Source organism: Caretta caretta, chromosome 3 (genome assembly GCF_965140235.1).
Source record: "Caretta caretta isolate rCarCar2 chromosome 3, rCarCar1.hap1, whole genome shotgun sequence".
Lineage (NCBI taxonomy): Eukaryota > Metazoa > Chordata > Testudines > Cheloniidae > Caretta > Caretta caretta.
Genome location: NC_134208.1, coordinates 22,084,019 through 22,228,197, shown reverse-complemented (window position 1 = coordinate 22,228,197; position 144,179 = coordinate 22,084,019). Strand labels below are relative to the sequence as shown.

The following is a 144,179-nucleotide window of genomic DNA, read 5'->3' as shown; positions in this document are numbered from 1 at the left end:
ATAGTTATGGGTAAGGACAAAGTCACAAAGTTCAGCCACCAGGTTAGCCATGACAAGTGATGCTGCTTTTCCACAATTTCAGCCCGTGCACATCGGCGGAAGCACTCTATGTAGAAGTCCAGTCTGCTGTCTCGACCTTCAGGAGGAGTCCACCTAGAATCCTTTTGTTTGTAGTGTTGGTAGGGAGGTCTCTGTGGATTAGTATGTTGTTCAGAGGTGTGTTGGAAATATTCCTTGAGTCGGAGACGTTAAAAATAGGATTCTAGGTCACCACAGAACTGTATCATGTTCATGGGGGTGGAGGGGCAGAAGGAGAGGCCCCGAGATAGGACAGCTGCTTCTGCTGGGCTAAGAGTATAGTTGGATAGGTTAACAATATTGCTGGGTGGGTTGAGGGAACCATTGCTGTGGCCCCTTGTGGCATGTAGTAGTTTAGAAAGTTTAGTGTCCTTTTTCTTTTGTAGAGAAGCAAAGTGTGTGTTGTAAATGGCTTGTCTAGTTTTAGTAAAATGGTGACCTAGAATCCTATTTTCGACGTCTCCGACTCAAGGAATATTTCCAACACACTTCTGAACAACATACTAATCCACAGAGACCTCCCTACCAACACTACAAAAAGAAGGATTCTAGGTGGTCTCCTCCTGAAGGTCGAGACAGCAGACTGGACTTCTACATAGAGTGCTTCCGCCGACGTGCACGGGCTGAAATTGTGGAAAAGCAGCATCACTTGCCCCACAACCTCAGCCGTACAGAACACAATGCCATCCACAGCCTCAGAAACAACTCTGACATAATAATCAAAAAGGCTGACAAAGGAGATGCTGTTGTCATCATGAATAGGTTGGAATATGAACAAGAGGCTGCTCGGCAGCTCTCCAACACCACTTTCTACAAGCCATTACCCTCTGATCCCACTGAGAGTTACCAAAAGAAACTCCAGCATTTGCTCAAGAAACTCCCTGAAAAAGCACAAGATCAAATCTGCACAGACACACCCCTGGAACCTCGACCTGGGATATTCTATCTACTACCCAAGATCCATAAACCTGGAAATCCTGGGCACCCCATCATCTCAGGCATTGGCACCCTGACAGCAGGATTGTCTGGCTATGTAGACTCCCTCCTCAGGCCCTACGCTACCAGCACTCCCAGCTACCTTCTAGACACCACTGACTTCCTGAGGAAACTACAATCCATCGGTGATCTTCCTGAAAATACCATCCTAGCCACTATGGATGTAGAAGCCCTCTACACCAACATTCCACACAAAGATGGACTACAATCTGTCAAGAACACTATCCCCGGTAATGTCACGGCTAACCTGGTGGCTGAACTTTGTGACTTTGTCCTTACCCATAACTATTTTACATTTGGGGACAATCTATACCTTCAAATCAGCGGCACTGCTATGAGTACCCGCATGGCCCCACAAACACCTACAAGATCTCTATCAAGCATTCTTACAACTACAATACCCACCTGCGGAAGTGAAGAAACAGATTGATGGAGCCAGAAGAGTTCCCAGAAATCACCTACTACAGGACAGGCCTAACAAAGAAAATAACAGAATGCCACTAGCCGTCACCTTCAGCCCCCAACTAAAACCCCTCCAACGCATTATTAAGGATCTACAACCTATCCTGAAGGATGACCCAACACTCTCACAAATCTTGGGAGACAGGCCAGTCCTTGCCTACAGACAGCCCCCCAACCTGAAGCGAATACTCACCAGCAACCACATACCACACAGCAGAACCACTAACCCAGGAATCTATCCTTGCAACAAAGCCCGTTGCCAACTGTGCCCATATATCTATTCAGGGGACACAATCACAGGGCCTAATAACATCAGCCACACTATCAGAGGCTCGTTCACCTGCACATCCACCAATGTGATATATGCCATCATGTGCCAGCAATGCCCCTCTGCCATGTACATTGGTCAAACTGGACAGTCTCTACGTAAAAGAATAAATGGACACAAATCAGATGTCAAGAATTATAACCTTCATAAACCAGTCGGAGAACACTTCAATCTCTCTGGTCACGTGATTACAGACATGAAAGTTGCGATATTACAACAGAAAAACTTCAAAACCAGACTCCAGCAAGAGACTGTTGAATGGGAATTCATTTGGAAATTGCATACAATTAACTTAGGTTACCTTGGATAATGACTTAGCCACTCCCAGTCTCTATTCAAGCCTATTTCCCCTTGTTTTTTCCCTACCCCTTCCCCCCCTCCACGTTCCTCAGACGTTCTTGTTAAACCCTGGATTTGTGCTGGAAATGTCCCAGCTTGATTATCATACACATTGTAAGGAGAGTGATCGCTTTAGATAAGCTATTACCAGCAGGAGAGTAGGGTTGGGTGAGACACCCATTTTTTCATGGTTTGTATGTATAAGAACATCTCTGTATTTTCCACAGTATGCATCCGATGAAGTGAGCTGTAGCTCACGAAAGCTTATGCTCCAATAAATTGGTTAGTCTCTAAGGTGCCACAAGTACTCCTTTTCTTTTTTCAGAGAGGAACATTTTCTACATTGCTACATAATTATTTCTTATCGAGATCAATATGTTGCTAAAGTGGAAATCCCACCCAGCCTTCCATTCAATTTTTATTCATTTTTTTTCTGGCCAGGAAGTTGGTATAAAATAATTCCATCTTCAACTGAAATAAATGGCACCAAGCAAAGGCCTCTGTCTCTGGGAACATGAATTTCAGACTTTCCACAGAATAATTCTCCTGAGGAAAAATCCTTAAAAGTTTGTAGGTGGCTGTTTGTCAGAGAGATGACTGAATCTGGGGGAATCAGCATGACTCTCACCCTCATTCATGGCTTGTATGAAAATCACAAGCTTCTTGCTCAGCTTCTGCTCCGCTCACCTTGTTCCAGTAGCCTCAGTTGCTCTGAGTTTGGGCCAGGTGTGCTGGACAAACTGCTAACATTACCATGCAGTCTGGCTTCATCAAGCCCCAAAGCATTTAGTCTGAATTGCAGTAGCAGTGCAGCTGGAAGAAACACTGGAAGAAAGTAGTGCTATAGAAATATTTGCATGATTTGGGACTAAATAAACAAAATTTGAACTGATCAAAACACAATTTTTTGTGACATTTCTTGCAAAAATTGTGTTTACTTATTTGCACCATTCAAAACTTGTCACCCTTCAGAATTCTGTAATCAGTGCTTTAGCTGGTTAACAAATGAAACAAAATTGCTAACAAAGTTTAAGATACTTTTGTGTTATTTGAAACTTCAAATATTGAAAAATTTTAACCAGTTCCAGAAAATATGGAGGTGGCAACCTGTAGGTGTGGAAGGGGTAGGTGAACAACAAAGTGAGAAGGTGCCTTTCTTTATACTAATGTTGTCATAAGTCACATGAATAGGGGAAGAGATGAAACAAGGTAGGAAACTCAGCTGGAAGTTTGAGGGATTGTGGAATATTGAGCTGGAAAAGGTGGATAGATTCTGAGGCCAGAAGGGCCCATTGTGATCATCTGTCTGACTTCTTGTATAACCCAGTCCAGTGAACTCCAAAATAATTCCAGGAGCAGATCTTTCAGAAAAAAATCCCATCTTAATTTAAATATTGTCAGTGAGAATCCACCACAAACCTTAGTAAATTGTTCCAATGCATAATTACACTCAACATTAAAAATGTATGTCTTATTTCCAGTCTGAATTTGCCTAGCTTCAACTTCCGGCCATTGGATTTAGTTATACCTTTCTCTGCTAGACTGAAGAGCCCATTATTAAATATTTGTTCCCCATGTAGTTACTGATAAACTGTAATCAAGTCACCCCATAACCTTCTCTTTGTTAAGTTAATAGATTGAGCTGTTTGAGTCTATAATTATAAGGCATGTTTTCTAATCCTTTTAATCATTCTTACGGCTCTTCTCTGAACCCTCTTCAGTTTATTAACATCCTTCTTGAATTGTGGATGCCAGAACTAGACACACCATTCCAGCAGCAGTTGCACCAGTGCCAAATATAGAGGTGAAATAACCTCTCTGCTCCTACTTGAGAGTCCCCGGTTTATGCATCCAAAGATTGCATTCACTCTTTTGGCCCACAGCAGCAAACTGGGGCTCATGTTCAGCTGATTATCTACTGTGATTATCCACAAATCTTCTTCAGAATCGCTGCTTCCCAGGATAGAGTCCCCCATCTTGTAAGAATGGCCTACATTCTTTGTTCCTAGCTGTATTCATTTACCTTTAGCCATATTAAAACACCTATTGTTTGCTTGCACCTAGTTTACCAAGCGATCTAGATGGCTCTGAACCAGTGACCTGGCCTCTTCATTATTAACCGCTCCCCCAGTTTTTGTGTCATCTGCAAACTCTTAGTGATAGTTTTATGTTTTCTTCCAGGTCATTGATAGAAATATTAAATTGTGTAAACCAAGAACCGATCCCTATGGTACTCCACTGGAAACACACCCACTTGATGATTCCCTGGGATATGCGTACTCCGTCCTGGTTAAGAACCACTGCCCTAGATGTTGGCCTTCTGTGCTTGAATATTCCAGATTCTTAGCTATAGTTTAATCCTATCCAGTCTCCAATTTTTCCTGCTGGGCAAAGAAGGTCCACCTCTATTCCCACCCCTTGAAATCCTAAGAAATTAATTAATTCCTGCCCAGTAGTTCCCGAGGACAGCAAATTACCCCCTCCACTACGGAAAAAAAATCCAACCCTAACCTCAGATATCAACTTGATACATGTCAGCAATATGCTCCTCAAGCAAGCATCAAACTCATTTATATCCCAAAATTCTGTCTTAACCACTCAGTCATAAAATGGTACATTCAAGATTTAGTAGTTACATTGTCCTCTGGGTGCACACTATTTTGAACAGCTTTTCGTGTAAAGAGCAATAATTTCCTGGAAATCCAGAACTAAATGAATTTTATCAAGGGTCAACAATCATCTAGAGACATACAAAAACAAGACTTTGTATAAACAGTTTTAAAAATCATTAGGAATTTACTTTACAAAAAGAAACATCCCTTCATTAGATCTTAGAAGCCATGGACAACCCCACATGTTGCAAAGGTTTCTTGATCTAGGCTGTAAATTTGGATCCTGGTGTAGCTAATATCTTTGCACTGGCATTTACAAATGAGCACACACACACCCGATGCAAAACTATGGTGACTAGAGATCAGCTAACTGATCACATAGAAGAAAGTCTCTTAAGACCCATCCTAGGGCATGATGTCCTTTTGAGCAGCATTATGCATCCCATAGGAGCTGTGATCCAGTGGGTGAACTGAACACTGAGCTTGAGAGTCAGGAGACCTGTTCCCGACTTCTGCTGACCCACTGTGTGACCCTTAATTAGTCTGTTCCATTTTCTCATCTTGAAATAAGGCAGATTATACTTGCCCATTTTGGAACAGTGTCTGAGAGCTCTGGGAAGCATGAAGTAGTGGCAATAAACATGGAAGATGATTCTGTTATGGCAAAAAATAATTTACCACCTGTAGATTACAAAGTGCTTCTCAAAAGAGAGTGTCATTAGCCATATAATATAGAGAGACATATTAATGACATTATTATATATCTGGGGGAACTCAGAAGCTGAGAGGTTAAGTGATTCACCCAAGGTCAAAAAGTGAATCAGTGACAGTGTTGGGGATAGATCAAGTCTGGGGCCCAACCACAGGATCATGCTCCCTCCTTTTATGATCTCCTCTCTGAGTGTACAGGAATATCTGCCAGGAATCAGGGCCTGCAGCAGAGTTAGTGTTTGGGCCACCCTAGTGAGCATAGCTGGCCTGTGGTAGGCTGCCTGATTGGCTACTCCATCTGATTGGTTGGAAGAGTCAGCAGACCAGCTCTTAAATCCAGCAACAGCAGCTCAGCCGCTGCTGAAAACATTCACTTATGGGTGTGATAGCTCCTGCAGTTGCTGGTTCTCAGGCTCGCCTCACTCCGGGTAACCTGGTTCTGACCCTCGGCTCTGATTCCTGGCTTCTGACTTGGGCTCTGACCCTTGGTTCAGGCATCTGGTGCCTGACTCCTGCTCTAACTGCTGGGCATGACTGCCTGCATCCCAGTCACTGAAAACATCTATCAGAGCCAGGCAAGCCACTATTCCTTTTACTTACCCAGAACTTATCCCCGATAATGTCACGGCTAACCTGGTGGCTGAACTTTGTGACTTTGTCCTTACCCATAACTATTTTATATTTGGGGACAATGTATACCTTCAGATCAGCGGCACTGCTATGGGTACCCGCATGGCCCCACAGTATGCCAACATTTTTATGGCTGACTCAGAACAACGCTTCCTCACTTCTCGTCCCCTAAAGCCCCTACTCTACTTGCGCTATATTGATGACATCTTCATCATCTGGACCCATGGAAAAGAAGCCCTTGAGGAATTCCACCATGATTTCAACAATTTCCATCCCACCATCAACCTCAGCCTGGTCCAGTCCACACAAGAGATCCACTTCCTGGACACTACGGTGCTAATAAACAATGGTCACATAAACACCACCCTATTCCGGAAACCTACTGACCGCTATTCCTACCTACATGCCTCCAGCTTTCACCCTGACCACACCACACGAGCCATCGTCTACAGCCAAGCTCTGCGATACAACCGCATTTGCTCCAACCCCTCAGACAGAGACAAACACCTACAAGATCTCCATCAAGCTTTCTTACAACTACAATACCCACCTGCGGAAGTGAAGAAACAGATTGATAGAGCCAGAAGAGTTCCCAGAAGTCACCTACTACAGGACAGGCCTAACAAAGAAAATAACAGAACGCCACTAGCCGTCACCTTCAGCCCCCAACTAAACCCCTCCAACGCATTATTAAGGATCTACAACCTATCCTGAAGGATGACCCAACACTCTCACAAATCTTGGGAGACAGGCCAGTCCTTGCCTACAGACAGCCCCCCAACCTGAAGCAAATACTCACCAACAACCACATACCACACAACAGAACCACTAACCCAGGAACCTATCCTTGCAACAAAGCCCGTTGCCAACTGTGCCCACATGTCTATTCAGGGGACACAATCACAGGGCCTAATAACATCAGCCACACTATCAGAGGCTCGTTCACCTGCACATCCACCAATGTGATATATGCCATCATGTGCCAGCAATGCCCCTCTGCCATGTACATTGGTCAAACTGGACAGTCTCTACTTAAAAGAATAAATGCACACAAATCAGATGTCAAGAATTATAACCTTCAAAAACCAGTCGGAGAACACTTCAATCTCTCTGGTCACGCAATCACCGACATGAAAGTCACTATCTTACAACAAAAAAACTTCAAATCCAGACTCCAGCGAGAAACTGCTGAATTGGAATTCATTTGCAAATTGGATACTATTAATTTAGGCTTAAATAGAAACTGGGAGTGGCTAAGTCATTATGCAAGGTAGCCTATTTCCCCTTGCTTTTTCCTACCCTCCCCCCCTCAGACTTTCTGGTTAAACTTGGATTTAAACTTGGAGAGTGGTCAGTTTGGATGAGCTATTGCCAGCAGGAGAGTGAGTTTGTGTGTGTATGGGGGAGGGGGGGTGTGAGAAAACCTGGATTTGTGCTGGAAATGGCCCACCTTGATTATCATGCACATTGTAGGGAGAGTGGTCACTTTTGATAAGCTATTACCAGCAGGAGAGTGAGTTTGTGTGTGTGGTTTTTGGAGGGGGGTGAGGGAGCGAGAGAACCTGGATTTGTGCTGGAAATGACCCACCTTGATTATCATACACATTGTGAAGAGAGTGGTCACTTTGGATGGGCTATTACCAGCAGGAGAGTGAGTTTGTGTGTGTGTGTGTGGGGGGGGGGGGGGGCGGAGGGTGAGAAAACCTGGATTTGTGCTGGAAATGGCCCAACTTGATGATCACTTTAGATAAGCTATTACCAGCAGGACAGTGGGGTGGGAGGGGGTATTGTTTCATGGTCTCTGTGTATATATAATGTCTTCTGCAGTTTCCACGGTATGCATCCGATGAAGTGAGCTGTAGCTCACGAAAGCTCATGCTCAAATAAATTGGTTAGTCTCTAAGGTGCCACAAGTACTCCTTTTCTTTTTGCAAAGACAGACTAACACGGCTGTTACTCTGAAACCTGTTTTTGTGTTGTGATACAGGAGGGCCAGGGAGCAGTAGGTGAGTGCTAGAGGGGAAATATATAAACTCAAGGCTAATTAAGGCGTGGTTCCCTGGAGACTAGGGAAAGTAGCTGCAGGTTAATTGGAGCACCTGCTGTCAATTAAGGCCCTGTTAGGAACCTAATAAACCCCCTGCATCAGGCAGACAGAGGAGGAGGAAGGAGGGGAGCTTAAAAGTGTGGTGAGAGATTTGGAAGACTTGAGAATTGGAGTAAGGGAGACCCTGCCTAGCAGGACAGGGAGACTTCCTTCTCCCCAGCATCTAAGGACCGAGGGTAACCCCACCTAAGGAGGATGAGGGTAAGAAACCTGCAGGGGTTGAGAGGGGCTGGGACTCAGAGTGAGGAGCAAACCCAGATCCCTCTCCTGCTTCCTTCCTCTACCATCTTCCCAGGCTAGTAATGGGGCCCTTGGCACCCAGGAGCAGGAGCAAAGGGTGGCATCTTAGCTCCCTGCCAAGAAAAGCGCAGGACCCACCAGACTAAAATTGGCCATCTTGCCACAGTGTCACTGACCAAACCTTCTCTCTTCCCTCTCCATTGCTGTGCAAAGGGTGAGCATTCAGCTTCTGCTTTCCTGCCGCCTCAAAAATAGCTGAATTGTCCCCATATGCTTGTTGTCCCATACTGACTTGGTGTGAGGCACCTGGCTACGGCCTTCTCTTAGCATCAGACAGCCTTTCTATGCCTGGCAGGGGTTGGCTCCCAAACTGCACTGGTCACAGGCAACACAAGCACCCCCTGCTAGGCCTGTGCAGATTAGGGATAGATATACTTCAAGCCCTCCAAGCACCTCCCCAGAGTGTCCAGACCCTTTTCCACTGGACATGTGCCGATTCCACAGATTGACTGCTTTGAAAGAAGCAATTCCACTCACTCCCCTGCCCCCCACTTTCAAGTCAGATCACTCTGTGTGACATAGCCCTTAGATATATTTATAGTGAAAACAACTAAAAGTTTATTTAACAAAGGATAGAGATTCAAGTGATAGCAAGTAGAAGTATTGGAAACAAATGGTTACATATAAAATCAAAGTACATGTTCTAGAGGTAATTAACTATTTCTAGATGTAATTAACTACATGCTTTCATATCTTACAGCGCAATGCTCTCCCAAAGTCATTCCAGAATCTTACAACCAGGCTTGGCTGTGATTTTTTTATTTATGAGACGAGTCACGCTGTCAGCTTGCCTCCTCAGTGAAAGACCCTGGGTGCCTATTTGCACCCCTAGATATGTCAGAACAATCCATCTTTCTTATTCATGAACAGGATGCCCCCCTGCTGGTTGTATTTTTCGTATACACACCTTTCTTGTTGATTTCACAATCTCTTAATCAGCACCTGGCTCAGTGTACAAATCGGCATATATTGGGGAACACAATGGTCACACAGGGAGTAAAGCATCTGTTGCCTCTTTTCTAAAAGGAACCTGCTGAGACAGGTCACCTCCTGGTTACCTGCTTTTGGAATATAATTGTCACTAGAGGCACAATTCCTTAAATATTATCTGTACACACATTTTTGCAGTGATTATGATGACCAGTGGGCATGCAGAGATCTCACGTGCCATCCTGTGGTGAGCTATTGTACATATATCCAACCCAGGGGGTCACTGTAAAATTCTGTGAACCCCCTGTTCCCTATATCAGTTGGCACCAACAGGTTCCTGGGTCACAGAGGGAAAGTGGATTGGGATCAGTGATGCATATTGCAGGAAAAAACCTGAATCTAGCAATTTTGCAAATACCCTCAATGAGGGTAACATATAATTAAATGACCTAAACAAAAATGGAATAAATGACTTGTTCTTCCATGTTCTGACAACACTGGCTCCAGCTCCACTCTGGAATGTGGTCCTCGGTGAAAAATTTTTGAGAATATATCGAAGTTATAGTTAATATTCACACCTAAAGAGCAATGGGCATTTTATAGCTGTTGACAACCATTGTGCAAGAAGCAGCTATTAGCATCTTCAAGAAGCTCTTTTATGGGAGGTTGGTATATAACATTTAATGATAATTTCTTTTCTACCTCCTATAAACGGAAGGCTGTGTGAAGCAGATGAGTTAATGGAAGCTGTCTGTCACTGATGAAAGGTTCAGTTCATTATATGCAGGAGTGGGATTTTTTTCACTTTATTTTACATACAATTCCATAATTTCACCAAGAAGGGTCCGATGTTAGCTGACACGCAGGTGGAATTTCAACACCTCTCGAGTCCGTAATGCATGGATTGCACACATGGGCACAGGGAAATTCCTTTTGGTTGATTCTCTACAGTACCTTGAGAATTCTTACAACTCAGAATGTTCTCATAACTTTCCTCTTCAGACAGAAATCATATGTTGTCATACGGAGTAGAGTAAAGCGCTGTTAAAGGCTAGTCATAAAAATACCACTAGACTTGTAGATAAACCTAACTAGTAAAGGAAAAACAAAGTATGTGTTTCTGTGTGTGGTGTGCTAATATCCGTCTTTTTATCAGGTGTTCCAGTACTATAAGCCAGAGCACGATGGCTTTGATAAATATTTAGCTATACAGGTACAGTACCCAGAAAGCATACAGATGTTATCGTTAAACATTTACATTATGTAGTAATGGGGCTACAGCACTGTTAGTTAAGTGCTGTACAAACACATAAGACACTGTCCTGATCACAAGGAGTTTACAATCTAAATTATTGCTAAATGCATGACAAAAATATTTGAGTAGTGTCTACTTTGTATATTTCTGATTGATCATAAAACTCTGCACTTCTGCTGTTCTGCTTTTTTGCCTGATGCTTCTGCATCTGCTACCATAGCTCTGAAAATACTAGCTGACTAAGTGTTTTTGAGGCAGACTCTTTGGGACTGTTGTCAAAAAGTAGCAGCTCTTGCCCTCCCTAAATCTGGATGTTTTGGGGTGTCATAGATATAAATGTAGGTAACATGGGGTCTGATCCTGTGAGGTGCTGAGTGTCTTCAACATTCACTGACATGCTTAGCACTGTGCAGAATCAGGCCTCTTTTATTGAAGGCCTGTCGGGGGGCGGGGAAGCCAGTTCAGAATTACAGCCTGGAGGCTGGCATGCCAAGGTCTGATCCTGCTTCCATGGAAAACCCTGGCAAAGCTCCATTTGGTTTTCAGGAGAGCAGAATTGGCCCCTCCGACAGCAGCTTCCTTCATATGTTGCTGCAGTGCTGCGTGTGGTGAATAAAATGAGCGCGGAGTTATTTGCGAACTGTGCTGTGGGAAGTGATTGCAGACACGCTCGAAGCAGCGGGCAGGGCAGCACTGCTTCATCCTGCTAGCAAAGAGGAGCTGCTGCCGCCTTAGGGGAGTTGAATTACAACAGTCTGAAGTCAAGCAGGGGGATCCCAGCCTTTTGACCTTGTGGTCTCTTCCCCCTCATGTAAAAACAAGTCTGGATTTGCCGGTGTGGCTTGTTCTCTTCTGCAAAAGGTCTAGGTCAAGCTTTTCAGAATTGGGGGCCTAAAATTAGGGTCTTAAATCCATATTTGGGCAGCTATGTAAGTGATGTGATTCTCAAAAATGCTGAGAACCCAGCAACTCCCATTAAAGAAAAACCCAAACCAGTTCGGATAGTTTACATTTGGCTGTCTTGCAAACACACATGCACAGAGCCTGTATGGGGTTATTATTATTGGGCCAAACTCAAATGCTGCTTACCTTACTCACTTCAGTGGGACTGCTCCCAGGAGTAAGACAAGCAAGCTTTGGCCAACACAAATACAGCAGAAGAAGCAGGGCCCAATTCTGCAGGACCCTACTCCTGATATAGCCTCTTAGAATCATAGGGTTGGAAGGGACCTCGGAGGTCATCTAGTCCAACCCCCTGCTCAAAGCAGGACCAATCCCCAATTTTTGTCCCAGATCCCTAAATGGCCCCCTCAAGGATTGAACTCACAACCCTGAGTTTAGCAGGCCAATGCTCAAACCAGTGAGCTATTGGGTATAAAACATTTCTGAATCCCAGTGGCTCCATTTTACCCATTTGGTAAGCTCCCAAGGGCAGAGACCAGGGGCCAGATTCCATGTTACCTGTCCCTTTTGTGCACATTTACACCAATGCAAAGTGGGTTAAATGCAGCCATTCTGATTTAGAAGTGTCTTAAGCCCACTTTGTACAGGTGTAAATGGCTACACAAGGTGCAGGCAAAATGGAATCAGGCCCTCAGTCTCTGCCCTTAGGAGCTTACAGACTAAGGGACAAGACACAGAGGATGAGGAACCAATATACAGACCGTTGTTGGCCCAGGTTGTGCCCCTGAGATCTGTACGCAGAGGCGCTCTTCTCCTGCCCATGTGGAAGGGAAGGGGCAGTTGCTCTGCAGTCCACTCGCCTTTGTAAATGGACTTGTTCAGGGAGTTTTCCATTCCGTCAGCATTGTCTGCAGGATAAATTAAGCTGACTTCCTTCCACTCTAACCAGGATATCAAATTTAACAAAGCAAAAATGAATTTGTTTTAAAAAAAAAAAAAAAGCGAGGGGGGCGGGGGGAAGTGATTGAATTGCCTTTGCAATTAGACAATGGGACCAGGATGAATTCAAGACAGGAAATAAAAGTCTGGGCAAATACCCCCTGGCCATTTATTCCAACCTACTCCAAAAACGTGCCTGTAAAGCTAAGCTAGAAAGGATGATAGTTTCACTAGGAGGCTTCTGTAATTGGGTAGCTAGTGACTAAAATCTAAATACTTATGTAATTACTGCTTATAAACTGATAAGCTGCATGCATATACTTGACTACAGCATTAGTGGGACCTATTCATTTCTGGGTTGGTGCAGCTATAAAGCGGAAGGGAAGAAATTCTCAGACACCACAAGAACATGCAGGGTCCCTTTGCAGTATTTATGGAGCATAGGATAATATCCTGGAAAGTGTGGATTCTGTTCATCTTTCCAGAAGGGCTGAGCCTGGCACAAGCGCTGAGTGTGAGGGAATACCCCTTCCCAATCCCTGAGCTACTGGGAACTGCTGTAACCAAAAGTATACGTTATAGCCAGTGGCTGGGTTTGGGCTCCAGCTGCAATGTCTCCACTAGCCATTCTGGTAGCCAGAGCTAGAGCTGGCCACAGTTTTTTTGAAAGAAAAGCTTTTTCATTGGAAAATGGCTTGTTTTTCAGAGACAGACTTTTTGTGAAATACTTGGTTCTCAAAATTTTCCGTTCCTCCCTCAGAAAAACAACCCCAAACACTTCCAACTTGGGGTTTTTCCATTTTACTGTTCTCCATTTTTTCTTTCCTCCCTGGTGTTTCTTCCTCTTTCAATGGGAAAAGAGAAAAAGGGAGGAAGAAAAGGAGGATGAGGAAGGAAAGCAAAATCCAAAACGTAAAAGTTCCCAAAAAAAGAAAAAGCAGGCTTCTTCGCAAACTCTGACCTGAAAATAATTAGTAAAATTTCAAAACTACTTTGGCTGTTTTTCAACCAACCTCTGTAGGAATTGCCTCTGACATGTCCTTTGTGTGACTCCTGTGCACAGGAGACTACAGCTGGCTCTCAGCGCCTTTCAAGGAGGCCTCCTGTACCTGGATGTTGCAGCTGATGGACAGCGCTGTCAGCACAAACTGGCCGAAGCACAGGGATAAATTCCCTTCTACCATTGCCTTCCAATGGCTAGAATATCAGATCTACTTAGGCTGTATTTAAACACACAAGTTATACAGCTTTCATTAGAATGGTCTAGTTAAAGTGGTACACACACATCATGGTTGTAGTGACACACTATAAAGGTGCTTATGCTTGTTTAGTTTATTCTGGTACGGAAAGGGGAATAAGCTATACTGGAATAAGGCACTTTTATACTGATATAACTGCATCGGCAGGAGGGATTGTACCAGTATAACGATACCATTTTAAAAATCTGCACCCCTAACAAAACAGCTAGACTGGTACCAAAAACCACATGTGGAGCCCGCCTCGGTGTGAGCAACCCTCCAGCTAGGGACTCCAGCTTGCAGAGGACTAAGCCCCAGTACTACTGCAGCTGAAAGACATTAGCTGCACTGGAACAGCCGGGGGGGGGGGGGGGGCTCTGCTTCTGGAGCAGCAAGGCCCGAGCTCTTTTTCAGAGACTCTGAAATCCTGTGCTTGCCTCTTGTGCAGAATGAGTGTATGATGAGAGTATTTTAGCACTTGCTTTGCACTGGTGTAGATGACTAGGCAAGGAGCAAGACAGTGGAGGACTAGCTCCGAAGTGCCCATATTATCCCTTGTTTGTTTTAATACTAAGCAGAATAGCTGATGATTGAAGACTTTGTGGCTACAGCGTCATTGTCACAACATATTCATTACTAGATAATGGATGGTACTCCCTTTTTTAGGTAAATGACGGCTCCCTTTCATTTCTATGGTGACTTCATAATAATGTTTGAGGCTACCTCTAGTGGCCCGTAGAGGGAACATGGGACCTGCAACTACAGTCAGCTAAAAGAGTTCTTTCAGAAGTTGGATTGGCCTGTGTCTCTAGAACTGAAGAAGCAGAGTCCTAATCCCAGCTCCCAAAGAGTTTGTCTGTCTGAGCCCTGTATAATTGTGTTAAATGAGCATAGTGTAATTCTCAACTTGAATGCAGCTATTCCAGGGGAGATCAGAATCCGACCTGGTGCAGGCAGAAATTGTAGTGCCATGTTGGGGGCTGGGCAATCACATCACCTCAGTGATATTATTTGGCATGCTAGCTGCCTTCCTTTTGAGCGAAATGAGGCAACTGGAACAATTATAGGCCCCTTTGCTTAGTGATAGCTGAAACAATGGAAAACTACTGTTCAAGGGCTAGACCGTATGCAAGCCTGGGCAGTGGCTGAGCTGTGCAGCCCAAGGGGTTTCCTGGGGATCTGATGCAGAAGTGGGGGATTGAGTTGACTGCAGTTGCATCTGTGTGTGAGAGACAAGCAGTAGAAGAACCACAGAAGGGCGCAGAGAAGGCAGCAAAGAAGCACTAGAGACAGACAGAGAAACATTTGTGGCATGATCCTGAGAAAAAGTTGAGACAGCTTTTAGGTAGAGTGCTGGCTGGAAAGGGGCTTGGAACTGTGTGCGAAGAAATGGTCTCCTGTTGTCTGATTCCTACGGTGTTCAGGAAAACAGGACTCCATGTACATTCTATGTAAATAAGCAGAATTGCACCCAAGTCACATCATCATCTCCTTTTTCTTGGAAACAAGACCATGCAAGACCATGAATTTTGGCTAATTGCTCTGGTCACAAGGGCAAACACTTGAAGCTGGCTGAACAATTTTCAGCTAACTTTCTCTTCTGTTGAAAAATCAGCAGCCCCCCAAACAGCTGTGGCTGGTGGGTGCTGAGCACCCTCTATTTTTTTTTCCATGGGTGCTTGAGCCCCAGAGCACCCATGGAGTCAGCGCCTATGCTCGCCTGTGCTGGGGGACTCATGCTCTCCCAACAATTCAAAAGGTTTCTTTTTCATTCCACAGTAGGGGTGAGGGAGACCTTGAAATTGTACATGAAGTAGAATTGTTGTTTTGTTAGCCAGCCTTGGGAATTGTGTACAATTCTGTAAACAACGGCAATATTTCTAGGTCACCAGTCAGGGACTGAAAAGCTAGGTGAAACCTTACTGAAAGCTCTATTACGGTATACCTGTCTGCCTGGACTAAGCCTAGAGTTTGCAATGTAAAGAAGTTGCCTATAGAACTGCATTTCCATCAAGCGGATTCCTTCTGGCGGAAAAGCCAGATTTTCAATTTCTTTTCCAAAATTATCAATCAGCTAAAAAGAACAACAAAAGCCCCTTCACATGTACAATTCTACATTCTGTGTGAAATTGGGAGAGCAGATTTAACTTCAAAGCAGGCAAAGAAAACTCCCTGCAGAGTTCATAGAAGGCAGACAAAGGGGCGGGGAGAAGGGGGGAAAACCAAGAAAGATCACAGCTCACCAACTTCAGAGGCTGAAAGGCTTTTTCAGAACAGCTGGGAGTCAAATAAGCATGTGAGGCTTGTTGTGGGTGAGGAGAGATGTCACACCAGAATCCCCACTCCAGTGTGTATCTGTGGTTTGTTTCCTGATTACCTCTCTTGTAGCAAAATTGACTGGAACAGAAAGTACCAGAAAGAGGTATTGAGTTAAGTCTCGTAGCGTGGCCAAATGCTCCAGCTTCAAGTAGCTAACGTATTCCCTCTTTCCTGTAAAAAGAAAAGGAGTACTTGTGGCACCTTAGAGACTAACCAATTTATTTGAGCATGAGCTTTCGTGAGCTACAGCTCACTTCATCAGATGCATACCATGGAAACTGCAGCAGACTTTATATACACACAGAGAATATGAAACAATACCTCCTCCCACCCCACTGTCCTGCTGGTAATAGCTTATCTAAAGTGATCAACAGTAACCCTTGGTCGAACTTTGCTGTGTGCTGTTAGGCCCTGATTCAGAGCCTTGTAAAGTCAATGAAAAGACTTCCACTGACTGCAGTGGGCTTTGGATCAGCCCCTTAAACAGTTCCCATCAGCTATGATTTTATCATTATTACCTGCCACTGGATTTTCCTGTAAGGCATTGCTATGTGCTTTTAAACACCTTGACACACTTCACCTCAGAGGCAGATGGATTCCAATGGTGGGTGAAGTGATTCCTGGCATAACAAGAGGAATTCACTGCTGACAGAGAGGCTTGGATTTATTTTCTATTTTTGTGAACCTTTTTTTGAGGAGAAATGGCTCTTCAATCCAAACAAATTTTCACTTTGGTCAAAATGTTCTGTGTGTTTTTTTTTTTCTTTTTCAATGAAAAACCAAAACCTGAAAGACTTTTGGGTTTAAGAACCTAAACATTTTTTTCAATTTTCCAGTTTTTTCCTCTCCTTTCTCTCCCTTAGTTCCATAGGGAAGCAAACCTGAAAACCAAATACTTTTTTCTTTAGTTGAAAAACTGAAAAATTAAGCAAAAATCTTCAAACAAAATTAATGCTTTTCATTTTAAATGTTTTGCATTTTAGGTCCAAGGGTAAAATTTCAATAGGGCCCAAGTGAATTAACATAAGTGCCTAATTTGGGCTGACGATGGTCCCTGCACACATTTAGACCCAAATGTTCAAACATAGATGTCTAGGTTTAGGCACCTGAACCCCAGTTTAGGCCCTGATTCAGCAAGGTAATTAAACTGGTGCCTTGCTTTAAGCACATGAGTAGTCCCATTTGCTTAAGTATCTCACTGAACCAGAGCCCTAGGTATTTAAGTAAAATTGACTTGATTCACTTCTTCAGTAGGAGATACGGGTACTCAGCAGTGAGCACCTCTGAAAATCACACCACTAGAATGTATTAACTGCATAGGGTCTTTACAGTGACCTTTTAATACTGCTTCTCTAGTCACTGAAATTCTATTGTAATTCATTGGATTATAATCGTGCTATTAATTTTAGTACTTTAATTCATTTTAACTGCATATTGTGCAAGACGCCTAGAAAACTATCGCACTTAAGACCCATAAAAATAAATGAATAATAATCATAATCATTAGTTGCTAGTTAGGAGTGCTGCTAAGTCAGCATGCTCGGTCTCTGATGGGAATGGAAATGCTTTTCATAACTAAACAATGACCCCATTTAACTGGTTATAAGCACTAATGAGCATCAAAGGGAGTCCCAGGGCCAGCCTCCTCTCTTCACCCACAAATGTACTGGTTGAGACACAAGGCCTTCAAGGTGCACCAGGAGGTTGCAAAGTGTGGGTAAAAATAGGAGGGAATCATAAGAGTCTGTGAATATTGACCTTTTTCTCTGTGATCTTCAGTAGCGAAGGGATTTAGGTGGAGAATAGATTGCTAGTTTTGGTTTTTTAGGAACTGCCCTTTGGGTTTAACAATAATAGCATGAGTTTAGGAGCCCACCTGGGGCTCCTCCAGATTGCTCCAACCAGTGGGCTGACTTGAGTTTGGGGCTGCTCTGTGTGCTGGTGGGTTGGCCAGGGTTTGGGACTGTTCCGGCAGGCTGGCCAGTGAAAGCAGGGGCAGGGCTGGGCCTGCCGGAAGGGGTGGGGCAGGGGGCTAGCCTCCCCAAATGGGGGGGGGGGTGTATATGCACTGCCCATGCCAACCCTGAACATCTGCACTGTTATTTTTAGAGTGCTAACTCAAGGAATTTATAAACTGTGACCAAATCACCCCTTAAGCTTCTCTTTGTATATGACATATTGGCATTCAGAGATGTCATATACAAAACATGGAACTTGGGAGCTGCAGAGTAATCTAGAGACTGGTACGGATCCACAGCTGCCAGTGCCAGATTTTGTTGAAAAGAGGAAAAAAAATGTTGTTTTGATTGCCGGCAAACCTTGGTACCTGAGAGGCATTTTCCTCTGTGAGTAATCCCAACAATCAAAACAATCTTTCCTGTTCTCTTGAAGGAGCTCAGTGTGCTTTGGAAATTAGTTCTATATACACTGAAATATAGCTACCTGGAGCACAGCAGCTGTTTAACATCATGTGGCAACACTAGACTGTTTAGGACAGGAAGTGAAGGAGGATACCATAGTCATCTGCAACAGTAGAAGGAGGCAGAAGATAATTTTACAGATTGAGAACTTGGTTGAGGGGGTCAACAAGCATGTGAACAAGGGGATCCAGTGGATATAGTGTACTTAGATTTTCAGAAAGCTTTTGACCAGCCCCGCACCAAAGGCTTTTAAGCAAAGTAAGCTGTCATGGGAAAAGAAGGAAGATCCTCTCGTGGATTGGTAACTGGTTAAAAGATAGGAATCAAAGGAATAAATGGCCAGTTTCCAGAATGGAGAGAGGTAAATAGTGGTGTCCCCCGGAGGTCTGTACTGGGACCAGTACTGTTCAACGTATTCATAAATGATCTGGAAAAAGGGATAAACAGTGAGGTGGCAAAATTTGGAGATAACATAAAATTACTCAAGCATGGGCGGCGGGTGAACCCCCGCTCTGGGGAGGCTAGCCTGCTGGCCACGCTCCCTCTGCCTGAGGCCCCGCCCCCTCCCCTGCCTGCTGGAGCCCCGACCTCCCCCATAACAGAGGAGCTTTGAGGGCTCCCCACAACTAGAGGAGCCACACCGAGCTGAGCCACCATGAGCTGCTGGGCCGGCTCTAGCCACACTGTCCCCATCAAGCTACTGGCCGAGCCAAGCCATCAGCCACCCTGAGCGCCAGGCTGGCCCCAGCCAGTCCCAGCACATGGAGCCACCTCACTCCTGCACCAGACCCTTCCGCCCACTGCTGGCTTGCTGCATTCTCTCTTCATTCCCCACCCCCAGGAGGAGGGACACTGCAAGCAGTGGCAGGCAGGGAGGCAGCAGCAGATGGTGGGGGCCTTGGAAAAGGGATGGGGCAGAGCCAATGCAGCCCAGGTGTCTGGCGGTGGGTCGGTGGCAGCTGTGCCAGGGAAGGCTGCCTATTATACCACCCCCCCCCAATGTACTCAAGATAGTTAAGTCCCAAGTAGACTGCGAAGAGCAACAAAAGAATCTCACAAAACTGGGTGACTGGGCAACAAAATGGCAGATGAAATTCAATGTTGATAAATGCAAAGTAATGCACATTGGAAAACATAATCCCAACTGTACATATAAAATGATGGGGTCTAAATTAGCTGTTACCACTCAAGAAAGAGATCTTGGAGTCATTGTGGATAGTTCTCTGAAAACATCCATGCAATGTGCAGCGGCAGTCAAAAAGGCAAACAGAATGTTGGGAATCATTATGAAAGGGATAGATAATAAGACAGAAAATATCATATTGCCTCTATAAATCCATGGTACGCCTACATCTTGAATACTGCTTGCAGATATGGTCGCCCCATCTCAAAAAAGATGTATTAGAATTGGAAAAGGTTCAGAAAAGGGCAACCAAAATGATGAGGGGTATGGAATGGCTGCCATATGAGGAGAGATGAATAAGACTGGGACTTTTCAGCTTGGAAAAGAGATGCCTAAGGGGGGATATGATAGAGGTCTATAAAATCATGACTGGTGGAGAAAGTAGATAAGGAAGTGTTATTTACTCCTCTTCATAACACAAGAACTAGGGGGGTCACCAAATGAAATTAATAGGCAGCAGGTTTAAAACAAACAAAAGGAAGTATTTTTTCACAAAGTGCACAGTCAGTCTGTGTGAACTGTTTGCCAGAAGATGTTGTGAAGGTCAAGACTATCACAGGGTTCAAAAAAGAACTAAAGTTCATGGACGATAGGTCCATCAATGGCTATTAGCCAGGATGGGCAGGGATGGTGTCCCTAGCTTCTGTTTGCCAGAAGCTGGGAATGGGCAACAGGGGTGGATCACTTGATGATTACCTGTTCTGTTAATTCCCTCTGGCGCACCTGGCATTGGCTACTGTTGGAAGACAGGATACTGGGCTAGATGGACCTTTTAGTCTGACCCCATGTGGCTGTTCTTATGTTCTTAGTTAAATAGATTGAGCTCCTTGAGTCTCACGATAAGGCATATTTTCTAATCATTCTTGTGGCTTGTCTCTGAACCCTCTCCAATTTGTCAACATCCTTCTTGACTTGTAGACTCCAGGACTGGAAACAGTATCCCAGCAGTGATTGCACCAGTGCCAGATACAGAGGTAACATAACTTGCTGACTCTCAGTGGCCATGACACACTAGTGGCTGAAACACAAGGACTTGAGGGTGCACCAGGAGCTTGCAAAGTATGAGCAAAGCCAGAAGGGAATCCTAAGAGTCTGGGACCTTTAGATTTAGATTTAACAAGTCAAAAAGAGGATTAGAACATACTGCTGAGTTAAAATTGCTGAAGCAACTTTGTCTTCGGGAATTTCTTGTACAGAATATCTAAACTTGAAATCTTAATGTTTTATTAATTCTAACCTTTTCCATTTAATTTTATAGGTTTTTTCCTTTACACTGAGATTTCCTTCTTTTTTTTTTTTTTTAAATCACATAACATGTCTTGAAAGCTGCCCTGGCTTTCAGAATCTGTGCTTGTAAGTCCTTTGAACTGTGTGCTCTCAGGTGCAGTATGTCTTTGTTCAATGTACCCATGTAGATCTAGGAAAATTATCTTGTACATGCAAGTTTCAACCTAGCATAATTTTTCAATCATAGCAATTTATTTTTCAAACTAAGTAAAGGCACTGCTCCACAGAAAGGCTACAGGTGAGTTCATCCTTGAGCAAAGCACCACCATAAGGCCTCTGCACCCGTTAAGTCACTGGCTCTCAAAATAGGGCCCAAGAGGACTTAAGTTGTGAATAGGTATTGTGCGTCTCTGTTTCTCAGTTTCAAACTCTGGCCACTTTTGTTACAGACCTATCTAAAATTGTGAACAGATTTTTTTTTTTTTAAAGGAAGAATTCCCACATCCACATACCTTCAAGCTAAAAAATGGCTGTGGGAATTTTGCTTCTTGCCCCAAAAACTAATCTGTGGAAAAAATTCAGCTCAAATGAGTTTGTTTCTAAATCAATGAAGCTATGAAAAACAGGGAGCTATATCTGAATGTGATTTATAACCTTAAATAAAATAGACTTTACTTAGCATGAGCTGTAAGGAAAATCAAACCTATACAGAATAAATTAAGTCACAAGAATCTGTAGCATGGTAAGAAGGATGTGCAGAATAGAAGATTAACCTTCTGAAAGATATATTCCATCATTAGAAGTAATTAAGCAAATACGTATATATGCCTACCAGAACAATAAAGAATATAAACAGAAAAATCAAGATGTGGAAGGCTTAATTGTTCAGTAACCATCATCATTAAATCCATTGCATGTAAATTATATAATTTGTGCTGAGTTTCCATTACAATTCTATTCAGCCAGGAGATCATTTGTCAAAATTAATCATATAATATGGAACAACACACAGAGGTGAGAGAAATCCACCTGGAATTGTAATTTAACTTGAAATAATGATTATTGTATTGCTGAATCCACTGACTGCATCAACATTAATTTCTTCTTTTTTGCCAATATACTCCTTGTAAGAAGACCAAACATAATGGCAGCTATAAGGTATGAAATCACTGTGAAAATACTCTCTCCTCCTAAATAATCTCCAAAAGAACCCCCAAACCCATGGAATTAAACTGGATATTCACATATGCATGGAGACAAGATGTCCTGATTTTCATGTATAATAAGGGATTGTTTACATGCGGGAAATTGACCACAATAGCAAAATCTTTCTATTTAATTCAACACTTTAAACGTATTCAGCTACATCAGAAGGTATAAGAGAACATTGTATAATTGCCTGTGTCTTTTAATGAAAAGCTAAAGATGGTATTTTACAATTATTCCAAGTGAGGAAAATGCAAAGATACAGAGCAAAGATAGGTAGGTGGATAACCTAGGCTGGTGTAAGAAATGGTATTTTTGAAACTGGTATAAATCTTGTCACTTGTTTTGAAGTATTTGTCTCAAAAATACATACCAGATGAAAAGTACAAAAAGAAGCTATTAAAAGAAAGCAAAGATAGTAAGAGCAATAAAAACATGCTCTTTGATAATTTGTGGGCTAAGAAACAAAAATGAAAGGACTAGCATGCAAAATTATCTCACTTTTGGAGAAAGATCTAAGGAACCTTTCACTCTTCTTTGAAATGACAGCCTTAATATACTTCCATAGCATTATGGGGGTCTCTTCCCTATCGCCCCTTTCCAACAAACACATACATGAAAAAACTCCTTTAATGTAATCCTTTAAACAGAGGGTCTTTTGTTTTATGGCCATGCAAAGAAAACTTCAAACGAGCCATTTCAAAGAGGGATCGTAGCTACTGCTTTGAAGAAATCATTGTTCACCGATATTCCAGATTATCCAAATGCTTCTTTGCATTAAATATTACTTAACTGCCAGTACAGTTAATTGAGAAGATATATGATTAAGTTTTCACATATTACACAAGCTTCTAATTGTGGATAAAGCAAAATATTCAGTGCAGAATTATTGTAGGTAAGACATCTTAATGGCTAATAGGCCATCTGATTTTGCTATGGAGTTACCCACCTTTACTTTTAGGTCATGATTAGTGTATGGCCAATTCATTTCAAACTTTCCCCAATACAGTTCTAGGCTTCAATATATAGAAACTAATCTTGTGATTTCTCATCAATCATTTCCCTGATTTTAGCATTACTTGAAATCTAAGAGAATGAGGGGAAATGATTTGGAAATAAGCAAATCTGCCAGCTCTGACACTGACCAATATGAATTGGATTCTTCCCACTATATATTGGAATAATTGTAAAATACCATCTTTAGCTTTTCATTGAAAGACACAGGCTGTTATACAATGTTCTCTGTAATACTTTCTGATGTCGCTAAATACAGTCAAAGTACTGAATTAAGTGGAACGATTTAGCTTTCATAAACTATGGAAATAGTCTGTCCTTTTTTCCCCAAATCCTTGCCACTTTCATCACTACGCATTACACAGCTTACTCTAATCTTTTGAGAAAAACCACCAGCTGTTTATTATTCTCATGAGAACTACTGAAAACTAATAATGAGTAATCTAATTTATTTGACAGCAGACTTTGATCTTTTGGAAATATACGTCCATCAATTATTTCTAAGAGTCACATGATTGATTAAAAATGCTTTCCTATAAGCTTTCCATAGGTCTAGATAGTCCAAAGATTGTGGGCAAATAACTCTCCTTTGCTGACAATGTGTATTTATAAAGTACTTTTCTTCACAAACGATCATAAAGCACTTTACAAGCTATACCGCCATCACTTCGCCCACTGCCGAAATGCAGCCACCTCAGGTTTAGAACAAAGCAACTATTTACCAGCGCATAGTAACGTTATACAGCAATTTAAGGCAGGACATGAAGAATACCGTGTCCACTTGGAACTTCAAATTAAATCTGGGCAAGTGATGTGTGAAACAGGAAAAGGTGTTGCACTGTAAATATACAAATGTCCTAGAAAAGAATGGCTTAAGTCTAGCTATAGGACTAGGGACATTTTTGGTTGAAAACATAGATATTGCAAAATCAGAAAATCCTTGGCTAAGGTTCCAAAATTAACTTTATCTGTGTGTTAGTCCCCAGCTACCCATTGCATATGAGCAGAAGTGGTTATATTTTGGTGGTGGAAGAAGAGATCTCTCTACATTTCTCTTCTGCTTCACAGAGGGACTGGGGCTCATCTGATATTTATAAAACCCTTGGAACCCTCAGTGAAAAAAGGCTACAGAAATGCAAAGAATTATTATTAATAATACATTTCTAACCCTCTCGACTGAAACTTTCTATGTTCCAAACATACCCATGGTTGTGCCTTTTGAATAATCTTCACTCAGAATGTCTGAAATCCACTTACAAACAGCACTTGGGCTCCTAGTCACCCACCGCTAAATTGTGATACCTTTACTCACATTGAGTAGTACCTTACACCTTGAGTTGTCCCACTGATTTCATAGGTGATGCTACCCAAAATAGCACCACCTCGTATTAAGGTTGCCTGACACTCCCCACTATAAGACCCTGTTTTCAGTTGCTTATAACTGTACCAACCTTTAATTATTCAGGCTGAGATTTTCCTTGCCTGGTGCTTGCCTCACACTGAATTTTTCTGGCAAATTTGAGCCAAAAACAGTTCAGCTGTTTCTAAGAACAAAGCTAAATAAAAATTATGGTCTCTTGCCTATGTTAAAAAATTCTTTGGAACAGACTTGAAATGTGGCTGGCATAGCCTTTGTGTCAGGTATGTGCCTTTAACCATCCCAGTGCAAATAAGTCCAAATATGGCCAATTTATAAGCTTTTGAAAAATTGCACTTTGCACATGTACTTACAAAAGCTTTGCAACTTATTTCCCCAAGGATTCTCTCTGCACTGAGCATGCTACAGTTTGGGGCTGAGTCGGACTTTCCCTGCAATTGCAGTTCCCAGCTCTGCCAGAACTGAAAGCCAGGAGCCTATCTCTCTTGTGCTTTCGATGACCCCACTGCTGGGACGTGGAAACTGAGACTTGCTAGGTGAGGAGAATGGGACAGGGATGAGGAGCCAGGGATGGGGAAGAGAAAGAACTGGGACAGGGGCAGGTTGGATGAGTAGAGGCAGAAGCTTGGGGGAAATAAGCAGAAGAGTCTGTGCCCACTAGAGAACACTCCTTTCCAGGGCATAGAATGGAGCCCTAGAGACCCATGTCTCACCATTCTTCTGTTGTAAGCAAGTATCTGTGAAACCCTCTGGCAAACCCTCTCATCCCCATCTAGTGCAGGTCCACAAAGAGGATGACAATCTACTGCTGCTATCAGTTACTCTGTTAGCTCACGTGGCAGAGGTCTGTGCAGTGGATATAAAGTTTACGACCTGCTGATGACCCATGTGTGTGTCGATCTGATGCTACATAATGGAATTTCGGTATCACAATGCATACGCACAAGGGGTTGAATTAAGGCAACCTGGATGCTTGATTATGCATCCTTAAAAATGTCCTTTTAACATTTTGTGTATGTAATATATGTAATCTTTTGTTATTAGCTCACACAGCTATGCTAACACAACAATGCACTGTGACTAACTGGTTAGAGAGTTTGTGTCTGTATATACCGCTTAAAGTTGAGGGCAGGGGTGTGTGCGTCTGAGCCCTGCCCCGCCAGGCCTGCAGCAAAGGCTCCATCTGCTGGAGGAATTCAAAGGCAGGGAATTAGCTCATTTGGGTAGCAGAGCTGGAGGTGAGCACACCTGCAGCTCCAGCAGCGCAGAGCAGTGGGAAGCCTAAAGACTCTGACACAGCTGCCCAAAGGGGCTGTCCCTGTGGGAAGGGAGGACTCACCCTAGAGACAATCTGAGAGGGCAGTATCCCCCATCTCCCCTGCCTGTAGACTCTGGACAGTGGTAACCCTCTCTTGCTTATTTTGGTTTGGATTTCCCCAATAGGGAAAAGCCTTGGACCAAGCTGACCTGGGGGCCAGGGGGAGAACAAGAGGAAGAAGCCCAGGGGGAACAGCATTCCTTGGTTGCCAGACCACTGGTAGCCCAAAGGGCCCTGGGTCGGAGCCCAGGGGAGTGGGAGGACCCGGGCTCCCCTCCCTACAACCCCCTTGGCAGTCAGGGGTTGAGGCCGTGACCACTAGCCCACCGTCCCCAACCAGACCCTGAGTGAGGACCATTAGAGTTGCTTATATAATTTTGCTGGCACCCAAATAGCACAGGGCCTGTATCTGCACAAGAGGCAATGCTACACACTAGCAGGGTCTAGACTTTCTGGCAGGAGGGCCAAACATAGTATGTCAATAAGGTTCTACCTTAGGTTCAGGCAGAGCTAGCTGAGTTCCTGTCCTGCTCTCCCTGGAGCTCCCATACTCAGCAGGGGAGTCAGCAATGGAGCAGCCAGAGCCACCTCCCTCCCTGTGATGCTGTAAACAGCTAGCAGAGGAGCTGCTGAGCAGGGGTAGCAAGTAAGAGACCTGTACAAAAGGTTAAACTAATGGGAGAGAAGGAGGAAGTACAGCCCACGCATGTCTGCTAAAAGCAGAGAGAATTTTTCTTCTCCCTGGTTCCCCACAATTGCCATCTCCACCTTGGCGGGAGTAGTGAGAGCTGTCCCTTCTATACAAATGCACTTTAACAACTGCCTAAAAACCCTTTAATGCTCTTCCCCCATGGATCAGGAGGGCTCGGTCAGCTCTGAAGATCTGTCATCTACTGCCCTGTTCCTTGTGGAGTGTGTACGTGCAGCCAGATGGGGAATGGAGGATGGGTGCATGAAGCATGCAGGTCTTCTGGACACCAGTGGGGAACACGTTACCGGGTAATAAACAACTTTAAGTGACACAATCCTTGAAGCTGACTTCAGCAGAAACTAGCTTAAATAATTGCCCCACTATTCCATACGTTCCTGAGGGCCTCACATTCCTCTTGGGCTGCAAAGCATTTCCTGCCCTGCTGGGGGAACTCCACTGAAATACACTAAGTTCCTGTAGCAAAACAAAGAAAAATGCTTTACTGAAGCCCAGGTAAGAGTTTTAAAGCTTCAGGACTGCAGCTGCCAATGCACGTGTTGCTAAACCAAGCCTCAGCGCGTCAGATTGCTTGGCTCAAAATCATCCCTTCTAAACATATGTTTATTTGCATTGTTGAGCACTGGGAATGTATCTGGTTCCATAAGGAACATAAAAGAAGTTGTAGTTAGTGCCTTATGAAACTCTCACTGCTGTGTTTTAAGGCAATGCCTTTACTCCCTGTTGCTTAATGCAGTGCTACTCAGGGATATTGTTCTAGAATATCCTGTGCTACATTGTTTATTGTAATAGTAGTTTTTTTTCTTCTCATTTCCAGGCAGTAAAACAGGTTACAGCAACACAATGAGAAGTCAAAAGCCACACTGAAAAGCAACAGTGTTCATTTTGTGGATGTTTGGATCCTGATCTGAATTTCATCATTAGTCCCTGTGTCTGTGAAGGAACAAACTCAAACTCCAGCCCCAAATACCCTCCAGACTTTGGGGAAGTTTGACTCTGGGCCCACGTACGGCGGCACAGCCCCATTTTTAGTTTATAATACCTTCCACTGATCTTTGAGATAAAGTAATATTAAACATTACCTTTTGATCAAGATTTCAAGGTAACAGTTCAAGTAATGGTGTACATTGAACTGCAGATAACAAACACTAATGGGCATGATTCTGTCAGGTTTTACAGTGGTGTAACTATCAACATCAAGAGTTACTCTTGATTTACATCATCATGAGATCAGAATTTGTCCCTCTGTGCGCAAACTATTGATTTGCACAGTACAAGGAAAAGCAGTTCCAGGACACACAGTAAGGAATGTGACTGGGTAAAACACAAAGGAGTTTATTTTGTACTAATAGTTTAGGAAAGGCATTCAGACACTTCTAAAGTTAGCATATTGTGCTGCCAAGAGAAACATTGCAGCAAGTGGAAAAAATACTTTAGCTGGATAGCCATCTACCAGCAGAAATTTCCTGTTTTTCTGCCCAAACAAATACAATATGACCCGCCAAGCATATACGCACCAGTTTTCTCTGACTTCCTGCAGGATAAATACTTCTAGATCATCCAAAGCTAACATAGTCCTTTACCAAAACCAAGCAGCACCTGATAATTTGCAAATAATGTGGCACTTTCTCTTTAGTAATGATTTTCAATCAGAAAAATTGCCTTGTCTCATCCATTAGTTTTAACCTCACTCAATTATGGTAGAAATTGTCTGTTTCTTATACCAAGGTATAATTGTTCTTTCCACGGCTGCTTATGGTTCATTTTGTATATTTTGATGTGTGATGTTGACAATTTGTTTTACCGGTTACGAAACAAACGTTTTGACTCTTTTACTGTCGTTAAATTGTCTGACTCCCTGCCTTGTCTGACTCCCACAACTGTGAAAATTTAAATAGCTAAAAACTTTAAAGATGCTTTTGGGCAACTGGGAAAATTTAAATCAATGAAAAGGGAAACAAATGTTTAAAAATATTCACTATTACCATCAAAATTATAGAAAAATATTGAATTCTGCCAAGCCTAATCGTAATGCATATGCACAAGGGAACTGAACTAAGGTTGCACAGGCAACTTGAATTTTGGCATTTCCTAACTTTTCAGTGCTTGACTTTGCAACCTGAATGTTTACTGAACATAACTGTTGGGTGTATAATATATATAATTTTAAACATCATCCCATACGTGATAACACAAAAGATGAAGAGGGCTTATGCTGTTGTTGGAACATCATAAATCTGTAATGTCAAAGTATTTCAAACCATACACTATATAGTGTAAGGAAGGAACATAAATTCACTTGGCTCAATAAAATTGCCTACTGAGCCATTCTTCTTCATGCATATCAGAGTGGAAATGTTTCCCAAGGTGGATCTTTTAAGGCAAGTACCAGTAACACTTCTTCCTATACTACCATTAACACTATGCAAAGGGGTAAATTTTCAAAGTGATGCTCAGGATTTTAGTCATTATCTGATTAAAATATGACCAGATAGATGATTGTGGCAACCACTGTTACATATTTGCAGCAAATCTTATACAAAGGTTATCAAGTGAGGTGTCTGTGAAAAGGTTATGGTTTGCTGGTTATGATTATGCTATCTGTATGCATGTATCATTTTTGTGTTTGAAGTTATAAGTAAGTATTGGCTCTATACCTGGATTTCAAATGTTTGCTTCTGGAATAACATCCACAAATAGGTAGCCAGCACATCTTGGAGGAACTATGCAAATTGAGTGGCCCATTGAAAGAACATTTAATTGACAATGGACCATGGGAGACGCCTCTCTATGCTTAATGGAATTTCTCGCTATGACTAGGCGAAATGCATGGACATGTGACTTGCCCATGTGTCACCAAACTCCATCTTGTTGCTGTGAGTTTCCACAGTAAGAACAATGGGATTCCCTCCACATGACAGAAGCTGGAAACACCTCCATTTTGCCTCTGTCCTGCTCAAACCTCTGGACTGATGACTTCTACTAATGGGAGCATTCTAACCAAGGGACTGAGGTCCTTCCAATGATTTGGAAGCAACCAGAGACTTAACAAGCCAGCAGTTTATTCCATCACTGCTACAAGCCTGAACCAAGAACTTTGAAATTACTGTATGTATTTGATTCCTTTAACCAATTTTAACTCTCACCTTTCTTTCTTTTTATGATTAAACCTTTAGATTTTAGATACTAAAGGATTGGCATCAGGGTGATTTTTGATAAGATGTAAGTTATATATTGACCTGGGTGTGTGGCTGGTCCTTTGGGATCAATAGAATGTTTTAGTTGATGAGACTGGTTGTAAAGAACCACTCACCTTTAAATCCAGTGTTTTCAGTGCTAAAACAAGGACTGGAATGCCAGAGGAAACTCCTTGTATGACTTCTTGTTAGCCAGTGTGGTGAAACAGAAGTTCACTTTTGTTGGTGGTTTGGCATATCCTATGGGGGATACACCCCAAGACTGGTGGCTAATCTGCCCTATTTTTCAGCAGGTCGTCCTGAATTTGGCATCCTCAGTTGTGACCCACTGAGGCACAATTACACCCCCCCCCCCAAGCTCTGGGCCGGCCCCAGCACCAGAGTGAGCCGCCGGGCCAAGCCGCAGGCCCCTGCTGAGCGCCGGGCAGAGCCCCCCTGCCCCGAGTGCCAGGCTGGCCTATTATACCAGCTGCCCAGGTGGGTGAGTTACTAGCTCGAGTGAAAGCAGAACCCGGGCTCTAACCCACCCTCCCCCTCTGGGCAAGCTAACTTGGGTTGAAAGCACCAGTCGGGTGTGTGGACAGGAGGCGCGTGAGGGGCAATGCTAGACTGTGGGTTCGTCTACACTTCAAACAGAAGGTATGATTTTCGGCTTGAGCAGACATACTCGTGCTAATACGCTCAAAGTAGAAGTGTGGCTTTGGCAGCACCAGTGGTGGGTGGGACTAGCTGTCTTGAGTGCATACCTAGCATCTCGGATGGGATCATAATCCGGCGGCTCCTGCTGCTTGTGCCACTGCAGCTACGCTTCTGTGATTAGCAGACAGCTCGATCAGGACTAGCGCGGGCATGTCTCCTCGAGCTGGAAATTACACCTCCACCTTGAAGTGTAGATTTACCCTGAGAGCCTGGACTAACTCTGGAATGAAAACCTATCCCAAGTGGATAGAGGGCACTTTCATGTCACTAACCTATCATCACCTGCACTCAGGGAGCACCTGGGTGCGTTCTGCTTGATGGAACAGCATCAGCTCTGCATCCCCTCTGAGGATCAAATCATGCACACAGAACCGGACTGTGCATTGGAGGGATTTCATGAGCACTGTGGGAGAGCAGGGGGTGGGAGGGAGGAGGGGAGAAAAGATCCTTCCCAGGGTGGGCCTATTTGTCTGCATAAAGTTAAGCAGGTGTCTTAAGTCTTGGCAGGACCAGAGCCTTTGTTAGTAATCTGTCCCTTTTGCCTGAAGCTGCCATTTCAGATTATAAATCATGAAAAATTTGGCAGTGGATTAACTTGATGTAAACCACATAGCATTCCTCCTTTCACTGACGTGACCACATTGTAATGTATACACCTTTTTCATAGTGGGTTTGCGGGGGCGGGGTTAGAACACTGTGCCTCGTCGCTCACTTTTAGGATATATTGTTTTGCAATTTTTGGTAGACCAACCCAAGAATTAGAAAAACTGGTATCCAGATGTATATACACTCTCAACACACACTCTTAGCCAAATACTTGAGCAGTGGTGGCAAGAGATCACCTTATATGGGCATTCCTATAACACCTAGCAAACAGCGAACTGATTTCTTTTCCATTGACAATTCTCTCAAGCAATTATATATCTCTGTCCTAAATAGGGTGACCAGATGTCCTGATTTTATAGGGACAGTCCTGATATTTGGGGCTTTTTCTTATATAGGCTCCTATTACCCACCACTCCCTGTCCCAATTTTTCACACTTGCTATCTGGTCACCCTAGTCCTAAAAGAAGCACAGAATGGCTAAGTGAAAGATTTTGGACATGAGATAGAGATCTACTCACAGTACTGTGGCTTAATGGAATTCCATTAGGAATGAATTTGACCCAGTAAGTTTCTGGAGTTGAATTCTAGTAGAAAGTGAACTTTACTTAAAGGTCTAGTCCACACTTTGATTGATTTGATTTGATTGTAATGCCTGGGAAACCCAACTGAGATCAAGGCCCCATTTTGCTAGGCACTGTACAGACACATACCCAGACACAGTCTTGCACCAAAGAGTTTACCGCTTAAATGGACAAGACAGATAAAGGGTGGAAGGCAAAGGAAGGATTGTCTATGTAGATGCAGAATTGAGGCACAGAAAAATTAAGCGACTTGCCAAAGTTCACACAGGGTGTCTGCAGCAGATGCAGGAACTGAAGACAGTTCCCCTGAGTCCTAGTCCAGTACCTTAAATAACATAATTTTTGTAAGTCTAAGAGCTAGTCTACATTGAAAAGTTATATCAGCATAGCTACCTGTTGCAGGGGTGTGAAAAATCCAAAGCCTTGAGAGATATTATTAATAGAGTTGCCAGGCGTCCGGTTTTTGACTGGAACGCCCGCTCGAAATGGGACCCTGACGGCTCCAGTAGGCAGCACCGACTGGGCCATTAAAAGTCCAGTCAGCAGCACAGCAGGGGCTTGGGGCTAAGGCAGGCTCCCTACCTGCCTGGCTCCGTGCTGCTCCCCGAAACGGCTGCCAGGTCCCTGCAGCCCCTAGGCGCTGGGGTGGCCAGGGAGGCGTTGCTCACTGCCCCTGCCCGAGTCCCAGCTCTACAGCTCCCATTGGCCAGGAACTGTGACCAATGGGAGCTGCGGGGGTGTGTGTGTGTGTGTCCCTGCGGGTGCGAAGGCAGCATGCACCGAGCAGAGCTGCCTGGCTGCCCATGTACCTAGAGGTTGCAGGGACCTGATGACTGCTTCCTTGGAGCCATGGTAAGCACAGCTGGGACCCCGTACCACCATTCTGTGGCCCAGCCCAGAGCCCCCTTCTGCACCCCAAACCCCTCATCCCTGTCCCCGCTCCAGAGCCCAAACCCTCAGTGAGAGCCCTCACTCCCCTGCACCTCAACCCCTACTCCAGGCTGGAGCCCCCTCCTATACCCCAAATCCCTCATCCCCGGCCCCACCCTGCAGGCCCAGCCCAGAGCCCTCATCACCACCCCCGCATCCCAACCCACTGCCCCAGCCTAGTGAAGGTGGGGAAAAGTGAGTGGAGCGAGTGGGGGCGGGGCCTCAGAGATTGGGCGGGGCCTCAAAGAAGGGGCAGAGCAGGGGTGTTTGATTTTGTGTGATTAGAAAGTTGGCAACCTTCTAGTAGTTAAGACGACCTAATTCCCAGAGTAGCTAGCACTAAATCAACAGAAGAATTCTTCCATTGACCTAGCTATCACCTCTCGGGAAGGTGGATTACCAGTCGTGATGGGAGAGCCCCTGCCATCGGCATAGATAGCATCTACACTGAAGTGCTATGGGCACGGCTATGCTAGAGAGTTTATAGCAGCAAAGCTGCACCACGGCAGCTGCTCTAATGTAGCTGCTCTAAGCCAATGGGAGAGAGCTCTCCCGTCGGCTTAACTACTCCAGCCCCTGCGAGTGGCAGAAAGCTATGTCCACACTGGCGCTTATGTCAGTGTAACTTACGTCGCTCAGGGGGTAATACACATACAACGCTGCAGGGGTACCCGTGCAACTGTTCTCCTGTCCGCATAATAAAACCACCTTCGCGAGTGGCAGAAGCTATGTTGGTGGGAGAAGCTCTCCCACTGACACAGCACCGTGCACATGAGTGCTTAGGTTGGCATAACTTACGTTGCTCAGGGGGGTGGTTTATTCATACCCCTGAATGACATAAATTATTCTGACATAAGCTGTTGTATACGCATAGCCTACAGCGGCACTGGTGAAACTGCACTGCTGTCAGGCCTGAGGCCTGGTCTACACTAGAAAATTTGGTCGGCAAAACTACATCTCTCAGGGGTGTGAAAAACCCACACCCCTGCTTAGCGTAGGTCAGCCAACCCAAGTCCCTGGTGTAGACAGCACTAGGTCGACAGAAGAATTCTTCTATTGAGCTAGCTATGGCCTCTCGGGGGTGGGGTGGATTACCTACACTGAGGGGAGAACCCCCCCCATTTGCATAGGCAGTGTCTACTCTGAAGTGCTGCAGCTGTGCCACTGTAGCATTTTAAGTGTAGACAAGCTCAGAGCCTCAAAGTCCTAGATTATGAACCCAGAAGGGGCCACTGTGATCTTTCTGACGTAGTTTGCTTTGCAATAATATTAACATCACTTTGCACCTGGAAAGAATCTGTCATGATCTGGGGAACTCAAAGCACGCCAGTTAATCCTCAGAACCCTCCCTCTTAAATAGGTAAGTACCCTGGGTTAAATTATTTATGACCGTTCTAAACAAAATGGAATCAAGGAGGAGAAAAAAAAACACCTAAACTTCACAAGAAAATGAAGACTGATGATAAAGTGTATGGGATCTAACCAAAATGCGGTCCGGAAGGGTGAAGAAGTCGTAACCTGGTGCTGGCCAGCCCAGGGTTATTAGAAACACAGACTCACACAGGTGCTGCAAGAGAGTCCATAAAAGCAAGGGATCTCGGGACATGAAGATGAGACTGCCCAGACAAAGGCTTGTAGAAACCTTCAGCGGCAGACCAGTTGAGTGTGATTTTTGCTGTCTGCCACCTGTTTTTGTGTGACCAAGAAATAGAGATTCCCCTCCCTGGAAAAGGGTGTCCAATGGGCTGATCCTCTGCTGTTTGTGCTGAATTGTCTCAGCAGTTTACATTGCAAAAAGGGAACCTCCGACAGTCCTAAGCCCTATGTATTAGTAGCAGCCTATTGTGTTGCTCTTGCTACCAAAGTTTCCGTGTGTCTCTATAAGGCCCCAAATTGTCTGGAGTTTTCTTTGTTTATTGGGAACAAATCAAATATGCATCATTAGACAAGGAATTTTTCAGGAAAGTTTTCAAAGTCCCCCCCCTTGCCTTCTGCTGTCATGAACTCCTCTGAATATATGGCCCACCTTTGAAAAATGTAAATTGAACATCCCTTTCATTTACCAAGAAATACAAATTTTCCAAAGAAGTGTGTGTTTCCTTCAAGAACGCCAAATTAAATACTGGGTAAGGATTCAAGTATATTAGTATATTATTGCTCGTTAGCAATAACTTTGCCAATTTCAATGGGCAGGAGTCAAACTTTCTCAAAGCTGCCGTTACTGCTCCTTCGGTTCATTTTATGGTTCAGTTGTGCAGCTTCTCCCTATTGTAAATCTGTTGATCTCGGAAACAGAAATGTACAGGCTTTTCTCAGGTTTCCAATTCGTAGCAAAAGTGTTTTACAGAGTGCTCACATTTTTGCTGATTTGGATTTATAGGTGGTTTTAATTGGGGCTTTATAGAGCAGATGCTCTTGTTTAAAGAAATACAAATCTGGTTTTATACCTGGACACCAGATTCCAAACATATAAACAGCAAAGCATCTCTGTGGAATTGGGGCTCCAGGGCCAGATAGGCACAGCCCATAATCAGATGTGTGAGAGCCAAGGGACCCCATTACTCCCCTGCTTGGTCCATTATAGATTGTGACTCCAGCTGTGAAGAGCTTCAAAGGATAAACATGCAAAAGAGCAGTTGCATTTTTTTAATAATAATAATTTTTTTGCTTGCACATATACTGTGTTCTGCAGTACAAATAGGTGTGCTTTATTTGTATGAATTTTTGGTGGTTGCTTTGAAGATCTGGCCCTTAAAATCCAGTAAAAAAAGATCAATGATACGAGGTCAGATTGATTGAATCATCTCAGCCTGACTTTTAAGATGTCTCCAATGAAGGACATCTTGATAATGTGCAGACTTTTCCCGGGTATTTTGTAATAATCTGGATTGCTTCCGACCTCTTACTGATCATGCTTTGACTTTGGGAATAAACAGACAAGTTCAGGGCCGACTGATCTGGTAGTATGGGAGCAGCCCAGTATGCTGTCATAAAGAAGATCTAACTTTCAATCCTGGACTTTTTTAACTCCATGGATCAGTGAGTGCTTGAAATATTGTCGAGCATTCCACTATCTTACTGATGCTCTGATAGCATTGGCAGTAAGAATATGCCAGGGAGTGTGGATCAAATAAGACACCCCCTCCCCACAAACTTTGAAAATGTTTGTGAGCTTTGCCTATCCCCTTGCTGACAGGTTCTAGAAGTAGCTCCAATGACCCATCCTCAGTAGGAGGTGAGGGCTCCATGCCATGGGGCCTTGGAACTATGAAGGAAGAAATGGTAGTAAAATCTATTGGGTTGATCATAAGCTTAGGAGCTAAGGAACTCCTATTCTTGCCATTGTGGCTGTGGACAAGTCGCATCAAACTCTATATCTCAGTTTTCACATCTGTAAAATGGGGATAAGTGGTCAAACCAAGGTCTCTACCATAGAAGATTTTTGTGCTAATTAACTGAATAGTGTCTGTAGAGCTCTTTGAAATATAAGGCCAGATCCTCAGCTGACATAGTCAATTTACACTAGCTAAAGATCTGGCCCATAAAGTGCAATGGTGTTATTAAAAGAAAGAAATAGAGGCATAACTGAGGAACCACCCACATTTTTTCAGGGGAGATGTTCACCCTTTTGGGTGTGAGTGGAAGTATTTAAATAATTGTCTGTCAGGTCCATTAGATAGTAGTGATATTTATTCGTATGTTCCCAAAAGCTCATTACCACTCTAGGCTGCCCTAGGTGAAAGACATCTGAGGTTAGTTCCTGGTGACAGAACTCTGATTCACTGCTGAGGTCTTGATGGGGAAAATGACAGAAAGAACATTCTCTCTCTGCCAGTGGCTTGATGGCGTGTGTTGATGGCTCTGCTTAGTCTCACTATGGGGGTTTTCAGCTCACATAGGTACATGCCGTTTGAGATTTGGTGATGTTGAGTATTAAAAAACATTCATAGGGGTAAGGTTAGAGGGGACGTGGAGTGGTGAATAGATTGGCAAGTCACGAGCCATGCAAATCGTTTTGTCTATATCTGCTTTTATGCTAGAAAACAGTAATTCTTGCCACATAAATAAGCAGGAGGCCTTTAAAATGCTGCTTTTCATTCAAATGTGTTGTGGACTTGTAACCAAGCCTGCAGCCCTTCTGGTCTTTATGCTTGCCCATGTTTCAGCTAATAGCAGCCATAGTCCTGACGTCAACTCTTTGGCGATAGCTCCCCCACCCTGTGCCCACACCTTTGACCTTGCAGTTGTGCTTATCACCCCTGCACAACTTCCCGAGGCCTTGAGGTCAGTTTTCCTACTCTTGATCGGGGGCATTCCATCCCTGATTCATCCCACCCCAGCAGTCACTGACAGATTATTAGAGAAGGAGGCCCTTAGACTTGTCTGGAAGAAAGTCTTTCGAGATTCTGATGAGGTCTAGAATGGAAGGGTGCAAAAAAGGAACCTAAGCTTTAGAGGAAAGGAAGTCAAACCAGTGAGGGTTGATTGTATGCTCACTGGGAAGAGGAAAACTGGGTAACAGTCAGGGAGGCAGGTGGTACTAATGGAAGGTTTTGCTTGTGTTTTTTGGGATGTTTGAAGTCGGGGGCAGGGTGTGTGTGTAGGGGGCAATTATGAAGATGATGGAGGGATGATGGCCCATATCCTCAAACATGTTTAGGCACCTAACTGTTAGTCATCTAAATATTCTGAGGATCTGGGCCCATGACACTGAAAGAGTCAGATGGGATTGTGGTCAAAGGTACAAGATGATGCATGAGAAGTGCACTAGATGGGATCAGGCAGATGAAGCAGTCAAAACAGAAGGGGTTACTCAAAATCAATCCTTCTTTATAAAATAATTCTGCTGTTGTTCTGGACCCTTGATGAAATACTATCAGTTGATTAGGCAGAAAGAACAAAGAACTTTGAGGCCAGCCCCTACTAAATGTGATTTAATTCAAATCTTTCAGGCATTTATATGGATCTACAAAAACAATGAAGAGTCCGGTGGCACCTTAAAGACTAACAGATTTATTTGGGCATAGGCTTTTGTGGGTAAAAAACCACTTCTTCAGATGCATGCAGTGAAAATTACAGATACAAGCATAAATATACTGGCACATGAAGAGAAGGGAGTTACCTTACAAGTGGAGAACCAATGTTGAAGGCCAATTCAGTCAGGGTGGATGTGGTCCGCTCCCAATAATTGATAAGGAGGTGTCAATACCAAGAGAGGGAAAATCGCTTTTGTAGTGAGCCAGCCACTCCCAATCCCTATTCAAGCCCAAACTGATGGTGTTAAATTTGCAAATGGATTGTAGCTCTGCAGTTTCTCTTTGAAGTCTGTTTTTGAAGTTTTTTTGTTGAAGGATGGCTACTTTTAAATCCGCTATTGAATGTCCAGGGAGATTGAAGTGTTCTCCTACTGGCTTTTGTATGTTACCATTCCTGAAGTCTGATTTGTGTCCATTTATTCTTTTACGTAGAGACTGTCCGGTTTGGCCAATGTACATGGCAGAGGGGCATTGCTGGCACATGATGGCATATATCAGATTAGAAGACATGCAGGTGAATGAGCCCCTGATGGTGTGGCTGATGTGGTTGGGTCCTCTGATGGTGGGTATTGTCATTTTAAGAATGCTTGATAGAGATCTTGTAGGTGTTTGTCTCTGTCTGAGGGGTTGGAGCAAATGCAGTTGTATCTTAGGAGTTGGCTGTAGACAATGGCTCGTGTGATGTGTCTTGGATGGAAGCTGGAGGCATGTCGGTAAGAATAGCGGGCAGTAGGTTTCCGGTATAGGGTGGTGTTTATGTGACCATCACTTATTTGCACTGTAGTGTCCAGGAACCAGATCTCTTGTGTGGACCGGTCCAGGATGAGGTTAATGGTGGGGTGGAAATTGTTGAAATCCAGGTGGAATTCTTCAAGGGCCTCCTTCCCGTGGGTCCATATGATGAAGATGTCATCAATGTAGCACAAATAGAGGAGGGGCACTAGGGGACAAGAGCTGAGGAAGCGTTGTTCTATGTCAGCCATAAAAATATTGGCATACTGTAGGGCCATGCGGGTACCTATAGAAATGCCGCTGACTTGAAGGTATAAGTTGTCCCCAAATCTGAAATGGTTGTGGGTGAGGACAAAGTTACAACGCTCAGGCACCAGGTGTGCCGTGGCCTCATCAGGGATTCTGTTCCTGACAGCTTTTAGTCCGTCCTCATGTGGAATATTGGTGTATGGATCTAGTTTATTTAATTTATAGGAAAGGTATGATGGTAGAAATTCCTCTGAAAACTTATGAGCCAGGTCCTCAGCTTGTGTAAACCATCATAACTGCATTGATTTCAATGGAGCAATACTGATTTTCACCAGCTAAGGATATAGCCCAAAGTTCTCAGTAGAGAAGGATATCCAGAAACAGGGACCTAAAGGTTACCATGTAAAATCAGCCTTTCATTATCTAGGCACAGATGTGGCTCTGCTCCAGAAGAAGTCTGTAGCACCTTTGTAATTAATGAGGGGATTCACTAGACATGTCAATGTAGCAGATTCATGGACATTTTATCCAGTGCTCTTTCTCTAATTTACTGTTCTCGTTACAGTACGTTAAATGATATTTTGCAGCAAGTCTGAAGGGGACTAGACCTGTGCCAACATTGTCCCAGCTCTCATGTCAGAGGCTATTAAATGTCTAATCTGATTAACTGTAGGCCTTATTACAAACCCCGTATCATAAAATGGCCAGCTAGTACTCACTCGGAAGGAAAGAGAAAATAATTTCAGTAGCTGGTGAATTCAAACCACAGAACCCTCAGAGAGAACGTTAAGGGCCCCAAACCTATGCAAAATGAGTTGTGGAAAAGGGCCTAATGCTGAAACTACAGTCAGGGTTTCAGCTAGATTTGGCTCAGCCAGAACTTGGCTGTCAACGCTATAGAAAAGGCTAGTTGACAACACCCAAATGTTGTTAAATACTTCAGAGAGACAAGGTGGGTGAAGTAATATCTTTTATTGGACCAGCTTCTCCCAATAAAAGATATTATCTCACCCATCTTGTCTCTCTAATATCCTGGGACTGACATGACTACAACAATGTTAAATACTTTGGCAACTACTTTGTTTTGCTGCTAGACTCTCGTGCTAAAAAGATTAGTCTACTGCTGGCCGTGGGCCAAATCATGGCCTGGCTTGTACAGTCAAGCATGGGAATAAGGGGGTGTAGTCGGGCGGCTGCCCCACTCCAAGGTAAACAGGATTAAGAGCAGCTGACGGAGGCTGGCGATGTAGTTGGCCCCAGGTGTGGCTTAATCAGGCCACAGCTGGACTGGATAAAAGGGGAAGAAAGACTCTTGCTTCAGCTGCAGAGCAGAGAGGACCAGGCTGCCTGGGAGAGCAAGAAGGTACCTGGGGCTGAGCTGAGCTGAGAAGCTCTGGCGGAGGCCTTGCTAAAGGCCAGGGGAAGTACTAGGGCTGCAGGGAGGCAGCTGGGGCTAGAAAGACAGCAGGTCCAACCCGCTTGCCAATGATGAGTGGCCATTACGGACTGCAGTCTGCTCCAGTGAGAGGGGGCTAGGCAATGACTGGCAGTAACCACTGAGGCAAGGTGGGTATAGAGGGTTGGGGGTTTCCCTAGGAAGGGAAACCCAGAGTGTGGGGGTATTTCTGTGGGAAGAACCCCAAGGTAAAGGGCACCAGGATCTGGGAGAGACATGGGGGGCCTGAGGCAGGGAGACACCAGCCAGAAGGAGGTGCTCTGGAGTGGAAAAAGACCTAATTCCCAGGATGACCAGCAGGAGGCGCCACACCGGTGAGTCAGCGACCCTGCTACAGGGGGTATCAGGTCTCCATTATGCCCTTGTCTTAGCTACTCGTCCTGTGATGGAGCCTCAGCAGAACTGCTGTGTGTTTCTTTCCTGCACGTGAGGGGAGGATGAGACAGAGAATGGATGGGGCCTTGGCTCCAACCCCACCGTGCAGTGGGTAATGGAGTCAGACCAGCACTTTGGGAGCTGTGAGCTGAATCAAATATAAGGCCCAGCACAGAGTATTTTCCCCACTCCCAGCAAGACAGAAGTCAGGAGGCAGGTTGTGACTTTCTGTACATTGCCCCTTGATTTTAGCCCCGTACTATCAGTAGCTGTGGAAGTACTCAGCTCAAAGGCGTGCTAGGTGCCTATGATGGGACTTAGGCCAGATCTACACTAAAAAGGTAGGTCGACCTAGCCACATCGCTCAGGGGTGTCAAAAATCCACACCCTGAGAGACGTAATTAAGCCAACCTCACCCCTGGTGTAGACAGCGCTGGGTTGACGGCAGAATTCTTCCAGCAATCTAGCTACTGCCTCTCAGGGTGTGGATTAACTACAGAGACAGGAAAATCCCTGCTGTTGCTGCAGTTTCTGAGTGTCTACACTGAAGTGCTACAGCTGCATTGCTGCAGTTTCTGGTGAAGACAAACCCTTACTCCAGCTATTGCCATGCTAGCTGCTGGGTTATTAGCTGGCTGAAATTGGGCTATAATAGGGAAAAAACTTCCCATAAACATTCATAGGCGTTTTTAACTAAGTGATCTCCCACACTGCGTGTGCCCTATTAGGGGTTGCTCTCCATAAATATTCCAGCAAAACACTTTCACTGACAGGAATGTTTGAGGGAGAAGTGAATTTTAAGCTGGTATTGTAGAAAATGACTTTCGAATTCACAAGGGTGAGTACGTGCACTGCAGACCTGATTCTCAGTTACTCCAGTCCAAGCAGGGAGTGGAAACATATCATAGGAGCTGTTTCTCCAATCAAACCTGTCTCCAGTACTGCTTAGATTGAATTTTGACTATCAAACACTTGCAAGGAATTGATCGTTTCATTTAGGAGATGGCTTATGCCCTGAAACACAAGACTTCTTGGGAGTCTGCTCTAGCAATAGATAAATTAGGCAGTTGCCTAGAGCGGCAGATTTCTGGACAGCTGCAAGCAGATTTGGACAGCAGATTTGGCCCAGCTGCCCCTCCTTCATGATGGACGAGAAGCCAGGCCAAATTTGAGTGGCACTGCGACTCCATGCACTAGGTAGCAATGTCACTCAGTCAGATTTGGCCAGCTACTCCTCTGTCATGCAATGGGCAGGGGATGAGCCAAATTTGTGTGACAACCCCATGCACCAAGTGGCAATGCCACTCAGTTAAATTTGGCCCTCCCATTGCTCCCTCGTGGTGTAGGGGCACCCAGGCCAATTCTGCCTCCTTCAGTCTGTGAGAAGGGAGGAAGTACACTGAAGTTTTGCCCAGCATGGCAGATTGCCTTGAGCGGCCTCTGGGTTTATATATCTTTCAAATAATCTTTTAAAGTCCTATATTCTCATTATCCATATAAATGTCTAATCTTTTTTTAAATTCTGCTAAGCTCTTGACCTCAGTTTTTGTCAGTGAGTTCCACAGGTTAAATACACGGATGGGTGGGGGAGAGGTTAAAAAAATATTTCCTTGGATCAGTTTTCAGTTTGTCGCCTTTCAGTTTCATTGGATGCCCTCTTATTCTTGTATTATGAGAGGATAAATAGGAGCTCCTGATTGGCCTTCACTTTACCATTGATTATTGTGTATACCTCTATCAATTCTCTTCTAATTTGTCTTCTCTCTGAACAAAACAGTCCCTGTCTTTTAATCTCTCCTCATAAGGAAGTCTCTCTCTACCTCTGAATCCTTTCTGTGTCAGCTTGCTCAAGAAGGAGGCTACAAACAAATAATTATTTGCAGGGCTTATTCAATGAATAATTTCAAATAGTGCATACATGTGAGAAAATCAGTCTGTTCCTGAACAATGTACAAACAGAAGCAAAATTAACGGAATAAATTATTTCTCATGAATTACTCATCCTGCTCTGTCGCTGGCATTTAAATATAATAATGACCAACTAATTTAAGAAGCCGGAGAATCAGGTTTGTCATCCGTTACAGAAGGAAAAATTTATTCTCCAGTTGTTTGCAGGCTGTGGCTGATAAAGAGAAATTTTACCTCAAATTTCCTATGCTGGTATGGTGCATATGACATGACCACCTCTAATCCTAGCAGAGTTTTAAATATAATTAAGTCATTCTATAATACTGCCACTAGCTTTCTCCTGCATGCCCCCTTGTTTAATACATTCCTGGATTTTATGCGAAGACCTATGATGGGTAATCCCTGTAAAGAGAATTTTATTCCATTTTTAGTCTTAAAGTTTCAAAGACAAGTTCTACAAATCCCAGAATTATTTATGTAACTTTATTGAAAACGAACCTTAAAACAAAATAAAAACCCACCATAGAAGACTGTAATTATAGGAACTGAAATGTACATGAGGTGAAATCCTGGCCCCACTGATATGAATTTTGTTCTGTAATAGGCTGGATTAATGGTACCAAGGAGTATTCTCTAGCTGACCTGGTGGTATGTTTTATGTATGTTTTGCTTTGATGATAGTTTCCATGTTAATTGCTGGTGAATTGTTATTGGCCAAGAGAGCAGTGTGAGCAGTACACAGTGAGAGCAGCCCGGGGCAGGGCACAGCTGATGTATCAGAGTTGGCAAAAGTCAAGGAACTTAGGCAGTAAGAGAACATTGTTAATATATGCAGAGTGGTTTCTTAAATGGATTACCATGAGAGGTTGTTGTGTGGTCAGACTGACACCATGTGCTTCAGCCCAGAACCAGAGCATGACCTCCTACCTGAAAGTCCCTCAGTCTATTAAATCATCCATACACGTACAATATGTCCTGGTCCTCTTTAGCAACTGGAGGTCCAAGAATTCAGATTGTATCTGAACTTTACAGAGGGAGGCCTAAATGTCCCTGAACTTTGGGTGTTTGACTTCTATCTGAAGCAAGATTTCCCACATAGCCTTTCTCTTTACCATGGAATACACTCAAATTTCCAAGCAGCACACCTGTCCACCTGGGAATGTTCAAGATCTGATTTCTGCAGCTGGGCCCCATCTCTGCTTATGATTCACTAGACAGTTGTGGCAAAAAAGGATGAAGCGCAAACCATCAGTGTACTGTATATAATGTTCAGGGCTCCCATGTCTGCACTTGCCAACAGACCCCTGAAAGGCTGTGTTTGGGGTTTATGTAACTAAAAAAAATCAGTGATGTATATTTTCTTTGTGCATTTTTATAATATTTACATTACATAGACCCAGACTGGCTTCAGTGTGAGTACTCAAGAGTGACAGTTCACCAGCATGAGTAAGGGCATCACACTCTGGTCCATAGTAGTGTGAAAAATCTTAGCAAAAGAGTACATTAGCTTTTCATTCAGAAACTGAAATGTCAGCCCTGGTTCATCTCTGAATATCAGTCAGAATACTGTACATGTCTGGGAGGCAGTAGTCTCTTGATTATGAGCAATCTGTCTTGCTCCATAATGGAATACATTTAGACTAGCCTCAAGGAGGAATTTACCCTGATTCAGGTCTGTTTGAAAAATATGCTGGTCATAATGAAAGGAGAGTGCTGGTTTCTATATGCGATATGGTGCGAGTTAGAGGGTAATTTATTCTGCCCGGACTGTGAAAACAGACAAAGGCAGCTTTCTGTATCCCCAAATAAAACAGCAATTGGATAAGCAGCAGATTAGTGTTTTAGACCAGGAAATATCTGGAGCCTGTATGATTATAGCCAGCTTGTTTATTGATTCCATCCCAGAATATCTAACAGGAACATTAATAATACATTCAATTGTGGAGCGAAACTTTGAGCTCCAAGTGAAACTAACAGTTCAGATCACACTCTGCTTTGGTGCTAAATTGTGGCGCTGGGTGTACTTATCACCTGCATCTGATTATCAAAGTATCCTGAAAAACTGTGACTCAAATGGAAGTAAGAGAAATTATTCAAAATTGGTGCCTGAGAGTTCCTAGTAACATTAGAGGAGAAGAAACAAAAAGCATCGGAGCTACCAAAATGCACAGGTACTTGAGGGTTGTATGATTGTTTGGCTCAGTTTTGTTTAGTTTGTATTGTTCAGGATGAAACTGGACACCAGAGTCACAATGCGGTATGATTAAGTACTGCAATGAGATACAACAGGCAGTGCTTTTCTGGGAAAGCCAAAAGCCAAGTGATGTAACAAGACAGGATGCGAAATAATCTCCCTGAAATACACTGCCTGGAGTGTCATATTGCTGGTATGAAATTGAACTTATCCATAAACCAGACAAAGCAATGATTTTACTGGGTATTATAGGCTCCAATGTTGATCAGCAACAGCCAATCGAAACCCACCAATTGTATTCAAAATTTTTACGTTATATTATTACAACTATTGAAGTACCAGTAATTATATACATGAAGTTTTAGCAATATTTTTATATTATAAAATGAGATGAATTGTACATGAAAAAGAGATAAAGATCTTTACACAAAGCAAGATGAAACTCAGAAATCCTTTGTCTGATCATTCTAGCTAGTTAAAGATCCTCAGCTATGTCAGAGCTCCATTAAGGACAACTGAGGAGAGCTGGGAGTAAAGGTGATCTTAAGAGAAGTTTTGAGGAAGTTTTTTGTGGCAAAATAAGAAAGCAAAGCATAGAATATAGATCATACCAGTATGCGTCATTCTGACAAATAAGAAAGCCAGAATATCTTGAATGCTCCCTATCAGACTGTAATTGACTTAGAATATCGTAATCACCAAAAAGTCAGCTTGTGAACCATAGAAGAAATATTGATGGAAAGCACTATTATATAGAGAGGGGAAAATTAACATAAAGGACACAGTTAGGCATTGCCACTGCAACCAATTGGATAGAAGGACAGTCAGATCCCATAGTGATGAGCACTGTGTGAAAACTACATTGCAAATTTTTTCCAATTTTTTTCCCCAAAGGCAAAACATCTGAGAGTGGGAAAGTCAAGAATGACTGATTGCCAGGCACTGTCATGGGAATTTTCATGATTATGCATGCTGGATCCCCCAGAAATGAGTGATTAAGGACAGCTGCAGATGACTTTGTAAAGGATTTAGAGACCTGTATTGTCAGTGAGTCAATAATAGTTTTCCAAAAGCTGGTTAGTCCCTTCCCCTGGCTTCTCAGTGTGTCCTGTTTATCTGTCATGCTATGATTTTGAGCTCTTCGGGGCAAGGATATACTTTATTTTCTGTACTGTGAAGCACATTATCCATGCTAAATAAATTAATAATAATGCATTTAGGACATAGTTATATAGCCATTGATGGACGAGTAAGAGCTACTTGCATAAGGGTTGCAAGACTGGATCTTTAATCCTTATCTCTTTTAATTATTATTTATAATTTATGTTACAGTAGTGCCTTGAGGCCTCAAGTGAGATCAGATCTCCATACTGCTAGGCAGTGTGCAGGTGCATCGTTAAATATAGTCCCTAGCCCAAAGAGCTTATAATTGAAATAGGCAAGGCAGACAAAGGAAATGTTATCATCCCCATTTTACAGCTGGAAAAATGAGCCCCAGATCCTCAAAGAAATTTAGGCACTTAACGCCAAGTAGGAGTTAGGTGCCTAAATTTCTTTGAGGATCTGGGCCTGAGACTTTAAGTGACATGTAATCTCATATTGTGATCAAATATATTGTAGTGATTAATGTAGATAATACCTCCACCAATCAATGGTGGTATTTCTTTATCTTAGTGTTAAGTAGTTGTGTTGTATGTTATGTCGCTGGTCTGACCTGGCGGGATTGGCAGGAAATTCTGTTCTGCCTGTGTGTACTGGAGTTGGTACTTGCAGAGTTCCAATAAATCTCTGATTCTGTAAGCGAGTATTAGAGCTGGTGGCAGCAGCTTCAAAATGGCAAAGGCACTTCAGTCTCATCTGCATTAACAGTAGATTTCTTCTCAGGCAGGAGTCGCTTGCTCTCTGAGGGTGCATGAACTGATGAGAAAGCAACACAGTAACTAACAGTGTTTTTGGATGGTGATGCCAAAGCATTTTACCAGCAGCTTCCCAGTGCGGTTCATAGTTCTTATAAGTGTTTGAAAAACTGTCTATATGACCACTATGAGAGGAGATTGACCCTCTTGAAATAGCGGAAGGAATGGGAAGCAGGAAGGGGAGTCCTTGAATAGTCTGTTGTGTGCGTTGAGGATACTATTCAAAAGGGCTTTTTCTGTGCCACCCTGTCCATGAGATGGCTCAAGTGAAGCAGAATCTGCTACAAGAAATCTGGACGTGGCAATGCAGAGAGGAGCCTATGTGCAATGGCAAGCTCTGAGAGACTCCTGGGTGAAAAGTCACATTATAAGTGGTTTGACAGGCGGACTTTGTAACCTGCTCATGAAGGAAGATAGCATCCTGGACAAATGTCTGGACCCGACTATACTCAGAATTCAAAAGGTGGAAGAAGAAATTAGTGTTTCCTTAAAGGTATCAACTGTTAAATCCCAGCTTCAGGGTGACTCCTCTATACCAGATATTGCACTTCAAGAAATGACTGCAAGGGAAGTGGCTAAAAATATTGGAGGAGACCCAAGTGAACGCTACTGACAGGTGTGCTGTGGGTTAGAAGAGTGAGACTGTTTCCCCAGTGGGTCCCAGGCCAGGTGACACTTGCAGGCAAAGCACAGGCAGAGGTCACTGGAGACAGAAGCACCCATGCAGAGGGCGGCTACACCAGGGAAACTAGACGGTACTGATGCAGTAGGGCCACCATCAGCAACTATTAAAACAGGCCACATGAAGGTCTGCCCACGTACCTGTTATGATGTGTCTGGAGACACGGAGGGCTGGAAAACAACAATGTTATTGGACTCAGGATCTGAAAAAAGTCTGGCCCATGGAGAGCATGGAGTTAAATTGTTGACTATTAGCAATCAGTCACTGTAGACAGTGAAATCCAGTTCCCACTGAACTTGGGGTCTTTGTTTACTAAATGGACTTTGGCTGTGATGACCAATATTTGTAATGCTGTTGTATTGTGGGTGGATTTCATCTGAGCTCATCACAAGAACTGCTGGAGTGTTAATAGAACATGCTTGTCCCGGGACAATATTTAGATATTCCTTCTGCATGTGCGTAGGAGGAAGTGTGGACCCTGGGGAGGAACTTTTGGGACCATAGAGGTGCCCCTATCATGCCTACAGGGTGACAGAGAGGAACTGGCCCCCGTGGTAAATAAATAAGTTTCAGAATAAAGTTGTGGTGAAGCCACATCATGCAGTAATGCCCCTAAGGGTAAAGGACTGCTGCAGTGAACCTGTAGGAGTGTTTGAAGCTACCAATATCCTGTCAGGATGGTGGTTAGGCAGAACTCTGTTTCGCCCTAGGCCAAACGGGGAGTTCTGGGTAAGAGCACTTAATGTGACTAACCAGGAAGTGCAGCTAGTGAAAAATCAGACAAGGGGGACAGTGCCCAAAACAGCTGTGGGTCTCAAAGCTGCTCACAGGGGCAGAGATCAACAACTATGAAGCAGCCCAGTCACTAAAAGAGCTAGGAGTTGACTTGATAGAAGGAGCAGCAGAAGGCAATGGAAGGAAGCAATTAGAACAGCTGCTCTTATGACATGCTAGTGGGTTCTCCAGGAATAATGAAGAGCTTGGGACATATGATCAGGTGCAACACTGGATTGTGCTTAAGCCCGAGAGGGTTCCTGTGAGGCAGTCCCCCACGTTGGGTTCCTCTGGCATACCAGGAAGCAGTGAAAGAAAAGCTAAACTGTGTGCTGGAGGATGGCCTGATTGAGCAAACTGTTATCTTGGTCATCCCCAATTGTAATAGTGAAAAAAAGCTCCATGGAGATTTGAGGATCTGTATTGACTACAGGGGACTTAAGACACTTCCCCACAGAGCAGACACACAGGATAAAATATGAGAGCGAACTATTTTAGAAGTTTTAATTTGGTGTCTGGATACCATCAGATTAAAGTGGCTCCTGAGGACTGAGGAAAAAACTGCCTTTGTGACACCCTCCAGGTTGTTTCAATTCCGCAGGATGCCTTTTGGACACATGAATACACCATGGACATTTCAGAGAGTAGTAAATGATCTAACTCAAGTTTTGAGGACTGAAGACATCCTCACATATTTAGAGGGCTTCATTTTTTTCCATAAAACATGGGAGGAACATCTGGTAGAAGTAGAAAGGACTCTAAAGGTTTTTAAGCAATCAGGGTTTAAATTTGTGGGAAACAAAGGAGTTTGCAAGGAGTTGCATCACCTTCTTAGGACATTTAGATGGCGAGAATGGGTAGGAGTCCCAACACCAGAAACTGAACATTATAAAGTACTGGAAGGTTTCTATAAACCCAGTGGTGGTACAGAGGTTTGTAGGCCAGTACAGATTCTACAGGAGATTTGTAAAAAAATTCAGAGTGGGCAGTGCCATTATACCAGCTAACCAAGAGTGTCTGGACAGAGCAATACCAAAAAGTGTCTGAGTCACTGAAGGAAGGACTTCTAAAACATGCTATGCTTAAATCCTTGGATCCGTCCCATCCATTCATGGTAATCTGTGATGCCACAAATGTTGTTAGATTTGCAGTTGAACAAACTGATGAGCTTGGTAGGCACAGACCAATGGCTTTTAGAGGTTGCAAGTTAAGTGAGAGGGGAACCAATTACTCAGTCCTGCCTGTGTGTTGGTTGGTACTTGTAGTGTTCCAGTCAGTCTCTGTGATTCTATATGTGAATATTACAGTATTTCTAGATAGCTATGGGGAACAGAAACAGCCACAAATTATTTCACACAATTCAAGGGAATGCAGCACTCCTGTAATGTCTTAATTCCAGGTGCTTAAGTAAAATTGATTACAATTTAGAAGGATCTTTTAAATTAGTAGCCATACAGAGAAAGATGTGCAATTAATAAGAAACTGAATGGGCATAACAGCATTAAATGTATCATCTGTGCACAGCAGTGAGATAAACCACCACAAATTTAGATCTTGTCAGTGTGACACAGGGCAGGTACTAAATTCCATTACATCATACCTGGAACATTTGTAGATGTTGATTACTAGGAGAGCAGCGGAAATGTAACAGTTTTACCCAGATAAAGCAGGTCCTTCTTGCTTATGGACCATATGGAGTTGTTTGCTCGACTCCCTTTTGTGTTGGAGATTATTTGCTTAACCCCGCACGCTGCCCCCAAAAGACAATGTAGGCCATAAGTAGCAGTCAGGAAGCTTTACAGTGCAATCAGCCTGTTGCAAAAATAGAAGCAACTTCTTGTTTTAGAATTGTTTGAAACTACTACAATTGCTTGAATGATTTGGTACCCCTGGGAGATGCATAAACAGGAAACAGACTATTAAGCTTTAAAATCGTATAAATCATTGAGTGTCTTTAAAAAAAATTCAAAGAAGGGGCTCAGGGAAGGGGGCTCAGTCACTGGCTTTGATCCAGTGAATGAAATCGGTGTGAAATGAGTTGGTGGAGACTGAGCTGGCCTCTCTCTCTGAAGGCTGATCTTTCTGGCACCATGTGGGTGGACACCTTGCACTGTCTCTGCTCATGTGCTGCCTGTTCTTGGGATAAACAGTGGGGACCAGCTTCCTTCAGCGACGTCATCACTGAGGACTGGTCTAGATTAACAGTTAGTGCGCGGCGAGCTGGGGTGTGAATCTACAGCGCTTTAGCATACCACACACCTGCTGCCCATGTGGACCCTGCTACTGTGCACTGAAAATTCCCTAGTATACTCTGATCTACTCCACTTTGAACCGGGAGTAGGTCAATGCACATTAGGGACTTCTAGTGTGTGCTAGCAGGGTCTAAACAGACAGTGCATGGCAGGCTAGTGTGCTGTAGATTTACACCCCAGCTTGCCGGGCACTGTTTGTCGAGACAAGCCCTACTATTACTTAAAAAAAAAAAAATAATAAAAATCAGCCACTAGTGCTTGCCTATGTATATGAGGGCTAGATTAAACGTAAAGATCTATAAGTATGTAGAAAAAACAAACAACGTGAGAGTTCTCAAGGGAGGGAACAGTCTTACCACATGCAAGCAGGGGGAAGAATAGTCTTGTGGTGAAGGTAGTGGCCTGGGCTACAGGTGAGCTGTGTTCAATTCCCAGGCTTCCTGTGTAACCTGGGGCAGGCCCTTAAGGTGTCTGTGCCCAGGGCTGGCTCTAGGATTTTTGCTGCCCCAAGCAAAAAATATTTTGGCCGACCCCGCATTTTTTTTTCATGCCCCCCCAACTCCGCCCCTTCCCAAATCCCTTCCCCAAATCCCCAGCCCGCCTCTTCCCCCGCACGTGCCGCATTTCCCTCCTCCCCCCCGCGATTGCTTCCTGCGGCTCCCCCCCACAACCCTCCGCCCTAGCTCACCTCCGCTCCGCCTGCTCCCCTGAACACACCGCTGCTCCACTTCTCCCCCCTCCCTCTCAGGCGAGGGAGAGGCAGCACGCTCAGGGGAGCAGGCAGAGTTGGAGCGGAGGTGAGCTGGGGCGGCGGGGGCACATTTCTAGGAGCGGCATGGCCGGTGCCGGAATGCCGCCCTTAGGACTCTGCCACCTCAAGCACCTTTCGTGGTGCCTAGAGCCGGCCCTGTCTGTGCCTGCGTTCCCCACTCTCAGAGGACAATACCACCACCCTACCTCTGCGGAGAGTTGTATGGAAACGTTCCTGCCGTTCCCCTCGTTTGAAACACCATTAAAAAACGTCAGCATTCGTAGCTTACAAAAGTGTATTACAATCCCCATGTTCAGTGCTTGTATGTTATATCCCTATCCCCATCCGCTCATGTCTTCTTAGCAGCAGGTCTACCCTTACGACAGCATGTAGACTACAGACACTGCATGCCCAGCTAGCAGGGGTATAATACCAGTGTAGATGGTGAGGCAGGGCTTAGGTGAGTAAAGCAGAGTGCCCTACATGCCTGAACCCTAGGCTTTATAACTCTGCACACCCAAGCAGTGCCTCCCATGTCTACACTGCTATTTTTAGCAGTGTAGTGTCCTGATGCCTCCCGCTGCTGGAGTGCTGCCCCACCACGGTGAAACACTCCAGCAGCAGAGAAAGGCTCCGGCCGTGGAAAGGCAGCAGGGAAAGGTTCCGGCAGCTCACCGCTGTTGGAGCCTTTCACTGTGGCAAGGAAAGGCTCTAGCAGGGGGAGGCAGTGCCTTTCATTGCCACATGTAGCTTCATAGAATATCAGGGTTGGAAGGGACCTCAGGAGGTCATCTAGTCCAACCCCTGCTCAAAGCAGGACCAATCCCCAACTAAACCATCCCAGCCAGGGCTTTGTCAAGCCTGACCTTAAAAACTTCTAAGGAAGGAGATTCCACCACCTCCCTAGGTAACACATTCCAGTGTTTCACCACCCTCCTACTGAAAAAGTTTTTCCTAATATGCAACCTAAACCTCCCCCACTGCAACTTGAGACCATTACTCCTTGTTCTGTCATCAGCTACCACTGAGAACAGTCTAGATCTATCCTCTTTGGAACCCCCTTTCAGGTAGTTGAAAGCACCTATCAAATCCCCCCTCATTCTTCTCTTCCGCAGACTAAACAATCCCAGTTCCCTCAGCCTCTCCTCATAAGTCATGTGTTCCAGTCCCCTAATCATTTTTGTTGCCCTCCGCTGGACTCTTTCCAATTTTTCCACATCCTTCTTGTAGTGTGGGGCCCAAAACTGGACACAGTACTCCAGATGAGGCCTCACCAATGTCGAATAGAGGGGAACGATCACATCCCTCGATCTGCTGGCAATGCCCCTACATATACATCCCAAAATGCCATTGGCCTTCTTGGCAACAAGGGCACACTGACTCATATCCAGCTTCTCATCCACTGTAACCCCTAGGTCCTTTTCTGCAGAACTGCTGCCGAGCCATTCCATCCCTAGTCTGTCGCGGTGCATGGGATTTTTCCATCCCAAGTGCAGGACTCTGCACTTGTCCTTGTTGAACCTCATCAGATTTCTTTTGGCACAATCCTCCAATTTGTCTAGGTCCCTTTGTATCCTATCCCTGCCCTCCAGCATATCTACTTCTCCTCCCTCCTCCCCTGTCATCTGCAAACTTGCTGAGGGTACAATCCACACCATCCTCCAGATCATTTATGAAGATATTGAACAACACCAGCCCGAGGATCAACCCTTGGGGCACTCCACTTGATAACGGCTGCCAACTAGACATGGAGCCATTGATCACTACCTGTTGAGCCCAACAATCTAGTCAACTTTCTATCCACCTTATAGCTTCACACCGCTGTGACACGTGTGGACACAGCCTACACGTGGCATGTAACTGCAAGTGTAGTAGCTGCACTCTACATGCCGCCGTAAGTGTAGCCAAGGCCATTGTCTGTGTGGTCTCCAGGACCGTGTCTTTATCTGTGTATGGACTGGGGATTCTGGGCACTAACCTAACAGTATTTGTACGGCATTCGGGTACTCTAGTGAAGGGTGGCCTATATAAGTAAATAGACTTTAATTCAAACCTGTACTCTGGATATGAGCTCTCATTCTGTGCTGCTTTGGCCTCTGATTTATAAAGCTTTATTTATCTCAAAAGCTTCAATGAAGTTTCAAAATGATACTAAGAAATGTGCAGGAGGTCTGACCTGATCTCTATGTGGCTTAGCTAGCACGGACATGGATTTCAGCACCGATCAGTTTAATTTTTTCCCAACTCCCTAGTATAATTTTTCTAACCCTTCACCTCCGCTCCGTCTTCCCTTCTGAGACACTGAGACCCCAAGTGGATTTTCTCGTTTAATATATACAAGTGCCTAGGACTTGTATACAGTAAATGAAATAGCAAATGCTTGTCTGAACAAATACGTGAGTTTTAAAGTTCTGCTGTACATTTTATTTCAGGCACTTCATAGGAAACCGAATTTAGCCGCGACAAAATGGTCTCAAATTCCCCACACATCTTTACTTTTTCTTGGCTCTGGATTGATATGCTGTATTAGCTTGAACTGGCTATGGCTCTATTTTTTATCAAGCAGTCCTGGCAAGCAGTAAATCAGTCATACACTCAACAGCATGAAGCAAAGTTGCTTGTTGATGCGTGCTTCTAGCATCACTTAAAGAGGAACACAAGTCAGCAGTTTAGCCAGATTGGTTTGGTTTGCAGCTGTGATTGAAAGTTTTCTCAGTTTACAGCATTAGCAGAATTAATTTGTTAGACTCTTATCTTCCCTAGTTAATTTGAATGAAGTGCAGCATGTAAATGTTTGCACTTTGCAAAGTGTTAGCTTTGCCATTTCAAAGCAGAGGTTCTCAAACTCTGGGCCTGCAGAATGTGTTCTGGGAGGGCGGGAGAAGCTTTAAGGAAAACTACTGGGAACATTTTACCCACAGCAATGAATGACTAGCAAAGCTCATTCCTCCAGACATATCACGTCCTCAGATGGGGCTGTGCCTTTGACTCTGGATGGGGCTGTGCCTTTTGACAGATTTCTGTTCAGCTTGCCTAGCATTGTACAAAGTCATCGCCATTTGTACGTGAATCCGTTTGCTATGACGCGGCGTGCACATTTAAATGGAAGCATCGACCACAATCGCAGTGTTGCTTTTGCTCTTATTACAATGGATCGTTGGCTCTGTTTGAATCCATGCCTTCCTCTTTTTAACATTTAGTGAGAGTTGCATGTTGATTTTTTTTAAATTGGTACTTGTGTGAGGGGCATAAACTACTACAGATACAAAGAAGGTGGATGCGATCAAATAAGTTTGAGAACCACTGATGTAAGGCAGGGGTCCCCAACGCAGCGCCCGCGGGCACCATGGCGCTCGCCGGGGCATTTTTGAGTGGCCGCAGGACACCCCGCTGCCGAAATGCTGCCGAGAAGCGGCCATGAAGTGTGTGTGTGCACATGATTGCTCTCTACTGGACAGAATCAGAACTGCTCATCCATATGTCAGAAGTTGTCTTTTCAGGCCAAGACTCTTCTTTAGTTCCAATGATAGGGATTTCTGCTTCTGGAGCAGGAGGATCAGAATTCGATCTCCATAATAGTTATGAAATTCCAAGTGGCCGTGGTGTGAAGCATAGTGACAGCCATGATGTTCCCAAGTACACACTGATTTGTTAAAATAGCCTATTTTTCCATAGACTTGCATGTACCTTTTTTAATGGACGTGATTCAGAATGCCAATGCCTTTTAACAATATTTGTCATAGGCATTCAGTTAGTTCTATGCCCAGAACATCCACACACAGGTTTTGGCTCTCATTGGTGGAGCAGATGGCTTAGTTATGTAATTTGCAGATTTGAAGGGGTTTTTTTATGCTGTTTTGGACCACTAGTTCATATCTCACCTCACCTTTCATCCATCTGAGATAGGTAAAATTAGATCATATTCAGCTTGGGTTTAACACCATTGGCTTCAATGGAATTATTCCAGAGATGAATTTGGTACAAATGAATCCAGTGGAGTTACATCATGGATTTTCTGTATAGTAGCAGACGTTAGCATGTATAGTTTTCAGCATTGCACAAATTTTCACACACAACAGAAAAAAACAGGCATTTGCATCTCTCATTATAATTTGTCCACACTTTTATACTTGTCAGGGTGTTCTCCCCTTTTAAAATCTACATATGGTAAAATAGGACTTTTTACAATACTGGGTCATAAAGAAATGCCAAGCAAGAAGCAGATAGGAATCTAAATATGCCAAGTTTCAAATACGCTTTTAAATCGTCTATGCTTTGGATCAAGACAGACTTGTTTTTTAACAAAGTATGGCACTGATCCCACTAGGCAAAGGGCCAAAATCAGAGTCTCTTGGACAAACCCAGCTTTCTTATGAGGGAATATTTATTATTATTACTAATATGTGTATTATCCTCATGCCCTGCTATGCTGGGCACTCTAAGTATATAGCTAGAGTTTACGTCCCAAAGAGTAAGAGGAGACAAAGCAACTTGCCCAAGGCCATGCTGCAGGTCAGTTACAGAACTGGGACTAGAACCTAGGTCTTCTGACTATCAATATACTGCTTTGATAAATCACTGATATTCAAGCACAGTCCCTGATTTGGGCAACAAAAATGATTAGGGGTCTGGAACACATGAGTTATGAGGAGAGGCTGAGGGAGCTGGGATTGTTTAGCCTGCAGAAGAGAAGAATGAGGGGGGATTTGATAGCTGCTTTCAACTACCTGAAAGGGGGTTCCAAAGAGGATGGCTCTAGACTGTTCTCAATGGTATCAGATGACAGAACGAGGAGTAATGGTCTCAAGCTGCAGTGGGGGAGGTTTAGATTGGATATTAGGAAAAACTTTTTCACTAAGAGGGTGGTGAAACACTGGAATGCGTTACCTAGGGAGGTGGTAGAATCTCCTTCCTTAGAGGTTTTTAAGGTCAGGCTTGACAAAGCCCTGGCTGGGATGATTTAACTGGGAATTGGTCCTGCTTCGAGCAGGGGGTTGGACTAGATGACCTTCTGGGGTCCCTTCCAACCCTTATATTCTATGATTCTATGATTTATCACCCATAGTAAATTTACTGTTATCCTACAAGATTTTAAAATGAAAGTTTGCTGCTTTACTGAGTTCACTCTTAAAAGAAACAGACAGGCCTCTCTGGGCTTCTAACCCTAGAAGAAACAAGGCAAACTTTTAAATCCGTTTCCAGACACAGACTGAAACATAAAAAATCTTTAAGAGCTGTAAAAAGGAAATGATAATAAAACAGTCAAAGAAAAAGGAAAGATATAAATTAAAATGTGGAGATAATACTTAAGGGTACCAGCAAGACAAATAATTAGATGTCTGTTTAAAGGTTTTTGTTGTACTAAAGTGGAACATGTCACAAATTAGGCAAAAGGCTCAAGAAATCATGGACATTTGGAGAAGCAGTATGTTTTGTCTTGACCTGTGTTTTTCCACAGCTGAATGCATGTGAAGCAGGTTATCTATCTATACTTCAAATAAAAATATTAAAGGGCATGTTCCCAATGTGCTGCGTGCAACTTTTCTAAAACCACATCTGAGTAAATGAAGTAACTTTGCATTTATAAGTTCTAAGGAATTCCAAATGCTTGCACATTTATGTAAGCCTTACACTTGGACTAGGAGAGTGTAAATAGCAGTGTGCACCAAAGTGGTGTGTTGTAACTCCCGTGTGTGTGCTGCAGGCACAACCTAGAAGGTTCTTACTGTGCATTGATGGAGTCCTGTTTGAAGAGGCCACAAAACGAGTTTAGTGGGACACTCAAGAACGGATCCCATCTGTTCTGATTTCTTTCTCCGTGTTGCCAGCTTTTGTTTTGCTATGAGTCTCATGCTATTTGGTGTTTATCTTAAAGCCTCACCTACTGGAAGCATGTGACTGAGTATCTCAGCATTCATGAAAAGCTTGAAAATGTGACCTAGTGTATGCTGAAAACGCAAACTCCAGAAGGCAAGTAAGAAGAAACTCATATATAGAATTTAAAATCTTCCTTAAAAATCATATCTCATGATTTTGGGTGCTGACTCATGATTTTTGATTGCTTAGGGCTGGTAATACCGCTTTCTAGCCTTCCATCTTGGATATTTGTAACATGGTCATTTCTGTATTATGCAGGCATCATTATATCTAATACTGTGTCCTAACCACTAGACCACACGTGACAGGCCAGTGTATTAAGGTCCATGAACTAATTCAAGAGTGATTCAAATAAAATTCCAGACAGTGATACAGCAGAGACATGCGTGAGAAAGAGCAGGAAACCATAAATGAGAAAAACAAAGGGACAGACATATATTTCTGATGCAATCGCCTCTACGCTCTCGGTAGGAACACTTCACACACTGGTGACAAGGGCTAGCTTCTCGGCTGACGTGAGGAGGCAATGTATTTTGTGTGTACTGTCTGGCTCTTTATAACAGACTAATGCCTCCTGAAAAGGAAAACCAGAAGCTAGTTAATGCCTGCCATATTGTGAAAGTCTGCTTGCATTATCTCATGAAAGCACAGAAACTCACCACTTCGTATCCACCAGCTCAAATGGTAAGAGTCAAGCTTGCCAGCCACATCTTTGCTTAACTTTAAAAATGCTGTTGGTTAAACTTAGTCCAAGAAAGAATTAACGTAACCCCTCCCCCCACACACGTCCTCTTCAGAAGAGAATAATTGCATGGAAAAAAGCAAAGTCATATTTTTCCTCCATGAGATTGTATTTGTTGGTGTGTTTTCTAAATTCATCATATAGCTGCAGTAGGAGACCTCCACTGAAGAAATTTAAAAGTTTAACATCAATTAAGTGCAATAGGACAAGTATATCATGACTATTTTATCAACAGGTCTATTACATCACCTTCACAGATTGAGTATTATACTAACTTTTTTGCCAATTCATTTCATGTGTGTACTACTACCCTCTGTTGGGTGGAACCAAAACTGCCCAGCAATGACTCGGGCAGAACTAGCCAAACTTTTAGCAGTGATTAGAAGTGGTCAAAAAGTGAAGAGATTTTTGTGACAATTTAAAAATTAATTTTATTCTGAACCTTTAAAACAGACCTTTTAGTTTATTGAAAAATCTCATACCTTAATTGTTTTTCAAAATGGCTTTTGAAATTTTTCAATCGAAATTTTAAAAATAATTGAAGAAAAGGCACTAAATTTTCTGCCAAAACCAGAAATCTCAACAATGTTGATGATTTTTCACAAAAAATTTTGTTTGCAAATAAACAGCATTTTTTACAAACTTTACATTAGAAACATTTTGAGCAAGAACATATAGCTGTGAGGAATTAATCCATCAGATTTGTCCCTTTATTTTTAAGTGAGAACAGATCATTATTTTAATCAATTTGTTGGCCATTCATCAACTAAATGTTTTCAGTTTTTCATTTTGTTTAGACTCAAACAACACTTTTGATTTGACCTACATTTTTGTATTTATTTATTTGGGGTAATTTTCAGGTGTTTTTACCCTTTTTTGGTATTAAACAAATTTCAAAAACAAAATTCTGTTTTTATATAAAAAATCAAATTGTTTTGAAATGGTTGAAACACAACAGTTTAAAATGAAAAAGTCTAAATTAAAGTTTCAACATTTTTAAAAAATTTTTCCAGCTGAAACTATTTGCCGAATTTGATCTAACTATGCAAATAGTTTCAGTGGACTGAACAATGTATTTTTTTTTGGCAAATTTATTATTTGCCAAAAAAATGTCACCCAGATCTACTAAGTATGGTCAGATCAAATCACCATTTGGAATTTACACAGGTGCTTCAGTACTTTCCCAAATAGGGATGGACTGAAGTGAATATTTAAGTGATTTCCTGAATCAGGACCTTACTTTGTACAGATAGTGTCTTTTTCTTTTTCTTTTCGTCTAGCTATATGCATTTTAGCAAACTTTCTAGTATCTCAGAGATTATATGCAAGAACCAAAACTGCAGAGTGGAACTTTATTGTGCTTTAAAGGCAGCTAGGCCTGCTGGGATCTCTGACTCAGAAACAAAGCCTGCTTTCTGAGAACAACCTCAGTTTGGGGAGAAATGCTGATTGGTGTAAGATTGCGTAAGACGGGGGAAAATGGTTCTTATGTAAGATACAGTGTTAAGTGTTTTGGGGGTTTCTATCTCTAAACCCCTCGCTCCTGATAATGGTACCAGATCGATACATTGTTATAATGTCTATAAATGTTAGGCAACTGTTACAATAAAGTCACTATGTAATTGATTATCAATGACTTGCCAAAGTTAGTAGTATATTTATATGCATGTAATAGAAAATATAAAAGCCAAGTGCAGCATCTCAAACAAATAATTTATTGCCAGAACAGTTATTGTAAGGGCTGTTCCAATGATGTTTAAATGGCTTTAAATTAGTTGTTACATTTATATCTACACATTGTTTATTCTGGGCAGTTTATTAAACAGCCATCCAACACCAACCAAAAGTGCACTTCCCTTCTTTTAAGCATCACCCATTTAATGATAAATTATTCACTGAACAGATCCATAAATTACACATTCCTTACAATAAAATGGCTGCAACACTAACAGATGTGTTGGAAATTGCAAATGTGGTTTCTGAAACAATGAACATGATAGCTTTCTTTGCTCTTCCTCCATTCCTACTTCAGATCTCTCTCTCTCTCTCTTTTATGGTCATGCATTTATTTTTAAATATAAAAATCTAAAATTGGACTGACATTCTGAGAATGTGGGTTTATGGAAAAACCCATAGTCAAACTGATTTGATTTATTGGGGGAGAAGCAGAGAAGGAGTTTCAAAATGTTCCCAAAATAGCACATATCAAAGACCTGACTGTTTTTGAGGATTGTGCAATTTCCTTTATGGAATCAAATTAAAAATACATTCCTGAACATTTGTTTTCAAACCCCACACCACCTCTGTGTCCCAGTTAATCACTGCACTGTGGATATGGTACCATATTGCAACACAATCAAGTCAGTGGTAGAATCTCTTAAGGAGTCTAGCTCTTCCTCATTTCCCCTAATTCAGTAGACTAAGTTTATCTCACAAACCAGCCTCTAAGGTTGGTGCAGAGTGGTTCCTGATTTCTAGTTAATGAGTTCAATGTATTTATGAAATAGTTATGTGCTCTATTTAATGGGAGTTTGTTTTCTATAAAAAATTGATATTTTCTTGTTTGCGGTAGTGTGACCCTAAGAACCCGTTTACACTAATTGGTAGAGCCCTGCACTGATACAAATTGATGTAAGCAGTGTCAGGATGAGCTCCACCCTGACATCTGGTGGTGAGGTGTGCCAAGTTGTGAAAAGAACTTCAGGGGCCAATCTCATTTGCATAGGCACACCCACCCCACCTAAAATGAGGCCATAGCTGCCCAAATGGTCACTTTGGCTGCTGTGGGATCCCCAGTGTCTCTGTTATTGGGGCAGGAAGAATAAATTGTTATTACCCTGATTATGGGAACTGTACTTGGAACTGTACTTGGCCTTTTGTTATGATGGAGGGACTCACCATCAACTAAGTAGCACTCGCTAGGCAAGGGTCATGGGTTCCAAAACTCTGTGAATTGAGAGAGGCTGGGGACAAGTATTAATACTGGGTGGCATGGGCTTCTGGGTGAGGGCCTTACATGCTAATTGCACTTCCTCCTCTCTCCACTGTGGAATATCAGAGCTAATTTTGATTCCATTAGGAGTCTAGTTACAGGCTGCTGAGCTCACTTTGGGCTAATGGTGCACCAGCACTGAGGCTCCCCTACTACAAGCTGTATTCACCTAAGAGCTGAAATCACTGAGCATTGTGTTAAGTAGTGGGGGAGCCTGAAGATATATTGTGGAGCAGTTTGTGGGACAGCTGGAGTGCCTTGTGGACAGGCTGGTGGAGCAGTTCTATAGGATGGCGGGAGCTGCTTTTGGGACCTGGAGTGGAGCAGTTTGTGGACCGGCTGGTGGAGCAGCGGAGTGTAGCGAAGCAGTTCGTGGGGTGGCTGGCAGAGCAAAGGCCTATGGAGCTGTGGGGCGGTCAGCTTCAGATCATGTAAGGTGCCCCTTACCTCTCTTCCCCTGCCCCCCCCATCTCCACCCAGGTTGGGAGGTAAAGCTCTGCAGATAAACTTTCGAACTCTGGGGCTGCCCTGACCAGGGACTGAGACTTTTGGGACTTTGGGTGATTTGGGGTTGCTGGACTCGAGAACCAAAGGGAAAGGACACGCCCCAATTTGCTTGGGGTGGTTTGTTTTGCTCATGGGTTGTTATGAATCCTGTTGGTGGTGTTTCCCCAACATAATGCCACTTTGTTTCTCTCTGTTATTAAAAGGCTTTTGCTACACTCAGACTATGTGCTTGCGAGAGGGGAAGTATTGCCTCTTGGGGGCGCCCAGCGGGGGTGGTATATATTTGTCCCAGGTCACTGGGTGGGGGCTCGAGCCGGTTTGCATTGTGTTATTGGAATGAATCCCCTAGATATTGAACCCGGCCCGTGTTGCTGCCAACTCTGATGGGCAGAAGGGTTACATTTATACCCATGGATGCAGATATCCACGGATATAAATCGGTATCTGTGGAACTGCAGGGCTCTCCTGGGAACCGCAGCAGCGAAAGGAGCAGAATGTGGGGCCACAGCTCCCAGGAGCCAGTGCCCTTGGCAGGCAGCTCCTCCTGTGCGGCTGTACCATCCCCAGCCCTGCCCCCATCCCTTCCACACAACTGTCTGCATCTCCTCTCTGGGGGCGTGCACGCTGCTTGAATACAAGAGCACAACCAGGAACAGCTTCCACAGGTTTTATTTTCAGTACAAATTTTATCTGGCTCCCTTGTCAGGATAGGAACTTGAAAACTTCCCCGCTGTGTGCTTTTTGGCAGAGAGGAGTATCCCTCCTGCACTTTTTCCACTTTCAAGGGTTGTAGTTAAATCTGTATATTGTAGGCAGTGCACACCATCAAGGACCCCAGCATGCAGCCTGAGTAACTGAGCTGTGTGCTGGGGAAGCCTGCAGAGGATGCTTGGGGGGGGAAAGAACCTCGGCACCTATTAGAAACAGGGTGCAAACATCCGTGAGAGTAATTAACCATTGGAACAATCTAAATAGGAACATAGTGGATTCTCTAGTACTTGAAATCTTTACAGCAAGACTGAATATCTTTCTAAAAGAGATGCTGATGGGGTGAAATTCTAAGGCCTGTCTTATGCAAGATGTCAGACTAGGTGACCATAATGATTCATGTTGGCTTTAAAATCTGTGGGTGAAATGCTGGCCCCACCTCAGGCTGCTCCATGAGTACTACTGCCTCAGGCTTCTGCCTTAGGCCCTGTGCTCCCCCTGCACAGTCTGAATGGCCAGTGGATCTGTGTACTCATGGGATACAAAGACTCTGGTCCTCTCTAAAGGACCTTTCTGTGTTGGTGCCTTGGCAGCCACCTCAGAGCTTTGCTCCCTTATGCACATAGGTGTAAAACCTCTCTCCGCCACATATAGGGGAACCAGAGTTGTTCTTCACCTAAGACCCTTCTTACTCACAAAGGGAATGAGGAGCAGGCAGGATTGCATGATGCCCAAATTTCCAACATAATGAAATGCTTGCTGGCCCTATTCTTAGCATCACAGTGAGGGTTGTCTGTGGCTGCTGAACCTAGACACTGTCACGTCTTTGACCTTCCTGTTCTGGGGATTTGTGCCTTATAAACAGAACACGATGGCTTTGTGTCAACACCTGTCAAATTATGAGCTGTTTCTTGTAAAGATGTTTGCGGTAGCTTTCAGTTTACAAATATTGTCGGTTTTTTTTTTCTTGGAACCCATTTATCTGCTGTCCTGGAGCTGCACTTCCTGGCGATCTGGATGTATTGTCTGCTACTCACTCTGGAGGAAATAAAATAAATAAAGTTTGAGCTCATAGTTCTCAAAGGCAGAACAGGTTGTTTGCAATGAGGCTGTGATTAAACAGAGCTTTTATTTTATCTCTGTAGACTATGACACTGGTTGATTTCCCCTTCTCATGATCCTGGGCAAGACATGTACAACACATTTCTGTTATTTCTTTTAACATAGCATCCGTTGGAAAGGACTGTAGGAAAGGAAGTGGGATTAGGATTAAAGACACTGAGAACCAAAGTTCATTTGCAGGTTAGGTAGATCGGGAATAGTTGCAAAGCCAAATCCTATCAATCTAAACTTGAATCAAGGCTCTAGAGGAAAAAAAGCTAGAAAGGGAGCTGTGGCAGAGAAGAGGATGGGGAGTCTAGGCTCATGGGGGCTGCCTGCCTCCAACTCAATTCTTGAAGCAACACTTAAAGCTCTGTTTACTTCTTTTAAAAACAGGAATAATGTAGAAATGGGGCTGAAACAAAATCCTGCATCCAAATGCCCTCCCGCCCACTCCCCCTCCTCCTCCCCCCCAGTTGTGGAAAAGCATGGATCCAGATCCAAATTGTGATGTGTGGATTCTAGTCTAGTATAACAACACACACCTTCCTCAAGGGTATAGAAATATGAGTATTTACAGCGTGATTAATGAATACAGTTGCATGTAATTAATGTGCACATTAAAGTTTGACTTTGAAAAGTTTGCTCCTAAACATTGAAAGGTCAATGCGAGGTTGGGAACTGCAAAAAGCTACTCATTTGAGGGTATTCCCAGGAGGGAGTGTTGTGCAGGGCAGTGGGTGCACCGTTGATATTAAGTTATGTTTGTAAAGCTGGTGAAAATCCTCTGTGAAGGTCAAAGTTTCAGCTCATCTGAGGGTCAAGCCATGGGGCCCTGAGCCTGGGTGAAGATTGGGGGTGCATAGGGGGTATTGCTCCCCCAAACTGTATACATCAATAGTGGGGTGGCACTGTTTAAAGGTTCAGCTGCCCCTCAAATAGCTTGAGTCATTGCCCTTATATAATTTCCATGTGCATTACTAAATACTCTCCCTGCAAATAGCAGGCCACATTCTGGCCTCAGATATGCACGCATATGACTCCCATTGACAAGTCCTGGAATTTTGCTCATTTTTTAGGAGAGTGGAATTAAGCCCTGTGTATGGCTACCCTGATCCAATTTGCACAACATCCCTAGAGCTTAACACCTCGCACGCCCATCTCCTGTGCTTTTGCATTCTACATTAAGGGCCTAATTCTGAGCACTCATAACTCCCAGGAAAGCCAGCTGGAATGCAAAGCCAATGATGTCTGAATAAGAAAATTTTCATACCCATGACGTTCGAATGGGGCAAAATTAGGTAAAAGAAGTTCAACTCCCTCTAGTTTCAAGCAACTTGAGAGCTGGTCCAGACATTTTCTCTCTTGTCTCTCCAGTCCTGATGCTCTGGAGCAGATGCCTCAGTCCTTTCTCTTTCATTTTTCATGCCTTATGTACATACTCAAAGGATTTTACCACCACACTCTTCATTATCAGATGACAGGTTGCTGGCAATGGTATGTACATTTGATGCATAACAGCACCCCTCCACCACTTCTCCTCTTCCTATCTTCTTTATACAGATTATGTGTTCTCATTCTTGTTATGAGAACAATCCCACCAGGCTGCAGTTAAGCCCACTAGATCATAGTCTCTGTCATTTAGTGTCACTTCTAATTATTCTGTCTGGCTTCCCATACTTCTAGCATGTGTTTAAAAGGTTTAGTGCATTATTTATAGTCTTATTCTTTATTGACTGTTTCCAAACAGCACCATGTTCTGTCTTAGGCTCTATTCAGTAAGCACCCCTTGTGAGGTGCTTTTCACCCTCCATTTCATTGATGTCAATGGGAGTTGAGGGTGCCCACTGTTGACACTTCCTCATCTATTGTTGGGAGTGGACTACGTCCACCCTGATCGAATTGGCCCTGCCCGCACTGGCTCTCCACTTGTGAGGTAACTCGCTTCTCTTCATGTGTCAGTATATCTATGTCTGCATCTGTAATTTTCACTCCATGCATCTGAAGAAGTGGGGTTTTTAGCCACAAAAGCTTATGCTCAAATAAATCTGACTCTTTAAGGTGCCACCAGACTCCTTGTTGTTTCTGTGGATACAGACTAACACGGTTACCCCTTGATACTTGACACTGTTTCACAGGATCAGGCCTTTATTCTTTGTGTTTCATGTACTTGCCAGATGATTGGGGTTAAGTGAAATCTCTCCTGCTCACTTCATCCAGCCCCACTCAGTGGCAGGCCCAATAAGGTCCAGCAGAGCAGCTGTTCTCCCTTGCTGTGCAGGTGGAATTTGAACAACTGCTGGAGTGGCAGATTCCTGTATGTCAATCATGCTGTATACATATACATGTAATGGAGATATCCTCTTAGTTGTGTTGTGTGTAGGGGACCAAGTTAGGGCAGATTCTCTGGCTTGTTCCACTCCCTTTGCACTGTTCAGGTAGCTCAAAACAGCAGACACTTGTCACATTCCTTCCACAAGCAGAGATTCTCCAGTCAGCATAGAGCCAACCTAGCCAGCTGCTACTCCAGCCTCAGCAAGGGCCATGTCAAGGATAGGGAGGAATGGGGGCAGGGAATGGCAGAGAGAAGGAGTGGCTGGAGTGCATTGTGTTTTGACTATCCTGTCCGAGAGGGGCCAGCAGAGAACGCAGGGAGCCATAATCCCTACTTCTCTGCTTTGCAAAGCAGCGAGGTTAAAATTAAGTATGTGTTTATCTATTCCACTGGATTGGGCCCTGACTCCATCTAAATAATGATCAGAGAAGGAATATACAGATTAACCAGTTAAATTCTGCAGTGCAAATGATTTTTTGCTACAATTCAGTGTTTGACACTGGTCCTGTAAAAATGTTTCTTAGTTCACAATTTAACAATTCCACTGACACTCTTCATCATTGCAGAGCTGTTCAATTCTATTCTATCCAGGGCCGGGTTACAGTTATGAGGGGCCTAAGGCTAATGGGAGGGAAGGGTCTAAGTATGAATTACATATTGCAAAAATTATGAAGTCATCAAACATTTATTTACATACATATTTGCATATTTATGTAAATTTAACAAGTTTATTCTACTCTCACGACCTTCAATTCTTCAAACAGCAACTTCTGAGTAATAGGTAGCATGAGGGATGCTACGCTGCCCTTCTCCTGGGCCTCCTAAGTAGTGCGGGGCTCATCTGTCTGAGAATGAACATTGCAACATCCCCCATCTTGCTCACCTCTTTCAACCTTGTGCTTTTACCCTCAGCTCTTCCCTGGCACAGTGCAAAGCCACGCCCTGCAGGTGTTTTCCCCAAGCTATGGCCTCTACACCACACACCCTGTCTCCCTCTGACTACAGTCTGGGAGGCAGCCAGCTTCTATTATGTAAAAGAAAACCACTCAGGTGTGAAATCCACGGAAGTAGTAGTGGGAAAATTACATTGGGTGGCATTGTATTATAGGTTGTCTTGCTCTGAAAGCTGCCTCCCAGTGTTGCACGGGCTGAGGACAATAAATTACTGTTTTCACATTGAACCCAAATATTATTTGTGGGATGATACCCAGTTTGTGTAGTTAATCTCCAGTGATTCACCACATCAGGCCATTCTGCCACCAAGCTCTTCCACAATTAGAATCATAAGACTGGAAGAGGTCATCTAGTCCAGTCCCCTGAACTCATGGCAGGACTAAGTATTATCTATTCTAGAATGTGTGATCAGCAGTTCTGACAGGAGGTTTAAGCATGAGTTCTATGTGCACCAGCCCCCTATGGTTTGCATTTGTTTGTTTTAAAGCTTTTTGTGTTTTTTTTTTTTTTAAAAAAACCCAGCTAGAAATGACACAGATCTTTAGGTGGTTGCCCCATCATAATATTTAGCACTTCTGTACTATGTTAGCTGTTCAAAATCACTGTACAAACATTAAACAAACTTAAACTAAAGCCTTTCAGCTTTTGAATGACTAGGAGTTGACAAAACAGAGCTATTCTGTGTTGTGTTCTCTGAACAAAAAGATGTCCCTGAAAATCAGCATCTTAAAAGAACCATTTAGGATCTTTCGAAAGAACAGTCCAACCAAGAAGAAAAGGAGTACTTGTAGCACCTTAGAGACTAACCAATTTATTTGAGCATGAGCTGTAGCTCACGAAAGCTCATGCTCAAATAAATTGGTTAGTCTCTAAGGTGCTACAAGTACTCCTTTTCTTTTTGCGAATACAGACTAACACGGCTGTTACTCTGAAACCAGTCCAACCAAGGCTGCTGTAGTGACACCTTGTTACTTCAGGTCTGGCGTTTGTTTAAGGCTGGCGTTCCTGTTTCGTTTGCTTATTTTTTTTTTCCTTCAAGTGCTCAGAGTTTAGGGGAAGAAAGTGAATGAGATTCTGCTTATACCAGGTGCGAAAAAGCAGAAGGGACCAAAATCTATTCTTGTGCAAAAATCTGTTCTCCCTGAAGTCAATAAGGCTGCACAGGTGTAACAGTCAGCAGGAACTGGCCTGAATTCTCATTCCTTTCTCGAATCACATCCCATGCTTATCCAACATTTTCCACCTGGGAAAGAAGTTAGTTTGAGCAGGGGCAGAAAAATGAGGACTAACAGGTTTATTTAGCTTTACGTTTTTGGAATGAAACTCAAAAGAAATCAAATGTGAGGTACTTTTATGATGGATTGAACTGCTAGAGAACCAGCAAATGGACAGAACCTGCCTTTAGCCTATTCAGCTAGTCCTTCTATCATAGCCTGCTAAGAAGTGGATTTAAAATCCTTGAGGGAAAGGGGAGGGAAAAACCTACAATATTGTGTGTTGAGCTTCCTCCAGTGCTTTTGCAACCCCTTAAAAGCACAAAGATGCGTTGGCCTGTGGAGCTAGGCTGAGCATAGGGAAAGAACTTGGTTGCCTGTGCATCCCAGTACAGAAAAATATATCAAAGAGAAAAACTGGATGTCTTTGATTTTTAGTCCAGTTCAGTACAGTATTGAACACAATGTATCATAAATCTGAAGCCCCTTGATGGAAGGTTCTGTAAAAGTAAAATTACTGGTATCCAGAATGGGATGTTTTGTTTTGTTTTTCCTACAAATATGTGGGAATTCGTTCCTTACACATGGGAGGGCCAGTAGTTCTGGCTGGAGCTGGAGAGAGTGCGTGCAGGTTCTGTGCAAGCTTCCCACCCTACCGCTCTGTTACTGCCTCTTCCCCCTCTCCCCCCAGGCACTCACCAGTTGTGCAGAAACAGGACCCAGCACACACAGCAGATGTCAGTGACGGGCACTAGGGCCCTGGAGGCAGTGTCCTGGAGCTGCCTGTCAGCCTCAGCGGAGGAGAGGGACAGAGGGAGCCTCTTCCCTCCCTGACAGCTAAGCAGAGCTCTGGAGAAATTAGGGGTGGGAGGAACGGGGGGACACAATGCCTGCTCATACTACACCCATGGCTGGCACGGGATCCCATGGTAACTCGATTTTTAGTGTCTAGTCACCAGTGTTAACTGGATCCCTGGCAGTGTGTTCCTGCAGCACAGGGAGACACAGCTGGCTGCCGGCTGAGCTCTTTCCAAGCCATAGGGGGCTGCTTTGCCTTTCCTGCTGGCAGGAGCGCTCAACCAGGGCTACGTGAGCAAGCTCACTCCCCCCCTCACCTGGCCCTGGCCGTGCCCCCTGCCTCACCACTAGGGGCTAAAAAATAGGAGGGCCTAAGGCCTTATCACCTTATTAGCCTAATGGTTAGAATCATAGAAGATAAGGATTGGAAAAGACCTCAGGAGGTCATCTTGTCTAACCCCCTGCTCAAAGCAGGACCAACCCCAATAAATCATCCCAGCCAAGGCTTTGTCAAGCCAGTTAATCCGGCCCTGATTCTATCTAGGTGTTTGCACCGCACGTATCACCATAGTATCTGAGCGCCTTCCAGCACTCCACTGAGCAGTGTGACTAACACCTGTTCTGTGTTGTTTGTTCTCTCATTGTCTTCCCAGAGGGAGAAGTGTGTGCAGTGGATTGTCTTGTTTTGGTAGGGTTCAGTTTTAGGTTTTCAGTTTAGGTTTGGGGTTTGGTTTTTTTGCCTCGGTGAAGACGATGCTATGTATTCATGGTCAAGAAGTGCACCTTTCCCTATACTATTCTGTAGCTGGTCACTAGGGGTATGTCTACACTACAGCTGAGAGTGAGTCTCCCAGCCCAGGAAGACAGACACACCCTATGGGTTTCACAAGAGTAGCCTTGTCTGCCATGCTCTCCCTGAAGGCTAACAGCCCAACATTAGCGATGTCACCCCACTTGTTGTGAGTTATTTGGAATCAGTCAATGATGAATCTATATGATGGTTTGTTCCCAGCACAGACTAAATGTTCATCCTGGATCATGTGCCACCAGCTGAGATCAGTTAGGTCCTCTGGCTAAAAAAGTGATGGCACAATGTATTGTCCCACAACCTTGAGTCTAGTGGTTTGAGCCAGAGAATTAGGATCTCCTAGGTTCTGTTCCTTACTCTGGTATTGATGCAAAACATGCTCCTGCTTCCAATGAAACCGACAGCAAAACTCCCATTGACTTCAGTGAGGTGAGATTGGTCTCTCAATGTGTGATTGCAGGCAAGTCAATCATTCAGCACCTTCATTATTCTTATTTATTAATTGTATTACAATATCGCCTAGGAGCCCTAGACATGGACCCTGGCCCCACTCCGCCAGGTGCTGTGCAATACAGAACAAAACAGGGGCAGTAATCCCTACCTAAATGGGGGTGTTGTGAGAGTCAATATCTTTGTAAAGCTCTTTATGGTCCTTGGGTGGAAGGAAAAGCAGACTCTAGCAAAAGCCAGCAGCTCTTACTTTAATTCCACAGAAGAAAAAACCTTGCTCCAACCCAACTCTGAGAGATGAAATCACTTGAGAACATCTAAGTGACAGACAGACTTTCAAGCCACCTTGTTTGTATTTGGTTATAGCACCAGATTGGAGCTTTTGTTTTCTTTTTAGCACTTTAATGATATTTGAATCTCCTTAGGCTGTAGAAATTAGAGTCCTGCGCAGGACTTTTTAAAATCCCGCTCCCAGCCACTCCTGCTATTATAGCAGTGTGTCCTGCAGGGACCCACAGGATCCCAGTCTCGCTGCAGGGCTCTGCACCAGTGGTTCTCAACCAGGGGTACGTGTACCTGTGGGGGTACGCAGAGGTCCAGATATTTGCCTAGTTTTGCAACAGGCTACATAAAAAGCACTAGGGAAGTCAGTACAAACTTAGATTTCATGCAATGACTTGCTTATGCTGCTCTATGTACTACAGACTGAAATGTAAGTACAATATTTATATTCCAATTGATTTATTTTATAATTATATGGTAAAAATGCAAACATAAGCAATTTTTCAGTAAGCAAGTAATTTTTAAGGGAGGTGAAACCTGGGGGTCTGCAAGACAAATCAGACTCCTAAAATGGGTACAGTAGTCTGGAAAGGTCGAGGGTCACTGCTCTACACTAGTCCTGCACAGGACTCTACTGTAGATCTCAAGATGGTTACTCACTGTTTTGTTGTCAGGGCCCCAATTCCCTGTTCCATCTAAACTGTGCTAAGTGCAGGAGCTGGGGGATGGAAAAGGGGAAAATGGTTTTGTGCCACCTCTACATTTCCCTTCTTTCAGAACTAGACAGCAGACTGTTTCAGCCCCAGTACAGGATGGAGCAGCATCAGGGCTGCTCTTATTAGCATCCAACTGCCTATGGCCCCCAAAGATGTTTTTTGGCAGCCAGGAATAGCCAGAGTGAAGCTCTGGCTACTCCCCCTTTTCACCAGGATCTCATTAGGGAACTAGGTGGAAGTAGAGCAGAGCTGATATGCCAGCTCTGCCCCACCCAACTTTTTCCCCTACAATCAGGGGATTTCCTGGGGACCAGTTCCACTGAGCTTATAGCTCCTTTGTGCTAGTAGAACAAGGGCAAAGGGCCCCTGGTGAAAAGGAGAATCAGGCTCATCGTCACTATAATAATCACGTCTTATTTATATCGTAGTTGTGCCTAGCCCCACCCCTCCAATTAGGGATCATTGTGCTTGGTCCTGTGCCAGAGACAGTCCATGTCCTAAATGGCTTACAACCATTGGTCTTTGTTACAGTCCATTGGTTTTAGTAAAGTGCAAGACACAGCACAGAGCATGTTTCCACAACAGCAGACTGTGACACACAGTGTGGGCTGTGCCTACCTTAGACATTTGTTTATTACAAATTTCCCACTCTCGCTATCAAGAGTGAAGGAGTACTTGTGGCACCTTAGAGACTAACCAATTTATTTGAGCCTAAGCTTTCGTGAGCTACAGCTCACTTCATCGGATGCATACTGTGGAAAGTATAGAAGATCTTTTTATACACCCAAAGCATGAAAAAATGGGTATTTACCACTACAAAAGGTTTTCTCTCCCCCCACCCCACTCTCCTGCTGGTAATAGCTTATCTAAAGTGATCACTCTCCTTACAATGTATATGATATGGAAATGGCCCACCTTGATTATCATATACATTGTAAGGAGAGTGATCACTTTAGATAAGCTATTACCAGCAGGAGAGGTGGGGTGGGGGGGGGGAGAGAACCTTTTGTAGTGGTAAGCACCCATTTTTTCATGCTTTGTGTGTATAAAAAGATCTTCTATACTTTCCACAGTATGCATCCGATGAAGTGAGCTGTAGCTCATGAAAGCTTAGGCTCAAATAAATTGGTTAGTCTCTAAGATGCCACAAGTACTCCTTTTCTTTTTGCGAATACAGACTAACACGGCTGTTACTCTGAAACCTATCAAGAGTGGTGAGCCCTACTGGTGGTACCAGCGGGGTGAGTGTGAGGTGGTCAGGCTGCTCAGAGCAGGTGTGAGAGTTGATGAGTCATTCCTGTGCTGGGCTCTAGCCAACCCCCAAGCCAGGAAATGATCTGGTGGCTCCCAGGGCAGGTATGTAAGCCCCACATGAGCAGCAGCAGCTGACTCATGGTGGGTAGAAAGCTGGCTAGATTGTCGGGCTCAACGGGTAGTGATCAATGGCTCCATGTCTAGTTGGCAGCCGGTATCAAGTGGAGTGCCCCAAGGGTCGGTCCTGGGGCCGGTTTTGTTCAATATCTTCATAAATGATCTGGAGGATGGTGTGGATTGCACTCTCAGCAAATTTGCAGATGATACTAAACTGGGAGGAGTGGTAGATACGCTGGAGGGGAGGGATAGGATACAGAAGGACCTAGACAAATTGGAGGATTGGGCCAAAAGAAATCTGATGAGGTTCAATAAGGATAAGTGCAGGGTCCTGCACTTAGGATGGAAGAATCCAATGCACCGCTACAGACTAGGGACCGAATGGCTAGGCAGCAGTTCTGCGGAAAAGGACCTAGGGGGGACAGTGGACAAGAAGCTGGATATGAGTCAGCAGTGTGCCCTTGTTACCAAGAAGGCCAATGGCATTTTGGGATGCATAAGTAGGGGCATAGCGAGCAGATCGAGGGACGTGATCGTTCCCCTCTATTCGACATTGGTGAGGCCTCATCTGGAGTACTGTGTCCAGTTTTGGGCCCCACACTTCAAGAAGGATGTGGATAAATTGGAGAGAGTCCAGCGAAGGGCAACAAAAATGATTAGGGGTCTAGAACACATGAGTTATGAGGAGAGGCTGAGGGAGCTGGGATTGTTTAGCCTGCAGAAGAGAAGAATGAGGGGGGATTTGATAGCTGCTTTCAACTACCTGAAAGGGGGTTCCAAAGAGGATGGCTCTAGACTGTTCTCAATGGTAGCAGATGACAGAACGAGGAGTAATGGTCTCAAGTTGCAGTGGGAGAGGTTTAGATTGGATATTAGGAAAAACTTTTTCACTAAGAGGGTGGTGAAACACTGGAATGCGTTACCTAGGGAGGTGGTAGAATCTCCTTCCTTAGAGGTTTTTAAGGTCAGGCTTGACAAAGCCCTGGCTGGGATGATTTAACTGGGAATTGGTCCTGCTTCGAGCAGGGGGTTGGACTAGATGACCTTCAGGGGTCCCTTCCAACCCTGATATTCTATGATTCTATGACTCCAGGGCTTGGAATGCTCTCCTGCCTGACAGTGGGAACAGACTCCCCAAGCCAGAGCCTGCTTCAGCCTTGTTCTTGCTCCTGTTCCAGACCTGTTCCTAGTCCTGCTCCAGCCTTGCTCTTGCTCCAGCCTCTCTCCAACCCTGCTCTGGACTGATTCCTGCTCTGACCCCTGGCTCCAATCACTATGCCTGACTGTCACAGCTCCAACCACGAGGCCTGACCATCCCTATCATGGTTTCTGACAAGCTGAGGATGACCTCATAGTTAAAATGCCACCAGCCCATGTACACTAGTGCTCGCACTGTTGGTACCTGCACTGGTGAGAGCAACTGTGGGAAATCATATGAGGAAAAGACAGAGACAGAAAAGACCATTGAGTTTGCTCCAGTGAAAGACAATAGCGAGACACCCTAGGTACTTCACAAAAAAGACAAAGGAAGGGGATGGGTATTTTTGAAAAGACTGAACCTATGAGGGAGACAGATGCCCAGTGTGACATACCAAGGTACTCTCCAGACTGAGTAGTTCATCACCCCTGCCCTGCAGTCTGGGGTGCCCTTTGCTGCTGTAGCCTCCAGCCTGGACTGCTCACAAACAGCCTCCAGCATGCAAGTCACTCCCAGCGATGTCTCTGTGTGTGCTGCAGCCAGGCAGCCACACCTTGGCTCTTAGCAGCCTTAAAAATCACCCCAGGGGACCCCAATATACTCCTAGTCCCAGATTTCCCCCCAGAAACATATGTCCTGTACTGCCCAGCCCTCTCCTGGTCAGTATGAATATATTAAGTCCATTATTTCTTCAAGGGAATAATATGCACACAACTTGTTACCCCCAATGGAGTTACCCAGACCCTTCAGTCTGAACACACTTTATTAGCTAAAACAATAAAACAAGTTTACTAACCCAAGAGAGAGATTTTAAGTGCATGCAAGTAATGAGGCATAAAAGTCCTCAATGAGGCATGAAAGTCAAGAAAAATAAAGAGAGGCTCCAGTGCGTGTTTTAACTTGACAAACTATATTAGTTTCAAAGCAAAGTTTTCTCACCACACCCTTTCAGCAGTCTTACTGACCAAACTCTTCCCTACTTGGATGGCTGCTTCCTTGGTTTCTTCAAGTGCAGTGAATGTGATGGGCAAGGAGAAAGAGGAGGGTGCCTTGGGGTGTTTGCTCCTCCTTTTTATACTTTCAGTCCTCCTCTTGAAAAACATTTCCAGCTGACAACCAGGAGCCAAAGAGTCTATGTGGAAGGATGTTCTCTGCTGTTTTTTTCACCTGTTTGAAGGCCCTTTGTCTTTCCTTCCTGCTTGATAACTCTGTTTACTGCTTAAATGCAAATTAAAGCAAGCACATGTTCCTTCATTTAGGACAGACCAGTTTTCTAGCCTCTGGCTGGGCAGGGTTGTGGGGTTTGGAACATGTGTTAATAACACCATACTGGGCAATTTTATAATGTCACATACAATGTTGCCACACACATTTCACCAGAACAATACTGAACAGTAAATTATGAGTTTTCAAATGATACCATACAAGGCATACTTTGTACAAAGATTATTACAAGCATGTGTAGGGTATGAATATAAGGGTATAGTCTGTCACACCTAGTAAAATTCTTTAACATAAGATTGTGGCCAGAACTGTGTCCTGCTCAAAGTAATAGACCTGTTGCCACCTGCTTCTTACTTGAATGTTATTGGAAAAGTTTCAGAGTAGCAGCCGTGTTAGTCTGTATCCGCAAAAAGAAAAGGAGGACTTGTGGCACCTTAGAGACTAACCAATTTATTTGAGCATAAGCTTTCGTGGGCTACAGCTCACTTCATCGGACGCATGCATGCATCCGATGAAGTGAGCTGTAGCTCACGAAAGCTTATGCTCAAATAAATGTTTTGGAAAAGTTGTTACACTTCATGCTGCCTTCTCATGTCTGTCTCTCTGTGTAGACTTAAAGATCCTGATTTTGAGAAATTGCCTCTCATTTTTCTTGTACAACATGCGGGGCTGTAGTTGTGGCCCTTTTTCAAAAACAAGCCTAAAAGGTTGTGAGAAACTAAGTTTTTAAAGTATGGACAAACGCTCTCCGCCTTTACTCTCCACCCCACAATGCTATTTGGAAAGTAATAATTGTTTTAGCAACTGCACACACGACGTTTCCAGGGATGACTCACTCATCCTTCCAGCTGGTGAGACACCTGTCATGGCCCATAATTTCTTTCCATGCCAGCAATGGCTAACAAATAAAGACGCATTCCATTTCAACCGGGTAACAATAGTGTTTGCTTTTCAGTTGGTTTCTTCCTGGTGTGCTCAGGCTAAAGCACACTTCTCTCTTCACAAATTGGCCAGCCCTACAGAAACCTGCAGGAATGTTTGGAATTTTTATTCCGTGCCAGACAGCCTCGGTGGTTCTAGTAGACGAGAAACATACTTAGTCTGCAATGTCAAGCCTGCACTTAGCACTCTCAGTGGTTTTGAACAATTGATTCGGAACACGGCAGAATAAACATTGCTACTTGACCTCTAACCTTTCCCCTTTGTCCACAGAAGTTCAAGAAATTCCAAGGGCGAGGAGCCAAACAGCTGTGTTTCCCCTCAGTAGGTGCCAAATCTTCCATCCCTCGTATGAACCAGATAATTTAGAATATGGGATACAGAAACCAATGGGAAATAAGCAAACACAAGTGACTTGTTGCACAGCTTGGTATTAATGTTTGCATAACATTTCACAAGCTCTAGTAATACATATCCACTGGCAAATGCAAGCTTACAGACAATATACATGCACCTGAATAAATACCATTGGTCCAGTCTTGCTTCATTGAAGTCAATGGCAATACAGGATCCGATGCTGTGTGTATCTCCTTCAGAAAGAATAGTGTGACAATGGGTTCCAGTGAATATAGCATAGAGTCAGGAGCTCTAGATTCTGTTCTCGCTGTACCACTGACCTTGTGAGCGAACCTGGGGCAAATCAATTGGTCCAAAATTTTCCAATTTGGGTTAGGAACGCTGGACACCTAAATAAGTGGTGCTTTTTCAGAGGTGCTCTCATTTCCCACCCTCCTCATCAGTATGAAAGTGTTACATATACATTATCTTTTCTCCTTGCAGTGACTACTAATAAACAAGCGTAAAAACAATGTTGGAAAAATAGCTCTGATGCTGGTTCTAATGGCTTTCACATTAGAGCTGAGTGCAACTGAGGGATCAAAACGCTTGTTCTGAATTCTTGCAGGGCTTTTCAGGTTGCTCAGGGCAGAACCAAGGCATCATAAAGGAGATTTCCACCAGATTCTGCAGGACCTTGATTGGGCTTCAGCCAGCTTGGCCATCACCACAGAATAGGTCTGAGCTTGATAGCTTGCTCCCAGGAATGCAAGAGTGAGGGCTATTGAAAACCACCCTGTGCCTTTGGTCTTAAGCTGTATGCGGGCTGAGACCGAGAGACTGGACCCAATAGCCAGATCCTAGTTGATTTCTAGGTTTGAAGATACTGCCTCCTCCCTTCATACAATGTATGGGCTGGTGGTGAAGGCACAGAACTGAAGGGCTGGAGGTCTTTATTCTATTCAATCATACTCTGCCAAAGGCCTTCTTATGCTCCCTGTCTGTACAATGTGGGGATGATAATAATAGATCTCATTGTGAGGCTCAGGCCATCCATGTTTGTGAGTGCTCAGATGCTATGGGGCAGAGACCCCTAGGAATACCATTTTGTTCTTTACTGGTTGAAACTATAGTAAAAAACAAAATTGTCAGACACATAGATGAACATAATTTGTTGGGAAAGAGTCAACATGGTTTTTGTAAAGGGAAATCATGCCTCACCAATCTACTAGAATTCTTTGAGGGGGTCAACAAGCATGTGGACAAGGGGATCCAGTGGATGTAGTGTACTTAGATTTTCAGAAAGCCTTTCACAAGGTCCCTCACCAAAGGCTGTTAAGCAAAGTAAGCTGTCATGGGATAAGAGGGAAGGTCCTCTCATGGATTGGTAACTGCTTAAAAGGTAGGAAACACAGGATAGGAATAAATGATCAGTTTTCAGACTGGAGAGAGGTAAATAGTGGTATCCCCCAAGGGTCTGTACTGGGCTCAGTCCTATTCAACGTACTCATAAATGATCTGGGAAAAGGGGTAAACAGTGAGTTGGCAAAATTTGCAGATGATACAAAACTACTCAAGATAGTTAAGTCCCAGGCAGACTGCGAAGAGCTACAAAACAATCTCACAAAACTGGGTGACTGGGCAACAAAACGGCAGATGAAACTCAACATTGATAAATGCAAAGTAATGCACATTGGAAAACATAATCCCAACTGGATGGGGTCTAAATTAGCTATTACCGCTCAAGAAAGAGATTTTGGAGTCATTATATATGGTTCTCTGAAAACATCCAATCAATGTGCAGGAGCAGTGAAAAAAGCAAACAGAATGTTGGGAATCATTAAGAAAGTGATAGATAATAAGACAGAAAATATCATATTGCCTCTATATAAATCCATGGTACGCCCACATCTTGGATACTGCGTGCAGATGTGGTTGCCCCATGTCAAAAAAGATATATTGGAATTGGAAAAGGTTCAGAAAAGGGCAACAAAAATGATTAAGGGTATGGAACGGCTGCCATATGAGGAGAGATTAATAAGATGGGGACTTTTCAGCTTGGAAAAGAGATGACTAAGAGGGGATATGATAGAGGTCTATATAATCATGACTAGATAAGTTGATGGAGGATAGGTCCATCAATGGCTATTAGCCAGGATGGGCAGGGATGATGACCCTAGCCTCTGTTTGTCAGAAGCTGGGAATGGGTGATGGGATGGATCACTTGATGATTACCCATTCTGTTCATTTCCTCTGGGGTAACTGGCATTGGCCACTGTCAGAAGACAGGATACTGAGCTAGATGGATCTTTGGTCTGCCCAGTATGGCCGTTCTTATGTAATACTAAAAAATAAAAGGAAAAAAAACAATAATGGGCTATATTTAGTGTTAGTTTGGATCAGGACTCTTTTCGCTCAAGTTCAAATCCAGGTTTCAGTCCATAGATGTGAAGAACAAGGTCAGCTCCCAGACTGCTGCGCTGGGCATCGCAAAATGGGGAAAAGATGGCCAGCCCTCTGTGGAGATAGAGGTGGTTAGGGACTATTTAGAAAAGCTGGACGTGCACAAGTCCATGGGGCCGGACGAGTTGCATCCGAGAGTGCTGAAGGAATTGGCGGCTGTGATTGCAGAGCCATTGGCCATTATCTTTGAAAACTAGTGGCGAACGGGGGAAGTCCCGGATGACTGGAAAAAGGCTAATGTAGTGCCAATCTTTAAAAAAGGGAAGAAGGAGGATCCTGGGAACTACAGGCCAGTCAGCCTCACCTCAGTCCCTGGAAAAATCATGGAGCAGGTCCTCAAAGAATCAATCCTGAAGCACTTGCATGAGAGGAAAGTGATCAGGAACAGCCAGCACGGATTCACCAAGGGAAGGTCATGCCTGACTAATCTAATCGCCTTTTATGATGAGATTACTGGTTCTGTGGATGAAGGGAAAGCAGTGGATGTATTGTTACTTGACTTTAGCAAAACTTTTGACACGGTCTCCCACAGTATTCTTGTCAGCAAGTTAAGGAAGTATGGGCTGGATGAATGCACTATAAGGTGGGTAGAAAGCTGGCTAGATTGTCGGGCTCAACGGGTAGTGATCAATGGCTCCATGTCTAGTTGGCAGCCTGTATCAAGTGGAGTGCCCCAAGGGTCGGTCCTGGGGCCGGTTTTGTTCAATATCTTCATAAATGATCTGGAGGATGGTGTGGATTGCACTCTCAGCAAATTTGCGGATGACACTAAACTGGGAGGAGTGGTAGATACGCTGGAGGGGAGGGATAGGATACAGAAGGACCTAGACAAATTGGAGGATTGGGCCAAAAGAAATCTGATGAGGTTCAATAAGGATAAGTGCAGGGTCCTGCACTTAGGACGGAAGAACCCAATGCACAGCTACAGACTAGGGACCGAATGGCTAGGCAGCAGTTCTGCGGAAAAGGACCTAGGGGTGACAGTGGACGAGAAGCTGGATATGAGTCAGCAGTGTGCTCTTGTTGCCAAGAAGGCCAATGGCATTTTGGGATGTATAAGTAGGGGCATAGCGAGCAGATCGAGGGACGTGATCGTTCCCCTCTATTCGACATTGGTGAGGCCTCATCTGGAGTACTGTGTCCAGTTTTGGGCCCCACACTTCAAGAAGGATGTGGATAAATTGGAGAGAGTCCAGCGAAGGGCAACAAAAATGATTAGGGGTCTGGAACACATGAGTTATGAGGAGAGGCTGAGGGAGCTGGGATTGTTTAGCCTGCAGAAGAGAAGAATGAGGGGGGATTTGATAGCTGCTTTCAACTACCTGAAAGGGGGTTCCAAAGAGGATGGCTCTAGACTGTTCTCAATGGTAGCAGATGACAGAACGAGGAGTAATGGTCTCAAGTTGCAGTGGGAGAGGTTTAGATTGGATATTAGGAAAAACTTTTTCACTAAGAGGGTGGTGAAACACTGGAATGCGTTACCTAGGGAGGTGGTAGAATCTCCTTCCTTAGAGGTTTTTAAGGTCAGGCTTGACAAAGCCCTGGCTGGGATGATTTAACTGGGAATTGGTCCTGCTTCGAGCAGGGGGTTGGACTAGATGACCTTCTGGGGTCCCTTCCAACCCTGATATTCTATGATTCTATGATAAGTGTGGATGTGGCTCCAGAGTCTAGAGGCAGGGTATTTTTGTTTGGGCATCTCATTGTTTACCTGGGAATGCTCTGTGTTCAGGACAGTACCAAATTACAGTAGTGCTCCTAGAGAAGGACGGAGGAGTTCATAATTATATTCAGAAGCTCTATCAATTTGCCTAGTGTTCATTTCGATGAGGTTTTGCCCATATGCATGTAACCTTAGTGTTAGAAGGAAGGGCAATGGCCGTCTAATCTAACCCCCTGCCAAGATACAGGATTTGTTGTGTCTGACCCATCCAAGACAGATGGCTATCCAGCCTCTTTATGAAAACTTCCACTGAAGGCACTTCCCCAACCTCCCTGGCAGTCTGTTCCATTGTCCTATTGTTCTTACAGTTAGGAAGTTTTTCCTGAGATTGAATCTAACTGTGCTATAAGGAATACATTTGGAATGCTGTTATTACAAACTGTTCCCAGAGATGCTCCGGCATGTTACTCAGGATGACACAGTACTATTCAAATAACTTGTTACCGTGTCTATTGTCGTGATCAGTTGCCAGACTGCTTAGTGGTACTTCGCACTGTGTTTTACTTTTACTGTAAACAACATTCTTGGCAGCGGAGTTCATGCAGAGAGTGGCTCTAGTATATTCCTATCAAGCCAGAAAGAAAAGCCACTTTTCACCATAGCAAACTATAACATTTTTGATACTTCCCAGCCCAATTGGGCTTTCATTTCTCAATGTTCTTCTCAGGTTTCTGAACTCTATTCATCAAGCATGTACTCCAAATAACATCAGCTCAGTGGGTGAGATGGCAGGGACCATCTTTTTATTTTTTGTTTGTATAGCACCTAATACTATAATCCATAAGATAGCTACGCAAAACATGCCCATTTCAGGTCCGACTAGTTTCAATAAACTATTCAGGTGGTTTTGGGAGGTGGGTCTTCTCACCCTTTGCATTTTTTCCCCTTCAACTTTCGGTTTAAAAACCAAACAAATGTGATAACTGCCACATGCGCCGACTTTTCAAAGTGCCGGGGGGTGCTCAACCCCCGACTCTGCCCCAGGCCTTGCCCCCCTTCCCCTCTCCCTGCAAGACCCCACCCATGCTCCACCTCTTCCCACCCCTGCTCCACCCCCACCCTGCCCAGTTCCTCACCCTTGCTCCTCCTCCCTCCCCCTCAGCTTCCTCCACGCTGCAAAACAGCTGTTTGCGACGGGCAGGAGGCGCGGGGAGAGAGAGAGAGGTGCTGATTTGTGGGGTCCACTGACTGGCGGGAGGCACGGGGAGAGATGAGAGGGGGGCTTCCAGTGGGTGCTCAGCACCCACCATTTTTTCCCCATGGGTGCTCCAGCCCTGGAGCACCCACGGAGTTGGTGCCTATGATTACTACAGTTACTGCCACTGGTTGGCTCATTAGACTCACCAATTGGACTTTGAGCTAGACTATGTAATGCAACCTTATATTATTGTTACCCCATCCTCCTTTTCCATCCTGTCCACTTGCCCCCCTGCTACATCTTGTCTTTCAGACTGTAAGTTCATTGTGGCAGGGATTGTCAGTTATTCAATGTCACTACAGTGTGTAGCACTGAGGGGGAAAAGGGGCAGAGAGAGGGTGACCAGGTTGACACCTCTAGGTGCTGCTGCAAAATAAATGAAAGTCCTTAGTATAATAAGTATAATAATAGATTCATCTGGTTTTGCACAAGCTGAGGAGGAGCCGATGGTCATAGTACACACAGGTACCAATGACACAGGGAAAGGTAGGAGAGTGGTCCTGGTGGCCACATTTAGGTTGCTAGGTAAGAGATTAAAGTCCAGGTCCTCCATAGTAGCATTCTCTGAAATGCTTCCAGTTCCATGTGCAAAGCCAGTGAGACAGGCAGAACTGCAAGGACTAAATGTGTGAGATTGTGTAGGGAGGAAGGATTTAGGTTTATTAGGAACTGGGGAACTTTTGGGGGAAGGAGAAGCCCAGTGAATAGGGGAGAAGCAATAGATGTGATATATCTTGATTTTAGTAAGGCTTTTGACACAGTCCCATATGACATTCTCATAAGCTAACTAGGGAAATGTGGTCTAGATGAAATTACTGTAAGGAGTTGAAAGACTGTACTCAAAAAGTAGGTATCAATGGTTTGCTGTTAAATAGGGGAGAGCATATCTAGTTGGATCCAGCAGGGGTGAGTCCTTGGTCCGGTCATTTTTATTAATGACTTGGATAATGGAGTGGAGAGTGTACTTACGGAATTTACAGATGACACCATGTTGGGAGGAGTTGCAAGCACTTGGAGGACAGGATTAAATTCAATAAAGACAAGTGCAAATACTTCACTTAAGAAAGAAAAATCAAAAGCACGATTACAAAATGGGGAATAACTGGTTAGGTGGTAGCACTGCTGAAAAGGATCTAGGGGTTGTAGTGGATCACAAATTGAATATGATGCAACTGCAAAAAAGGCTAACAGCCTGAGGTATATTAACAGGAGTGTTATATATAAAACATAGGAGGTAATTGTACCTGTGAGGGGGTTTACAGCCCCCACACTATACCAGGGTGGGGAGTGGAGCAATACTGGGCTAGGATGGCCCTGGCCTCAACAGGTGCAAGGCATGTGCCCAGTGGAAGAACAGTTTAAAATGACACTGGTAGCCCAGGAGAAGGGGGAATGAGCTGCATGTGGTACCAGGAAGCAAGGCTGATTGCTCTGCAGGGAGTGGCAACCACTTTGTGAAGGCTTCTCTAGCAGCAGGGACTTGGGTTCCCCCCCGTCATTGGGAGTTGAAAACCCAGAGAGAGATTGACTGACTGAAGTGGACACTGACTGATGGAGGAGAGCCTGCTAAGCCTGTGACTACACAGGGGGAGCAACCTGAGCCAGAGGGGGTGAGGGAGGCTGCAGCTGGGACACCTTCAGGGCCAACTAGAACAGAAGAATCTGTAAGACCATGAGCTGACCACTAGGTCAGCTAGTTACCAGACCTTCCCGCTACAGTCCCTCTTTACTCAGCACTGGTGAGGCCTCACCTGGGGTATTGTGTCCAGTTCCGGGTGCCACACTTTAGGAAAGAGGTGGACAAATTGGAGAGCATCCAGAGGAGAGCAACAAAAATGATAACAGGTTTAGAAAACCTGACCTCTGAGGAAAGGTTAAAAAAACTGGGCAAGTTTAGTTTTGAGAAAAGAAGACTGGGGGGGAGGGACCTGTTAGCCTTCAGATATATTATGGGCCTGTTATAAAGAGGACAGGCATCAATTGTTCTTCGTGTCCGCTGAAGGTAGGACAGAGGCAATGGGCTTAATCTGCAGCAAGGGAGATTTAGGTTAGATATTAGGGAAAACCTTCTAACTATAAGGGTAGTTAAGCTATGGAACAGGCTTCCAAGGGAGATTGTCATATCCCCATCACTGGAGGGTTTTAAAAACAGGTTGGATGAAAACCTGTCAGGGATGGTCCTGCTCCCGCACAGGGGACTGGACTTGATGATTTCTTGAGTTCCCTTCATTTCCACAATACAGGAGGGATGGGCTCTACCTAAACCAAAATGGAATCAGACTGCTGGCACGTAAAATTAAAAACCCTGTAGAGGATTTTTTAAACTGTGGGCTGGGGGAATGCCAACAGGTCTAGAGGAGTATGTGTGTTGGGTGGAGACATCCCTTTGGAATAAAATTTATTGAAGTAGAAACTATTATGATGGATAGGAAAGAAGTCAAATGTAAAAGAGTCCCATTTAAACATAACACATGAAGGCAAGCAACTAAACTCTGATGAAAATGTACAAGTGCTTATATACAAATGGTGGCTGTCTAAATATTAAGATGGGTGAATTAGAGTGGCTGGTGTTAAATGAGAAGACTTGCATAACAGGAATTATGGAAACTTAGTAAAATGAGGATAGTGCATGGGACATAGTAATACCAGAATTTACAATATATAGGTATGACAGAGTATGTCATGCTGGTGCAGAAGTGGCACTATAGATTTAAAAAGAGACATAGAGGCAAATGAGATTAAAATCTTGAATCAAATAGTACCATAAAATCTCTATGGATAGAAATTTCATGCTTGAACAATAAGAGTATGGCGGTAAGAATATACTACTGAGCACCTGACCAGGATGGTGATAGTAATTATGAAATGCTCAAGGAGCTAAAAGAAGCTGCAGACAGAAAATGCAGTAATAATGGGGTATTTCAACTATCCTCATACTGACTGGGATATGTCACCTCAGGACAGGAAGCAGAGATAAGATTTCTAGACAACAGTAATGACTGCTTCTTGGAGCATCTAGTCTTGGAACCCACAATGGGAGAGGCAATTCTTGACTGAGTCCTAAATGGAGCACAGGATCTGATTCAAGCTGAATAGCTCAGTAATAGTGACCATAATGTAAGTAAATTTAACATCCTTGTAAGGGGAAAATACCAAAAAACGCCACCACAGTAACATTTAACTTAAAAAAGGGGAGCTACACAAGAATGAGGATGCTCATTAGACAGAAATTAAAGAGCAGTCACAAGGGTAAAATGCCTGCTAGCAGCATGGAGACTATTTTAAAACACATAACAGATGCTCAGACTAAATGGATATCTCAAATCATAAAAGACAGCAGGAGGACCAAAAGAATCCCACCCTAGCTGAACAGCAGAGTAATGGAGGATGTTAGAAGCAAAAAGGCATCCTTTAAAATTTGAAAATAAAATCTTAATGAGGAAAATAGGAAGGAGCACAATGCTTAGCAAGTAAAATCTCAAAGTATAATTAGGCAGGCCAAGAAAGAATTTGAGAAGCAACTTGCTAAAGAAGCAAAATCTAACAATAAAATTAGAAACAGGAAGCTTGCTGTCAAGGTTCCTCCCCCACTCTGAACTCTAGGGTACAGATGTGGGGACCTGCATGAAAAAACCTCCTAAGCTTATCTTTACCAGCTTAGGTCAAAACTTCCCCAAGGTACAAAATATTCCCCCCGTTGTCCTTGGACTGGCCGCTACCACCACCAAACTAATACTGGTTACTGGGGAAGAGCTGTTTGGACGCGTCTTTCCCCCCAAAATACTTTCCAAAACCCTGCACCCCACTTCCTGGACAAGGTTTGGTAAAAAGCCTCACCAATTTGCCTAGGTGACTACAGACCCAGACCCTTGGATCTTAAGAACAATGAACAATCCTCCCAACACTTGCACCCCCACTTTCCTGGGAAATGTTGGATAAAAAGCCTCACCAATTTGCATAGGTGACCACAGACCCAAACCCTTGGATCTGAGAACAATGAAAAAGCATTCAGTTTTTTACAAGAAGACTTTTAATAAAAAATAGAAGTAAATAGAAATAAAGAAATCCCCCCTGTAAAATCAGGATGGTAGATATCTTACAGGGTAATTAGATTCAAAAACATAGAGAACCCCTCTAGGCAAAACCTTAAGTTACAAAAAAGATACACAGACAGAAATAGTTATTCTATTCAGCACAATGCTTTTCTCAGCCATTTAAAGAAATCATAATCTAACACATACCTAGCTAGATTACTTACTAAAAGTTCTAAGACTCCATTCCTGGTCTATCCCCGGCCAAGACGACTACAGACAGACACAGACCCTTTGTTTCTCTCCCTCCTCCCAGCTTTTGAAAGTATCTTGTCTCCTCATTGGTCATTTTGGTCAGGTGCCAGCGAGGTTACCTTTAGCTTCTTAACCCTTTACAGGTGAGAGGAGCTTTCCCCTGGCCAGGAGGGATTTCAAAGGGGTTTACCCTTCCCTTTATATTTATGACACTTGCCAAACAGCAAGTGGGCTACTAAACATGTTAAAGAGAACTCAGGGAAGACGCCACTGCAGGGAAGCCAAATTAATTCTTTGCACTGGTCTTCACTGCAGAGGATGTGGGGGAGATGCAGTGGAAAATACAGGAGGATATATATATGTTCTCTGTGTGTATATCTAATCTATCTATCTATCTTCCTACTGTATTTTCCACTTCATGCATCTGATGAAGTGGGTTTTAGCCCATGAAAGCTTATGCTCAATTTGATAGTCTCTAACTGTGGTAGGTAACCTGTTGCTTAAATCAACCTGTGTACTAGGTGACTGGAAGATGTCTAATGTGATGTAATTCTTTAAAAGGGTCCCAAGGAGATCCTGGCAATTACAGGTCCGTGAAAGTATAGTAAAGAACAGAATGATCAGACACAAAAGTAAACATAATCTGTTTAGTGAAGATTCAACACAGCTTTTGTAAAGGGAAGTCATGCCTCAAAAATCTACCAGAATACTTTGAGGAAATCCACAAGCCTGTGGATAAGGGTGATCCAGTCTAAACTGTGTTCTTGGACTTTCAGAAAGTCTTTGACAAGGTCCCCCACCAAAGGTTCTTACGGAAATTAAGTAGCCATGGGATAAGAGGGAAGTTCCTCTCATGGATCAGTAACTGGCTGAAAGATGAGAAATAAAGGATAGGAATAAATGGTCGTTTCTCACAATGGAGAGAGGTGAACAGCTGTGGTCCCCCAAAGATCTGTACTGCACTCTATATCTGACCGATCAGTCCTCATCCCCAAAGGAAACCGGCACAATGATTTCAAAAGACAAGCCTAGGAGCTTAAATTCATAACTTTGCTAGACAATAAAAATCATGGTCTTAATAAAGACATTAGATTTATGTCATATTACAGCTATCAGTAATCCCTAAAGCCCCCTTTTTGTGGCTACAGGGGTGTTAATGGGCCACTTATGGGCCTTATGGCTACAGGGGTGTTAATGGGCCACTTCACCTTGAATGGTCCCTTAGAATATATGCTAAGTACTTATGCTAAACTGTCTGTTTGATCTTGTATTTAGTTATGACACTCTCGGTACTTTTGCCAGTCCCTTCTGGCCTTAAACTCTATGAATATGACTCTATTTAAATCAAGCAGACTACTAGTGGTAAGAAGCTTTCCATAGTAAGCATTTGCAGAGAGAGGTCCCTGGATGGCATTATGTTGATTTGCTTTCTTTTTTGGTTCTTTTCTACATCCCAGTAATACCATGGCAGCAGATCATGACATTGTACAGGTAGTGTTCTGATTATATGACCGGATTAAGTAGAAAAAGCAAGGGTTTGGAGGAGAAATGGTACTCAAACTTCAGTATCAGTAATGGTGCCAAAGAGAACAGACAGCGCCACTTGCAAAATCAATTCTGTTTGATACAAATGTTCTTTTTTTGTTCCTTTTGTTTATTTTTTAAAGTTGCCTCAACTGAACATCATTTTTAAAGCATGGAGGGGAATCTGCTACATCTTGCTCTGTTGTTGATATCAGATAACAAAGACCATTCATAGAAAGAAATTAGAGGGTCATCCAGCTAAGATCAAATGATCTTGACAAATCATGTTGTGTGGAAAACTCAAGCCATGCTTATCTTCAAACCACAGAGAGAACATAGAAGTAAGTTTGTGTATAGAAGTTTGTGTACCGCCAGCCAATTTTGTTCTGAAATAATTGAGTAGACCCATAAATGTGTCTAAATTCTCAATGCTGTTGCATAACACTGCTCAGCATGTTTTGTACTCCTCCTTCTGGTTCGGTGACTCAACCACTTAGCTAATTATAGCTGCAAGTGGCAAAAGGCAGCACTAATACCAACTATGTTTTGAAGAAAATGCTTCTTCCCTTCCTTAGATGGGACTGCTTTCACTTTGCTTGGGAGATGTTTGGAAGGCCAATATTGTAATTCAATTGTACGATAGAGAAAAAAAAATTGTTATCATTGTCATAACGGTATTCTCCTTTAGATCATAAACAGTAATCTGGGTTGGTCAGAAATCAGTTGGTCTGTCTATCCTATTATAAGCATTTATAGCATCTTCATTTCTGTCACGTCTGACCACATGTGTTAGGGGGCTTATTCCTTCACTCTCCCACTTCCCTGGTCCTTCTCGCATGAACAGAGAGCAACAATACCCAAAGTCCGAAGGTGCAAACAATTCAATGTTTATTGGGGTGAACTTCCAGCAAGCTTAAATCCAAGTTCCTTTTTCCTTATTTTTGAATCCCAACTTACTTCCTGTTTGCCCCTAATTTATATAGTAATATTCTTACCTATACCTTAACCAGTCATTCTACTGAAATTTACCTAACCAATCCTAACATATTGTAACATGATTAGCTAACCAATTATATCCCACCACCTTAATTAGTTTACACCCAGCAAAATTAATGATACAGCAGACAGAAACAATCACAGAACCAGACAGCGACCATGCAAATAAACAATAGCAAAATGGGAACTATAATGACAAAACAATACAGAAGGGAGGATTTCACAACTACATCTATAAAGACATAAGGGTTTCCCAGCTGTGTCTACTGATAAGTGAGTTCTTACCAGATAAAAAACTATCAGACTAAATTTCCTTTTACATCTTCTATGCTCTTCCCTTTCTCTGGACGTGATAGATCAGAACATCTTCCTAACAGCCCCATATTGACTAGTTTGGAGTGTGAGGATATGACCATTCGCTTCCCAGCTTATGGCTGCCTCTGCTGCTTAGCCAAAGGCATTGACCTAAGAACAGGGCCACAGACTGTCACAGTGAAAGAAGGCCCTTACACGGATTCTTTCTTGTATACCTCTATTACTAGCTAAATAATAAACATATACCTAAATTCTTAAAGTATAGGCCTTTACAGGCAGGCCTGAATATCTATATCCTAACAACATGTATAGACAGCGACCCAAGCACTGTCTACAAGATCATGAAAACTATGCCCACATTAATCTTGATTATTCAGAGAAATCTCTGGGGTCAAAGGCCCTGCAGATGCCAAAGGTCAGCCTCAATAAGTATGTATATCCAGTTTTGGACCTCTAGTTGTAAAGAAGAACTTGAAAATTAGATGCATTATTGGTTTGTGGCTTTTAGCTACAGCCATATACTGGGGTCAAGTCAGAGCACCGTGGTCCTAGCTGCAGCCATGGAAGGCGAAATGCCTTCTGGAGCACACCTACTGTGCATTTCCATTGGCGGGGGAGTTTGCGCTCCCCAGGACCCCAATCCCCACTCCCCTCTCTCACTCACACACACACACACACACACACACAATTTGGGACAGCACGGTATCTTAGAGGCACTGGCAAGAAGACCACAGGAATTGAGATTGTGGTAGACCCCTGCACAGAAGGCTCAAGTGTGGGGAGGGCTTATTGTTTGACCCCTCCTGAACAAGGGTCAGTCCCAATCTGGCCCTGAATTTAGGGCTAGATGGTGATTTTGGCACAAGCCCTGAGTAGGACATACCGTGACTCACAATATGGACTCTGGTTCCCCCTCTTTCTCCAGTGGGGGAAGGAATATGCAACAGCCCTTTACTCCTTTACCCAGTACACATACATGCTTTGTCTTCTGCACTGGGTCAGTTGTACTTGTTGGTGTATTGGGTCACCCACCTTCCACCTCTGCCTGCCCACTCCCCGCCCACCTGTGCAACTGGGAAGGTAAAGGCGCAATGAAGGCTGCTTTACCCACCTTCACTGCACTCCATGAGACAGGTAGCCCCTGCAGGAGAATATGGCAATGCCTTACACCCCATACTACTCCACAGTGAAATGCCCAGTGATGCAAGTGGAATCCATTTCTTACTGGTATGGGGGGTGGTGGTGTGGGGGGTACATGACTTCCTCACGTGATCCTCCACGTGACTTCTCCTCACCCCACCCCCAGCCCGGGCCTCCCACGCTCTTCCCATCCCCTTCCCATGATCCACCCCCTTATGTGGGGGTGGGACTTTGTCCTCCTCCTGCTGCACTGGAGAAGCAGAACGTGGGGCCACTGGGTGGTGCTTCGCCTGCAGCTCCTTTGGCACAGCTGTAACTCCCCAGGCCTTCCACACAGGGTCTCCTCTGTCTGTACAGCAGCCCTGTAGGAGGCCAGGGCTGGAGGCAGGGATGGGGGAGTACAGCCGTGCCGGAGGAGCTGCTGGCGTGGGGGCGCCCGGTGGCCCCATGTTCTGCTCCTTTCCCCGCTGCAGTTCCTGGGAGAGTCCTGTGGTTCTGCTTCTCTTCTTTCTGGTACACAGTATTAACTATAAATATCTTGCTGGTAGGGCCTACCGTACCGTACTGCCTTACTGCACATACCAGGGTGCAATTCAGAGCAGCGGGGGCTGTGTCACCCCTTCCCTGCAACCTTGGATGCCTTACAATGCCTTTCTGTAGAAGCTCCCACCTGGGCCACTCACAAACAGCCTTCCAGCATGCCAGTCACACCCTGTGTGTTTGTGTGTAACTGCAGCCGACCAACTACACCCTGGCTCTCACCAGCCTTGGTTATACTGCAGGGTGACCCCAATGCACCCCCAGTCCCAGATCTTTGCCCAGAAATGTATGTTCTCCTGCACTATCCAGCCCTCTCCTGGACAGCACAAATATATTTAATCCATTATTCCTTTAAGGATTAATATGCCAGCTTTTATTATTTTAAATAGAGCACACAGTCACTCCAATTTAAACATACTGGATTAGATAAAAGAGTAAAACAAGTTTGTTAACTACAGAAAGATAGCCTTTAAGTGAGTACAAGTAATGAGGCGTAAAAGTCAGAAATGGTTCAAAGAAAAGTAAAGATAAAATGCTTACTAGTGCCTAATTTAACAAATTATTCAAGGAAAGTTTCTCACCACATGCTCTAGCAGATTAGTGACCAAACTCCCAGGTGAGAAAATCCCCCTCCAACCTTGAGTCCAATGGCTGTTTTCCTTTGTCTTCGTAGATGCAATGCCAGAGACAGACAGGGAAAAAGAGGAGGCTGTTTTGGGGTGTCTGCCCCTTCTTTTTGTAGCCCTATTCCCCCACTTAAAGAAGCATTTCCAGCTGGGATTAAGGCAACAGGTAATCTAGCGAAGAAAGGAAACTCCATGCTTTTTCTTTGCTAAAATGTAAATTTTTGCTCCTGCCCCTTCCTTGCCAAAGAATGGCCACTTAGCAGGTAATGGTCCATCAGCCTTGTTGACACCTAGCTGAAGTGTCAGCTTTCCCTTTGTCTCTGAAGAACTGGTTTAGTCACTCCCCAGATTTACCTGGGAAACATACATCAGTCATGATTTCAACTTCTCTTCAGAACTTTACATAAAATGTCGCCATGTGCATTTTGCCATGATATTACTGATCAGTAAGTTACGAGTTCCTAAATAATACCTCACAAGGCACACCTTGTACAAACGTTATAACAATACTGTGTTGGGTGTGAACACATGGGATATTCTGTCACAATAGCGCAGGTCACAACTGTGGCCATAGTAATTAAAAAGCACATGATCAGCTGATTTGGACACCAACATTTGAAAAGAGGGCTTGAGAACCCGAGTGCAACAGATAAATTGGCTTGACCTTTAAAAGAAAGAAAAAGAAAATCCAATGAAAATGTTGTTCTCCTGCAGTGTTTGCCGTTCATAGCACCAAATGAAGCTTTGTAAAGCAGACTACTTGGCTAAAATCCAGGAAGTTTTTATAGACCCAGTCCTGCTCCTGCTGAAGTCAATGGGAGCTTTGCAATTGGTATAAACAGGAACTCATTGTGCTAGGTGCTGTACAACATACTAAAAGATGGTCCCTGCTCTGAAGACAGACAAAGGGTGGGAGAAAAGCAGGGTTTTTTAAATCCCCATTTTACAGGGCGGGAGCCAAGGAACAGAGCAACTGTGTAATTTGCCCAAGATCCATAGGAAGTCTGGGGCCCAGTCAGGAACTGAATCCAGATCTCAAGTCCCAGAAGAACACCTTAACCTTAGCTGGTAAGGCTTTTTTAATTATTATCTGGTTTTTATCCCAACAATACATTTTTAAGCGTATGAATTTAAATTCCTTATAAAGATCAGCAAAGTTCATAAGAATATTTGAAATATATTCCCTAAAGCACTTGAGACTATCTGAGGGACCTGGCCTTCTTCCATTCCAGTCAGTGGGCATGTTTCCATTAAAATTTTAAAATGAACAAGATCTGGTCCTTTGTTAACATCAGTCCCTCCTTGTCTGGGACCTGAACATCACCGAAGTTAGGACTGCATTGGTCAGGCCTATACATTTCCCTGACACAGGATTTTCAACAGGGTTACACTTCTTTCTTCCCTAGAGCAGATTTATTTCCCCCCCGCCCTGGTCCCAGACTGAGGTCACAATGCCTGACAAGATGTAACAGGTTCTGGACTGATCTGCACTATGGTCATGTCAAGAGAGCAAAGTGCACTTAGAAACGATGGCAGGCATTTTGATGGCTAAGTAAGCAAAGCAAACTCACTGATACTTTGCAGGAATGCCTGGCACTTAGTGGGATTTATACATTGATAATCTGACCTGACAAGTAGGGATCTAAATCTCAGGGGCATTTGTACCATACTTTTAGGGTCAAACAATAATTGGCTCTGTTTGGACAATGTAAGAATTAAGATTCTTTCTTGATGCTTTGTTGTTTAATGTTTGGGTTTCTTTGAGGGGAAGGGTTTACTGTAAATTTAGGGCTCATTATAGTCCTCATTTCATCGAAGAAACCAGTTAAACATGGGCAGCAGCAATACAAATCTCTTCATTTTTCACCAGCATGCCTCAACCCTGACTGCGAGAGAATACCTCTAAGGTAACAGCTCAGTCCCTGTGTCCTACTGCATTCTTGGCTTCCATGCTGAGACTGCCAACAAAGATACCAATTACCGCCAGCCATGGTAATTGTTTTAGGGAAGTGAACACCTGGTGGATACAAGCCACTTGAGCAGCCATTACACACTAATAACTTTTGATCACCACTGACCTAGTAGTTCATGTTTTACATCTTATTCACGTGAAATACTTTCTGGTGTTCACAAATGTCTGTAGCTCGCAAACTGGCCGTGACCTCAAGGAAGATTTTGATGTGAAGAAAATGAACTTTCTTTCCAGTTTTCCTTATTTTTTATAGTATTGTGTCAGTGATCCCAGTGCTGAGTGACACGCATGACAAGCTCTCAAGCATTGTCAGAGCTTAATTAAGGCCAACAGACGGCAGAGAAAAAAATGTGGGATTCCTTAGAGCCGTGGCTGGAATGCAGATGATCTGCCTATCCTCATCACTTCCCTCTTTTCCCCAGGATAAAATGTCTTGTGAAGTATTTGTAGTGTATTCCTTTCCTTTATGTGAGTAATCAAAGAGGTGAGGCATTGACTGAAATGTTCTATTCTCCTCATACTTTTCCAGAAATTTAGAGGTAGGTTCTCTGCTGCTACAAATTGTCATAGTTCTACTGAAGTCAATAAAGAGATGCCAATTTACACCAGTTAAGGATCTTCTCCTTAAGGGGTTAATTCTAGGGAAATTAGCTAGGGAAAAAAACACCCTACCTGATGTATCATGGAATTCCAAGATGGCTCTCTTTTGGGTGTCTCTCCCCCCCACCACCCAAGCTATTCCAAGTGTGCTGGCCATGATCAGAGACAGGACGCTGGACTAGATGTATCACTGGTCTGGTCTAAGCTATTCAGTTAAGGTTCTTATACCACCTTCACCACTGTGGTGTCTGAGCACTTTCCAGCCGCACAACTAATATGTTAAGTGTAGTCTGGTTTGGTAAGTCCTCTGTATGTTTATTGGGGTTCCTTTGTGTTGAGTTGGGGCAATACTGAGGAAGTTATGCAAAACAGGAGCTACTGAAACTGGTTTCTTATGAAAGGCAGTGACTTGAATAACCCTTTCCCTATTAGAAATGTAACTTTCTGTGGTAACGCCTCATGGTCTCTCAGAGGCTAAAATCATCAGTTAGTAGGATTCAGTCCTACAGTCAGTACAAAGAATGAAATTTGGTGCTCTTTAGCTGAGATAATGTTCTAAAGTCTCCATCTAAAAGGATGATTGGATGACTAAACATGGCTTAGATTTGTGGCTGGTTTTCATTTATAAGCTAACAGTACAGGTGCTCTGTGATCCCAGCACTTCAAAGTGCTGAGAGCCTCCTGTGAGGTGCTGCAGCTCCTTCATCACCAACTGACGTCAAGGGAGATCAGCATCTCACATTAACCAACGTATGATGGGCCTCACTGTGTTCTTCATTAAACCAGTGTTACAAAACATATGTAACAATGGTATAATCTAGCATAAACCCAAGTGGCCTGATTCTCCTCCTTCACCAGTGTAAATGAACAATAACTCAATTGAATCAATGGAGTGACGCCAGCCTGAGAAAAGATTCAAGTCAGTTAGATTTATTCTGGGTTTACACACATGTAACTGAGATCAGAATTCAGCCTGCTGCATATGAAAAAAAGAAAAAGATGCTTTCTGTTGTGAGAATTAAAAAATATTGGATACCTAATTCTGCTTTAGGATTATTCAGATGTGTTTTAGTTGCAGAACTGTATGCATTTAAAAAAATCAGATTAGTTATGTGTATTAGAATCTGTGTTGAGTGTGGTATGGAAATATCTCCTTTTTATGGCAAGTAAACATCATCAGTCCTGTAGACATCCTGTACAGGAAATGTTCAACAATTAAAAAAAAAAGACCGGAAAATAACAGTACCATTAAGCGACAGCAAATTCAAGATTACAACCAGTGTTGTCCCTGGGGTTACGATTTTTGTTTTTATCCAGCACAAGTGCTGGGAAATGAAAAATCAAATCAAATACTCTTATAAAGCAACCCTCATGTTTTGATGCTCAGTTAGAAAATACAAATGGGAAGGTTTTGAAGCACTTTGCAATATGCAGGTGAAAACACCGGCTCCCATTCTTCCCTTGATCTTTGTGCAATTAACGTCAAAAGGATTTCTGTGTATAAAATGAGGAGATAATATTTTTTTCATTTCTGGAGCACTTTCCGTCCAAGGAGCTCAAACACTTTACAAAGAGTAATGAATGAAGCCTGAGAGGTGAGTATTACCTCAGCTTTATGGCTAAAGAAACTGAGACACAGAGAGGTTCATGGCAAGTCAATGTCAATCCCAGGAATAGGACTCACACCTCCTGACTCCTAGTACTTTGCCTTACCCACAAAACCATCCTTCTTCCCATAGTATGTAGCCCAGTATTGCGTATGCACTTATATTATAAGTATCACAAGAGCCATACAAACAGCAGCTCCTATCTGAGACCAGCATAGCACAGATTCTGCTGGCAAGAGCAGGTTCCCCTTTGGCTCAACATCTGGAGCACCTGATCTGAGAATCCCAATTGGAGTCAGAGCTGTTACTTGTGAGATGCACACACAGCAATGTCGGCCACTGGATGGTGGAGCTCTGTCAATAGGTTACATCTTCTATAGTGTCTGGCCACCAGCTGGCAGACGCAATAACCAATAGATACAGCACCAGACATTTTTTCATGCAGTCATACTTTTGTGGGAGATATTGTGATGGATATGACTGTTTCCTGCAATATCCTGGACAACCCTTATGGAATTAAATTAAACTCTATTGAATTAAGTTAAACCTCATTGAATTAAATTTAATGCTTTTGAGGTCCATTGTATTAAAACTGCAATTCTTTATGTGTTGTTGTGGGATTGCATGTGACTTCTTCAAAGGATTTTTGGAACAATAAAGTGAAGTGGATTTCCTAGGAGATGAGGGGACTGCAAATGACCCACCTTGAATCCATCCTTTTGAAGCTGCCCTTTGAGCAGAGACCCGTTGTCTGGCTGATTTGATTACCTATCCATGGTCTCCTCAAAGAGCCAAACTGGAAAAATGAGTGACTCTTACTCATGAAACCACAGGAAAACCCCTGGATGGAAGTTAAAGGAGTACTCCTGCCAGATCCCATGTTGCAGTTGAGGTGATGTCCAGTAAGCTTATTAGTATGTGTGTAGGTTTTTTATTATGTTTTCTCTGTAATGCTTCTACCTTAAGAATAAAATGTGCTTGCTTCAAAAGAGCTGTGCGGAAATGCATACCTGTGACAATGTACCTATGTACCACTTCTTAAGAGAAGGCAAAAGAATACTTAGGCAGCCTGTCTTTTTTTGTTGGGGATTTCACAGTATAGTCAGGGGAGCGTGCAGCTTGGAAACTCCCCATTTGGAAGGGAAAAAGGTATTTGTCTTCATACAAGAGAGCCAACCCTAGGGTAGGTGCCTTTGCTGGAATATAGAAGGAGAATACAGGTGAAGTTGCCTGAATTGTGACATATATTACTTGAGTTACTTACTAGTGGTCCTAATGTGTCCATACATCCTGTTTTGGCTGGGATAGTCCCCTTTTCAAGCCTTGTCCCAGACATTCTGACTTTTTTGGCAAAACTGTCATTTGTCCCATTTGTCCTTGTCAACTGATCATCTGTTGGCAAGAGCAAATGGGACAAATGCCCAGTTTTGCCAAAAAAGTGGGGCACGCCCTCCTAGGGGGCTGCAGAGGAACGTTCGGGGGGGTGGGGGGTGAAGTGGCTCCATATAGTGAGACTTGGGCCGGCCCTGCATGTGGGGGGGGAGGAGAACTCGGGCCAGCCCCGTGTGGGGAGTGGCCTTGGGCTGGCCCAGAGTGGTGTCCCATTTTCACTTTGGGAAATATGGTCAACCTAAGTGGTATGGTTGGGAAGTTTAAATGTGCCTACCAGTATAGCTTCTCATTTCAGCTCTGAGGCTAGCTGCTAATAGAGTGCAGTGGTTAGTGGTAACAATTTAGACCATTTACTGGTTGTCCATCCTTTTCTTTAACTAGTTACTCATGACAGTTGGCCTTCATTTCTCTGATCCAGACAGAACATGGTAGATTCAGCATGTGAACAGACAGCTGCTTGAGTATGTTTTGTTCAGGCACTTGCTAAGAATAAACAAGGTGGTGACTCAGGGCTCCAAATACTGTTCTTGTGGTTGCATTGAGGTACATCTACCCAAAAATCCTGACTCCTGTCCTTTTGGAAAAGAGTTGGTTTTTATTCTTTGTTTTTTCTTTTCAAGATCAGAAGCTGTACCCAAGTCCAAGAGTTTATCCTTATGTCTGTAATGAACACACCCTGAATTCAAACACCCTAGAAGTTTGAAAGTACTAGGGAGAGGGGGCTGACATCTGGATCTCACTTTGACAGCCTGGGCCCATCGCTGTCTATTGCTTCTATTGGCTATACGGTGCCTATTTAGCAACTTATATCATCCAGGTACTGAAAAATCTTTAGTGGACGCAATGAGACTTTGGTAGAAAGCTGCTATTGCAACACTGCTGTGGTTTGATATCAAGTCTGTTCCTGGGGCAGGGGGATGCAGATAGAGGTAGAGAGAGAGAAAGATACGTAGGATTATTTCTGTTTTGTACCCTAGGGTCCCATTTGTTCACATCAGTATCCATAGCAGAATAAAATCCTTTTTATTGAAACATGTTTTCAGTCGTTGGCAGCCAGCCTGCTCCAATTAGTTCTCCTATCATATTCCTCAAAGCCAGGCTCCAAGGTGAACAAGTGACAACCTGACAATTGGAATGTAAAGCTTCAGGTAAGATTAAGGGGTTTTACAAGCCCACACTGCACGTGTATATTGTTTTCTGTAATATCAGGAAGGAAAAGGAAGAAAGAGACTTTCTAATCTCACTGGAGACAGCACCTCTCTGTCTCACCGTCAATAAATCTTCAGACTTCAGCCATTTCAGTTCTTCGCTATTTCCAACCAGAGAAGGGACAGAGCAGAAGATTTCAGAGCTAGATCCAGATCTCGATTTCAAATAGTCCCAAAGCTCAGGGGTTGAGCAAGTCAGAAAACTTCAACTGAACCATTTTTGTCAGGAAATGCAGGTCTATTGAAATCAAAATGCTGCATGAAGAAACTTTGTCTCAGAGGGAAAAAAAAAGGGGGGGGGGGCAGAGTTCAAACAATGACAAGACATTGCATTGCAACATTTTCAGAATGCAATGTTGATTTTTTTTAAAGTGACTTTAGTTTTAATTTTTTTGTTTTGTGTTATATCTTCCAATATAAAATAAAAAAGTGAAAATCTATATGAAACATTTAAATTTTGGCAAAAAGAAAACAAATGTCAAAATCCTGTGCAAAATAGAATATCTGTCCCCTGCACAGCTCTGTTTGGAGGTATTTGGATCGGGAGGGGGGCGGGGAATTTGATCCATTCTGAAAATGGATTCTGAATACCACTTAATTCCAGGTATGCTTAGATCCAAAGTTCTGGATTACACCAATCTCAGTTTTCAACTTAGTTTTGATATTGGGTAGGGGGAAAGTGTCTGAGTTCATTGTATATGCAAGAAATGGAGACTGGTTTCTCCTTCCACTGGGATAAAGTGAAACTTCAGGTTTCCCTGATGAGAAGGGTATAAAATATGAACTAAAATGCACAAATGAGACTAAGCCATGCTGGAAAATCTCCCTCCTGTCTCACCATGAACCTCTTTTTCAGCAACAACATTAATATGTTAAACAAAGCATATGAACGTGTATTGCAGGGGAAAATGCTACTGCAGCAGCAGATGGACTAGATGACCTAATACTCGTCTACTCGTTGGCCACTTCTGCACAGATGAAACAACTGTCTTTTAGTGTCGTGCAAACTAGCTATGGCTCAACCAGGTTTGACGTTGGCCAGTGTGAACTAAAGATGACAACAAAGCAACACACAATCCAAAGTTTCTCCCAAATTTGGAGAAGTTCCATACATCTACCTATACTGTGGTATTTTAAAAATCCACTCAAGCGTAGCTATGGGGGCGTAAAAGCTCAGATACATCAGTGAAGAGCACAGTTTAAAGGCCTAGAGGAGCAGAGAGAGATGATGTTCACTGTCCTATCCAGCTCCCTCCTCTCTGATGAATGGATAGGTGTCAGTCACTGCAACCTCCTCTCCTCTGGGTTCCTCCAAGTTTTCAAAATCCCAGACAGACTCCAGTTGTGTTTGCAAAGTACTGTGAGGTCCTTTGGTATTATCACTGCTGCTATACACTTTCCTCAGTGCACACGGGTAGCTGCCACTAGCATACCTGGGTGTTGGGAGCAGGGCTACAGAATATATGCCTTGTGGAGATATTGTCTGCATGTGAAAATATACCCCATGTCACATTTATTAGTCTTCTTTATCAGAGCATCTATCATTAATACACACACAAATCCCCAGCTGTAGCTGTCTGTTTAAATGAATATCTGGAGAGTGAGGACTATGAGAAACATTTTTGTATAGGAAAGATTAAAGAAACAACAGAGAATGTATAAAGGCCAGCTGCATGAGTGTTGTCAAGGTACCAAATGTATTGAGGTTCTGAGCACCTCTGCTATATGCCCCCAATTGGCTGCAGGGTATGGTTTTAAAAATAAAACGTTAAAATGTTAAATTAAAAATGATTAAAAATATTTTAATGCTGCCAGTAAAAATCTCAGCTGTGTCTAATTTATACTCAGGGTAGCTGAAGAAGATGGGAAAGATGGCGGTAAACTATCTCCTGATGCATTTGATCCTAGGGCCACAAGGTGCTGAAATAACCCTGGGCATAATTTAGAACAGCTTTAGGGCACCTCTAAATTATGTATGCTGGGTGCATTTTACAGAGTTGGCTTTACCAGCCAAGGCTTGGCCTGAGCACTGTGTGCTTTGACTTCATTTCTTCCCCCAGGAACTACTCTTCCTGCCCTGACACGCCCGTATGATTGAAGTAAGGGGAGAGGGTGGAATAAAACTGGTTTTTCATTCTTTGAATATCCCACACTGGAGGAATTTTCTGCTACCTCTTTTAGGCATCTTTACACCCCTCTTGTGCTGCTGGCATGGTTCAAAGGCAACTTTACACAAGATTGAGGATCTGGCCCTTTATTTTCACAGCAAGAGCCACAGGTTGACTGAGTGAAAATGTGAAGCTTTAATGAATCTTATGCGTTTCTTGCTCATAATCTATTATTTATAAAGGCTGTAAGAGGACATGACTGAAATTTGACTCTGCCCTGAGGAGTTTCCAGACCAACTTGGACACATGCAGTAATTATGGTACCATTGATGGATGGCTCTGTCTAATCTGGTTCTCTCTCTATCACCATCTCATGTAAATGGTCAGACCCCAACCTGAGAACAGACAGAGTTGCATCTTTGGAAAGTTAAGTATGATATAAAGATATAGATATAAAGGATATAGATATAGGATAAAGATATAAAGGATTTGACGGAGGAAATGAAGATCAATTAGGTCATGGAGGCTGGAACAAAGAGGCTGCCTATTCCTGGGTGTGGAGTTCTTGTGGAAGGAATTGCAAAGCCAGGAGTGAGAGTGAATATTAGGCAAAGCATAGGGTGTGAGGCATGTGGCTGGGTGTAGGGAAGGAGCAGAACGGAGAGCCCAGGAGTGGGTGAGGCAGATGTGAAGCGCCTCGAAACTGAGGAGTTCTAAATTATTACATGTTTAAAGAAACATCCCAGTCAGAGGCCTGTCGCTAGAACTCTCAGACTCAGTCACATGGTGCGTAGTGCGTGTTATCACATCCTGTGCTGGCGCTTGTTGAGAAAGTGTTTTTTTGTGAACATTGTTGAGAAAAGTGAAACAAACCTTTTCCTTAAAATATTGCCTCTTTTTTTTCCCTTCAGGTTTTCATTGAAAAAAATAACTGAAATCTGAAAAATATTTAGCTGAAAAGTGAAAATGTTTCCGTGTTTCTCTGAACAGTTTTCACTTTAGTGTTTGTTCACATAATACATTGTGATGGTATTATCGGTAAGTAGGTGAGTCTCTGATATGGTGCTAAAAAGTGTGACATGTATTGTAGATGGCCCGAAGCTCCAGCCAGTTGATATGGAGTGAGGACTCCTGCTCCAACCACAATCCCTGTACTTTAAGTGACCCTAGCTGTGCCCTTCCCAACCCATCATGGAGGCGTCGGTACAACGGACTTGGTTGGCAAGGGCCAGACAAAGGGAACGTCTTGACAAATGTTCTGTGGACACATCCACCACTGCAAGGAGTCTAGGACCAGTGGAGGGAGATGAACCAGGAGCAGTGTCTTGTGAGGGGGTCCCTGAAGAGGGATGGGGGTATGGTGGGGAGGACATGTAGAGAGGACCTGGATGGCATAACCGATCTGATGGTACTTAGGAACCAGCTGTCGATGGTGATCGATCCCCAAGCATTGTGAAATCAGGCCAGCCTGTCCCAAAAGGGGGGAGGTGAGTTGGGAGGAGCAATGACTGGAAAAGTGCTCTGGACCAAGGAGTCAAAATTGGTGCTTTGAAGGCACCAAGGGAGGGTGTGTGGACTGGCTGAACCCTGAACCCGACTGCTTACTCCTGTGGGATGTATCCTTCTTTCTGAGGTAGTTCCCTCAAATCCCTGCATGGGAACAAAATAGCACTTTTCCATGTGCTTAGCCACAGGTGGTACTGAAGCCGGCATGCTCCAGAGAGTCTTAGCCAGTCCAAAGAACGCATTGTTGATAGGGAGGGCTACTTCCCAGGGCAGACGGCTGTACAATGTCCACCAATTTGTGGGTGTTTTCTTGCAAGACCTCTGCTGAGATACTGAAGGAAACATATACATGCTGCAAAAGGTCTTGGTACACCTTAAAATCCTCCGGTACTAAAGGGGAGGATGAGCCAGGCAGCACAGCAGTGTCCAAAGACAAAGATAAGGCCCTTAACTGAACCAAAGCTGGATCCTTTCCAACGCTTACGGACTCGGACAGGGACAATTCTGGAGGGTCTGCAGGGGGAAAAACCACTGGTGCCTGGGCCTGCAGCAGATTGACGGTCACCACCACAGACCTGACTGGTGATCTCATCTTTGAGTGAGATGAAGAGCGGGAACTCTGTGACTGAGGAGCATCCCACAGATTCCACGGAGGGCATTGACATGGATAAGGCATGGGTGGCCGGTAGGCGCCATGCCAGGGACTTCCATCCTGACCACGAGACATGCACCAATCGTGGTATCTGTAATGGGATATCAGTGGCCCTTGATGTTGGTCGGGCAATGGAGAGTGGAAGACTGATAACCCTGACGCACATGCAGATGAGCCACGGGATCCCGGAGATAAGGGAAGAGCGAGACCAGAGGGAGTGAGCAGGCCATCTGATTCATCCATCACCCAGAACGAAGCAGGAAGTAGCACTGCCATTGGAATTGGTACTGTCGGGACTGAGCATGCTGGTGCAGAAGTGGTGTTAGTCCCAAAGTGAACTGCAGTACTGGAATGTCTGGCGGTACCAACATCGAGGATGGGGAAAGATGTCACAGAAGCATTTGTGGCCCAGCTGCAAGGGTGCCAAGGAGGTTCCCGATACCGAGGTCCCCCGTACCAAGCCCAATACCGGCCCTACTTCCACAACGTGCGGAAGGGGAACATTGGGGTGCAGTGCTGACAGACCTGAGGGTTCAGCGGCTTGTTTAATCAGAGGGGCTCTAGTTGATGCAGTCCTGGCAAAGTCCTAGACCAAAGGAGAGGCTGGGATCAAAAGGTGGAGGAGGTCTGTAGCTGCCTGGTACACTGCTGATGTAGAAACAGTTGGTACCAGCATCTCCCCCATCGGTACCAGTCAATGGACCTCTGGAGGCTGGAACTGGAGTCAAGGGTATAGGGTTTCTAGCTTCCCTTCAGTACTGGGGAAGGGTTAGAGGTACCTGTGCCATCCTGTATGCCGGCACTAGCTCTGTGCCAGTCCATGCTTTTCCTGGGGGAGACAGATGGGTCACCTGAGACCTGGAGCCATCTTGATTGGCCTTACAAGATCTTTTCCTTGACACAGTTGATGGAGAACAGACCCTCCATTTCTTCTGGAGAGGCGCCTGTTCCGGAACATGCAGCAGCAGTGTTCTCAGAGCCCAAGGGCAATCTCTGATCTGATGAGGGCTTCCGTACTGAAGCAGGCCGCCTGGTCTGTTGAGTAGGTGCTGCTTGAGTCCTGAGCCACTTGAGTCCATTTCTTAAACAATCTGCAGACCGTGCAATGCTCCTTGGCCTGGGCCTCGCTGAGACACAGCAAGCATCGTGTGTGTGTGGGGGGCGGTGCTGGGGATCACTCCCCCACACAAAGGACAGCGTTTAAATCCCGAAGGAAACAAACGACTCCTACTAACACAACTCCGCCGAGCAGTCAGGGTGCTACTAACTACATACAATAAGAGAAAAAACTAAACTAGTTGAGAGGTTGAGACCACACAGAGCTCTGACTCCAGCCATGGGCAGTAAGAAGGAACTAAGGGAGGGCCAGGGTTGCACTGTCACATATAGCCAGGGGAGGCGTCATGGCCGCGAAGCATGAGTGCTGCCCCTCTATGTGTACTGCTAGGCAAATTTCTCCACCGCTGGGCCAACACACACTTAAGTGGAATGCATGACTGTATCTACTTGAAGAAGAACGCTAGTTTGCTATATTTAAATCCCTAGTGGAAGATAATCATGCACGCAGAACCCCCCCCAGGAACTGCTGCTCAGCGTGCAGTTCTGGTATCACTTGCATCAATGTCAACTAGTAGCAATTCTATTGAAGTAATGGAGTCATGCATCATTGTAAAACTGGCATCGGTGAAGTCAGAATCTGGAGACTATAATAGTGGTTGCTTTAGAAATGGGGATGTGTGCCAGAGAAAATGAATGAAAATAAAGTTGATTATTAATTATTTATATTATAATAGCACTGGAGTCCCCCATCTGAGCTCAGATGTCCATTATGCCAGGCATCAGGCAAACATGTAGAAAGTTCCTACTCTAAATTACTTAGTGTTGTTTAATGTCTTAAAAGCCAGAGGCTAAGCGACCAAAGGGAGCTAGCAAACAGGGGACCGCAAAGAGGGGAGGTTGAGGGGGGAGAAGGAGATTCCCCCGCTGAATGAACAAGGTGCGAGTACTAACTTTGGGGTGAGTGAGTTTGTTTGGCTGTTTGTGTGTTTCTTTCTCTTTCAGGTTATTTCAGTTATTTCAGTTACTGGGTCAGTTGGGATTGTATGTTTGGGGACTATTTGAGCCTTTGTTCCCTGGATCATCCTTGATCAGCCTTATTCAGCCTTGTGATCACCCTACCCCTGTGTGATTAACAAGGGGGTAGGGCTGACTTTTACTAAAAATACCCGTGACAGAATTTCAACCTCAGCTATAACACAGCAGTAAGCGAATGCAGAGGGGATGGAGGGTGGGTCTTGGAATACATCACATCTCTAAGAACCACAGGTAGAAACAGTTTCATCTTCTTTGAGTAGATGCAGCCGTGTATTCCACTTAGGTGACTCACAAGCACTACTCTCCCCCCGACCCCCAGAAGGCAGGCTCAGAGCCTACCTAAACAAGGACTTCAGGATCACGCTACCAAAGTTTGCATCCGCACTGGAAGATGCGGTTATGGTGTAATGGTTTGTGAACATATGTATATGTAGCTTGCTCAGGAAGGACAGGCAGGGAAAAAAGGGAGGAGGTGTTGCCTTATATATATTAAAAATGTATACACTTGAACTGAGGTTGAGATGGAAATAGGACTTGTTGAAAGACTCTGGGTAAGGATAAAAGGGGTAAAAACAAGAGTGATGCTATGGTAGGGGTGTACCAGAGACCACCTAACCAGGAAGAAGAGGTGGATGAGGCTTTTTTTAAACAACTAACCAAATCATCCAAAGCCCAGGACTTGGTGGTGATGAGGGACTTCAACTACTCAGACATCTGTTGGGAAAATAACACAGCAGGGCACAGATTATCCAACAAGTTCTTGGAATGTATTGGAGGCAATTTTTTATTTCAGAAGGTGGAGAACGCTACTAGGGGAGAGGCTGTTCTAGGTTTGATTTAGACAAATAGGGAGGAACTGGCTGAGAATTTGAAAGTGGAAGGCAGCTTGGGTGAAAGTGGTCATGAAATGATAGAGTTCATGATTCTAAAGAATGGTAGGAGGGAGAACAGCAAAATAAAGACAATGGATTTCAAGAAGGCAGACTTCAGCAACCTCAGGGAGTTGGTAGGTAAGATACCATAGGAAGCAAGTCTCAGGGGAAAAACAATTGAAGACAGTTGGCGGTTTTTCAAAGAGACATTATTAGGGGAAAAGGGCAAACTATCCCACTGCATAGGAAAGATAGGAAGTATGGCAAGAGACCACCTGGGCTTAACCAGAAGATCTTCAATGATCTAAAAATAATAAAAAAAAAGTCCTGCAAAAATGGAAACTAGGTCAAATTACAAAGGATTAATATAAACAAATAACACAAGTATGTAGAGACAAAATTAGAAAGGCCAAAGCACAAAACGAGATCAAACTAGCCAGAGACATAAAGGGTAACAAGAAAACATTGTACAAATACGTTAAAAACAAGAGGAAGACCAAGGACAGGGTAGGCCCATTACTCAATGATGGGGGGAAATATTAACAGAAAATGTGGAAATGGCAGAGGTGCTTAATGATTTCTTTGTTTCAGTTTTCACCAAGGTGATTGGATGCCTAACATAGTGAATGTCAGTGAAAATGAGGTAGGATCAGAGGCTAAAATAGGAAAAGAACAAGTTAAAAATTACTTAGACAAGTTAAAAGAAAAGGAGTACTTGTGGCACCTTAGAGACTACAGCTCACGAAAGCTTATGCTCAAATAAATTGGTTAGTCTCTAAGGTGCCACAAGTACTCCTTTTCTTTTTGTGAATACAGTCTAACACGGCTGTTACTCTGAAATTAGACAAGTTAGATATCTTCAAGTCACGAGAGCCTGATGAAATGCATCCTCAGGGAGCTGACTGAGGAGATATCTGAGCCATTAGCGATTATCTCTGAAAAGTCATGGAAGATGGGAGAGATTCCAGACTACTGGAAAATGACATGTATATTGCCCATCTATAAAAAGGGAAATAAGCACAATCAGGGGATCACAGACCAGTCAGCTTAACTTCTGTACCCGGAAAGAAAATGGAGCGAATAATTAAGCAATCAATTTGCAAACATCTAGAACAGTGGTTCTCAAGCTGTGGGTTGGGACCCCAAAGTGGGTCTCGACCCCATTTTCTCCAGTTCCCATTCACGAGTGGAGAAATGGTCTGAAGATAAATGGGATGAAATTCAATAAGGACAAATGCAAAGTACTTCAATTTAGGAAGGAACAATCAGTTGCACACATACAAAATGGGAAATGATTGCCTAGGAAGGAGCACTGCGGAAAGGGATTTGGGGGTCATAGTGGACCATAGGCTAAATATGAGTCAACACTGACACTGTTGCAAAACAAGCAAACATCATTCTGGGATGTATTAGTAGGAGTGTTGTAAGACATGAGAAGTAATTCTTCCATTCTACTCTGCACTGATTAGGCCTCAACTGGAGTATTGTGTCCAGTTCTGGTGCCACATTTCCGGAGAGATGTGGACAAACTGGAGAAAGTCCAGAGAAGAGCAACAAGGTCTAGAAAACATCACCTATGAGGGAAGATTGAAAAAAATGGGTTTGTTTATTCTAGAAAAGAGAAGACTAAGAGGGGACATGATAACAGTTGTCAAGTACATAAAAGGTTGTTACAAGGAGGGAGAAAAATTGTTCTTCTTAACCTCTGAGGATAGGACAAGAAGCAATGGGCTTAAATTGCAGCAAGGGAGGTTTAGGTTGGACATTAGGAAAAACTTCCTAACTGTCAAGGTGGTTAAGCACTGGAATAAATTGCCTAGGGAGGTTGTGGAATCTCCATCATTAGAAATTTTTAAGAGTAGGTTAGACAAACACCTGTCAGGGATGGTTTAGATAATATTTAGCCCTGCCATGTGTGCAGGGGACTGGACTACATGACGTCTTGAGGTCCCTTCCAGTTCTATGATTCTATGATAATGATATATGGAGCAGGTGAATGAAAAACAAAAAATACGTGGGAGTATAGAAGGATGAGATAATACATGCATGCTTTTGCACAGACCAGCTATGTGCACAATGTAGCTGTCATAATCAGAGATTAGCCTAGTCCACAAAATTTGGTGGTGATCTCCTGCAGTGTTCAGCATGAGGGTTGGATCTAAGACCTGGCACCTAATTAAAATGATCAAGTAATGCCTCAACTCTTGCAAATCAGCTCTCTCCACAGCTCCTTATGAGTTACAGAGAGGACACCACATCACTTTCTTTCTGATTGAAAAAGATAAATTAGTTACTGCCCCAGATAACATTATTATAAATGTCTTTCGGATCCTGACCTGCAGTTGTTGAAGGTGTTAAATAAAATAAATGAACAATGTTTTGCTTTCATTTGATTGAAAGATACCAAGATTTTAGAATCTTTAAAAGTATTCATGCTGATAGCTTCTAAGTTATAAATAGCAAAGCTGAATACATTTGGCTAAAGGTTACATTCCACTGGGTACTTGTAAGAGAAAGGATCAACGGAGAATGTTAAACTCATAAAATGTATGGTAGCCCATTGGACAGATGTATTGGTGGATGAGAAGCACAGACTGTATAACATGTAATTGTCAACTAATCTCTCAAAGATTTACTTCTCCAGAAGTCTCTGTCCTGAAAGCAACATATATTTAGATGGCTTTTAAACATATTCTTGGAAGTTTAAGTCTGCCTCGTCATTATTTACTGGAATCTATGTTTTTATTAAAGAGATTATGAGTAACCCAAACTCGCCTTTATATTTTGTGTTTATTTTGATTTAGTATAAAATCTAAAATATTTATTCTTTGCTTCTTTATATGGACCAGGATGAATTTAGGGCCCAAACTCTCATGATTCCTAACAACGCCCTGTGACATCAGTACATATTATTATCCCCATTTTATAGATGGAGAAATTGGAACAGACAGGCAGTGACTTTCCCATGTCATAGAAAGTCATTGGAGTGGCTGAGCTGGCATTAGAATTAAGATTTCTCACTCCCAGGGGCTTGCACTAACTGTTAGAATGTGCTACCATTTCATCTCATTATTTCACATTTCCTGATCTTAATGCAAAAGAGGCAGAGTGGAAGAGGTGCTGATTGACAGACTGCAGCTGCTGAGAATGTCTGTGGAAGTGAGAACGAAGCACAAGTGAGATAAAGTAGAGCTAGAAAAGGCTGTGACTTAAAAACAAAAAGTTAAATCTTACACACAACGCTGGCTAATACTTTGGAACCAGCGGTGCCTGGCCAGAACTGTAACAATAAGCTGCTTGACTTGTGTGTGTCAAACTAGAAACTGGGCTTCCGTATTCCGAACACCTTGTGAGCAGACATGCCAAACCTGCGAAAAAAACACAGAAATTGGGCTTGTTTTTGGCTTAAATGGCTTGTGAGTTGCTTGTTGGCTAGTTTTTGGCTTGTGGCTTGTTTCAGTTGTAGCTTGTTGCTTCTGTTTTTTGATTGGCTATCGGCAAGCAGGGGCAAGGTGGGGGCAAGCATGGGCAAGGGGGGAGAGAGTCAGAGGTGCATAGCAGGCCCACCACAGTCCCAGACTGCAAGCCGGGGGGATCTAGTCACATAGAGTGTTGGGGTTCTTGGGGATTGGCTTGTTTTGGCCTTGTTTTGAAATGGGATTAGCTTTGGCTTATTGTGAAAGTCGGGTGCTTATTTACTGCGTGAAAGTTGGCAATTGTGCTTGTAATCTCAGGAAGACCATGTAAAGAGGGGAAGGGAGAGGGTACAAGAGTGTCATTTTACAGTGCATAAAGCATAGATCAAGATTTTGGTGGCCTGCCCATTTAAGCACTGGTGCATGCAAATGATGGGCACTCAGTTATTAAGGTGGAATGAACAGCTGAGCTAACCATTGTCCCAAACATTCATTTACAGCAACCTGTGACTGTCTGGCCCAGCAGAGGATGGGGGCATCTTCAGGGCAGCCTGTTTATTTCCTGGGGGAAGGAAGTGCTTCATTTTTCTCTGCACAGAGAGTTTGGGCTTGTCCACACCAGGAAATCATATCATGCTAGAAGACACCCTGAGCAGTCATGGTAAGTGACATAATATTAAACACAGTGTAGATGGGGCCTGTTACGGTTCACCAGTCATCAGCTGACATGCTATTAAACAGTCCCAGCATACCTTGACTGCTAAAGTGTATTTAACATCATGTTATTTACCCTGACTCTTCAGGGCTATGTTCTAAGATGTTATTTTATAGTGAAGTCAAATTCTTTGTAAGATTGGTCCAAAATGGTCATTTTTTTCATGGAAATCTTTTGTTGATTTCATACATTCACAGATTTTCAGGCCAGAAGGGACCATTGGGATCACAGAATCATAGGACTGGAAGGGACCTCAAGAGGTCATCTTGTCGAGTCCCCTGCATGCATGGCAGGACTAAATATTATCTAGACCATCCCTGACAGGTGTTTATCCAACCTGCTCTTAAAAATCTCCAGTGATGGAGATTCCACAACCTCCCTAAAGAATTTATTCCAGTGCTTAACCATCCTGACAATTAGGAATTTTTTCCTAATGTTCAACCTAAACCACCCTTACTGCAAGCCCATTGCTTTTTGTCCTATCCTCAGCAGTTAAGAGGAATAATTTTTCTCCCTCCTCCTTGAAACAATCGTTTATGTACTTGAAAACTGTTATCATGTCCCCTCTCAATCTTCTCTGATCATCTAGTCTGACCTCCTGCATTTCACTGGCCAAAGAACCTTTCCCACTAATTTTTGCATCAAGCCTATGACTTCCGTTTGAGCTATCACATATCTTTTAGAAATACACCCAGTCCTGATCTAAAGACTTTAAGTGATGGAGAATGTATCATATCCTTAGGTAAATTGTTCCAGTAAATAATTACCCTCACTGTAATCTACAGTTAATTTCTAGGCTGAATTTGTCTAATTTCATCTTCCCACTATTGGATTTTGTTGCCTTTCTCTCCGCTAGATTAAAGCGTCCTCTGCTATCAGAAATCTCCTCCCCATTTTTCATTATTTGGGGGGGGGGGGGGGGGGCTTTTTCAATGAAAAGCTGAAACCATAAACCAAAAATGTGTCACTATTCAAGTGGCATAATGGGAAACAAGAAAAAGGAGGAGGGAAGGGAAAAGGGGAGAGGAAAGGGGGTGGGGGGCATAAAACCTGTTTTTTACGAACCTTTTACTGTTTGTTTTTTTTTAAGTGCTGAGCAACTGTACACTGAAAATCAAACCCCTCTAAAATGCTGCAGGACTAGAAATGAAATGTTTTCATTGAAAATGACAGTTTTGCAATGAAAAAGATTCATTCCTAGTCCTGCAGCATTTTAGAGGCCTGATTGAGGATTGCTGGATAGAACTAATTTCAGTTCTCCTTGCCCAGATTAGTAGATATATTGGCCTAAATTTTCAAAAGTAACCAGTGCTCATGTGTGCTTCCATTTTTGGGACTTCAGACTGCTTTTAGGGGGGTTTGATTTTCAGTGTACGGTTGCTCAGCACTTACCGAGAACGAGGCTCAGATTAGCAATCTAAAAATGGAGGCACCCAAAATCGCTAGTTCCTTGTCAAAATGCAGGCCCTTATCAAATTCTATTTTTAAATGCCAGCCTGTCCATTAATGAAATCACACCGGTAAGACACCACAGCAAATAAGCCTAACTGCCACCTCTGAAGAGAAATCTTTATTAAAGGAGGAGTCACCTTGTACAGAACATCTGCCTGACAGTCTGGCTTTGCTAACACAGGGTATATGCTTGCCAGACTGAGACCTTTGCTGGGACATCTATTTACACACTGAGAGGCAACATTTCCTAAGATGCTTTGGCAACATTTTCCTGCAGAAGCGTTTGAAGGGGTGACATCACATGCTTGGCAGTGGGTCAAATAGAAATAAACAAAGTCAAAAGAAAATCAGAAGATTTGGGGGGTTTTAAAAATAAAATGTCCTTTAAAGAGTTCAGGGCCAACATTTTCAGGCATAAAATAGACACAGCTTCACTGAAGTGAACGCACTTGCATATGTCGCTTGACGTATAACACAACTCCATGTTATTGAACACCAGTTCACAGAAGTTCACTGATAAATGAAACTGAGTTATATCCCCAGATGTTTTACTCAAGTCTGCACTGAACACCATACAGCACATTTATTTGTGTGTGTGTGTATAAGAAATATACACAATGGATATATTGTGCCTACCAACATCTGTCTAGGTACATGAAGAAAGATGTAAAGATCACACTCAATACGTCAATAATCTAGAGTTAAGAGACTGAAAATATTATACTAAATGGACCTCCTATACATCTACTAAAGCCCTTCCCCCTCAACACACTTTTAAAGTATGTAAATAATCCCATTCTTATTCAACAAAGCACTTAAACACATGCTTAACATTAAACACATGCTTAAGGCCCACTGCACTTGGCACTTGTAAAGAAACCTATTTTATGAAGATTTTAGATGTCTGCTTGTGACGTATTCAGCCTTTGCAACTCCTTGCTGGGGGCCCTATGGTCTTCCTACACCTGCCCCAAGAAGCAGCAAGCTGAGAGGGAAAAAAGCAGAAAAGATGGGTCCTCCAAGCTTCCCTAGAGAGGACTTTCTCTGGCGCAGACATTTTGAAAACCACAGAGGTCTGGCACTCCAAGGGCTAGAAGGGCTAGCAATAGACAATCAGGGCCCTGCTGGCCCAGATAAAAGGAGCTGCCTGGCCTTAGTAAGTCAGATCCTGGCTGGGACTGGAGAGTAAGGTAGGGTGCTAATCTCTGGCCAACGGACCTTGTGGGATAGCCAGAGTTTGTTTTCTGAGTGCATGTTGCATAGCTGAGTATGCAAGGAGGGCTGGTCAGGTGGTGGCCCAGAGAAGCAGCAGCAATGGACTGAAATTGAATAGTATGTGGCTACTGTGTCTAGTGTCCTTGGGTTGGAACCTGGGGTGGTGGGGGGACAGACCTGGGTTCCCCTATTGGCCACAGGTAAGTGGCATAAAGCTAAAGATGGGGATGGAGCTTATTTGGGAGTCTGAACAAAGGGCTGGTTTTAAATGGGCCAGGGCTGGGGCTGAAGACCCCAGGGAGGGCAAACAGTCTGCTTGTTTGTTGGACTCTTTAATACCCCAGAAGGGATTCATTAGGACTTTGTGACTTGGCTGGAGGACCAAGCTACTGAAGACTCAACAAGGTCAGCTGGCAGCCTGCAAGGAGCACCAGGAGCAAGAAAAGGATGGTGATACTACACCCTACTGCTTGGAGGTGCTCCAGAGGTGAGTGCCCTGTTGCACTGCTATTCTGTAGTGTCCACTCTGTTTGTGAGGTTGTACGTCACCTGCATTGGTGATACTGTGTCAGAAAATAGGGGTTGTAATTCAGTATAAATGGTGTTGGGGGTTTTAGAGGGGGCTGCCCATCCCCACATTGCATAGATGCTGTCTTCCACAAGGAGCCAAAGTTAAAATGCTGTAAAGTTTACAGTGTTTGTTCTCTCAAAGGGGTGTGTTGGGACTTCTCCCTTTGGTGGGGTTCCATTCTGCAAATGGACGTGCATGTGCTTGTGGTTGAATCTATAGCCCCCTCTCTACTCAGGCTGTCAAGGTTAGGACCACGATTCAACACCTTGCATAGGAAGCTGCTATGGAGTTGATGTAGGGTACGTTGTTACCGTTCTGGGTATAGCTTCATCTCTCTGCTCACCAGCACAGGACACTTCTCTGAAACAAAGCCCAGCTGAGATTCAAACACAATGAAAATGAGGTAAGAACAACAGAGAAAGTGAATAGGCACAGCCATTACTGTTAGGGGCCTCATCTTTGGAACAGAGACTGTACATCACCTAGAGTGAAGGCACCCCGCTCTCCTGAGCACTGCTGAAATACTTAATAGCCAGAGTTCATTTTAAGAGGTATATTTCTGATACCTCCAAGACAGCTACTATTGTAATGTGATTCTGTGGCAGAAAAAAACCAGGCATCTCACTTGTCACTTATTCCACACAGCAGGCCTGCATGAACTTCAGTCATCACCAACACCAGACTCTTAGAACACACCGGCTTCTAAAACATTTGAACTTCTATTGTTGGGGCAAGAGGTTCACAGTTCTCTGCATGCTGATGAGTGTGACACCCAGGAAGACACTGACTATGAAGTTACGCAGACATGTATGTATCACATTGAGTTCACTTGTCACTGTAAAACTGTCCAAGAAAACTCATAATCCAACACAAAGAACTGCGTCAAGGACACACTGTCTCTTACTCCTTATCCTATGATGAATGAGCTAGGGGATCAAGAATGGATGGGACTGGTGGCATGAAATAAGCATGTGGGGTAATGCCTGGAAGTCAGTGGGACTCAGGATCCTAAGTTACTTGAGTGCTTTTGAAAATTTTACCCATGCTCATTTCAGTACTGTCAGTGTCCATAGAAGTGCAGCCAAAACAATTGCACTGGTTGAGAAGGACAGAGAATATCACAGTGGATTTTTACTTTTAAAAGTATTGCTTCTTTATATTTTGTGTAGCTTTGCCTAGAAGATGAAATTCACCCAGAAGGGATAACATAAAGAGTTTGTACCACTCCGAGCCAATACAAACACCATTTTAAAAGGTCTTAAGAGCGCCTGATGCTGGCACTCTTCCTGGGGTAAATTTTACACAGAATGAATAGCAGTCTACCTTAAAAATTATGGAACAGAAGTGGCTCTCTTACCATTCTTTCACTATAGAACCCATACAGAAGAGGTATGTTGCTGACCTGCACTGGATTTGTTCTTTTATTTACTTAAGTGTCTATGCAAGTAATATGCAATGCTTCTGATTCAAGTTTTGTGAGTTTTTTTATTTTTTATTAAAAAGAATTAGTATCAGTATTTCAGTTTGTCTGTGTGTTATTGGACCAGCAGATTATTCCTCTTTCTAAAATCTAACCAACAAAAAAATTAAATTAAACACATGTGCACCAGAGAGGTCAGGCTATACATTAGTTATTGATTTGTGTTACCGTAGTGCCTTGGAACTCTAATCATGGAATAGGACCCCACTGTGCTAGGCATTGTACAAACACAGAACTAAAAGACATTTTCCCCACCCCCAAACTGCTTATACTCTAAGTACAGTATATGTGCCACCATTGGGGAGATTTATTCTCAGAGTGCGATAAGTGTAGACCACGCTTTACAAATGTGGGAGGATCCAAGTTATTTGGGTTCCACCACTGGAACTTAAACACGCTCTAGGCTGTCATTGTCAATCCATATGCAAGCCAGACAACATAAAATTCCCTTTAACATAAAATTGCATTCTATTAATGAAAATCTCCATGACAGTTACTTTCTTTTCTCCTCCATCTTTTAAGTTTAGATATGAGAGGTAAACAAAAAATGAATGGCACAGGGAATGACTTAGAGCGTTCCTATTTACTATCTCATAATTAAAGAGTAAGGGCATATTTTGTGCAAGTGAGAGGCACCAGTGAATTAAAATCTGACAAAAGGAAATACCTTTTTACCTACCACAATTAATCTGTGGAACTCATTTCAACAATATATCATTGAGGCCAAAAGGTTACCACTAGTCAGCAAAGGATTAGACGTTTCATATAAGAAATGGTATCCTATTTAAAGGGATGGAAATTCTCATAACTGAGGGCAGAAGCCAACCACTAACTCTGAGTAAATTATTCCTTAATTGTCTTCTACATTGTGTCTTGCATCTGTCACTACAGCACTTACTCCTAGCCAAGGTCAGAGACAGGATACTAGATTAGATAGACCAATGGGTCTCATCCAGTATGGCAGTTTCTGTGTGACTTATCTGGATCCTCCCTGTGATCTTGTGTCAGTGGAGATAAATAGTGATGAAGCTGTCAGCAGCCAATTTGTTTTGGCTAATTAGTTAATTTAACCTGTTAATCATAAAGTACTAAGGGATGAATATATGTCACTTACATGCATGTATTTGAGTGGGGAGGGTTTAGATCAAGTATTTTGATTTTAATTTAGGATTAATAGTTATGGAGTTGAGATATACCTTTGAAAGTAACTATAAGGTATGGCTCTGTCATGCCATCCGTCTCTGTGGTAGTAGCATAGATATATCAAGGCATGTTCAATGCCTGGCCTGTAAAAGCAGCACTATGGTTGGTAGTATGATCAACCCACACCCTTTTCACCTATCTAACCTCCTACATATTAGATCCTATGGAGGAGATTTATCAGGTAGTGCTATGGTACCAAAGTCTAAAGATAAGTTGCACTATAGGTTCAATTCCCACCAAGGGCAGAATTTCTTTTATTAAATTCTATTTTGCACCCTTCCATCTCCCTCCAGCAATAAACAGTTGGGGGTGTCAGTGGCTGGAAGCCACAAGACACAGCTGGCATACTTTTCCCCTGTAAATCCTAAAGACAGAGGACCTAGAAGGATGGAACTCTTTAAACATAAGAATGGCCATACTTGGCCAGACCAATGGTCTGTCTAGGCCAGTATCCTGTCTCTGACAGAAGCCAGTGCCAACTGCTTCTGGCAGTTGGAAGTTTAGAGACTCTCGGAGCATGGGGTTGTGTCCCTGACCATCTTGGCTAATAGCCATTGATGGATCTCTCCCCCATGAACTTATCTAATTCTTTTTTTTAACCCAGTTATACTCTTGGCCTTCAGAACATCCCATGGCAATGTATGCTGTGTGAAGTAGTACTTCTTTTGTTTCTTTTAAACCTGCTACCTATTAATTTCATCAGGTGACCCCTAGTTCTTGTGTTATGCGAAGGGGTAAATAACACTTACTTTCTCCATACCATTCATAATTTTATAGACCTCTATCATAACCCCCCTTAGGCATTTCTTGTCTAAGGTGAATAGTCCATCTTTTTAATCTCTCCTTATCTGGAAGCTGTGCCATACCCCTAATCATTTTTGTTGCCCTTCTCTGCACCTTTTCCAATTGTTCCCCCATAGGGGATGTTGGGGTTCTCCCCCCACTCTGAACTCTGGGGTACAGATGTGGGGACCCCCCTAAGCTTATATTCTATGAGCTTAGGTTAAAAACTTCCCCAAGGCACATATTTAATTTCTTGTCCTTGGACAGTATTGCTGCCACCACCAAGTGACGTACACAAAAATTCAGGGCAGGGTCACTTGGAATCCCTGTCTTCCTAAAATATTCCCCCAAGTCCCTTCACCCCCTTTCGTGGGGAGGTTTGAGAATAATATACTAACCAATTGCCTTTAATGTAAGTACAGACCAGACCTTTTCTCATTAAGACACTAAAATTAATCAGGTTCTTAAAAAAAGAACTTTATTATAAAGAAAAAAGTAAAAGAATCACACCTGCAAAATCAGGATGGCAGGTAACTTTACAGGGTAATAAAAAGATTTAAAACACAGAGGACTCTCCTCTGGACTCAGCTTCACAGTTACAAAAACAGGAATAAAACTACTTCTTAGCATAGGGAAAATTCACAAACTAAAACAAAAGATAACCTAACACATTTCCTTGCCTTACTTACAATTGTTGTAATCTTAGATGAATCATTTCAGGTATGTTTTCAAGAGATGTTGTACCTGCCTGGTCTCTCTCTCCATCCGGAGAGGGAACAAACAAAGAGCACAAACAAAACCTCCCCTTCCCCCATTTGAAAGTATCTTCTTTCCTTATTGGTCCTTCTGGTCAGGTGCCAGCCAGGTTATTTGAGCTTCTTAACCCCTTACAGGTAAAGTGATTCAGTACAGCTGCCAAGGAGGAATTTTATGTTACTCTCCTTTATATTTATGACTGGAGAGAAGGAGAAAAGCCTGTGCTGGTAAGCTTGATTTACATGAACTATAATGTTTACCCATAATTCCACCTACTGCATTTTGTTGGAATTTGCATATGTTTTGATTGATTGTATAGATCATTACTATTACTCTACTGATGAAAGGGGTGCAGGATTTGCTCTAGAGTGTGTGGGTCACCATGAGTGTACAGGCTGTGGACTTTGGTTTGATAATGAAACTCAAGCTCTACCAAGAAAGGGAGAAAGCTAGAGATCTAGGAGTTTTGGTTCAAGAGTCCTGTTTTTTCTCTGGGTTCTCTACGTGGGTGGAATCTGTGGCACCAGACCAGATCAGCCCAGTAGCAGTTGTGCTGGGGCAGAGCTGATTTTGTGGGAAGGATTAACTGGACTAGGAGTGGCACAGAGTTGGCTTTCCATTGAGTCCACAGATGACAGTGCTGCAGAGGTGAAATCATTGCATCCCGTCAGAGCAGGACCTGGCAGAGGTATGGAGGAGAGATGCCCTTTAAACTACCCCTGAGACTAATTAAATCTGTGAGGGAGGCTTGAGGTGACAGGGTTTGTGGTGGGACTAAGAGTTCTGGACCTCAAGAAGCTGGACAATTATTAATAGAACTGTGGGGTTCACTAAATGCACTGATTTAGGTTGCTCGTTTTCTTAGCTGTAAATATAGAGAGGGGTTTTGTATTCCTTTTGATGATTTCCCCCTTTTCCCGAAGTAAAATGATCCTTGTAGTCTATGTTCCCAAAGACTGAGGGCTTGTGAGCAGCAAAGAGCCAATTGCAAAAATGACCATGGGGGTTTTATTTTAATTTCCCGCAGCCTGAAGTAGGAGTTGAGCATGAGGGAGAGGGTGGGGGCTTAAGTCATAATTCTGTTTGTTTTAGAAAAGGACCCCTAAACAGGCTGAACCTGGCTTTTGCTGCTGCTCTTGGCACATGGCAGAAGGGTTAGAGCCCCAAATCTTTACAGAGTCAGCAGTGGAGGAGGAGAGAGTTACAGCCACTGCAGAGACACAGCGATAAATCCTGTGTTTCTCCCCACCCTCCATATGCAGAGAAGGGAGGTAATGGAGAAGTGAGACATTAAGGCCATTCCACAGTATCTGCCATTGGCATCAGGGAAACTTTCCCATGGGACCCAGGATCCTAGCACTGAAGACAATTTTCCCATTACATTTAAGCAGGTAGATGCAGCCTTAACCTTGCAAGGATTATTTAGCCATATGGAATTCATGACTTTAGTTTAATTTTACTATATTTCACTGATGGTACATCACAAACTTGCAGTGTGTGGGCTCTGTAAAGGCTCTGATTTTTCCTGTCTAGTTATACACAGAGGTAACTCCATTGACTTCAATAGTTACTTTTGCTTTACAGTGGTAAAAGGAAGAGGTGCACAGCTGCTATGGGAATGAAGGCAGTATTAGTACCTACCTAGATAGGCAGGTAAAAAGAGAAGAGGCCCACTGGGCTGCCTGTACATCATGTGCAAATCTGTTTTGTTTGTTTGTTTGTATGTATGTACTGGGGATACCTTTAGTGAGGGGGCAGACATGGTAAATATAGTAAACGTCACAACTCTAGGCCATTTTATGTATTACACCAAAATTGGCATAGATCCAGTTAATGCATTACATCTTAGTGCAAGGGGTTACATTTCATCAAAGGAAATTTAACTCTGGCCTGAAATATGTTCCAAGTGTTTCCACTCAGTGTTCTTTTACGGTACTAAATCTGCTTTGAACGGATTAATATTTAATTAAACTGTAGATGATAGCTTAAAAATATCCCACAATTTACCTATTTTACCTGGCCTATTTTGCTTTTTTCTTATTTTTATTGCTATAGGAGTGCCTGAGCTCAGAGCCTCGTGGTGTGAGACACTGTATGTATACATAGTAAGAGACAGTCCCTGCTCTAAAAAAGAAAAGGAGGACTTGTGGCACCTTAGAGACTAACAAATTTATTTGAGCATAAGTTTTCAGGAGCTACACTGAATGCATTCGATGAAGTGAGCTGTAGCTCACGAAAGCTTATGCTCAAATAAATTTGTTAGTCTCTAAGGTGCCACAAGTACTCCTTTTCTTTTTGCGGATACAGACTAACACGGCTGCTACTCTGAAACCAGTCCCTGCTCTGGCGCACTGAGCCGTCCCTATAGTGCTGAGAGGGTTAACATTTACAACACCCCTTTATGGGGTGCAGCATAATCCCCATAAATTATGAAAAAGAATCATAACTAGCCATCTGGTTATTCTCTCCACACACCATAGCTGGCAAGGACACAAAGGACACCCAGTGGATTTGATATTTTTTTATTTCATGTGACACTGAATAATTGTAAAGTTTGGTTTGAGTAATAAATGGGGTTGTCCTTTTCAGTAAAGCTGCCTTAGACATATTATTCCCTTTATGGCGTGTTCTGCCAAATTCCAGATGTTGCTGTTTATTCAAGACAAAGTTCATCCAGAAAAGAAAATGGAGTTGTTGATGGCAGAAAATCTGCATTAGCCTCCAAGTACAATCAGTTTTTCTAGGTATTATTGTTACATAGAGCTTTACTCCGAGATAAGTTATTGCAAACTTATGAATTGTTTCTAGGTAGTGAAAATAACTGTCAGTTCCTATTCCCTCCATTAACCTTTTTAATGTGATCTTGTTAAATCAGTGTGTGGCCTGGGAGACAGAGGAGAAATTAGTACACAATGATATAGATTAGAATCATTTCTGTACATAATGGTGAAAGAAACAACCCTTTCCTTATTTCAGTCTACTCCTAATGTAACTGTCCTGCTCTATACTGACAGAATGGGACAAATGGGAGGAAATAATGCTGTTATTCTTTATATTGTGGTAGCACATAGGAGCATCTGTCATGGACCAAGTCCACACTGTGCTAAGTGGTGTATGAACACAGGACACAATGACTGTCCCTGCCTCAAAGACCTTATAGTTTATGTAGAAGGGCTTGTCTACACAGGGATGCTCAGAAAAGTTCATTTGAATTAACTTTTAATGTAGATTAGTTCAACCTCATTAAATCCCTGTGTGGGTGCTCTTATTCAGAGTTAGAGTGGCCTTAATTCAGTTTAGTTTCCATTCGTCTCTCTAAGTAGAATCTCTGTACATTTTAAAAACACCTAATCTTAAAAGTGCAGTCTCGCCACGAAAGGAGAAGTCGGGCAATTGAAGAGCACTGCTATGTCTGCTTTCTCTAGAAGGAGCAGGAATGGCTGGGTGAACAGAGAAAGGGAGTCACAAAGTTGATATGGGTAGATAATTAACACATGTCAAAAGTAATGTTGCTACATTTTCCTATTGCTTTCAAAGTAAATGGCCAGCTCCTCAGGGCAGACTAATTACCCCTTGTGCAGCCAAGCTAGCATAGCTCTCTCTATGCTACTCACTCCCCTGTAATGGGTCTGCTGGATGGGAGGGAGCATGTCCAGAACATTGTACCTCAGTGATCCTGGACTGCCAGAAGAGTTCTTAAGGGACCCTTCCAGCCAGTGTGCATTAGAAAGGTATGTCTACACTGCAGTCTGAGGAGTGATGACAGCATGCGTTCTGTACTTGGGGAAACAATCAGACGACGTAGTCTCATCATGTTATGATGATAGCTTACCAAAAGTGATCACTCTCCTTACAATGTGTATGATGGCCCAAGTTGGGCCATCATACACATTGTAAGGAGAGTGATCACTTTAGATAAGCTATTACCAGCAGGAGAGTGGGGTGGGAGGAGGTATTGTTTCATGGTCTCTGTGTATATGACAGGTTTCAGAGGAACAGCCGTGTTAGTCTGTATTCGCAAAAAGAAAAGGAGTACTTGTGGCACCTTAGAGACTAACCAATTTATTTGAGCATGAGCTTTCGTGAGCTACAGCTCACTTCATCAGATGCATACCGTGGAAACTGCAGCAGACTTTATATATACACAGAGAATATGAAACAATACCTCCTCCCACCCCACTGTCCTGCTGGTAATAGCTTATCTAAAGTGATCATCAGGTGGGCCATTTCCAGCACAAATCCAGGTTTTCTCACCCTCCACCCCCCCACACAAATTCACTCTCCTGCTGGTGCTAGTCCATCCAAAGTGACAACTCTTTACATAATCAGGAATCAGTAATCAGATTCCTGCATAAATCCAGGTTTTCTCACATCCCCCCCACCCCCATACACACACAAACTCACGTTTGACGTAGAGACGTAAAAGAATAAATGGACACAAATCAGATGTCAAGAATTATAACATTCATAAACCAGTCGGAGAACACTTCAATCTCTCTGGTCACGCAATCACAGACATGAAGGTCGCTATCTTAAAACAAAAAAACTTCAAATCCAGACTCCAGCGAGAAACTGCTGAATTGGAATTCATTTGCAAATTGGATACTATTAATTTAGGCTTAAATAGAGACTGGGAGTGGCTAAGTCATTATGCAAGGTAGCCTGTTTCCTCTTGTTTTTTCCTACCCCCCCCCCCCCCCCGATGTTCTGGTTTAACTTGGATTTAAACTTGGAGAGTGGTCAGTTTAGATGAGCTATTACCAGCAGGAGAGTGAGTTTGTGTGTGTATGGGGGTGGGGGGGATGTGAGAAAACCTGGATTTATGCAGGAAATAGCCCTACTTGATTATGTAAAGAGTTGTCACTTTGGATGGGCTAGCACCAGCAGGAGAGTGAATTTGTGTGGGGGGGTGGAGGGTGAGAAAACCTGGATTTGTGCTGGAAATGGCCCACCTGATGATCACTTTAGATAAGCTATTACCAGCAGGACAGTGGGGTGGGAGGAGGTATTGTTTCGTATTCTCTGTGTATATATAAAGTCTGCTGCAGTTTACACGGTATGCATCTGATGAAGTGAGCTGTAGCTCACGAAAGCTCATGCTCAAATAAATTGGTTAGTCTCTAAGGTGCCACAAGTACTCCTTTTCTTGATACGTCTCAAAATGTAATTGTAAGCAGGAAATCATTGAGCAAGAGTGTTTTTTCACAGGGTGTCATAGAGATCAGTTCTTGAGAGATCTAAAAATTTTTTATCAATGAACTGGAACACAACATAAAATGATAACTGATAAAGTGTACACACATGCAAAGACTGGGGTGTATGGTAAATAATGAGGAAGACTATTCACTGATACAGAGCAATCAGATCGCTTGGTAAGCTGATTGCAAGCAAACAATGTGTTTTAATGTGGCTAAATGTGTGGGTGGCTCATCGGAGGAGGGGGGGTTCCAAGTGGGGAGGGGTGAGGCTCAGTGGGAGTGTCTGGATATGAGGGGGTCTGGATGCACAGGGGTTGGGTGGATGGAGGAGCAGCTCCCTGTACACGGATCCCTCCCCTTTCAGCCGAGGAGCAATGGTTGGGGGGAAGTGTATTCAGAGCTTCCTGCAGCTGGGGGAGAAATCTGGGAGTGGGTTTGACCCAGCCCGGATGCCATGCAGGGGAAGAGGAAGTCCCATCCTCCCCAGCTCAGCCAGGACTAGCAGCTGAGCCCAGCGCAGTGTAGGAGCCACCAGCCGGGTCTTCCCCAGTCCCACCTTCATGCCCCAGAGTGATTTATCTCTCTGCCAGCTGCCTTGGGCACCCGAAACATACTTCTGGGGAGGGTCGCATGACTTCACTTGTGGCTTCTGTTTGCTTCCCCATCAGAGAGTCATTTTTCTGCAGGGAAACAAAGAAATCTGCAGGGAACATAAATTCTGTGCATTCGCAGTGGCACAGAATTCCCCCAGGAGTAATGACTAAAGGACTAGAAAACACGATCCAATTGAAACTGACAGTTGAAGCTAGACAAATCCAGGCTGTAAGTAAAGCGTACATTTTTAACAGTGAGGGTAATTAACCATTGGAACAATTTTGTAAGTGTTGTAGTGAGTTCTCAATCACTGGCAATTTTAATTTGATTGGAGTTGGGTTTTTTGTTTAAAAGATCTGCTCTAGTTCAAACAGGAATTAATTCAGGAAAGTTCCCTGGCCTATGTTATGCCAGACTAGATCACAATGGTCCCTTCTGGCTTTGGAATCTATGAATCCCTAAACCAGCTCAAATAACAATAGCAGTGAAGCCGTAGCATCCTGGGCTATACACTTCTGTTTGGGACCCTAGGTATGCATGCACATGGTTAACCCTTGCTGCTGTGGCCTCACTGCTCTCATTATTCAAGCTAGCTAGATCAAAGCTGATTCAGATAGGTCTACATGAATGCAGACATACCCTTAATTGGATCAGTAACCAGTTTAGCATAGCATAGTGGGGTAGGTATAACAAGTCACAGGCCCTGCCACATCTGCTGATGTAGCACACGTAGACAATGTGCTCTGAGTACAACCAAAACTTGATGTCTTATGTGGATACTCTGCTCCTGGAACATGCTCTGGTTCAGTTACAATGTCCAAGTCACAACGGTGTAATTCTGTAGTGTAGACAAGGCTGCAGTTCATTAGCACTTTTCCTGTTGACATGTGCAGATAGATCTGATCATGAACCAGCCATTACAGGATTCTCCCATGGATTAACAACATGATCTAAATTTGGACCATAAAACCAGACCATTATTGCTGACCTATATTCAGTAATTTGTGTGAAAATGACTTTTTTAAATCATAGAAGCTCTACAATGGGGAAACAGAGGGGATATGATTGCTCTCTCCAAATAGCCAAGGGAGGTAAACATGAAGAGCTATTAAAACTGAAGGGCACAAGGACAAATGGGCATAAATTGGCTATGAATAAATTTAGACTGGAAATTAAAAGGCTTCTAACGATTGGAGGAGTAAGGTTCTGAACAGCCTTCCAATAGGAGTAGAGGGGGCAAACCACCTAACTGGTTTAGATGGGGCCTGATAAATTTTTGAGTAGGACTATAGGGCAAAGGTGCCTGTGATGCCAGGAGACTGAACTCGATGACCCAGGAGATCCCTTCCAACCATTTTGACCACCTTTTCCCCTCCTTCAGTATATTTTAAAATTCTTATTAGGCATGTTTATTATGGTAGTGCCTAAGGGCCACCCAAGAACAGGGTGTGTGTGTGTGTAAATACACACACACACACGTTAGGGGGCTTATTACTTCACCCACTTACTTCCCTGTTCCTTCTCGCAAGAACAGAGAGCAACAATACCCGAAGTCCAAAGGTGCAAACAATTCGATATTTATTGGGGTGGACTTCCAGCAAGCATGATTCTAGTTTCCTTCCTTAGTGTCCCCCTTCCCAGCTCTGACACCACAGAGCCATACACCTGTGTCCCTGTTCCCATTCCTGCCCTTAGCAAAACATGATTCTAATTTCCTTACCCCCATTCCCTGTTCCCATTTCCCCTCCCCACACCCACCCCCTCACTTCCTGATTGACTGCAGACTATATAGTAAAACTTGAGTTCTGCTTAGCTATACCTTAACTAATCATTTTCCTGAAATTTAACTAACCAATCCTAACATATTGTAACATAATTATAACTGATTATGTAACCAGTTATATCCCACCACCTTAATTAGTTTACACCCAGCAAAATTAATTATACAGCAGACAGAAACAATCACAGAACCAGACAGAGATTATACAAACAAACAATAGCAAAGTGGGAACTATAATGACAAAATAATACAGAAGTGAGGATTTCACATCCCAGCTATTGATAAGTGAGTTCTTGCCAGACAGGATGCTATCAAACTAAGTTTCCTTTTACATCTTCTAGGCACTTCCCTTTCTCTGGAGGTGACAGGCATTATCAGGACAGAAGTGTATTCCTAACAGCCCAATAGCACCTTCTTTCAATGTGACTAGTTTGGAATGTGAGGATGTGACCGGTCGCTTCCCAGCTTATGGCTGCCTCTGTTGCTTATCCAAAGGCCTTAGCCTAAGAACAGGGCCTCAGACTGTCACAGTAAGAGAAGGACCTTACACTGGCAGACAGTGATTTTGATTCTTTCTTTTATACCTCTAACTAGCCAAGTGATAAGAATACACCAAAATTCTTAAAGTACAGGCCTTTGCAGACAGGCCTGAATATCTATATCCGAACAACAGACAGACAGGTAGACAGACAGTGTGATCCCTGCCCTGAAGAGGTTACAATCTAATTAGACAAGACAGACGCAGGGTGGGAGAAAGAGGTGTAACGCAGAAGCAGAGTGAACAATCTGATGGCAGCAAGTGGCCTTTTAATTCCACGATAGCTTTTGTTTTTATTTTGTAGGGCAAGGGCAGAGGGGCTTAGTTAGGAGGGGATTAGCTAAATGGAAGGGACAAAGGGGACAGGGCAGGAGAGAAGAGCATAAAAAGGGGAAGTGGGAAGAGACTGTGAGGAAGGGTGAGGGACAGGGTTGGAACAAACAGCAAATCAGCACAGGGCAGAGAAAGGCCAGTCAATTGTAGGAAATTCTCTGATGTCATGGAAGCGCTGTGTCCATGCACTTGACTCAAGTGCTGGGAGCTCTCACCACTTCTCTTATTCCACAGTCATTCTGGATAGTTACCATCTGCTGACGATAGCGTGAGAGGAAAGATATTTAATCACATTGCTCATCTACTGGACTTGACTGCCACTTGACCTTGCCTTGTAGAGAACAGTAATGTGAGGTGCTGAATAACCATCTAGTGTGGGCATAAGACAATGTTAGACTTCAGTTGCTAAAACTAGAGGCAGGGGAATAGTCTGGCTTTATGTGGGATAAGGGAGAGGCTGAAATGACTGCAAAGAACTAAACATGAGCAGTAGGAGATGTGGCCAAACAGCTGAAGAACACAGAATGGTAGCAACCTGTATGGTTGCTCTGTACACATATGATCACTCTGCTAGATGATTATCCAGGTGTGAGGTCAGCAGCCATCTAGCACTCCCTCCCCGCACCCTGGAGATTGCGCTCATGAGGTATACGTCTAAATCCCCAGGGGTGAGAATGCTGTCATTGCTGGTGGTTTGCAATTGGCACCTGAAAAAGAGCATCATGGATTTATCATCTCAGACCATCTGTTGGTTTGGAACACTGCCCACTTCTTGCAGATATATTTGTCTTTGGGTCTTTCCCCACCACAGTCACTACTAAGGCCTTGGTGATCTTAACTTTTTTTTCCTTTTTTGTCTATTTGCAAAAACAATAAAATTCCAGAGGAAACAGAAGAGTGAGTGAACTGCTAACAAGGCTTTTTTCCTCCTTTGTACCTGAATTGTTTTTCATCTGAATATTATTTTAACAAATACTTTGAGAAATTTGTGTAGGGGAAAAAATCCCACCACTTTTCAAATGACAGTTACAGGATTAGAATAACTGAAAACTGCACTCTGCTGTTTATTTATAGTGCAGGTGATACAAGTTCAATTCCTTGCTCTACCATCTTCCTGTGTAACCATGGGTGAGTCCGTTAGTCTCTCTATGCTTCAATTTCCCATATAAATCGGGGATAATAGCCCTGCCCTATGGTGTGAGGCTAAATGTATTAAAGATTGTGAGGTGCTTGGATACCCCAGTGATAGGGGTTATATGAGTACCACAGATAGACTGTATGGCAGGGCTATAGAGGTTCCCTATTCAAGCCCACTAGTCAACATGAGTTACATCACCACTCTTGTCGAAAGGAATCGAACAAAATAAAATGATTACTGTCTGTATTACTGGGGCCTCTACTGGCCCCCAAGTCAAACAGCAGAGCTCCATTGTACTATACACACACAGAATGACAAGACAGTCCGTTCCCAAAGAGCTTACTCTCTAAGTAAACAGAGTTATCCACAGAATGCTTTGATAGTTAAGTTTCCTTTATGAGGAATGGCTACCTGGGTGCCACAGATGATCTCTCCAGAATCCCCCCCTCCTCCCACCCTCACTTCAACTTATTGAGGGTCATAAATGTAAATTTGAAACACCCAACTTTAGGCACCCAAGTTAGTAAGGGTTGCCTTCAAGAGTGAGCTCAAGAGATGTACCTGCCTCAGAACAGCATCGTGAGTCCTAACTAGACACCTGTATGTAACCCTTCTGCCCGTCAGAGTTGGCAGCAACAAGGGCCGGGTTCAATATCTAGGGTATCCTTTGCAATAACACAAGGCAAACCAGCTCGAGCCCCCACCCGGTGACCTGGGGACAAATATATACCACCCCCGCTGGGCGCCTCCAAGAGGCAATACTTCCCCTCTCGCAAGCACATAGTCTGAGTGTAGCAAAAAGCCTTTTAATAACAGAGAGAAACAATGTGGCGTTATGTTGGGGAAACACCAACAGGATTCATAACACAACCCATGAGCAAAAACCCCCCGAAATAAATTTGGGGCATGTCCTTTCCCTTTGGTTCTTGAGTCCAGCAACCCCAAATCACCCAAAGTCCCAAAAGTCCAATGACCCAAAAGCCTCTGTCCCTAGTCAGGGCAGCCCCAGAGTTTGAAAGTTTATTTGCAGAGCTTTACCTCCCAACCTGGGTAGAGATGGGGGTCGGCGGGAGAGCTCTCTTCTGCAGAAACAACGGCTAAACTGTGCACCTTTTAGCGGCCCGGCTGTAGCAGCACAGCCGTGTCATTAAAAGGTGCACAGTGTAGACAAAGCCTAATTCCTAGCTCTGCGCTCACTCCTCTAGATCACGTAGACTGTCAGGGGCTACCACCAACGCCACCGCTCCCTGACAATTCACTTCAAGCTACAGGTTCACACGCTTCTGAACTCACAAACAGTCCTGTTTTTATTGAACAATCTTCTTCGTCACCAGCTTTAGCACAGAACTATTTGCACAAAGAATTTCCTCTTCAGTTGTGATGGCGACCCTTTATTAATTAGTCTGGGTCGAATGGCCCCTCAGTAAAATAAAAGTTGAATGCAGGAAATATAGGAGTCTTTTGTCTTCATTTACTAAGAAAATGGAATCTTTTCCTTATTTTCCCAATCCACCATCCTTTCCTTAACCTCAGACGATTTCAAACATCTGTGGCATTCAAGGAAATAACTGTGACGTCAGTTATTGCAAGGTCGGAGGAAGGAGGACAGAGGCTCAGAATGTGTGACACTCCACGCCTCCCCCCCAACAAATATACACTATGCAGGGGTTATGTTTTGGTTAAAAAAGGGATCCTCATGAGATTAGTCTCTGCTTAAAATCCCCAGCTGGAATTTGAGGAAGGACTGCAAAGAACGAGGTTAATCATTTAACTTGTATGAGTAATCTTTAGCTAGGGGGTTTCCTGCATTCAAAAAGAAAACTCAGGTCGTAGCCGTTTGTAACAGATGGGAACAAAACATTAACTAAAGATAGCTTGATGTCACATCTGAACCCAAAAGTACAATCCATCTGCTTTAGGATGCATCTGAGCAGAAAGACCAGCCTAGCTACATTCGTTAATAACTTACCCTTTAATAAGAAAACCTTTCTGCAGTCTCTGCAATACACATTCACAGAGAGAATTTACAGGATGTGCAATACAGACAGCACTGAGCCCAAATCTCTCACATTGATGTAAATAAGAAAAATCAATGGAAATCAATGGACAAGATTCTCAGCAGATATAAGACAGCATAGCTCAACTGAAATTAACAGTGATCTTTCCCAACTGAGGCTCTAGCGTGAAATTATGCTGATATAAAGCTGGTGTAAATAAGAAGAGAATCAGACTCACTATCTCTATTGTTCACAACAGCAACCAGGAACATATGGTCAAAGCAATCAATTCCAGCATGGCTTGGATTTTCAAGCTATATAAATATCTTAGCACCTGCTCACTTCATAAAAGAACTTCCACTAAATATTATTTATTTGTGTGGAAGAAGCTATAAGTAAAGACCCACTGCCATTTGTGGACCATGTCAGTATTCAATATGCAGGAAAGATCTCAGCCAGTGGAGTGCATGACTTACTATTTGCACTGAAGTGTGGTATATGCACAGGACAAAATATTGGCCCAAACTGTGCTCAGTTACACCAGTTGAAACCCAGCATATTTTCACTGATATAAATGGAGTTACTCATGATTTACACAGAGCAGATGTTGGAGCAAAATTGCATTTGTATAAATTTAGGGTAGGATTTTCAAAAGCCCTGTTGGCCTAACTCTTCTCCCATTGAAATTAATGATACAACTCCTAATGACTTCAACAGGAGAGGAATTAGACCAACACTGAGCACACTTGAAAATTCCACCCATATCTACTGCATGCAGATATAAAACATGGTGGCCTAAGACACATATTTAGGTTGCTTTATGTGACAGGAAGCAATCCCATGCACTGTGTAATCTTATATCTAATTACTTGGGAAGTTCCATAGCATCTAAGTCTAGGACTCGGGGTCACTGTATAAAATGAAACAATACAGAGAAAATCACAAGTAATCCTCTGGAAAACAAATCATTCTCATCAAAAAAACAAACACAACACTGAACCAGAAAACAATTCCTGTATATCAAATGTCTGATCAATACAGCTGTAAACTCATCACAGTTATAACGCCCCAACTTCACACAAGAAGTAATATGCTCACTAGAAAGGAAGGATTATCTTGCGGTTAAGGCACCAGGCTGGGACTTTGGAGAGTTAGATTCGATTCCTGGTCCCACCACATCCTTCTTGTGTAATTTGGGACAACTCACTTTCTGTGCATGTGAAGCTGATGCTGGTAAATGATGCCAGATGACAGCACTGCAGTTGGTCATTTCAGCTTACCTGCAAATAACCAGCAGAGGTGCACATTTACCCACATTGCCCTACCAATGTGCTTCAAATCTGATCTGGAAGGTGAGAGTGTAATTCAGTCTCCCTGCCAATTCATGAGATAACTGGCTCTGTGGTTGAGGGGAAAGCAGTGGACGTGTTGTTCCTTGACTTTAGCAAAGCTTTTGATACGGTCTCCCACAGTATTCTTGCCAGCAAGTTAAAGAAGTATGGGCTGGATGAATGGACTATAAGGTGGATAGAAAGCTGGCTAGATTATCGGGCTCAATGGGTAGTGATCAATGGCTCCATGTCTAGTTGGCAGTCGGTATCAAGTGAAATGCCCCAAGGGTCAGTCCTGGGGCCAGTTTTGTTCAATATGTTCATTAATGATGTGGAGGATGGCGTGGATTGCACCCTCAGCAAGTTTGCAGATGTCACTAAACTGGAAGGAGTTGTAGATACACTGGAGGGTAGGGATAGAATACAGAGGGACCTAGACAAATTAGATTCATAGATTCATAGATATTTAGGTCAGCAGGGACCATTATGATCAGCTAATCTGACAGCCTGCGCAACGCAGGCCACAGAATTTCACCCACCACTCCTGCAAAAAATCTCACATCTATATCTGTGCTATTGAAGTCCTCAAATCATAGTTTAAAGACTTCAAGGAGCAGAGAATCCTCCAGAAAGTGACCCGTGCCACATGCTACAGAGGAAGGCGAAAAACCTCCAGGGCCTCTTCCAATCTGCCCTGGAGGAAAATTCCTTCCCGACCCCAAATATGGCGATCAGCTAAACCCTGAGCATATGGGCAAGATTCATCAGCCAGATACTACAGAAAATTCTTTCCTGGGTAACTCAGATCCCACCCCAATTAACATCCCATCACAGGCCATTGGGCCTATTTACCATGAATAGTTAATTACCAAAACCATGTTATCCCATCATACCATCTCCTCCATAAACTTATCGAGTTTAATCTTAAAACCAGATAGGTCTTTTGCCCCCACTGCTTCCCTTGGAAGGCTATTCCAAAACGTCACTCCTCTGATTGTTAGAAACATTTATCTAATTTCTAGTCTAAATTTCCTGGTGGCCAGTTAGAGGATTGGGCCAAAAGAAATCTGATGAGGTTCAACAAGGACAAGTGCAGAGTCCTGCACTTAGGACTGAAGAATCCCATGCACCGCTACAGACTAGGGACCGAATGGCTTAGCAGCAGTTCTGCAGAAGAGGACCTACGGGTTACAGTGAACGAGAAGCTGGATATGAGTCAACAGTGTGCCCTTGTTGCCAAGAAGGCCAATGGCATTTTGGGATGTATACGTAGGGGCATTGCCAGCAGATCGAGGGACGTGATCAGTCCCCTCTATTCGACATTGGTGAGGCCTCATCTTGAGTACTGTGTCCAGTTTTGGGCCCCACACTACAAGAAGGATGTGGAAAAATTGGAAAGAGTCCAACAGAGGGCAAAAAAAATGATTAGGGGACAGGAACACATGAGTTATGAGGAGAGGCTGAGGGAACTGGGATTGTTTAGTCTGCGGAAGAGAAGAATGAGGGGGGATTTGATAGCTGCTTTCAACTACCTGAAAGGGGGTTCCAAAGAAGATGGAGCTAGACTGTTCTCAATGGTAGCAGATGACAGAACAAGGAGTAATGGTCTCAAGTTGCAGTGGGGGAGGTTTAGGTTGGCTATTAGGAAAAACTTTTTTACTAGGAGGGTGTTGAAACACTGGAATAAGTTACCTAGGGAGGTGGTGGAATCTCCTTCCTCTGAGGTTTTTAAGGTCAGGCTTGACAAAGCCCTGGCTGGGATGATTTAGTTGGGGATTGGTCCTGCTTTGAGCAGGGGGTTGGACTAGATGACCTCCTGAGGTCCCTTCCAACTCTGATATTCTATGATTCAGTTCATGACTGCTTTGCTCAGACTCTCAATACGTACTGATTAGAGTGGATTTCTTATGGAGGGGACATTTGTCCACTAGGAGCTGGACTGAGACCTTACGAGTAAACCACAGAATCATTAGATCTGGAAAAGACCTATTAGATCATCTGCTCTGTCAGTGAAGGATCGTTCCTTACAATCTATTTCTAGTGACTTCTTATATTTCTCATTTCTTCTTCCATCACTTTTCTTGGGAGATTATTCCAGGGTCACGAATTTCCTTCTGTTATTTTGCCTAAACTTTCCTTTTTCTCAATTTCATCTGATTACTCTGTGTGATAGAAATATAAATAACATACAATTGCTTTGTACTGTACTAAATGTGCCTCCTTGCTGACTGTCTTCTCCAATGTCTTGGAGTAGTACTTTTCTGTGAAACTACAAGTCATCTCTATTTATAAACAAATAAAGGCAAAGCTATTAAGTTATCTTACATCATTATGCTATTTTTGAGAGACTTCAGTAGTTGTGTTATTCCTGAACGAACTTTACAATGTTAGTCTGTGTCAATATCCTCTTCTGTTGGCTCCATTACTAGTAGATGTCCTGAACAATTTGTTCTGCCATTGTTTTGCTTGGTGTTTCCCTTGGGCAGGAGAAGGCAATTGGCAGCTGAAATTTGGCTGTTTCTGGTTAGCCTTTGTAGAATAAAATGTTGATGCACAATGCAGCTTGGTCAGAGGGCAAGCTGCATTGCATTATGGGAAATGTAGTCCTCCAGGGAGCTGGGTCAGAGGAGATAATGGAACTCCAAACTACAACTCCACCAGACAATGCACTGATTACAAAATAATTAAACTTACTGTTTTGTTTACCTGATTTGCAACTAAATGTTCTGGGTCAGTTCAGAAAACTGAATATTCTGCTTCAGGTTGCACTGATCTGAAATGAAATATATTTGATTTTTCCCAATAGAAAAATCAAACATTTCATGCAAAATCAAAATTTTCCCACATAAACTGCATTTTCCTTTGAGAAATCATTCTGATGGAAAATTCCTGACCAGCTCTCCTTAAAAGCTCTTCAGGGCAGGGACTATCTTTTACCATGTGAATGTATAGCTCTGAGCACAATGGAGCCCTGATCTCTGTCCAGGCCCCTCGACACTAACATGGCATAAGTGACAATGATAACTCATAGACTTTGAGGTCAGACGGGACCATTGTGATCATCTGACCTCCTGCACATCGCAGGCCACAGAACCTCACCCACCTACTGCTGTAATAGAACCCTACCCTCTGGTTGAGTAACTGAAGTCCTCAAATCATGATTTAAAGACTTGAAGTTACAGAGAATCCACCACTTACACTAATTTAAACCTTCAAGTGACCCGCACCTCGTGCTGCAGAGGAAGGCAAAAACCCCTTGGGGTCTCTGCCAATGTGACCTCGTGATAAGTTAGATCCTGAGCATGTGGGCAAGACCCACCAGCCAGACACCTGGGAAAGAATTCTCTGTAGTAACTCAGAACCTTCCCCATCTAGTGTCCCATCACCAGCCATTGGCGATATCAAAACTTTCCAAAACATTCACCTTTTCCGGTGAAATGCTTCATATTTAGATTCTGCTGGAAGTGAAAATTTTTTGGCGAATTTGGGTAAAATCTCTTCAGTCATATTTTTTGAGTTCAGTGAAATTAAAAATAATAGAATTTTTGAAAATTGCAAAAACATAATGATTTAATTTTAGAGCAAGCTGCAACAAAAATGTCTGAAGTTTGAAACCTATTGTCCCTAATTGTGGTCAAGTGGCTTTGTCTGGCATGGAATAAGTTGATTTTGATTTGCCAGACCTGATCCACAGTCCATTGGAGTCATTGGTCTTTGGATCAAGCCTTTAGATTTGTAGTTCCATCATATTTCTGTAGAGAAAGTTTAATGGATGCATACCTCTCTGCTGTTCAGTTCTCACATATAGACAACAAAAATGTCACCAACAATACTGGTTACAAAGAGGGACTTTAGTCATGTTAAAAGCTTGGAGACTAGGCTTGACATAACAGTTTTTTGTTTTGTTTGTTGCTCTTGCCTCATTTACTGTAAAAGGACCTGACCCTGAAAAATCTTACTAGCAGTCCATTGATATCCTCAAAACCACTGCTTGGCTTTTGCCTAACCCTCTAGGTGCCTTAAGTCAACTAGCCACCTAAGTTGTGACGCTGCCCCACAACTGATGAGCTGCTCACTGGCCCTGCTCATGCCTAAGCCCCAGCAGGATTCTCAAATTAGGCATTCCCCTGCCTGTAACCTGTGGGGCCCTGTCCGGTAGTCATTCTTAGAGTATTTCTATGTGGTTGCGTCTTGCACAAAAGATCGCCGGGGGCAAGCAAGACGGAAATTTTGTGTGCATGTTTGTGGCAGAGCATGGATTTGAATCTGGGTCTTTCACATCCCAGTTGAGTGTCCTAACTACTTGGCTATAACAGGGTCTCCCCCTCTCTCACTTTTCATGAGATCTGCCTGACCTGGCTTAGGCGCTAAATGCCAGGAGAGGATTCATGGCTGGCAATCTTGAGCGAAGACAGTCACTTAAATACCTTTGTGAACCTGAGCGCTAAGCCCTCTCCTTTCCTCTGCACTGCACTCCTGCCTAGTGTAGGTAACTCCCCACTGCTGGCTTTTGCTTTCTTTTTGTAGGTGCCTAACTCTCCCCATATGTTGTATGGGGAGTCTGGGTGCCTAACTCAAAGCTGTGAATTCCATTGGGCAGCAGGTCACCCTAGGAGTCAGGAGTTGCAGGTCTAGTCCTTAGTGTCTTTCTCTCTCAGATGTTTCTAGGCTAGAGTGTTCTACTCAAGTCTGTTTGTGAAGCCACCACCCTCCAATATTCAAATCTCTCCCAGAACTCACTTGTGCTGCAAAACCAACCAGAGGACATGAAGAGGGAAGTAGATAGATGAGGGGAAAGGGTAAGCTAACCAACAAGTTATAATTTTTTTTTAAAAAAAGGAACTGAACCACCAAGGAGAGCGTGTGTCTTATGAAGTAATCACTGATCTTGTGACAGTCACCCTTGAACTTCCTCTTCCCTTCACTACCCCTCTCTCATCTATATATGTCCCTCACTTTTAGTTTCATATCTTTTCCAGATTGTCAGCACTTTTGGGGTAGGTACTTTCTTTTGCTTGTTCAGGAGGTGCCCAGCACATTTTTGGATGCTCAGATGATGATGATAATTAATAATACTGATAAGATGGTAATTCAGGCTCTATGCCCATTTTATTTTTGGCCTCTCTGCTTGACATTCATAACAAAGATTCCAATTCTTACCAATTGGAGGATGGATTATTTGATGTACAGCAGTCACCTAGCCACCGGTAGCAGGATACCTCAAACTCATGTCACATAGGCCTCCAAACAGCTGTCAGATGGATCAGGTCTGAAACGAAAACCTGGAGGTAAAAGGCCTTGAATCCCATCACAAATCTCTTGAGCCGTCAGGCAGGCATTTGTTTGCTTTCTGACACTGAAGGATTTAATTATTAGAGATTTATCATTTTTCAGCGCACCTCTAATTATTGTTAAGCATTGGTTTGGAGAACAATTTCCAAGAGCTCCTTTCTCTTTTTACTGTCAGTGTTTCTCTTCAGGTCAAATTTCATTATTATTATTTCAGAGTGGTAGCCGTATTAGTCTGTATCAGCAAAAACAACAAGGAGTCCTTGTGGCACCTTAGAGACTAACAAATTTATTTGAGCATAAGCTTTTGTGGGCTAAAACCCACTTCATCAGATGCATACATACATACAGTAGGGAGGTATAAATACACAGCATATGAAAAGATGGGAGTTGCCTTACCAAGTGGGGGGTCAGTGCTAACGAGCCAATTCAATCAAGGTGAAAGTGGGCTATTCTCAACATTGTCAAGAAGGGGTGGAAAACACTTTTGTAGTGCTAATGAGGCCAATGTAAACAAGGTGGCCCATTTCAAACAGTACAGCTATTCTGTACAGCTGTTTGAAATGGGCCACCTTGTTTACACTAGCCTCATTAGCACTACAAAGTATCTACAACTCCTCCCAGTTTAGTGACATCTGCAAACTTGCTGAGGGTGCAATCCATGCCATCCTCCTGATCATAAATGAAGATATTGAACAAAACTGCCCCAGGACCGACCCTTGGGACACTTCTCTTGATACCAGCTGCCAACTAGACATGGAGCCATTGATCACTCCTGCGATCGCCATGAGTTTTCAAAGATAATGGCCAATGGCTCTGCAATCACATCCGCCAACTCCTTTAGCACTCTCGGATGCAGCATATCCGGCCCCATGGACTTGTGCTTGTCCAGGTTTTCTAAATAGTCCCGAACCACTTCTTTCTCCACAGAGGGCTGGTCACCTCCTCCCCATGCTGTGCTGCCCAGTGCAGTAGTCTGGGAGCTGACCTTGTTCGTGAAGACAGAGGTAAAAAAAGCATTGAGTACATTAGCTTTTTCCACATCCTCTGTCACTAGGTTGCCTCCCTCATTCAGGAAGGGGCCCACACTTTCCTTGACTTTCTTCTTGTTGCTAACATACCTGAAGAAACACTTCATGTTACTCTTAACATCTCTTGCTAGATGCAACTCCAAGTGTGATTTGGCCTTCCTGATTTCACTCCTGCATGCCTGAGCAATATTTGTATACTCCTCCCTGGTCATTTGTCCAATCCTCCACTTAAGCTTCTTTTTTGTGTTTAAGATCAGCAAGGATTTCACTGTTAAGCCAAGCTGGTCGCCTGCCATATTTACTATTCTTTCTACACATCAGGATAGTTTGTTCCTGTAACCTCAATAGGGATTCTTTAAAATCCTACTACCACACTGTCCCCACTACCACAGGGGGATCTAGGTCCTAAAGTCCCCAAATAAAGTCATGCAGCTGCCAGAACATCTCCATGGGGATACAGTCCCCTCTGAAACCTACAGGTGCTATGGTCCCCTTCCTCTTTATACCTGTGTCGGTGCACAGTGGGAGTTGAAGCACCATTATCTCTCACATGGATATTGCTAGGTATTAATTGTGTCTCCAGGGTAGCAGCCCACACAGCAGTTGCAGACTCAGTCCCAGCCCTGTCAGACCCTCTCAACATCTGAAGCACAAAACCTTTGGTGTTGCAATGGAGTAACCACAGCAGGCTTGCGGGGGTGGGGGGGAGCGGGGGCGAGCAGAAGGAAACACACAGTGGATCCCCTTTACACCAGCTTCTGCTCAACTCTGTAGGAGAGGTGTGGGGGAATATGAGTCCCTGTATTTTTGGGGTGATGTGGCTAATGGGACGTTTTAATGATGGGCACAGTGAGACTTAGTCACTGGAGCTCCTACTCACTACTTCCATGCATTTTCCCATAAATGCACAGTGACGTTATCTAATTAGAGTATGACCATGAAAGTCATGTTGCTAGCACTGTTATATAATTGCAATGAATCTTATACAAAGTGTGATGCATGGCCAGAAAGGGTTAAGCATCCTGCAGGATAAATGACCCAGATTCAATCTTTAGAGACATGCTAGAAAAGTATGCAAATGGTAATTAGGGCCCTTCCATGCTAGATAGGCTAGAACTTTGAAGTGTAAACCTGTATTGTTAGAGAATTAGAGGTAATACTAGTTGTGTGTGTTTATTTATATCTTGTTAGATGCTAGCCATGTAGACAGACAGTTCCTGTCTGTCACAATAGCTATTGATTCAGAGATCAAAAGAGAATATTAACATTTAGATGAATCCTAGGTGCAATAATGTTATTGTCTATATGTCTCTTTAAAGTTTGTGATAGACTGCCTTGTGGATAAATTGCCTTATGTTAATTTGTGTAGCTAATTACTGGTGATGCTTAGGAAATAGGTCTACTTCAAAGGCTCCATAATTGCCTATTGTTCGCCTAAGAACCCCGAGCTGTCAAAGAAGACCTGGAGCGACATAAAAACGCCTTTGGTCCTGATCCTTTTAATCTCAGATCTGCCTGATGCTTCATGCAGGGGAAGCTTAAACCATAAATCTGAGATCTCCAGTCCCAATCTGGAACCACCCTGAATATGAACATTGGACTATAACCTATGGATTAAATCTAAAAGAACTCTTTGCAGCTACAAATCTCACCCTGATCTCTACTATGAATTTACTCTCAAGAACTGTACTCATGTCTGTATGTATGTTGATCTTTTAACCAATACTCTGTCTCTCTCTTCTTTTTTAATAAATTTTAGTTTAGTTAATAAGAATTAGCTGTAAACATGTATTTGGGTAAAATCTGGAATATTCATTAACCTGGGAGGTAATGTATCCCAATCCTTTGGGATTGTTAGAACTTTTTTATATGATGAATAAGATTTTCAGTAATCCTCATCATATTTGACTTGGGTGTCTGAGTGGAGGCCTAAGGCTGGGTTACTTTAAGGGAACTGTGTTGTTGGCTTCTGGGAAACCAGCAAGGTATTATAGAAGCTGTTTTATGCTGGCTTGATAAATCTAAGTATTGGAATGTCCACCAGCTTTGGGGATTGTCTGCCCCATTCTTTGCAGTTCACCCTAATTGGCTCCCCTGGGACTCTGGTCACAGGCACATTGACTTATGCGAGTTGTAGTTCTGGAGGCTGATGCCTTCATTCTCCTCTATGGGCCAGGCTCCCTGGCTGTACTACATCTCCCGCGATACATCCAGAGTCACAAGACTTCCAACATGACCTGAGGAAGACCTGAAGAAGAGCTCTGTGTAGCTCAACAGCTTGTTTCTCTCACCAGAAGTTGGTCCAGTGGACTCCAGTAAAAGATATTACCTCATCCACCTTGTTTCTCTAAAGAAAACTTTGACACTTCCAAATCAACATTTTTCAGAATTTCTGTTTGGTAAAAAATATGAAATACACCCCACTTTTTTTTTCAAAACTGGACATTTGTCACATTTGATCTTGCCAAGTGATGATCAGTTGGCAAGAGCAAACAGGACAAATGCCCAGTTTTGCAAAAAAAAAAAATTAAAAAAATAAAAAAAGTCAGGACATCCAAGACAGGGTTTAAAAAGGGGACAGTCTCAGCCAGAACACAACATTAGTCACCCTAGTATTACAGTATGTGAACACTGACTCCTTACTATTCCCAGAAACCACTTTGCTTTACCACATGCTCATCAGTTAGATAAAAATCACAGGAAAGATCTGGATCATTATGCAGTTGCAACCCATATACTTTCTGGTGTGGTGCTCTGTCCCTTCTAGTGGCACTGAGACCACTTAGAGAGAGCGAGCCAGTGGACTTTTAGCTCATGCGGTAGAGACCTCTGACTACTGTGTTTCTGCTCCAGCTAAGTGACATCTCTGCCGATCCTACAGGCTTTGTTGCCACTCCAGCCACTATATATAATTGTCACCTTTAGATAGAGCACTTCCTGCCACTTGTGGACAAGATCTGCCACTTCATAAAGTGGGGCTAAGCCAAGGAATGTGCAGTGGAGAACCAATCAGATTAGCAGAGGCCTTGTTTGCTTTGGCAGTAGAAATAGTAGTCCACTTGTGATCAACAATGGATTATACTTTGCACTTATGTAGCATCACCAACCTCAAAGCAATTTGAGACACCACCATCAAACAACCCCGTGATGTGGGTATTACAGCAACTATACCAATGAGTGAACTCCAGTACAATGAGGTTAAGGCCATTTGTAGACACCTAAATAAGTGGACTGATTTTCAGAGGTACTGAGAAAACACGCCATATGGCAGAGTCCAGCACAATTCAATAGGATTAAATTTATGGGTTTCTATAGATATTTAAGAGAAATTTCTCTAAAAAGCAATTTATAGAGTTCCACATCCTTTCCATAGGTTTTTTTTTAAACTACATTATAGGAGATATATAATTTTCTATTAATTAAATTCTATAGAATAGTCCAAAAACACCTATAGAAATGTTATACCTTTCTATGAAGTTCTCTGAAACTTTTCCATTAGGCGCAATTCCCATTGGAATCAAAGGAATCACTTTTGGGCCCCCAAATCTAATATTTTTAATTGATGTAGAAACAACAAAGATCTGTTGAAGAAGAAATTAGATTTGCAATAACTGTTATGCCTGGAGGCATTCAACACCTTGGAGTATTGGTTGACCACAGGATGACTATGAGCCGCCAATGTGATATGGCCGTGAAAAAAGCTAATGTGATCTTGGGATGCATCAGGTGAGGTATTTCCAGTAGAGATAAGGAGGTGTTAGTACCGTTATATAAGGCATTGGTGAGACCTCACCTTGAATACTGTGTGCAGTTCTGGTCTCCCATGTTTAAGAAGGATGAATTCAAACTGGAACAGGTACAGAGAAGGGCTACTAGGATGATCCGAGGAATGGAAAACCTGTCTTATGAAAGGAGACTCAAGGAGCCTGACTTGCTTAGCCTAACCAAAAGAAGGTTGAGGGGAGATATGATTGCTCTCTATAAATATATCAGAGGGATAAATACTGGAGCGGGAGAGGAATTATTTAAGCTCAGTACCAATGTGGACACAAGAACAAATGGATATAAACTGGCCGTTGGGAAGTTTAGACTTGAAATTAGATGAAGGTTTCTAACCATCAGAGGAGTGAAGTTCTGAAATAGCCTTCCAAGGGAAGCAGTGGGGGCAAAAGACCTATCTGGCTTCAAGATTAAACTCGATAAGTTTATGGAGGAGATGGGATGATGGGATAACATGGTTTTGGTAATTAATTGATCTTTAACTATTCATGGTAAATAGGCCCAATGGCCTGTGATGGGATGTTAATTGCGGTGGGATCTGAGTTACTACAGAGAATTCTTTCCTGGGTATCTGGCTGGTGAATCTTGCCCACATGCTCAGGGTTCAGCTGATCGCCATATTTGGGGTCGGGAAGGAATTTTCCTCCAGGGCAGATTGGAAGAGGCCCTGGGTTTTTTTTGCCTTCCTCTGTAGCATGGGGAACGGGTCACTTGCTGGAGGATTCTTTGCACTTTGAAGTCTTTGAACCATGATTTGAGGACTTCAGTAGCTCAGACATAGGTGAGAGGTTTATCGCAGGAGTGGGTGGGTGAGATTCTGTGGCCTGCATTGTGCAGGAGGTCAGACTAGATGATCATAATGGTCCCTTCTGACCTTAATATCTATGAATCTATAAACCTGTGCTTGTCTAAATGCAGCCAAAAGCACATGGCCCTCCTGGTGCTGAGCTAGCTAGCAAACACTGGCTTACACACCTAGGTACCAGGCAGGTAGAGACACAAATGTGAGTCATCCGAAGCACAAGAAGGTGAATAACTAGGAGATGGTTTCAGCCCCGAAAGGCACAAACACCACATTTAGGGAAATATGGGTTTGCACAAAGCTAAACTTTTATCTACTCTCCTTTTCAAGTTTCTTTTTATTTGCCAGTTACACTTTTATTTTTCAGCTGGGCAGAAGTACTGAGTGAAGGAAATACGTGAGCCAGTCCCAGGCAGGTCTTTGAGATTGTTGGATCAGGAATATTACTAGGGAGCATTTGAGCTGACCCTCTCGTAGTGGATCACCTGTTGGTATGAGTTATCCATTTACTAACAGAGGCCCTGATGAGTCACAGTTGCACTAAAGCCCCTTTTAGCCCATTCTGGCAATAAACAGGAGCCTTAGCCCTTGTCTTCACTGGGAAAAACAGATGTAATTTGTATTAAAATCCTAGTGTGGGCAAGGCCAGTTGTAGTTTTAACATGTTAGCTGGTTTGAGGTAAATTCTAGGCTCCTCCCTAGATCACTTCAGCCAGCCAACATGTATTAAAACTACAACCACCTTGTCTGCCTTAAGGTTTTAACACAGTTTATTCTAAGGTGGACATGGTCTTAAAGGAAGTAGAAACAGCCCCCTGAGCTCCACCTGGCATGGCCCTTCTTCCTGTCCAACATGGAGTACACATATCTCATCATGTGTGGGCGTGAATGTGGAAGGGAGGGAGGGAGGGAGGAAGGTGGTACACTGTGAGTAGGAGACGGCATAATGCTTTATAGCTATTTTCTGCTTCCTGAGGGACAATAGCTCCAGGGCAGCTATAATTTACACCAGGAGCTGGGCAAGTTGTTGCCCATTATTGCAATTTTATACATTTGTTGTTTTTCTTAAGCCTCCAGCTCTTGGAGTCATGTGATTAGGTGAGAATCTCAGCTTTCATTTACAAAAAATTAAGTTTCTAGAGCTGTGGTTGCAGAGAAAGCTTGAAAACATGAACTCTAAAAGACTCCAAACCCAGAAGACTAATGAAAAGAACCCAATATAATTATTCATGATTATGAGGCCAGTCTAATAATTATAAAAGATTGTGGCTGGCAATACTGAGTGTATGGAGTGCAAAGGTGGTTTAAATCAAACTGTCTTCCCCCTAAAACCTCTGTTTTTGCCCCAAACTCAAGAACAAAGTACCTAAGAATTGGGTCCCCAGCATTCATTTGTAATCTGATTGCACAGACTACATTCCAAGAGGCCCAATCACTTACATTACTAGCCCTGTTCTAAGCAGGATAATTAGCTCTTTCTCCTAGTGTCTGCTGATAGCTACCTGATGCATTCCGCTCAAAAATGTGCTGATTGTTTGTATGCTATGCATAGAGTAACAGTTTATGGGGAGAAAGTCCATCAACATCCTTAGCCAGCAGTATGAAACAGCAATTACAATGTAGTCAGACAGCAAGGAGCCTGTGCTTTTAATGCTATTAATTCTGTTATGGCTTAATACATTCAGTGCACTGGAGTAGTCAAGACTGAAGTTTAATAAGCACAGCACTGCAAGTTTTTAACCTATTTACCTTCATATTTTTAAGAGAAATCTGCCCTAATCTGAGGCCTCTGATAAATTGCAAGCAGCAACAGCCATAAAAGTCTTTTTTTTTAAAATCTGGTATTTTTAGTTTCTCATTTTGTACATGCCTCACAAACTCTGATTTTTAAAAAACAAACCAAAATTACATACCATTTCCATGGAGTTTAAGGGATAAAATTTACCACCCTTCTTTTCCTATGGGGTGTGTATGTGGAGGTGCAGGGAGGACAATGGTTTGGGGTCCTTCACCACTTTTTAGGGGGGGGGTGGCGAGAGATGCCAGTACAGCATCTTCGTCCTGCTGATGGATGCTGCCCTTTTTCAGTTTTGTGGGATGGGAACATTGGCTAGTTCTGGGGCCTTTGATGGTAGTGGGGGAAGTGGAGGGACCATCCAATGAAGTGAGCTGTAGCTCACAAAAGCTTATGCTCAAATAAATGTGTTAGTCTTTAAGGTGCCACAAGTCCTCCTTTTCTTTTTTCAGGCAGTTGTGTCATTTTCACACTTAATGGGGTCTGCTAATTCCATCCACACAGCACCCCTGTGAGCTACAGAGGGTAATTTTCCCCTTAATTTTACAAATGGGGAAACTGGCAGAGAAATTAAGTGACACACGCGAGGCCATAAGGTGTCATTGTGTCATTATCAGAGCAAGGGTTAGAGCTCAGGATACTCCCAGTCCAGAACACTAGACTGCAGCTCTTTATTGTAACATACATGGCTTTATGAATGTGAACAGTTAAAAACCTTCCCTTCCCACAATGTGTGCAAACCAATTTCATTTTTGCAAAGATTTTCTATTATGAGAGATAGGTGTTTGTGTGTGTGTGGTGGGGGGGGACAGTGGGGAATAAAAGTTTCCTGACAATATGACCTTGTGATCTGAACCAAGGTCAGATATCTAGGTGCACTTTTTCAGATGATTAAATGTATATGGCTACCAATATCACTGTACAGGGACCTTCCATCCCAGAGGATCCCAGAGAACTTTATTAACTATTTGCAAGGTAGGAATCCATTAACTCCAATGGTGCAAGTAGAAATCATTTCTTGCCAGTACTGCATTCATGGGAGGGACACAAGGGAGGGCATGTGACCTCCCCATGTGACTTCTCCCTGCCCCAGACCAGGGCCCCCACTCTCTCCCCATCTCCTCTGACACCCCCCTTTGTATATACAAACATCAACATGCGTAACTACTCACTTTCCCCCCGAAATATGTAGTGTTCAGTCTGTTTATATGGAATATGGGAGTTGGGTAAAGAGCCATTTCAGCATATGTATGACTTATTAAAAGACAAATTTTAAGTAGAACTGTATCCTAAACTGCTTTATGGTATTGTGCCCAAACATTGCATTTCAATGGGGGATTCAACTTCCTTTATAGGAACAGACTCCTGAAACTTTTACCAGCTCACAAAAGTGGTCCATAGTCAGGCAAATAGTCCCATTGTCTTCAATGGGATTGGTCACATGATTAAGGGTTTACAGGATTAGGTTCCAAGTTTGTAAATTGTTCTGGATGAAACTGACAATGTCTGAGCTGTCAGATCAGAAGGAGCTTCTTTCGAATAAAGGTGGGCAAATGTGTGATAAGTCTTAGCTCCATTGCTAAGATGAGGAACATATTTTCAGCAAAGTTCTTGGAAGATTCCCGAGGCAGCTAGCAGGCTTAATGCTGGTTTAAGGCTTCACTTATAGTTTTCCCACCCACAAAGCTGGAAAATGAGGCATTTGTTTTCTTTGTTTTGCTGCTTCAGTTCCAGTTAACAAAATTCATGTTAGACTAGTTTGGCTGCAAAGAAGAATTCTAGGTACACTGGGGACAACACCTGATTCCCATCAGGCTGCAGAACTGGGCTGACATCAGAATCCAAACATCCTCTGGTCAGTGCAAGCAGAGTCATTCCTCTAATGATTTGGACTTGCTGTAATGCCATATGGATGTCATGGATAATTCGGAACAATGGGGAGAAACAGAATAAAAAACACTATTTAAACACCTTTCTCCCCCCCCCCCCCCCCCCTTGAGGACTCCTGACCAATGTAATAGCATAATATATATGCTAACAAACTTAAACAAAGCCTTTGTTTAAGTTTGTTAGCATATGTATTGTGCTGTTAAAGCCATATAAGGAATGAATGTCCTCTCTAGCCGCATTCTGCTCCTTTAAGGCGGGGCTAGCCCCAAGTCTTTCCAATACCCCGTACCCACTAAAAATCTCTTGCCAGGACTGCATACTGGAGGGTACCGCCCTACTTGCACCCTTGGTTAACTCACAAGTGAAATGTAGCTACTTGCAGTATTCTGCATATGCAGCAGCTGTCTAGCAATACACAGCACCACACAGCTGTTTAAGGAAGGAAGTGAACAAGAATTCAATAGCCAATTGAAACTGCAGGGAGAATTTAGAACCAGAATTTGGCACTTGAATTAACAGTGCTGCTCTTGAGAAAAGTGTCCTGCAATCTGTAATAACAGCAAATGGTCAGGACCTCAGTTTGGACGTCCAATCCCAAAGACGAGGACATTGATTTCTCAAGGGAATTAGGTTATACCAGAGCTGTGCATTTTCCCTCAGGCTCAAAGCCTCTGCAGAAAATGACTGCTGAGAGACTTTAAATGGGTGTGCCTCATTGATATATTTCTGAAGAAAGCTTATTTGCTGGCAAGCCAGTGCAGACTGGTTTGACTTGACC

The 144,179-nt window shown here is 43.4% G+C and overlaps 1 long non-coding RNA gene across 1 annotated transcript; it reads left to right on the top strand.

Moving 5' to 3' along the window:
- Window positions 1-39,939: 39,939 nt before the first annotated feature.
- Window positions 39,940-113,200, top strand: LOC142071502 (uncharacterized). The gene is made up of 4 exons (XR_012667547.1): window positions 39,940-40,402; window positions 108,231-108,391; window positions 111,457-111,599; window positions 112,329-113,200. It is a non-coding gene; the product is annotated as an uncharacterized LOC142071502 (long non-coding RNA).
- Window positions 113,201-144,179: the final 30,979 nt, after the last annotated feature.